The 121,467-nt window shown below is 40.7% G+C and overlaps 11 protein-coding genes across 15 annotated transcripts; 4 read left to right on the forward strand and 7 right to left on the reverse strand.

The window, feature by feature from the left end:
• Nucleotides 1–942: 942 nt before the first annotated feature.
• Nucleotides 943–7,189, reverse strand: cgref1 (cell growth regulator with EF-hand domain 1). Its single transcript, XM_062387210.1, has 7 exons — nt 6,847–7,189; nt 6,041–6,140; nt 5,029–5,103; nt 4,173–4,252; nt 3,463–3,602; nt 3,041–3,142; nt 943–2,509 (listed from the first exon to the last, which is right to left on the reverse strand). Exons 1-7 carry the CDS (start codon nt 6,854–6,856, stop codon nt 2,231–2,233), a joined length of 786 nt encoding a protein of 261 aa, XP_062243194.1. The 5' UTR covers nt 6,857–7,189; the 3' UTR covers nt 943–2,230.
• A 1,278-nt stretch (nt 7,190–8,467) lies between these two features.
• On the forward strand, nt 8,468–11,547 carry efcab2 (EF-hand calcium binding domain 2). The gene is made up of 7 exons (XM_062387230.1): nt 8,468–8,621; nt 8,793–8,877; nt 9,839–9,911; nt 10,529–10,605; nt 10,915–10,957; nt 11,053–11,119; nt 11,250–11,547. The coding sequence occupies exons 1-7, from the start codon at nt 8,597–8,599 to the stop codon at nt 11,366–11,368; spliced, it is 489 nt and encodes a 162-aa protein (XP_062243214.1). The 5' UTR covers nt 8,468–8,596; the 3' UTR covers nt 11,369–11,547.
• Nucleotides 11,548–11,946: 399 nt separating this feature from the next.
• On the reverse strand, nt 11,947–20,091 carry adpgk2 (ADP-dependent glucokinase 2). Its single transcript, XM_062387218.1, has 7 exons — nt 19,856–20,091; nt 18,238–18,397; nt 16,902–17,092; nt 16,619–16,715; nt 15,773–15,909; nt 15,237–15,373; nt 11,947–14,654 (listed from the first exon to the last, which is right to left on the reverse strand). Exons 1-7 carry the CDS (start codon nt 20,049–20,051, stop codon nt 14,082–14,084), a joined length of 1,491 nt encoding a protein of 496 aa, XP_062243202.1. The 5' UTR covers nt 20,052–20,091; the 3' UTR covers nt 11,947–14,081.
• Nucleotides 20,092–21,569: 1,478 nt separating this feature from the next.
• On the reverse strand, nt 21,570–28,743 carry ctsba (cathepsin Ba). The gene is made up of 11 exons (XM_062387237.1): nt 28,609–28,743; nt 26,045–26,172; nt 25,869–25,954; nt 25,506–25,620; nt 24,249–24,364; nt 23,630–23,715; nt 23,404–23,550; nt 22,884–23,000; nt 22,597–22,725; nt 22,040–22,121; nt 21,570–21,795 (listed from the first exon to the last, which is right to left on the reverse strand). Exons 2-10 carry the CDS (start codon nt 26,165–26,167, stop codon nt 22,048–22,050), a joined length of 993 nt encoding a protein of 330 aa, XP_062243221.1. The 5' UTR covers nt 26,168–26,172; nt 28,609–28,743; the 3' UTR covers nt 21,570–21,795; nt 22,040–22,047.
• A 1,109-nt stretch (nt 28,744–29,852) lies between these two features.
• xkr5b (XK related 5b) lies at nt 29,853–40,190 on the reverse strand. The gene is made up of 13 exons (XM_062387251.1): nt 40,075–40,190; nt 38,408–38,497; nt 38,231–38,336; nt 37,836–38,002; nt 36,866–36,999; nt 36,640–36,718; nt 36,370–36,539; nt 35,388–35,499; nt 35,055–35,222; nt 34,775–34,965; nt 34,390–34,473; nt 33,809–33,992; nt 29,853–33,446 (listed from the first exon to the last, which is right to left on the reverse strand). The coding sequence occupies exons 1-13, from the start codon at nt 40,181–40,183 to the stop codon at nt 32,785–32,787; spliced, it is 2,256 nt and encodes a 751-aa protein (XP_062243235.1). The 5' UTR covers nt 40,184–40,190; the 3' UTR covers nt 29,853–32,784.
• A 4,161-nt stretch (nt 40,191–44,351) lies between these two features.
• On the reverse strand, nt 44,352–54,537 carry eva1a (eva-1 homolog A (C. elegans)). The gene is made up of 4 exons (XM_062387274.1): nt 54,397–54,537; nt 48,461–48,630; nt 47,366–47,728; nt 44,352–46,421 (listed from the first exon to the last, which is right to left on the reverse strand). The coding sequence occupies exons 2-4, from the start codon at nt 48,552–48,554 to the stop codon at nt 46,309–46,311; spliced, it is 570 nt and encodes a 189-aa protein (XP_062243258.1). The 5' UTR covers nt 48,555–48,630; nt 54,397–54,537; the 3' UTR covers nt 44,352–46,308.
• Nucleotides 54,538–64,295: 9,758 nt separating this feature from the next.
• On the forward strand, nt 64,296–66,589 carry LOC133958675 (uncharacterized). Its single transcript, XM_062393590.1, has 3 exons — nt 64,296–64,387; nt 64,810–64,925; nt 65,161–66,589. Exons 2-3 carry the CDS (start codon nt 64,810–64,812, stop codon nt 66,263–66,265), a joined length of 1,221 nt encoding a protein of 406 aa, XP_062249574.1. The 5' UTR covers nt 64,296–64,387; the 3' UTR covers nt 66,266–66,589.
• A 2,837-nt stretch (nt 66,590–69,426) lies between these two features.
• itsn2b (intersectin 2b) lies at nt 69,427–96,990 on the reverse strand. Of its 4 annotated transcripts, none has more exons than XM_062387307.1 (40): nt 96,766–96,990; nt 90,757–90,832; nt 89,185–89,277; nt 88,955–89,018; nt 88,617–88,825; nt 88,175–88,420; nt 87,633–87,735; nt 87,327–87,463; nt 86,320–86,383; nt 85,608–85,745; nt 85,404–85,492; nt 84,559–84,821; nt 84,300–84,449; nt 84,032–84,172; nt 83,762–83,849; nt 83,427–83,566; nt 82,309–82,469; nt 81,367–82,184; nt 81,152–81,273; nt 80,773–81,048; nt 80,446–80,639; nt 79,317–79,372; nt 78,776–78,942; nt 78,656–78,686; nt 78,428–78,549; nt 78,094–78,190; nt 77,783–77,977; nt 74,725–74,846; nt 74,471–74,577; nt 74,155–74,338; nt 73,911–74,009; nt 73,709–73,792; nt 73,521–73,604; nt 73,356–73,418; nt 73,069–73,218; nt 72,777–72,895; nt 72,597–72,679; nt 72,416–72,499; nt 71,767–71,940; nt 69,427–71,526 (listed from the first exon to the last, which is right to left on the reverse strand). In XM_062387307.1, exons 2-40 carry the CDS (start codon nt 90,761–90,763, stop codon nt 71,378–71,380), a joined length of 5,673 nt encoding a protein of 1,890 aa, XP_062243291.1. In that variant the 5' UTR covers nt 90,764–90,832; nt 96,766–96,990; the 3' UTR covers nt 69,427–71,377. The 4 variants fall into 4 exon arrangements, with proteins under 4 accessions (XP_062243291.1, XP_062243285.1, XP_062243276.1 ...); XM_062387301.1 differs by having other exon boundaries at nt 80,446–80,642; XM_062387292.1 differs by having other exon boundaries at nt 87,327–87,475.
• Nucleotides 96,991–97,480: 490 nt separating this feature from the next.
• Nucleotides 97,481–106,352, forward strand: gcfc2 (GC-rich sequence DNA-binding factor 2). The gene is made up of 18 exons (XM_062387319.1): nt 97,481–97,836; nt 98,423–98,524; nt 98,972–99,190; nt 99,385–99,633; nt 99,805–99,905; nt 100,400–100,527; nt 100,723–100,906; nt 101,319–101,442; nt 102,530–102,581; nt 102,832–102,917; nt 103,090–103,289; nt 103,396–103,540; nt 104,039–104,160; nt 104,424–104,500; nt 104,796–104,862; nt 104,955–105,101; nt 105,209–105,345; nt 105,779–106,352. The coding sequence occupies exons 1-18, from the start codon at nt 97,512–97,514 to the stop codon at nt 105,909–105,911; spliced, it is 2,598 nt and encodes an 865-aa protein (XP_062243303.1). The 5' UTR covers nt 97,481–97,511; the 3' UTR covers nt 105,912–106,352.
• A 128-nt stretch (nt 106,353–106,480) lies between these two features.
• On the reverse strand, nt 106,481–114,826 carry LOC133953425 (saccharopine dehydrogenase-like oxidoreductase). Its single transcript, XM_062387352.1, has 12 exons — nt 114,519–114,826; nt 112,797–112,909; nt 111,778–111,858; nt 109,920–110,049; nt 109,672–109,721; nt 109,390–109,520; nt 109,009–109,126; nt 108,602–108,721; nt 108,419–108,475; nt 108,195–108,306; nt 107,848–107,929; nt 106,481–107,566 (listed from the first exon to the last, which is right to left on the reverse strand). The coding sequence occupies exons 1-12, from the start codon at nt 114,715–114,717 to the stop codon at nt 107,476–107,478; spliced, it is 1,284 nt and encodes a 427-aa protein (XP_062243336.1). The 5' UTR covers nt 114,718–114,826; the 3' UTR covers nt 106,481–107,475.
• A 232-nt stretch (nt 114,827–115,058) lies between these two features.
• Nucleotides 115,059–120,695, forward strand: tfb2m (transcription factor B2, mitochondrial). 2 transcript variants are annotated; one of them, XM_062387339.1, is made up of 10 exons: nt 115,059–115,218; nt 116,389–116,742; nt 117,044–117,227; nt 117,444–117,535; nt 117,668–117,821; nt 118,194–118,342; nt 118,622–118,711; nt 118,940–118,996; nt 119,304–119,452; nt 120,174–120,695. In XM_062387339.1, exons 2-10 carry the CDS (start codon nt 116,464–116,466, stop codon nt 120,361–120,363), a joined length of 1,344 nt encoding a protein of 447 aa, XP_062243323.1. In that variant the 5' UTR covers nt 115,059–115,218; nt 116,389–116,463; the 3' UTR covers nt 120,364–120,695. The 2 variants fall into 2 exon arrangements, with proteins under 2 accessions (XP_062243323.1, XP_062243315.1); XM_062387331.1 differs by having other exon boundaries at nt 115,061–115,222.
• Nucleotides 120,696–121,467: the final 772 nt, after the last annotated feature.

The following is a 121,467-nucleotide window of genomic DNA, read 5'->3' on the forward strand; positions in this document are numbered from 1 at the left end:
CTCCATTAACATGACAGAAACACATTGACATGCATGTCTTACACATTAACACAATAAAAGCATCCAGTGGGCTTGTGAGTAGAAAGCTTTTAATGTGAAGCAGCAGGGAAGGTGCTGATGGTTTCAACTGGAGCTGAAAGTCCCAGTGAAATAAAGATGATACCTTGCAGTACTTACATTGAGGCTGTGAAAGGTTGTGACTTCTCACTCCTTAAACTTACTCTTTAAACTGAAATCAAAAAATGTTTCCTTATGTATAAAATACTTTGACATAAATCAGTGAGTTTCTCCATTTTCTTCTGAAAGGCCCAGTTGTTAGACTCTCATTCACTCAATAGAGATTTACTACAACCCATAGAAAGACCCTCTTAAATTTGCTGGTATTTCTGTAGTGCTCAGCTGCTGCAGGCTGCTTCAGCTCTGCAGGACTGGGGCTGCAGTAACTCACCTGGTGTCCAGATGTCTGACAGTCTGGGAGAGGTGGCTTCTGATTTTTGATCCCTCCACTCAGTCGAATGGTAACAATCTCCACTCTGCTCTTGAGTTATGGCTTCGAATAAATCGTTTTTCAGAACATTATGATATGCGAGGGACATTGACTTTATCTTTTGGATAGAAAAATATAACAGATATTATTAAATAATCTTTATTATTAATATTCTTTCATTATAATTAGCACATGAACTTTTGAGCTATGGCCAAAAATTTGTTTTTTGCCGTCACAGTGATCTCAACATTTTAACCAACAAAATCAAATAGGTCAATCTCTGAGTCCAAATGAAGTATATTTTTTAAAGATATCATGACATTCTCCCGATATAGCTCCTCATGTTGACTTCACAAAATTGGAACATAAACAAAGATTTTTTACCAGATGTGTGATCCAGTAAAATTCTTTTGATGTCTGCTGGATCAAATGTTTAAAAAAGAGAACATCTGCACGACTGAAGCTCTCGTCTTTATTTGCCAGGAATATGTTCTGTACCATGACCTTTGACCACCACAATCTAAGCAGTTTACCTTTGAACTCAATTAAATGTTCGTGGAAAAGTTAAAGAACTTCTCTAAAGGTGTAAGTGTCTCTAAACAACAGTGACTCTGTTGAATTGATTTATTTTCAGCCAGGACCACTTTCGTCAAAATTCATTCTATTTCAATGATTGTGATAAGTTATATTTGGCGCCATGGTTCTGTTCTAGAACCTTCCTGCCACATGCTTATGTGGAAAGCCAATTACTAATATAGATATCTTTCTTATAATGGTACACAGTGTGTGTATGTTTTGTGTTCCTGCCTTTTCAATTTCATTTGATTTAGAATGAGACATTCTGACATATCTTACCCATTTCAGAATCAGGAGGCAGAGTGAAAGAGAGAGGAACAGTATTAACTTTGTTTTCTCCAGCTGTTTAAATGCATAAATGATTAGAAAAGTAAACAAATGAAAAACAAGTAGTAAACCCTGTCAGGCTGTAAACACATTTCCAGTTCGCAGATAAAGACTGAATTTAGGATTGCATCAGATCTAATGGCATTCAGCAAAGCCTTCCTGTCACTGCCTGTGAGGATGAACATTCATGAGCCTGTAGTCTAGTGGTGATCGGCTGTAACTCAACACTGTAGGTGGGCTGTTCTATGATTTCAAAGTGACGAAACTCATTCGGGAACATTGAATTCCTCATCAAAATATACATGTGACTTTTAACCCCATTTCAAGGAAATTCTGAATCAAATTTAATAACACAACTGAGCTGCTTGTAACAGTCTGTGCAAAGAAAAACAGTCAAACTTGCTACGAAAATCACGTCTGGGAGAAAAGGGTGAATAAAAAGTATTGAAGAAATTCCACATTAAACACATCTTATAACTTTCAAATGATTTCAAATTCAATGATCAACTGTTTGTCTTGTTGGGATAAAAACATGTGTCAAAGTAGTATTTTGATGGCTTCAATCTTACAAACATGGGTATTATTGCATCTGGAACTCAGGACTTTGGTCCCTTGTACAGCTTTAGATATTTTTGTAATCAGAATGAAAGCAAAAGGTTACGCCTGTTTTCCAACACAGTGACAGGAATACTCTCAACAGATGCATCAATAATGTTAAACATGTTAAACAGTCCATTGTAAGATCAGAACCTTCTGTGAGGAGGAAAACTAAGGTTCTCTCAGGTGATAGTGGTACTCAGGACCCAGGAAGCCAGAAGGATCTCTAATGTGTTAGTGGATTCACATCTCGGGTTGCCCCTGATGTACGGGCGCTCTCTGGTGATGCTCCTGATCTTCTGCTGGGACGTTTGGGAGTTGTTGTGCAATTTGTTCATCTGAAAGCTTTATAAGTCCATCTCCATCTCCCTCTTCGGTCTTCACTTCATCTTGAGGTTGCTCGTTCTCTTGAGGCTGTAAACCCCCATGAGCCTCCTCTCTCAGCTCCACTGCTCCAGCTGTGTCCTCCTCAGTGCCGGGCTTTGCCAGCCTCTCCTCTGCTGCCACCTCGCTGCCGGAGTCCTGTGGGGTGGGAGGTGGGATGTAATGTTACTGCACTGATGAAACTAGGTACGGCTCAGTAATCTATAATAAAATGCACACTTCAAATAAGACACAACCCCTATTAATTGGTGCTAACACAACACCTCCACTTACAAAACACAATTTGATTTATCAAAATATCAAAATGAATATAAGAATAAAAAATAATCCAGAATACGCCAAAACTCAAGGTCCACATAACATATTATTACAATATTTCATTTAAATTATTACATTTATATTTGTATCATTTCTTTTCATTTGAAATGTGAGAAGAATAAACTCATGATAAAAATAGTGTGTATCTCCTGATTAAATTGTAGGTTTGTTGGTGATGACATGTTGATGACACCAGAAACAAATTCACTACAATTCAATTCATCACTGTACAATCACACTGTCTGAACAGAATACCATATAATCCATGTTCTATTCTGGCTTTAAACTCTGTGTGTGTGTGTGTGTGTGCGTGTGTGTGTGTGTGTTTGTGTGTTTGTGCATGCACAGTACCTTTGTGTGAGGTAATGAAGGAGAGAGCAGCTCTGAGGGGGCCAGTAGGCCGTCCTGGTTTAGATCCTGAGTCTGAAGTAAAAAGTCTACCATTGGCACCACCTGGACTCAGAGAGAACACAAACAGATACAAGTGAGATTAAAACAGCCTTCCCATACAAGTAGATTTGGGGACTTTTTGAGGTAATTAATAAATATTTCCACTCTTACTTAAAGTTACTAAGGTTTGTGCAGAATTGACTCTCGTTCATTGTGGATAGCCTAACCATAACCTTAACTGTAACCTCAGGAATTACGTGTTTCCTCTTTAGGACAAGGCTTTGGTCCCCATGAGGTCTACTGGTGGTGAAAAGGTCCATGTAAATGCTGGAAAAATAAAAAATACAAAAAATAAAATAAAATTAGTACACACACACACATACCTCATTCCTCCTCAGAAACTCATTGTTCTGTGCTCCTGGTGTATGATGGGAGATGTAGTCTGAGAGGAGCTTCATCATCTCCAAGCCGTCCAACAACCCACTGCGGTCGAAGTCATACAGACGAAAAAGGAAGAACACCTCTGAGAGAGAGAAGAAGAAGAGTAACACGTTTAAAAAACAGTAAAACCCAAGATTAACAGATTCAAAAAAATACCTGTTTGTTGAAGAAAAGTGTTTCATCCATTAAATCTACAATTTATAGGACTGCAATGACAATTTCCTTTAAATCAAATAATAATAAAGATACCACACTGAATACTGAGTATTGTAGCTATAGAACACATCGAAGGACAATCAAAGCAATCACATTACAGATCCATAGTAAATTTGCTCACTAAAGAATCACCATTGACCCCAGATGCATAACCTTGATTTACTGCTGCAGAGGTCTGAACATCAAGAACATGTCAAACAATTTACACACAAACACAGGTTTTTATTCATATAGCATCAAATAATATACATTATCTCAAGGCACTTCGCAAAGAAGGTCAAGAATATGGTTTAGAACACAAACCTTCCACAGAACCTCATACAAAAGTTTAAATAATCTCTGGTCATCATCTCAAACAGATTCAAAAAGTTAAAGTCATAAATCGTAGAACAAAAAACCTAGAACTTAACTCACACCAGCAGGTGGAGATATCTACCTTGTTCCCAGGAGCTGATTTCTGCTCCTTCCTGACCGTCAGACTGCTTCACACTGGCCTGAATGAAACTCTGCAGCAACCTGTGGCAGACACAACCTTTTTCAATAATCTCTACCTTAAGGATAGTCGGGTTCATGTATGACATTCAGTCACAAGGGGGCAGAATTTTAGGCTACTTCTTTTATTTTTAAGCTACGTCTTGACTCATGACTCAACGTAGCAGGAAGAGGTGCCACTTCATCTAAAAGCACTGTGCAGGTTATTCCACATTTTACATAAACCAGATGACAGGACGACTTTTTCTGAGCCCTTGAGCCCTTATACCTTGATGTTTTCCTTGTGTTTCAGATTTTTGTCTCTGCTGTTTACAAGAGAAGAAATCAGAAGCTCAGATGATCGTGCTCAACAGCTCTGGATCATGTTAAGAGAATAAAACAGCTGTTCTATTTACGTGGGTCCATCCAGGTGCAACTATGATGTTGTGTCGCTTTAAATGTTGCTGCCGCAATAAAATCCTGGGGCTCTGTTTTTCTCCATTTCTTTCATTAAGGATCTTCCAGTGTTTCCTGTATTTAAGGAAATAAACTAGGAAGCATTAAAGCTCATTTCCTTATCATTTAGAGAACTCAAACAAAAGTTTTTATGGCCAGCACACTGCTGCACAGTGACCGAGATGTGAAGGGAAAATGTGTCTTATTTGCCACATGAAGCATTGTTATCACACATGTGATCTTATCGGTATATGGTGCAGGCCACATCATCAGCCCAACACAGCAGTCAAAGTCCACAGAGTCATCGGAATGTGGCTTCTTCGTCCACTATAACAGACTGAAAGACATGTGGTTGCATTACTCACCTGCGATCCTCCTCCCCAGAGCCAAAGGGATTGGCTAGTACTACGGAAGGAGAATGGGCATCTACTGAATCCTCTCTGTGAGATTAACAAATAAACACTGTTATAAAACATGTGTCAAAAGCCTCTTCTTTTAATTTCATGCCATTTTATTACCTTAGCCAAAGAGGTTATTTTTTCACCACATTTCTGTTTGCTGGTTTGTTTGTTTGTAAGAAAGATAACGTAAAAAAAGTACTGAAGAGAACTTGGTGGAAAGATGAGGTATGGGTCAGGGAAGACTCCATTTGGAGGAAGAGCCAGGAACTCTTTAACATTGTGAGATCAGGCCCTTTTCAAGGTTTTGTTGAATTCTCAAAGAATAATTCATGGATCTTGCAGTATACCATCTACTGAGTGTACTTCTAGTTCATCATGTTCATTTAAAACTCTACAAGAAATATCTAGTGTTACAAATTAAGGCCATTCTAATGTTGCATGAGATATTTTCATTGTGGAAATTGTCCTGGCAATTTCTACAATCCCACCGTAACAACAAGGAATGAGACACAATTCTCTTACAGCATGGTCACACTTTAATGCTCAGACCATGGTGCATACGACAAAGTTAATTTTTTTATATGTACACTGATGGGAAGCAGTTCTTTGTATTTATACATTTGGCTCATCCCTCCCATTCTGGTTGTGGTTGTTACAAAGTCAAAGGTCAGGTTAATCTGATGAGATCTAGGCAACAATGCCTTAATTAAAGCCATCAGGCCAAGATTCATTCAGTTGTACAAGATACAGCATGATCAAGGTTACATTGTATGAGATTCAGTCATAATCAAGGGGAAATTAACATGATCATATTGTGGTCAAATGTTACATTTCCCTTATGAAATTCATTTAAAATTCTCTGTAAAAATGTTCAGTACCAATTGTGGTAAAATGGCAAAAGCATTGACTGTTTTTATATGAAAACATAAAGGGAGATTGACAGAGTGGCATTGGGTGGACAGGGAGGTGGGGTTACCTCAGTGTCCCTGGTTGGCCTGGTGCAGCCAGACACAGGTTGAGGAGCAGGAACAGGACACACAGGACCAACGTGCCCAGGTGAGACTTCACAACAACACCTATGAGCACACAGTCATGTTATCACTGCACGTCACCTCTGTACAGACAATGGTCGTGGCAAAGGTCCTCACACAGTGGGACTGATAAAGGATTATGTAATTGTATCTGATGAATTTACCTGGAAGCAGTCGACACTTTTACAACATTATTCAACTAAAGAAGCAAAACTCAGAGAACTGTTGTCTCTAGATATTTCCTGGTTGGATTAAACATGGATGGATAAACTTTAGGGACAGGGCTGCGGTTGAAGAGTGATGGTTGCATGATTTGTCTAAAGTGGCTTAAATACAGCGTCATACTTCTATAACCTAGAAGCAGTTTGTACATTTAGCTGTGTCAAATCTACATGTCCCTCCTGCTGCCTACACATACAAACACCAGTGCTGCAGTCCTGCAGGCCAGTGGGACAGATGCTGAACCCTGTACTCCATTATGGTTCCATAGACTCAAACCTCTGCATCTACTTATAGCATCAGCACATCCACAGTGTCAAGCAAGCAGCACGTGCACATGTTGTATGAGTGGATTCACGTGCTGCTTTATCCTCACTGAAACACACAGTCACCAACTACGGCTCTCCTGGTGGAGGGGGAGCAGCAGCGACGCTAACACTGCAGCATCACTACACAGCCTCATTCACAAAGACGGTTCCTCTTCCTGCTTTGAAAGCAGCCACGAATTCAAACGGCAATGAATGAGTTCTACCTGTCTGCATGGTGACTGTCTTTAGCTCAGGCAGCTTGATGTCCACTGGTTCACATCTGGATCAGCCTCCACCTCTGTCTCTGTCCCCGCACCGTCCCAACTGCACCTCCCGGTCCTGCACTGCGCAACGTCCTGCACCCCCACCCCACTTTATGGCTGCCACGGAGACCGGACTGTGTTTTGGTCGATGACAGGTTCCACGTGGACGAGCTGCCGTGTCAGTGAGTTTGCGCAGGGAGCCTCCTTTGTGCTCCCGTCTCCGTGTTTTCCGCCGCGCCACGTCCACACCGACCTACACACATTCCGGTGGAACGGGAGGAGCCTTCGCGGAACCTTATAACCTGTATAACTCAACTCATGTCTGCCTGAGGAAGCTTCAAACCAGCTGCACCACACACACACAAAAAACCAAACACACACACACACACACACACACACTCGCGCGCGCGTCTCTTTAGTTTGGTCAGTTTTGGTGTCATCAAGATAAGATAATACTTTAATAGTCCCGCAATGGGGAATTTTGCAGTATTACAGCAGCAGTAATAAGAAACATTGCAAGTCCAACGAAAGAGAATGTATTGGCAGAAATTGAATATAAAATCAACCCATCTTGATTGTAAGAATATTACACCCTAAAACCAAGTCTTAACCGTCAAACAAGCCTTTGGATTTGTGAGGACCAGCAATAATTATGGTATTGAACCATATTTGGCCCTCATATTTCACATTATGTTGCAGTACATTGCATCATGAGAATCCTCCTCTGTCCCACATGTCAGTGTTCTGACATATAAACTCACGCCCCCTGCCGATGGAGGTGATTTACTGCAGTGGCTGGCCTCTACAGAAATGTCAGCGCCATCTAGTGGGGGTTAAGATTTACAATATGACAGCTGTATAATCTCAGCTCAGGTCAAAATGAAATTTTGGACTCAGCTACACATTCTGACTGAGTTAAAAAAGGAAGCCGGTATTTTTTTCAACTTTTTAATGTTTGTGCATTGTCCAATAAGCACCAACATTTTCACAAAATGAACATTTGTTTAAGAGGTAAGAAAGGAAAAAAGGAAAATAATGATTTGTGGTAATCAAAAACAAGATATTTAATGAAAACTGAGCATATTAAATAATACATTTATCTCAAAAAACTTTTGAACCATGTTGTGTATCGAAGCGTTAAAATAAAAGAATAACACTTGTTTGTGACTTACTATTTCACTCAACCCAATCTTTATAAAAATAAAAATTGAAAGGATTTATTAAGCAAAACTTTCGTTGCTGTCAGTTTGCTTTGATGTCACAATGGTCATAGATTGCTCTGATGTCTTAGACTGTTGCAAAGGTGAACAATATATTTTTTATTCAAGTGCCTTGAACTATTTTAAAGGCTCATACATGGTCATCATTGAATTTTATTCTATTTGTATTTTATTGTTTTACAAAGCTCTATAGATTTTATTGGTATTATTTTACTACTATTATTTAGTTTGAAACGTATTTACGGATTTATCCTTTTCATTCCTTTTAATTCTTTGATCTCTTTACCTCTGTTGTCGTTTGTTCTGCTTTCTGAGTTTTATTCTGCGTTGTTTTAAACGTGCAGCACCTTGAATCAACCTGTGTATGAACAACTATCTTCGACCCTTTATGTACAGTGACCGTAACACCTCTAGTAGACAAGCAGCCAAATTCAAGCGGCAGCACTGTTGTATCGTTGCCTAGCAACCACCCGGCCGCAGAGGGACCAAACATGGAGGCTAAAAGGCAGAGCGCAGGTCAGATCGATATAACCTCTTTACTACATCCTTGAAAGTGTCACCTTTAGACGAAAAACAAGACCGTTTCAGTTCATCCTCTTCTCAATGTCCCCTTTACAATGTACTTTAACGTTATGAACATTGTAACAGTATAAGTTGTCTGATCACTTGTTTGTCTCTGTCTGTCAGAATCCATAGTGTCAGATGTTGACAAGAAGATCAGAGCTGCTTTTCAGGCGTTCGACTACGAGGCTAACAACACAGTGGATGTCCGGTGAGCTCCTCCAGCTGCCTGCACTCTGAGGTGGCCCATCAACCAGGCAACTGACCCATGGCCTGCAGACCCTCATTCAGTCTCCCCTAAAGCCCCAGAGCCCATATGTAGCTAAGTCATCATTTTATTTATGTCCACATTAGCCATTGTTATCTAGCGCCCCCAAACTTTTTTATACGACACATAATGTATACAACACATGGTACCTTTTAGCTTTTCTTAAGAAGAAGAATGTAATATTAAACCACTAGGTCACAAATGTAAGCTAGAATCACACTTAGTAGACAATATCACTAACCGTCTCCATATGAAAACCCAATGAAGTTCACTAAAAGCCGCTTTTCTCTGGGATCTGCACCAAATTTCAGACACTCATAAATTTCAGTTGCCCAAACATGTCTGATATTTTCATTAAGATCCATTATTATTCTCTGAATACTACTGTTCAGTCTGCAACGCAGGCTCTTACATTGATTTGGATAGCCTCAGAAAGTGAATGAAGGTCTGTATACCGTACTACACAGATCCCGTTGGGTCTAAATACAGGCCTCAAATTATATTCCACATCGTCTCAACCATGTGTTGGTTTTGAACCTCAGGATAAGGACGCTGTGTGTTTTAAAAAGAGTAAATTACAGAGTGAACCCAGTAAATGTAAAGTTCATGAGGGAAGCTACTCCCATCGTGCACTGTTCATAGCTCCGTGTTCCTCCCAGCAAATTTTTGGTTTGGTGGAAAGTTAACAGAGATACCAGTTGCAGACTTTTTGAATGAAGTTAGAAATCAGCTCATACTGACGGGGACTAAGGTCACAAGACTTAAAAGGGGCCACTTGGCTCGGTAATGGCTAAATTAACCAAAAAAAGACATCAGTACCACAGCAATTGTCAGCAAAAGTCTTAAAATATATTGATATTGTGTGATCTATGATGATTTACTCGTTTTATCTTTTTGTTTTTAGGGAGCTTGGCACCATCATCTATGCCCTGGGTTGCTTTCCCTCTCAGAAAGACCTACATGACTTCATAGCTGAGGTCAGAAAAGTCTTCACTAACCAAGGCCCACCTCTCCCCTTAACTTCAACCAAGCCTCATAGCTAAGTCCACAGCACATTGTCTCCGGTTCACATTGATGTAGCTCTGGTTTGTAGCCATATGTTACCGTACAGCTTCTTTAAAAAGTCTACACACCTGTAAAACCACATTTAAATCTCCTAGATGCCGATTTGGATTTGGATCAGCAAAACATTTCACAGACTCATGGATATCAGTGCCCTAAATATGCCTGATTGTCTATTCAAAATCTATGAATTAATCCCTGGGAAACCAGTGAAAATATCAAATCATGTGTCATGTTAAGTAAAAGTGAAAAAGAAAATTCCTGGATCGGCCCCTTTGCCAAGATCTGTGCTAAACTTGAATGGCTTCTTTCTTTGGCCAATGTCCCATCCTGCCTCCAAGTTTCATACAAATCTGTACAGCAGTTCTCACATTATCCTGCAGATTGAAAAGCATTGAAGAACCATCAATCGTTTTTATATTGTTAATTTTCTCTTTAAAAAAAATAAAATATGTAACACATGGAGGGCGATGTTTTAGCAGCCATTATTGTCCAAGATCCCTAACCCAGAAGTGTTGTCCTGTTCAACCAGGTGGAAGAGGATCACACAGGACACATCCATCTGGACAAGTTTCTCCCAATCATGACCAAAGTGCTGCTGGAGAAGAAGTAAGAGCTCTGTTGTCTCCTGGCACTGATGCCAGCTGTTTATGTTCTGTACGTGTATGAAGTGAAGCAGGTGCTGGTGTTAAAACATGTGTTGAGCAGTATGTGTTTTTCTACTGGATGTTACTGAGGGAGCAAATGAACAACCTATCAGTGTTCTGAGTTTTTCAGATTGTTTTTGTCTTCAACATGATCTGAGCCTTGTTCTCTTTAATATTTCCCATATAAGCTTTGAAGTTTCATTGAAAAATTCACAGTACTTCCTTATAACAGAAGATGCAAAATGTCTGTGTGTGTGTGTGTGTGTGTTAGGTTCCCTCCCATTCACGAGGATCTTCTGCTTCAGGCCTTTAAGGTGGGACTAGCTGCTGTTATTTTGCATATTCTGCAGCTTTCACAGAGCGAATCTAACATAACATGTGATTTACTGAACACTCACTCCGTTTCCAGGTTCTGGACAAAGAAAACAAAGGATACCTGGAGCCTGAGGAGATGACAAAGTACATGACGCAGGAAGGTAAAGTGGGGTCTGTTTTTTTTTGTTTTTTTTTACTTATCTTCTAGATATGTCTGTGTGTCTATCATTACCCTGAAAACAACCCACAATCATGTTGTGTTGTTTTTGTTGATTCACGTCTTTTAACCAGGTGAGCCCTTCACACAGGAGGAGATGGAAGAGATGCTGACGGCTCTTGCAGACCCGGAGAAGAACCACATCTATTACACAGATGTTATGAGCCAGCTGACCATCGACCCTGACATGTAAAAATTCTGGATGTAACTATAAAACACATATTCCAACGACAGAAGTTTGTGGTTGCCAGTCTAGAATTGCATTATTCTTCTTTCCTGCAAATGCTGTACAGAATGCATGTAGCATTACTCTGTCTGCAATATTAGACCAAAGCCTCCTATGGCTCCAGTATAGTTGTCTATTCATCGCAGATAATAAAGGAAATTCTCGATGGGTATATAGAGCCAAGTGGTGGTATGAGAAACAGGAAGTTCATCTCAGTGGTTAAAGCAGGAATATGTAGCACACTGAAGACCTAACTGAAATGAAGAGACTCCAAAAAAAAATATTGAGTTAAGAGAAAGGAAACATTCCCTGTCATGGTGAATTATGATGTATTGACACAGAAGCCATGTTGTGAAAGTCCAATCGTCCTCATCAGCATCTACTGGAGACTGAGTTCAGTAGACTGCACCTTAATGAAGAAACACTCTGGCCTCACTTGGCCACAGTGTGGGCATTACATTTTTTTGTCTGTAGCCATGATGGAAGGTTTTCAATACATTACCCCAGTGATAAAAATGAATGAATAAATCAAAAAAACAAAGCAATGGTTGCTTCATCAGCATAGCAGTTTATCTCTGGTGATTTTGCATTGAATCATAAACATGCATGACACATTGAACACAGCTTTGGAACATGAGCGACATGAGTTCTTGGAGAGATTAAAGTGAGAATGATATAGTAGCAAACACAAACATTCTCTATAGAAGCATGAATTCATGCTGAGGTCTCATCCAAATATGAATGGAGGAATCTCTACATTTTGTGCCTATTTCACAGTAAAAACACGACCCATTACTCTCAGCTTCAAATCGGACATGAGAAAATATAACACAACCCTTCAGTAATTGGAAAGGTCTGTATTAAACGTTCCCTTTTCACTCACCAAGACAGAAAGTGGCTCATTTGTCTTCAGCATCCTCAAACAACAGCATCAAATCAGTAAAGTCTTAAAACATACTTAAAAGGGATTCCTTTTCTATCAGACTTTTCTTTGACCTCACTGTTGAATTGTAACATGAATAATGTGTTTCTCACTGAAAGGGAGTTTAACAAACAAGTTTTAGGAAACAGTAAAAAAAAAAAAAAAAAAAAAAAATCACAAAAAACAAACTTGAGTCTGAATGGAGAAAGTAACTGAAGCTTGGTCTCTGCAGGAATGTTCGATTTGGACAAAGTGACAAAAATTATAATTTGCATCATTCCCAGTCAAATCCAGTTGCTTCTGTAAATACAGTTTCAAAGAACGTGATTCAGATTCTGAAAAGAGATAAATGGGAGTGTGATGATAGTGTTGGTCATGAAGAAAAATCTAAAACTAGTGGTGAGATCATGTTCCATGATATCAAGCCATATCATGTGCAAGTGTGAGAACTGTCTGCCAATAACTTCCCCTTTACAGCAGCCTTGACTGGGGCAGTACACACTTGTTATTTGGTCCTGAAAACATTAACAAACACAAGAAGAAATGTTACACATGATAGAAACATTTCAAAGAAACATGGGAAACAACACGAAGAGGAAGAAACAGCACGGAGGTAGAGAAGAACTTTGTGACATCATACCCAGCTACCTACAGTGGTCTCTTAACTTAGTTTTTGCATTATTGCACTGCCACGGACACAGAGGAATGAAAATCTTACAACAAGTCAAACGCACCCAAAACAATAGGACATTTTTCACATTAATGTATACTGGGTAGGGCAAGAGGTGATGACCTTTCCAGCTTTCTACTTTTAAAGACAGGAAAGGGAAGAGGAAAGGACAAAATCTTGTCGTTAAAACGGATCAGATGTGTTTAACTTCTCAGCTTTAGACAAGCTCTTCTTTAACTGCACTTGCTACAGGGCAGGAGAGATCAAAAGGCTTGTTAATTGGTTGGACCCTTCCACTTTAAGTACAGAACAACATCCAATAAACATGCAGCCAAGAAACCAAAGATTCAGCTTTTGGATATGTCTACTGCATAGTAGAGTCACATGTTTGAAAGCACACAGGGTTTCTTAGAACAGAAGAAAAGCAGCCCTGCAGTGTTCTGCTCTGAAAACACAGCAGATATGATGCATTTAATGTCTTGACACGTTATTTAAAAAATCCTTGAGCTACCTAGTGCGGCTATATGAAAGTATCTGTATGACTTTATGCAAACCTCATCCCTCTTTCTGTCATCCTGACTGAAGGCCTCAGAGAAATAGAACAGGCTTATTAAAGAATGATGGTGGGTTTGTGAAAAAACAGAGCAGTGTCTGCTCATTCTAAAAATCAAATAAACTGGATACCTGAGGGCTTTGCACTAGGAATACATACTATACAGTATGTATCAATCTGATCAAAGTATACACACCCTTACCCGTTAACAAAACTGTCATTTTTTGGTAATTTTTTTTTGTAGCTCCTACAAAACAAATCAACAGTGAGCTATTTAATTTAAAACATGGTGGTTTAAACTGATTAATAACAACTGTGCCCCATCATTTAACTCCCAAGAGTGATAATCCATTTCCCTAATGATCCACCTAGGCCATGAGCTGATAGTGTGATAGCATTAGCCTGGTTCCTTTCACAATCAGCACTTGTGTTTGCCAAGACTATTCTGCATCATACCAAGACCAAGTTTCCAGAGTCACGTTGTTGCAAAGAAATATCAGCATTATTCACACAGATAGACAATTAGTGTCTGTGTTTAGATCTGCAGCACAAGGCCAGCAGCTGAGACGTTGTCCCCTCCACCTGCAGTTTGGTAAACCTCAGTGCACACCAGCACGGGCGCCACGCAGATCTCATAATCCTCCTCATCCCAGCAGCTGACAGGCCTGGTCTCCTGCAGAGGGATACGCTGGCTGCCTTCTCGTCGGCTGACAGAGAACGAGTCATCCATGATGAGCCTTGCCTTGCCGGGGTCAATGTCATCCGAGCCACAGACATGGCGGTTAGCAGTGAGAGACGCCTTGGCCGTGGCTGACATGGTGTTCTTCCACTGAGAGCCATGGGTCACGATCATGGCCTGAAAGGCCAGCGTGTGGACGTGGAGCCGGGTCAGAGACTTACCGCCAGCTTCTGCACCGTCTGTGTCACTTTCTGGAACAGCATCATTTGCATCCTTGTGGCGCTGGTTCAGAATGCGATAGACCTCCCTCATCTGGTCAAGGACAGTAGCCACACGAGGGTTTGGGTCTGACAACACGGTGATGTTGGAGCCTTTCAGCAGGCTGAGCAGGTTGGGAAGCTCCTGCTCATTCATCCCCATTGAGTCCGCCTGCGGACACCGCAACAGGATGAGGGATTAAACCAAGAATCCTTTGATATTCTTTTATTGTAATACAAAAATTGAATAGCACCAACCGTATTCCTTTAATTAATAATCAAGAGTTCTGAATACGGGTCAATCTTATTATTAGGGATGTCATCATACCAAAAATGTAGTAGTTGAGACCGATACCATGACATTTCCACGATTCTCAATACCCAATTTGTAACCACGACAAAATACAAAAAAATAAATCCCATTTACTTAAAAAAAAAAAAATCGCAGTGGCCATGAAGCCTTCAAGTTATAAATAAAAAGAAAAGACTATTAACACTACAAAACAGAACAGTGGCATGTAGGTCGATTTCAGGTGTAGATCAGTGCACTGTGGCGTTTGTTTAGTTCTCTCATATTAGAGTTAAGATGTTAGCAAAAGATAGAAAAACTAATATTAACATGAAAAGTTATTTTTTCAAATTTAAATAGGGAAACCTGACCTAAAATTCCTGATAGTGGTATTCACCTGTTTCTTTGTATAATCAATCTGAGAAATGAATGTGATGATTAATGAAATTGTTCAGTCATACATACATGAGGAATGACGTAGTGAAGCAGGTCTTCCATTATACTCTCTTCAACAAAACTGGCCATCTCAAAATGGATGCCGATCTGAGGAGACGAGGAGGACAGCAGGTCGGCCAGGCGGGAGAGGAGCGCTTCACGCTCACCTGGAATGATGATAGAAAAGACAGAGGTTAAGATTTGAAATAGAAAGTAGAGGATGTGAGATATCAGAGGCTAATCTCAGTCAAACTGTCTTATTTGCATTAAATTCACAAATACATACATATTTACACGTGTATTTAAATAAACAATACATTCACAACCTTTAAATTAACTCAGAATAGACAAGTACCAATAAGGATAAGCCATCAATCATTGCTGTGCCATGGTTTGACTTAGATTCACTTTCATCCCCACATCTTCCCAACAAACACGTTCAAGAAAAATTTAGATACTACGAGTGACCATATCTCATTTCCCTTCTCCGAAACAAAGCACCAGACTCTATTATTACATTTTCCAAATTTGCTTCAAATTAAAGGTTGTCAACAATCTCCTCTGACCTGACTGGAAGGGGAAGTTATCCATCATTTGCAGCCCGCCCACCACCACCAGATCTGGTTGGAAGTCTTCAAGTTTCTCAGCAAACTCCTCCATGGATGCCAGGTAGGGGTTGTGGTCATCACTGTGGACGATATATCTACAGAGCACAAACACATGCACGCTCAAACACGAATGTATACATACCGTAAATACACAGCTTATAGTGCAACATGGTGAAAAATGTCAAATATTAACTAGAGCTGCATTATATCTGGAAAACATACGATATCCAATAACGTTAAATGTTGCAATGACGATTTGACTTGAAATAAATAACCAAATGCTTAAAAATACAGCGTTAAAGTCTTTCTGCTTTGGCTTCACAAATAACAAAGACACCATACAGTGAGTAGCGAGTCAGAGACGTTAGCTTTCACTTAGAGAGAGAGACACAGAAAAGAAAAGAGCAGCAGAGTCACTGTGTGCCGTTAGCTTTTCCTCAGGTTCTGGGACTATAATAAAGAAGCCCCCCAAAGTTTATATAGTAATCAACCACCTATAGACCTTAATTTGTCCAGGGCACAAGCGTTATAACTAGTTTCCACTGTACTAGAATGTTCTCGGAAGGCGGTACGTAATTTGAAGAAGGCAGCTCGCAATTCTCCATCCAAGAAAAAACCTGTAAATAATCGGAATATATATTTGTATTATCCAGGGCAATAGGGCTCCAGCTGATTGGCCAAATATATTCACATGAAGAGCAACAATGCCTGGCACATGGAATACCATTTATCGCAGTTCAAGCAGTCTTTCGTAATAATGTGCAAGAAGAGATCGCGACAACAGCCAACAAATGCTCCACATACCTGTTGGCTCTTCGGGAGGTGTAGTTTCCCCATTTCGCTCCAGATGGATACTCGAGGATCAGGTGAATGTCCGGCTCTTCAACAATGTTGCCTGCCACTGCAAAGACAGGGTTAAGTGGGGTGATGACAGTGGAGAGGACAGGAATTAGAAGGTAAAGAGGGCAGAAGAACAAAAGGGAGACATTTCTGAATACAGGAAAATGATTGTAGGAAATAAATGTGAGGAGACGGATATTTGCTGGAAGGTAGAAAAGGGTCTGCCAGTGTGCATTTTTGTGTTTACCTGAGATGTGCTGGGACAGGACATCTACAAAGTCCGGGCTGAAGCTTCCCCCTAGCAACACATCGCATCCCTCAGTTGCCATGCGACCAGCCATCACCGGAGCATTGCCACCAACTGCCCATCTGTTCCCAGGTAGGTCACGGGACGCATCAACCAGCTCATTAAAGAGAGTGTCGTTAAGCATAAAACGCCTGCAGCACAAAGATATAAAAAAACACAATGAAACAAAATAAAAACTGAGAGACCAGAGCCTGATTCAGCAACTTTTCCTTTTAATTTTTAAACAAGACTTAAGTCTGCGATTATTGCAACGGTTTGTCCTACAGCAACAAGACAGACTGGTTTTAGGCGAAGATACTGACATGTCTGAGCTTGAAGGCAAAATTCATACATCAAGTAGATCAACATATAAACAAAGGATCAGAGAAACGAAAGAGGCAGAACTTTGCTTTTAGGACAGAAAGAAGAGATGCAAGAAAAAGACGACAGATTGTGTAGGGTAGGTGGAGGGAAGGAAAAGTTCAGGCGATACAGGAAGCTGAAGAAAGTTGTTAGGAAAGCCAAATAATAATGAGTCAGGTTAGTAACAAATATAAAGACAACAAAAACACTAAGATACAAACTGTGTGACAGATGCTATGAGACTCCTGAAAGGCCATTTGAACATTGGCACCTTCTGAAAGCCGAAATATTGTTGACTTGACACAGAGACTGAAAGTGTTGTGTTATGTGCATGAACTCAGAAATTTTGAATCACACATGAGACTGTTCTAGAAACAGTCTATACTGTATGCTACTTTAAGAGATTAGACTAACTAGTCACAGTGTAACAACCTGAAGATTCAGGCTATTTCCTTATTAAGTGCATTTATGTCCATGTTGTTTGTGTAAGGTTGGTTGCCTTTAGGCTTCAGTTCAGACAATGAGCAAGGGCTCAAAAGTGTCAGAACAGGAACAACAGTGACGTAAAAGAGAGGGGAAAGGAGTTAAACTACATAAATACATAATAATTACAAATCCTGCCACTAACTGATTAACAATAATGATGCAAAACCGACCAGCATGAAACACACACAAAGAGAATTTTAAAGCTCATTACTTTTGCTTGGCCAAACTACTTTGTATGGAAAATAGACAGAAAATTAAAAGATGGTGGAATAAAGAGTTCTATTTGATTGATTGCATGCAACTTACAAAAACCAACACGTTCATTTTGGATTGTGAACGTGAAAACTCAGCAAACCAGTTCTAGCACAGAGAAAACTGAAGTATGCATATATTTGTTTGAGCACATGCACTAATAATGCCAGCTCTTGTGAAAACAAGCACCACTTACTCTGCAGCTGCCCCAGGTGCAAAGAAGTAGGCAAAGCTCTGAGCCAACTGTTCGGTGCTTTCTATGTAGTCATGATGCAGGGGATGGTCCGTGAGAGGGAGGCTGATCTTATTAAGCAATGTCACCCCATCTACTATCAGGTCAACACAACCTCCAAATCCTGTGGACAAAGAGCAGAGAGAACAACACCATTAGATGCTAAATAAAAACATGGGAGTTTACAACCAAACGTCTTGGGCCAAAATAAGGGTAACCCCCCTGATAGCTCACCTGTGTAAGCAACCTGCTAGAGAAGCCAGGACGCAAAAGAATGGGGTAGATATTTTAACTTAAGTGTTAATGCTTAATTTCTTTTCTTTGCCAGCAATCTAGGACTTTTTCTTAAAATTTGTTTTAAGTAAAAATTAACACTTGTAGTTTTTCCTTGTGTGATGCGTTATGTTGTGCTTTTTGTTGAATGTCAACAAGCCTGTACTTAGTCTTTTACTAAATCCACAACAAGACACATCTAATAGCACTACAGGAGGATTTGTTATGCCGTGTGACTGGGCTGACGGGATGTTTTTATATCTGAAACTATACTACAACTAGTAACAGGTCTGATGGCAAAGTGGAGCCAGTTGTTGAACGGAGTAAAGGTTGGACAGATATGCTGATCACTTCTGTGGTGTCACTGTGTCATGGTTCAAAGGAGCAGATTTGGGGATAAGATCAGGACAGAGGATACACAGATCGATCACTAATATAACCATGTTTACTGAAGCCGATCTGAAGTAGGTTGTAATATTCTGGAGAGGAATCCCACCGCTTAAAGTAATTAACACGCATTGCTAACAGAGGAGGAAGGGGCTAAGATTTTTTTTCAATTAGCCCCAATTCCCCTTCAAAACTGCTAGTTATAACAACTTCAGATTTGCCGGGAACTTGAATAAGATGTGATTATAGACAGACTGTATATAAAGATGAGTGATGCATCTCCTCTATCCAGAAATTATGCTTCAATATCCCACAACTAGGGAAACATCTATACCAATGACATAAGGAAGACCCTAGTTCAAGTGGTTCTCACACATTCATGGTTCACATGTTGGCCCTATATTTGTCTTGACACTTGTCAATTTAAGCTCAATTAGCTTCAGGATGTTTTTTTTCCCGAATCAAATGTTCGTCAAGCTGATCAAACAATATGATGACTGTGCAGATCAGTCATAGTCACACCTCTGCAACCTCATCCTCCTCTTCATCACTAAATTACTCTTCATTGTCTTAGGTCTAAAGTAAAGATAGTAAACTTGGTTTAAATATGCTTCCTAATGTACTGTGCACCAATAACACAGGTTATGTATCTAATTTAGTTATTGTCAGTTCACAAAGAATAAAAAAGTAAAGGTTTCGTTGCATTTAAAGACTCGAGAAAGCGCTCGACAACATTAGCATAACTGCATGTAACAAAGAGCAGGAACCACTGTCAACTAAGTCTGTTGTTGTTTGGTCAGTTAACATCGCCATAACTTTATCTGCAGCTCTTATGGGTGTTTCTTTCATTTCGGGACAGCTCGATAACAAAAACCCAGAGCCAGGCTATGCTAGCTAACATTAGCTCGCTTCCAACACTCACCGACAGCCACTCTCGGTCTGGCGACGTCGTTCATGCCTACTTTCTGTTCCGCCCGCAGCAGGGAGGACAGCACCGTGTCAAGCCGGTCTTCCAACACATCACTCTGGGGTGAGCGGAACCAGATCGCCAGGAGAACCACCAGCAGGGACACCACAGGCCCGTATTTCACCCACGATACCCGGCTTCCTGCCTCCATCTCTGGCTGCCGGTCGCTCAGTCTGACTTGAACCGGCTCAGTCCACCAGTACAGAAGCAGTCACTGCGGTGGGGGCTTGTTTTGGGAACCGGGGTGTCTCAAAGCTGGACGGATAATTTACTGAATCTAAGATATAAGTGATGAATAAAAACACAACCACACAGTCTCTGTGAACCACGGGGCCGTCTAACAACCCCTGTCCACATGTGTTCACAAGTTAGAGTCTTTCCCGGGTGTTTCTAATCTGTACACCACTGTCAAGGTTGCTGATGGGCGGACGCTGGTGAGCGAAACAAGCGGCTGTTGTAGTCCACCACCAAGGGGAGTGTTTGTTTTGATGACAACAAGGCGGAAGAGAACGTAGAAGTTTGACCTTTTCTAACATTTTAACCAGTTTCAAATTTTTGGGGGCTTAATTTCTTCTCATCGATAAAGTTTGTTCTTTAGCACCAACTTCTAGTCAACGTGTTCTATCCCAGCTGTCTGTGTTAGAACTTGATTTCCGCCTCCCTCTTACACATTTAAAGACCCAGCCAACCCCTTTAATTGTGACGTACCTTTATAAGTTTGCGGTAGATAAAGCAAACATATTATAACTAGCCTGCGACATTACAGTGATGTCAATATTAATGTATTGGTCGTTATGAACCAGTGTGACAATAGTCAACTCCACAAAGAGTTTTGAAGTATGAGGTTTGATACTTCTGATGCCAGTATTTTTGTTCTCTTTAAAGTTTTGAATGCAGTTATCTTAACTTGTGAGTCTGTCTATACAATATTACTACTCCTACCTTTGCAAAAGATCTGGATGGAAAGTTAAATGCAGCAGAGACTAACAATGTTTATCATCGACCATCAGAATAGCTCAGACTCATACCTAATTACCCATTTAACCTTCACACCCTGACCCATATTTCTTTGCCGACTCAACCCTATCTTGTGCAAGAGGCTTCATATCAGTCCGTCAGATGAAATGCTACGAGGTGGATCTAGCGTGCATGCTCAAGATGAATGACACCATACTGGGAACCAAGAATGTTTTATTTATTTCAGAACAATATTTTTTGGCTACAGACCGACAAGACAACATCTCCTTTACAACCATATCAAATAAATGTCAGTTTTTCATCTGATACTAAAGTTTAAAAACACTAACAGGCACCAGTTGTAAGGAATATTTCCAGATATTGTAGAGTGGCATTTGTGGCACTAAAATTAAAAAAAAAAAACGATTGAATAAAAACTGGCAGTCAGCATGAAAGCTATGATTACTTAAAACAATTTAAAAAACATTAGGGCCTGTATTTCTCTAAAAAGACTTATCAGTGCAGAAAAACTTTGTGACAACAGGGGAACAATTTGAATCAGATGACAGTCGGCTTCCAATCACCTGAGATGAAATGTACATACGTGTCCTTAAAAAAAACATTTACTTCCTGTGGAACCTTGACAACCCTTTAAAAAAAACAACTGAAAGACCATTCACAGAACCACCTTGAATTCAACCTTGAATTCAACCTTGAATTCAACATGAAGATTTGTGCTCAGGCAAGTTTTTGCTGTCATACCCCATCTGCTAATCCAACTACATGAAGTGAAGGTTACTCTGGAAGTTGTTCAGTTTGCTGTAGAAATAATCTTGTACCATGTGTGCAAGGTTCTCACTGGACTTTAAACGTATAGCTACTAAATGCAGGAGTAGGTCACCCTCTAGTGATTTAAAATGGCCACTGCTGCTAAAAACCTGCAAGACAAAAAAAGAACCAGTGAGGCCACATCAATACCATTAAACATTTATTGAGAGAAAAGCCTCTCAGACATGAAACGAGAGACAATGAGGTAGAAATGTGAGCTAACTAAGATCAGTGAGGTTTGTTTATACCTACTAATCCATGCATTCCAGTCAGTTAATGAGATTAGAGTTTCACTTTACATGCACAGAGTAAGCACAGTTTGGTTTGGGGTCATTGATTGTTTTGTTGTCTTACCTCAGGGTTTATTTAGGAATTCCTGCCACAATCTCAGACTCGATACCACAGTGATCTGAACCACGCAGGATTTTAAAGTATCCTGGAGACCAGATACAAAAAAAACAGTCAACAGGACAGTTCACACATTAATCAAAAGTTATCTTCAAATGAGTAATATGTTTATATCATTATCTAGATGTTCTGGTATTGTAAATCTGGTTATTCTGAATTATTGAAAGGATCATCGACTTATGTTTTAATTGTATTAAAATGTTTCATTGTGGTTTTATCACATTTCAACATCATATTGTTGCGTGTATTTTATACCCAACATTAAATATAAAAATATATAAAACAACTAATATGTAAATATAGGGTACATTTATATATTAATGTGGTAACCTGCATGCATTATTTCAATGGTGTACACAACATTAAGTCTGACTAGTCCATATAGGACTACTGTAGTTAAACAACATCATATCTTCTGAGCCATAAGATGACTTTGGAGAGGTGCCAAATTTTTTATTTATACTGGTACAATGTATTAAACAAGAAAAGATGTCTCTGCTCACCGTTATCACCCCAGTCAGTGTTCCAGGAGTTGGCACAGAGCCAGTAGGGGACACCATCCTCCTCTCCCCAACCCAGGACCTTGATGGCATGACCACCCAGAGCAGATCCAGATATATGCTGATACACACCTGGAGGAAAGGCGCCCCCCAAAACAACGAACGTCAGAAAAACATTTTATAAAAACCCTGAGCATAACTCGCAGTCAGCAATTACCCTGTACCGAGTATTTAGTAGCATTACTTATATTTGCACTCCATTAGTCTGTCAGTGGTGCTTGTGTTCTTACCGGACTTATACATCACAAAGTCTTCATAGACGGTGAAGGCTCCTTCTACTGGACCATTTTTGGAAATCTCTGCCTGAATCTGCTCCACACTCGCCTCCACGCTGTAGGACGATTTACCTGCAACCCACTCAGAGTAAATATGTGTGTCTATGCAAGTGTGTGTCTTCACCATTATTATGGTTTGGCAATTATTTTACGACAGTTTCTTTTTGTCAGATATTACATAAATACTAAGGAGTGTTTAAATGTATGCAAGGTTATTGATTGATTAATAAAACTACTGAAAATGGATTTGAATAACAAGAATAAGTATTAAAACAAGGACAGAGCTGCCGGAATTTCGAAAACACTCTTCAAAACCATTTATGCATGTGTATGATATGGTCTCTTACACCTGTCAACAATTTTTTTTTAATTCTTCATACTGCTTCACACAGATTAAAAACAGATATAAAATAATAAGATCAATGAAAACACTTAAACCTAATTACCAGGTAATAATTTATAATGCATTTCTTACCATAATGCTTGTCCTTTTTGTAGCTGGGAGAGTATCCTGCTTCACAGCTATGGATGCACTTAGGGGTTTCTCCACCCTCTCCACTGCAGTGAGGCCTGCTGCCATTCACATGGTGCTCACAGGGGGGGATGGTGTAGGGCCGGCAACCTGTACACACCAAGATGGAGTCAGAACTGTACAAAACACACAAAAACACACACACCAGTATAGAAGTCTCATAACGTACCAATGTGGGAGTTGTAGAGACCACCAGAGACCAGTCCGTCTTTAGTCCAGAAGTCCCAGGCAGCCGAGGGGTAACCACCATTACATCTAAAGAAAAAGAGGGAAAACAAATGCATTCTTATCCCAAGTTTTTATCCCTTGAACTGACAAACCAATAAACACTCAGTGCTTCTACTTCCAAACTGTTGACACTGTAAACAATTAAGATTAACCATGTCAACTCTTCCCCTACCAGGACGCACTTGTGGGATACTTTAGCAGTCCATCCTAATAATTAATAATAAATGTAAAATCAGTTCACATTGTGTGCCACTAACTGAAATATTTTTATTTGCATTACATTGAGCTGGGAGATTGTTGTTTAACTAGAAATCACAATGACAATTACTGAATTTTATAAGTGCATTGATGGAGAAACTGTATTTGTGGATTATATATGTTATGACCCAAGGTACTTAATGAAGGTCAGTTTTGGCAGTTTCCTTCATCTTCTTATCAGATGATTTACTAGTGAGCTTGCAATGAGGCTTTTCATCGTTTCCTCACCCTCTGGATTACAGTCCTCATAGAGTAGGTCACATTTGGAAGTAGTGAAACTGTTCACACACTCTGTTTCTTACCCCATGCCACAGGCATCACAACAAGTCAGCAGATCCTCAGAGGAGATCTCCACATTGATCTTGCCACCACTGTGGATGCACACACGGTCGGAGATGGCCTCTGCAGCGCCAAATGCCTGTGGTCAGAAGATCCAAAGTACGTCATAAAACACACATATAACCCGGAAAAGCAGGGAAAGGGACTAGATTTGATTAAATGACAATAAAGCAGGTTTCACTCAACAGTTGGGAAACCCAACTTATCCTGTCTTTTCCCCAATCTGAAACACAGGAAGCAGCACGAATCTCTGCCTGTCTGACTGACATCTCTCAGTGGATGTCTGCACACCACCTGGAAATCAACCTTGACAAGACCAAACTACTTTACCTTCCAGGGAAAGGCTCTCCCTCTCATAACCTGACAACTCCGTATTAGCCCCCTGACAGACTTCTAAGAACTGGATGCGACATTCGGCAGTCAGCTCTCCCTTACAGCCAACATTACAGTAACAACCCATTTCTGTAGATTCTGTACAACATCAGGAGAATACGTCCCCTTCTCACTCAGAGGGCGGCAAAGGTTCTGGTAAAGGCTCTGGTGTGAATGCAAATGTCTGAATGAGAGCCTCCCGATCTCTGCCAGGCCTCCTAGTACACTAGAATAGAATCCTTAAATTGTCATTTCTAGGTGTACAACGACATTTAGCAGCAATCCTCAAGATGCAATATATCTATATATATCAGGGGATCCTCGTGAGCGAGCTTGTCAGAAGACTTATTTTATTTAATTAAATTTTGTGTTTTAAATAAAATAAAATAAGTTTTTGTTTGAACACATCAGGGGATGCTCCTAAGAAGTGTCAGACGCACAAATGAAAACTTGAAGAAAAATATATTTCCGGTGAAACAGTGGCATCACACGTGTAGAAGACATCATCTAAGATGTCAAGATAGTTTGTTGTGATAAGACCAGAGGCCGGTGTGTTGTAAAGATCTAGTATCTTGGCAGCTGAGTTAATACGTCACTTCCTGCCTCTGGCTGCTCTACAGCTCACCTGAATAATGCAGATTATTGAGGATTTGTTGCTGTTGTGAATACGTCTGTGCAGAGAACCTCCCAATGTGTTGTGCATGTGTGAAAAACAATCTTGTCGTAAACTCTGGACCCAATTCTCTGGACTTAAACAACATGTCATATCTGAAAACAGCTATAATGTAAATTCTTTAGAGCAGTCAGTCAGTCCCCCCCCCCCCCCCCCCCCCCCCCCCTCCCCTTACCCAGCAGGATCCACAGGAGCCCTGGTCTCTAATCTCCTTCAGTGTGGGACACTCAGGCCACTGCTCTCTGGAGTCAAACTCTGCAGGCAGCTTCAGGCCTCCAGCATACTGAATCCTGCAGAGGTTAGGTAGGTCAGTATAACTATGAGCTACTTATCTAAAACGAAAAGCAGATTTGATGCAGGTGATTATACAGAGTCTGAAAACACTGCTTACAAGCAAAGGTACACAGTGTACATATTAGGGAAATGTACAAAACAACAAGTTCTCACACTCACTAATATGCGAGCTATGGAACACTAAGCTTACATAGATCTCATGTGTTTCACACTGAGCGACAGACTGTGTCTAACTGAGACTCACATGATTGGGAGTTTCGGTCCCTTCAGCATCGTTCCACAGAGTCTCCGCACGTAACTGTAGTCGACATCGTGGAAGTTGTGACCAGCCTGAAGGAGACAAGGGACACTTAGTCAAATACAACTGATGATAACCACTGACAAGAGTCCAACATACTGTAAGAAGATAAACAAACTCACCTTCCATGTAGTGTTCATCTTATTGATGTAGTTGACCATCTCATTGGACAGTGGCTGGAGGTGGGGTCTGGCCAGGCTCACAGACACGCCTGCAGCCAATAACAGAAGGGCTGCATGCCACATTTTGTCTGAAAGACATAAAATAAGACAAAAACAGGTAAATTGGCTATTCACATCACATCACTATGAGCTGTAGTAATTATATTAATTCTGGTTAAAATTATGAAACTTCTCCATAAATGACAAACAGACTATTTACTGTTTATAGCCCTTTTCCAGTCTAATCGACCATTCAAAGCTCTTTACACTACAAGTAGCATTCACACAACGCTTCTATATTCAGTGTCTATCACACTACATCCATCAGCATAGCTGTCAGGGGCAACTTGGGGGCTCAGTATCTTGACAAGGACATTTAGGAATGCAGACTGAAGGACCCCAGGATCGCACCAATATCCATCTGGTAAGTGGACAACCCTCTACTCCCTCCAGATCTACAGGACATAGAGTTAGAGCTACAAGAAGATACTGAACTACAAATATAAAATACACTATATCAGCAGGAAATGGGGACATTTATGAAAACTCCACATTCACAAAGAACTCAATGGGGGACAGTTTGAGGCTGAGAAAATGTAATGTCATGCATGAGCACAAGCTTTTCCACACAACTTGAAACACACCTGACCGCACAGTGTCACAGTGGCTGCAGCTACAAGTGGAACAAGCATTCACAGACACACAGAGCAGATAAAACCTCTTATCCTCGGTCATGCTAGTGTGGAGTGTTTTCCAGAAGTTAAACTCACTGCATCAGTAAACATGTACAATAAACGACTTACAAAACGAAAACACGTGAGGATATTGTCCGTGCTAAGGCCTGAACAGAAGAAAAGCTTTGTCAGAAATTTTTGAGAATTCTGTCTTTAATTGTGTTTGAATAGTATATCACAAATAATAAAAAAAAAGAATATAGAAGATGATCCAATGAAAACCGCCCAGGTCTTTCAGAGGAAGGAAAAAAACAGCTGGGGAAACTGGTTTCATGTCACATGACAGAGGTGAAAAAAATGACAAGAAGCTCCAGCTGTTGGAGGGAGAAAGTTATTTTCATTCTGGTGCCTATGCCGATGTCTGTGGCATTAAACCATCTACATTTCTGCATAAGATTCCAACTGTGTGCAAACTTAAAAACATGACAATGGACAAACTGGGACTAACAGATTATGATCGGAAAATCACAAGAAAAGTATAAAAGACACCAAAGTATTTTTCTCAAATCATTTTTTAAAGAAGTGGTTCAACCCCACACTTACTGAAACAATAAAGGGGATGTGATTTGGAGAAGTGAACCATGACACTGCTGATTGTTATTTTTAAAACGTCCGTCATACCGAGACTCACTCAGGCTGCATTAACTTGGAGGTTTTTTTGACACATCTAAATGTCAAACCAACAGATTATATTTATTCATGTGTGGTTGGGGAATTTTAAACATCTGCGTTAAACCTGACCCATTACTGATCACTATTATCAATCCACCAAACTTCATTTGTATGGCCCCTTCTTACAGACTAGTGTAGTTGACTAATGGGAAATCATAAGCATAAAGAAAAAGCTAAAATGAGAATAAAAACAATAAAATAAAAACGTGTTGCAAGGATTGCAACACGTCCAGCTGCTCTCAGGTAGAAGACGACAACTGAGGATAAAGTTGTGTTTTTGACATAAAAGCTACAGGGATAATGTTTATTTTTTGTATTTTGTCCAACAGAAGGGAAAAGGCAAATACGCTGCAATGGTCCTTCTTGTCTTTTATATTCCTCCAATCTCTGACCTGTTTGTGCAGCAGTCTGTGAGGTCACACAATAGATGTAGCTTTTTTTCCGATTGTCTGATGACTCACATGTGTTTGTTCTATGTGGTAAGAATTCGAACTAATTTCCTCCTTTATCACAGAACTACAGGCCTGATGACAGGAAGCCTGGTGAGGCGTGACTTACCATAGAATTCAAATAAAAAAACGATCAAACCCTATTTCTCTGTACTAGCAAATATATAAACTTTGTTTATTAAAAATGTTCACCAGTTTCAGTAACAGGTTTTCTTCCCCTTTGACATATTTATAAATCTGTTCCTTTTGCTTGTTCCAAATCACTTTCACTTTCCCTCGCCCAGTTTACTGTGCTCGACTCTTCAGCGTTAAGTTTCACAATCACCTGACTTTAGATATCAAGTTATGTTCCCTGAGCTAATGACCTACCTGTTGGTAACACATGTCCCCTGTGAGCATGAGGCTGAAGTGGGTCGACATGTAACAACACGTGAGCTGACACAAAACAGGTTTAAACTGCTCTTTGTTTTCGATCAGTGTGGAGGCTGAACACTGTTTCTACACTGTGTGGAGGCTGCTGCTTCATGAGGAGCTGGGACAGACTGAACAAAGTGCTGACACACGGTGTAAACATGTCTGTTACACACTGAGGCCGCTTCATGTCGACAAACAACAACAACCACATACTATAGTTAAACTACAGTTTACTATAGTAAATAAAACCGCTCACCTGTATTTTGTTTGCAGCGTGATGTTGAATCAGTGGGTCTGTCCTGTCTGCGGGACCCCGGACAACAAAGTGTGAGAGAGAGACACGGTCCCGGAATATTTATTCCGCAAAGCACGTGACACAGTCACATGATCGCTGCTCATGTGATCAGTGACGATACCAAACCCACCAACGGACCACCAGCCCCACTCCTCTGGTTTTTTTTTATTGTTCAGGTGTCTGAGTGTCTGGAAACATGAGAAAAATAATCATTATATTTGTATAACTGGTTCGAAAGCACATGTAACGATGAGGCGGTTCGCACCAGTGGGACACCGTGGAACTGCAGTGCTTTAATATGACCGATAGGTGATGACGAAGCCCCCCCTCTCTGACAACAGGACACCACTGTACTTTCAAATGTAACCTTGTAAGTTTAAAATCTGCCTCTACTTTTATTTATTTATTTATCTATTTACGGTATTTACTTATTTCAAACATGTTAAAACAGAATATAGAAATAAAAAAAGAAGAAACAAACAATCAGCATCAGCAGTCATGTTGAATCACAGGCAAAGAAATCATACCATAATGGCCCTTCGCTTCATTCTGTGGGAAATCATTGGAAATGTAAAAAAAAAACAAAAAAAAACTATCCTGCACTGATGAAGATGACCTTTCTAAATAATGCATGCACAGCTTCCAATGTAGACTAATTCCTATGTATCCCTGACTTTCACTTCTTTATTCTTTTGAGAAGTATCTTGTGATTGATAGCTGATGAAGAGCAATGATGCTATGTCGCTGTTTCATGGTGTGGGTCACTGACCAAAGACAACACACTGATTGTGTAATTACTTTCTCTTCCTTTAATGAGATGTCATCTGACTTTCAAATTATGCTTTCATCTGCATTTGTTTGTCTTTCACGTTCTTTAACATTGTGAGATAGGACTTTTTTGCACATTTTCACAGATTTCTCAGATAATAATTCACAGATCTTGATGAAAAGATCTGACAGGTTGGGGGGACTGATATTGATGAGTGTGTGCAATTTGGTGCAGCTCCAAATAAAAATCTGGTGAAATAAAATGAGGTTTCATAAGGGGGTCATTGGGCCCTGGTAGTATGTAATATCCTTAAGCACAGCATAAGGTTTGGACTTAGACTCACTGTGTCACATCTCTACCTGTGTCCAAAGCTCATGATAATACTGAAACTTCCCTGATAGTAAATGAATGAAGGCTGATCAACACACCACTCTGATCATGATTAATGACTTTATTTTTCATCACATCAATAGCTACAGATGAGGTGCTGCATGTTGATTAGTGGAGGCCGTCCAACGATGAGGTGACGTAAGGAAGCTCCAGCCTGTCAGTGTCCCTACACCACAAGTTCACACATGAAACTTTAGCACACGACCTGGAAACACTGCACTGTGGCTCATCTCAGGACATTACATGTGATCGAGTATAAAAGCAGAATTTGGTTTAAAATACAAAATGATTCAAATTAGAAAACACAAGTAAATATCAACACACACAGCAGGTAACATAGCAAAGCCTATACTGTGCTAATACAAAGCAATACACACACATGAAACAAGCTTCCTGCAAGGCAAAGTGCTGATTCATGATGATCAAGCCAAGACTTCACTAAAACATATTTTTATCAGTGCACTAATATACTTTCATTAGCTTCCTTATTGCTTCTGCATACACATACATTCAAGCATGTGTGTTAACTACTGTGACGTGTGTGTGCATGTGTAGTTACAGTTGGTGCGTTTTTCTCTATGGGAATAGACACATCTGTGTTGTCCGTACGAATGAGTATCATGCAGGGACTTCTTTTTCTCTCAGCAGGTCAAAGTTCATGGATATGACAGGGTCGGATAAGGCTGTTCGGCCAAAAGCACATATCTCTCTATTCTTTGTTCCAAAACCCAGAATTAACAGTATATTCTCAACAATTTAATTGCTTATTAGTGACTTTACTTTATATATGTAATTTTTTGTTTAAAAAATCAAAAATTAAAAAGCTTGGTTTAGGAAAGAAACAACAAAACCATAGACAAATATACATGGTAGACTGATATCTGTAAACGCTACATTCTTGAACATGACTTATTGAAATAAATACTAATAAATATAACATGACATAATACTGGCTCTCACCGAACTGGAAACCCATAGCAGCACATGATCTTTACCTTAATTCACATTTTACATTCTGCTCCTTACATGATAAAAACATGTTTTAGAGCTTTTCCCTTAATGTAGAAGAAAACCACTCATTTAGAGTTACAGCTGATCATTCAGCTTAACATTAATATAGTACCTCATTCAATAAATGATCATTAGCATCCAGCTTCAGTGTTCACTGAATGTGATTTTTAATGATAATTCCATTGTATCACATAATATATATATATCATCATCATTCATACATGTCACTAATTAAAACAAAACAAAATGTTATAATTGGGATTCGTCATTGAAAATATTTTCTTTCAACAACACAAGCATTAATTATGTCCTGCTGCAGAAATTATCCATTCCTTATTATGTAAAACAAATTCGCCTTTAAAAAACCTTGTTCATAATTATATTTGGTCAAACTAACTATTAAAAATATATATATGTGTAATTTCGAGAAAAGCTTGTCTGTGAATGGTGAAGTTAGTCTTAATAATTTGTTTGTATATTTATAGATTTATTTTATGCTTTGATGAATATTATACATTAGTCTCATATAACTATATAATTGTATGACTAAAACAGTATATATTTATAGATTAAATTAATATGTGATCACCAACATAAAATCCAATCAGCAATAAGATACGAGAAAAGTAAAAATAATAAAACAACGATCAGATGATATAATATTTTATATTGCTTAATTAAATTCTAGTGTAGTTTGAAGAATATCATGCTAGAGCCATCTAGTGGCTAACGTGACAAACCTCAGCTTTAATTTTCTGCTGTTAGGTGCTGACGGACTGGCATGAAGGTGTAGCATAAGATTCATAAAGTTATTTCTATTTTACAGAGAGTAAATTCAGGCCTCGATCTATGTGTGTATGAAAGTAGCTTGTGTTAACATTAAACATGTTGTGTAAATAAAGTGAGTAACAGTCTGATTAGTGAATGAGGGGAGATGCTCAACATCATCTCAAGTTTTAGGAAAATGTGTCATTGTTTCTGTATGTCACAACTGATCCCTGGTTTCATTGTAACACAATACATTTAGACAATTTGATCCAATGCCACATATAGCTGATGAACAGCACTAAAACCTCAGCTCATAGGAGACATTGAGGTGGTAAGAGTGAAATCTGTTCTACAGACAAAACGAGGAGATCACATAAAGACAAGTCTCACCAGTTAAAAAAAGAGACAGGTTTGGCGAGTTACATTATACAAGAGACTTTGCTCAGCAGCCTGGCAGCATGTTGTTCTTATTGTAAACTGGTTTAATTTCCTGGATCATTTAGAAAAATCTTAGTCATTAAGATAATTTCATGAACTTTGCCCCGATTCTCATGATTGTTTATGTTATCTCAACCCGCCCCATCATTTTAATGATTCATTTGCTAATGGACGTTATTAATTCTGCACCTCCTGAACACGACACCTCACTGCTGTGGGTTTTCTCTGTTTGGTTTCCCATTATTCATTGTAAATGAATGAAAGCGATGCTCCACTTTTATTAGCACCTGTGAAATGTTTCTCTTGGTTACTGACCCAGATTTCATCTTCAGTTCACTGTGACCAGCTCTGATGGTAAACAGCCTGAGTCTCCCTGCAACACAAGTTTTTATACCCCAGCCTGCAAAGAGCATCATATTTGAGGAGATCCGTATTACTCAAGCCTTCCTCATGCAGCTGCACCCACCAGGAGCAGCAGGTGCAGCGACATGAGCTTGAACAATCAGTACACAACCAACATCCCTACAGAGGTCTTCAGGTATTTTGCCAGTGTCACTTGTGCATCTACATTTTCCGCATGTTAGGGTATAAAAGATCATACTTTATATTCTTTAATAACTGATACAAATGAATAAACACAACCACTGAGCCTTTCCCCAGTAATTAAAGCAGAGAGATAGGTTTATCTTCAACTGCTGAACTGAAAAAAGATTTCCATTCCCCACCTAGGATTTCCCATCCCCTCCGCCCCCCAACCCTCCTTACACCGCCCTCTCTCTACTGTCCACATACTGGACCATCTGTTTACGAGCGTGGGAGATGACTGGAGTGAGTGGGATGACTGGAGTACCGGGCGTAGTAGCACCAGGAGTGGATGCACCGGGGGTTGAGGCAGCGGGTGTCGAAGCTGCGGGTGTTGAAGCACCAGGCGTAGAAAGAGCAGGCGAGGAAGCACGGGGGGTGGTGCCCGGTGTTGTACCTGGAGTGGCAGGAGTCACGACAACAGAGGCTGGACTGAGAATTTCAGCCCCAGGTCGAGGCTCCAATCGGGGGGTGGAGGTGATGAAACGAGCCTCCCTGATCCGGTAGGGACTTCGGTAGGTGGAGATGGGCGACAGCTCAGAGCCCCAGCCGAGATAGCTCCCGCTGGAGGGAGACTGTGCTTCTGCACTGAAATACAGTGTGGTGCTAGACTCTCCAGGTATCCCCGACTTTTTCTCTGGGGAAGCAATCAGCATAGGGGAACGTCGCTCAGGTGACCAGCCGGGAGTCTTGATGTCCAGCGAGCATACGGAGGACGAGGCTGGGGTCAGGCTTGCAGCGAGGCTTGCAGCATTGCTGTCGATGTGGCGGAGGCTCTCTGGTTGCATTGGGGACGAGAGTGACGGTGAACCATAGGCTGCACTCTGAAAATCCTCTTCACCTTTGAAAAGAAAAAACACAGAGAATTTGAAGTGTCTTCAAAATAATACACACACTTCTTATAGAGGAAGCCACAGGGAACCTCTACAGAAAGTTTAAAGTATCAGTAATAGTAGACCTATTCCTCACCATTAATCCCACTGCATGAGATTAACAGCACACACACAGAGAACATTACACATATTTATCCTTTACATGAGGCACTGATGTTTGGTGATTGATCAGTTTTAACACCATGACTGTACAGGTGCATTATTGAGTTTTTGATAAAGGAGATGTGTTTAATATTTCTGTCATCGCAAAGTGAGTGTTTGCTTTTTTTGCTTGTGCATTGCTATGTTAGCAGATAATCAGGAATCACACCATTTCGTTCGGATGGTGGAGCACTGGAGTCTTCCTCTGCTGTCTCTTCATTAATGACCTCATGGATCGGGATAATCTCTGGAAACCTTCTCATATCCTGGATTGTTGTGGGAGGAGCTCTCCTCACCGGTCTGGCCACCACACTGGTGGGAGGAGGCCTTGCTGCCTGGACCACCTCTGTCACCTGGAGACAAGACAATCAGCGTTTGAAAAAGCATCAACCCCATTGAAAATGTGTGCACTGTATATGATGCTTTCAGTTTATTCATCTACATTTTCAGATAGTCAGGCCGTGCCATTTAGAAGTCGTCTTCAAATGCATTGAACAAATGCTTATTTCCTTTGTAAACAACGAGGGATCCCACAGGTGGATCCTTCTGTGGCCAACCTATCCCAGGATTCATGGCGTGACAAAGTTAAGAGGATAGCTATGTGTCTGCAGTAGGTGCAGCCGCTTAAAGAGGATAACACTGACATTTTAAGTGTGGGACAAGCTGTGGATGCAAATAGGAAGTCCACTATATAGGCCCTATCATTATAACATTAAATATGTAATAACAACATAACATATAATAACTTACATGTGGAGCCTGGGCCACCTGTGGAGGAGCTGGCTGAGGAGCCGGATGTGAGATCTGAGGAACCTGTGGTGGAACAGGTTCAACCTGACAAATCACAGCACAAATAAGAATAAGAAACATTACACATTCGTTAAATACGGTCATATTTAGCTATGTGATCTCTCTGCTGAATTGAATCAATTAAAATCAAATCAAGTCAAACTTTAATGTCATTTTACCAGACCTTCAACAGTATTGCAGGCAGAATGAATATATTGTTAATATATTAGATAAGATAAACTGTCCATCTTAAAAGAGCATGTGAATTAAAAAAATGTTAAAAGAGTCAAATATAAAATATAAAGTGGCTTCACAGGACAGTTTCAACAACAGGAAAGCAACTCACCCGAGGGACATATGGTTCGTCAGGGGAGTGAAATTCTTCAGACAGACCCATCAGTCCAGCCAGTCCCCCCTCGCCATAGACCGACCAGATCTTTGTTACATCCCCTGTCTTCAGAGCCAAGCGAATCAGCAGCCAGTGGTGATGTCTCCAGCCCTCCCATTGGATAGGAAGGTCCATGAGAGTCCCACCTCCTAATAATATGAATAACCCAAGTCATATAATTAGATAGACAGATATAGATGGATTGATGATGGATGGATGGATGGAGCTTTAAACAGACCAGACAGTGTTGCGTGGCGATGGAAAGTGGGCGTGACTTTCTCCTCCAATGAGAGCGTAGACCCGCGCTCTGTGCAGGCTCCACTAATCCCTCTGTGGCGAATACTCTGGAAAATCTCAAAGGACTTCGGGTGGAGGAAACGATAGTACAGAGCCAACGCTATCACTCCTGGAGAGAGAGGAAGAAGTAAACAGAAGTGAGGAGGACTTGAAGAGTGAATGAAGGAGATGTTCCTGCAGCAACATGAACATACAGGTGTGGATACAGGTGTGTTAGGATTTGCACACATATAGTGCATGAAGATGTTGTACAGCATGTGGCCGTGATTCTAACCAATGAGGAAGCTGCAGAACACTGCGGCTGGGATGCCAACAGTGTCCCAGGACACCATGGTAAACATCCAGGATGAGGCCAGAAGAAGAAATGCGTTCTCTAAGAACATGACCTGAGGAAAAAAAAAGAGAAACAGACAAATTGTTACCACTTCTAAAACCTGTCACCCATATTTGTTACAGGTGCCAAATGGTTTTCATTCAGTTAGTTTTTGTATCAATGAAACTGATTGACACTTTGAACCAAAGTGCAGTACACAATTAACACGATATTGACCTATATGATCCTTTCACAGACATATCGATGTCAGTGTTTATGTTTGCTGACATGAAAACTTACATTTTATAGAATAAAAAGAAACAGGAAAGATGTAAATGTTTATTTTCTTAATTCAAGTTCCATATAATTTTTTGTATGGATTTTTCTCTTTATTTATAAAGACTTATAAAGTCTCAATAACGTTGCTTTATAAGGGTTTGATAGTAACAACTTGTCACTACTGACAATTAAACATATTTATCTATCTATTTCAAATATATGTTTCTCCAGATGTATCCTATTGGAAATTATTTAATCCATAAAATCAGTCTGGCTCTAATGTATTTTCTGTATTTCTATTTTCTGTTTTCCTCAAAACAAGGCCTTAATATGAAGAAAAGAAGAGAAAAGTAAATTTTCCCCAAATTAAATTATTCTTCCTCATGTCAGGTTTGTTTAAGGAAAATAAATCTTGAATCAGATTTATTTTTTCTGTTTTTATATTCTCAAAAGTTTTCTGTTTTTTGGTCTCAAAAGTGATCCATCTGTGTTCCATCAAATACAAATATCAAGCAAAAGTTTGAGTAAGAATCTGTTGTTTATCTATTGTTATTTGTTATTATATGTACCTTTGTTCCATGAGAGAGAAAATAATGGATACAGGAAGTTGCACAATTGTCGGATCCACATTCACACAAGTCTGACCTGACAAAGCCAAACGTACCAGGTAGAAACCGGCCATGCGGTATCTGGATTGACCATACTTCACGTTGAGGAAGAGGAAGATGTGAATGGCTCCCAGCACGAGGTTGAAGATTCTCCATCGGCTTGTCGATCGTATGATGTCAGTCTGCTGAGACACCATCCAGAAAGTTGCCCCCAGCCAGTGCACACCTGACACAAACACAACAACAACAGGCAACAACAGTAAATACTTGTTGTAGACAAACCAAAATGCTCATGTCTTAGAAAAGTGACTATTTCAGCAACTTGCCGATGACTCCCAGGATCCACTGTTTGAAGATACGTGTGAAGAGCATGAGAACAGCGAATCGAGATCCCAACATACCGACCTGCGGACAGAGAAAACCTCCCTGTCACATCCTTACCTCTCACAAATCAAAAAACAGGCCAATAAATATGGATTATTATACTGATACTGCTATATTAATGCTGCATGTGGTACATATTGGTTGTTTAAAGTGTATAAATGTGCTCACCCTCCACAGCAGTCGACAGAGAATGGCAGCGGGCGTCATATGTAAGTGACCCGGTCTGATCAGAGAACAGGCTCTGGCGTAGAGGACCAAGGCCCAGGCGAGAGACAGCAAACACACCACGAAACACACCGAGGCTGGAGGGGCAAGACAGAGAGCCAAGGGGAGGAGAGAGGAAAAGAAGTGTCAACACATGGATACACCACTTTACATTAGACACAAGGTTGCTGCAGATGCACGCTGGAAACTCTAGTAAGTGTTAAAGCTGCGATGATTGGCGTTTTGGAAACATGTAGAAGAACATCTGACATATGGTGAGCATGTGACCAAAAACTTACCTCAACACATCAAGCAGACACAGAGCAACATTATCCTCGATCTGGAGTCCAGCTAACAAATCCATATAATCAATCTCTTTTGACTCTGTTTTGGTCTCCACCAATTCCTGTGGGAAAAATGTGTCTCTATGCTTATAAGCCAATCAGCTTTGTTTGCAGTTTGGTGCTTTATACTTCAAATGTCTACATTTGTTTTTAAATTGAAACATAAAAACTCAGATTTACCTCATTGTTTGAGATACTATACTATTTTGGCAACAGTTCACAATTCTATATATTTATACTATATTATATTGTAACACATTTTTTAAATTTCATATATGTATTTTGTATTTGTGATGTGTGACATAAACCAAACTAAACTGGACAATTAGTGCACAGTGTTTTTTTCCATTCATAACTCTCACTCTTCCCACCTCTTCCAATGAGCTGACTGTTCGGCGTGTCCGGTGATCCAATCAGACTTCAGTACGATCTCAATCAGTGTTTCAATCATCCAATCTGCCAAACTTTAAATCTGTCGCTGTCAGCTGTCATATCAATGATTCATTGCGACCCTTTTCAACACCACCTACAAATATATATAGGTTCTGTTTCAGACCTTATCACCCACATACATTCTTTATTTACTTTACCTGGAGATTTGAGACCTATATCAGTACAGATGAGCACATAGGTCGTCAGCAGCGTCTGGGGGAGGGTTACCATCAAGGCCTCTAAGAGTCTTAAGCCAGATACGTCTGCCTGCTGCATGATCTCACCATACAAATCCTCATCAGGCAGATGCATACACTCCAACAGCCTGTGGAGGCCACACATGGATGAGGGGGAGGCAGGGAGGATAATGAAGTAAGAGACAGAGAGAGATAGATACATTATCGTTACAATAATCAACACCATCATACACTATTTCCCAGCCTTGTTAATGGCCACTCCAACCAGCGGTCCAGTATAACCATCAATGATTGTTTATGAATTATTGATCATTGATCATATCGACAGATCTCACACAAACGCACAGACCACCCACCTTTTGAAGATACCCAGGTGCAGTATATGTGTCCATGAGAGAGACTTCCTGCGGATGCGTCCATCTGACAGGTACCACATGTAACTGAGCCACTGAGGAACCCATCCTGGGAACAATAGAATGGTATTAATATCAATCTGAATCGTTCTACTGATCGATCGGGTAATATTTACTCACCTGGCAGCAAGAATAGAGCAGTGAACCCAGAAAGATGGGCGTAGCAGTAGTTGTGACCAATCCACAGATAGTACACAAAGCAATAGATTACTGGGGAAAGACGGAAACACACACACACAAACCAACAGGCCATGAACAAATAGAAAGACAATCATCAGGAGTCTGATTGTGAATGATTCATGACATGTATAACTGGATGTAACTTGAGCTGTTGTTGTCTGATTATGATGATACTGAATAATTGTAATACTGTGTAAATCATAAAGACACATATAGAACAAAATACCCATCGCTATCCTAATTAAATAAATGTACTCAAGAAATAAACTTATGTTCAATTTTGAGATTGAGTTCTTCAACTTGACACTATATGTAATTATAGGTAAATAAATATATAAAAATATATTATGTATGATGCAAATAATGTACTTTTGATTTACCCTACTTATTTTATGGCAATCAATATTATTTATTTTGCTGTCTAATATTTTACATTGTACCATTGCTTTTTAAATAGTACATATACATATGAAACTAAACAACAATTTACTCTAGAAAACTGATAAACTGGGCTGTGTTTTGTGAAATAATAATAATACATTTGTATTACTATTACTATAAAGTTTATTTGAACAAAACCACTTTGATTACAAAACAAATCATTGTCACAGCATCTGATGCAGAACATTATTGTGGAAATTTGCAAAAGATGACAGTTGTGTCTTGCTATCATAACCCAGTATATACTATAAACAGACAGACAGCATTTAGCATGATGCTGATGTGCTGTTAGACTCAGAATAGCAGTGTTTGCATTATAAGTAGCCTGCAGCATTTGATCAGACAATATTTAAATATGTGTGTATTGTGTGTCCACTTCCTCAGGTGACCTCTGTTCTGTACATCATCCCATCTACGGTTTACTGTCAACAAGGCAGCTGATGCCTCCTCTCCTCTCTCAGACTCTCCCCCGTCACAGAGCCTGGAGCTCTGCAGTCCTCCCTCCCTCCATCCCTCCATACTTGAAATCTGAACCCCCTTCAGCTGCTAAAACAGGCGGGCTGTCTGGACACACTAGGCCCCAACCTGGGGGATACGCCCATATCCCCGTCCACTCATGCACCTCCAAAAGAAAAGGGCGCTGGAATATGACAACACTGCTCTGCTTTGGCTCGGGAAATATCACTGAGAAGATCCAATGATGCAGCTGTTACAAAGACGCAAAACTCTGGCATGAGTCTGCAGTTTTGCTGCATAAGGATTTTATAAAATGCAGGGCATAAAAATAGTAGAGAGTCGCACTGGTGCAGTCTCAGCTCTGCCTCAATAATTCATAACAACATTTATAACCCAATGGAAGCAACTTTCTATCATGGATTGTTGCAGATATTAAAACACACGTGACATCAGGAGGCTGCTGTGTCATCTGAACTGTGTCTGCATCCTCCATCACACACTGTACTAAAACACACTGTCACACGCACGCGCACACCAATAAAGTCAAATAACACACTGCAGGTACGTGCACGGGGACACATCATGACGTATCAGTCATCAAACACACAGTGGGTGAGACTGCATCGGTCTGAATGTGAGTGTGTGTATGTGAGTGTGTGTATGTGTGTGTGTTTGTGTGTGTGTGTGTGTGTGTCCCAGGTAGGACTCACGCGCAGTCCGCTCTGCGACGATGAGAAATGCGGTAAAGACGAACACGCAAACTTGGCAGCAGGGCATGCACGCGCCTCCGTTGCTCGGCGCCGCCGTGTAGTCTCTCATGGCGGCTCCTCTTCACACAGTGATTTTCAGCTGCTCAGGTCTGATCACCGATCTGCAGGACGCTGTGGTGGTGGTGCTGGTCCCAGTGCTCCGGAGGGGTCGGTCCAGCTGCAGCAGCAGTCTCAGTCCCGCTCTCTCTGCTCCACAACCCCGTCCCACCGCCACCGCCCGTCCCGTTAAAGTGATAGTAGGCTGCTGATGGTTGAGAGAGGTGAAACACAGTCGATGGTAAAACACTATGAAGGGTCCAAACTTACTGTTTTGGCAAAATGTTGGAGTTCATTGATGAGAAATAACGTAAATAATTTTGTGAGGATAAAGTTAGACAACATTGATAACAGATAAATGCACATGATGATTCATTTGGAGGTTTAATTGATGACTGAGTCAGAAGAGCCATATATCCTTCATATATAAATATTACATATGTTTATGGACTCAAACACACTCCTTAATAAGACTTTGCATGGACTTCCTTTTATTGCAGACAGTCTATCTTTATACATGACCTGATAGGGATAGTTTACCCAAAAATGTAAATTCCGTCATTATCTACTCACCCCTATGCGGATGGAGGGGTGGTTGAAGTGTTAGTGTCTACAAAACCTTTTTTGGAGTTTCAGGGGTAAACAGCAGTGGAGCCAAATCCAATATGATTCAAGTAAATGTTCCTTTCTTCAAACGTAAAAAATAGACAGATAATGCCATAAAGTGCCTCCATACTGCACATACTACCATTTATTTGTCCCAAACACATGCACAGACATGCAAAGGCACATTCATGCAGGTAGGGAAATTTAACTTCTGCATTTGACCCATCTGGTGCAGGACACACAGAGCAGTGAGCGACCATGTACGGTGCTCAGGGAGCACATTTTGGGGGAGTAAGGTGCCTTGCTCAGGGGCACTAGACAGGGTAGGGAGACTCTTGGAGTTTTGGACAGATTAATCCAGGTTCGTCTTTTGTTGTCTCTCCGTGGAGTCGAACAGATGAACCAGAGACCTTCTCTGCCCATAGTCCAAGTTTCGTCCACTAGACCACCGCCTCTCCACTGCACTGTATTAATGTGTGTGTGAATTGGTGAATGTAAAACTTTACTGTGAAGAGCTTTGAGTGGTCATCAAGACTAGAAAAGTGCTTTATAAATACAAAACCATTTACCATTTAGCTAGTTGGAAGGTAGAGTTGGACAGTTGGACAGCTCCCACACCTCAACATTTTACCTGATCCCCTTTTCTAATCCATGGTTTGGAAGCAAGTAGATGGAAGGAATATGCATTGTTTTTTAAAAGTGCACTTATGATAAATTGCTTTGACATAGTTATCTGAAAGCCTTCTTTTTCAAATGTTAACTGCATTTAATATGTTAGTGGAGAAAACGCCAAGAAATGACCTTATTGCGGGCAACAGAGTCATGAGTCAACACTCAATAGCTACATCACTGTTTGAATGAGTTAAGTTGACCAGAAAATGTAAATGAGTGGTACTTAGACTCACACCAAAACTATAGACAGAGGTAAAAGTATTTCACAGTTTGATGTTACTCTGCTTATGTCATAGTAATGAGGCCTACAAAACCAAAATATGCAGGAATGTTGATGTGAAATGAAGGATTAATGTTCGCAAAATGGGAGAGCTTGTTCTTACTTAGAAAAAGGAAGAAGGTCCAAAGCCTAAACTTTGTCTCATTATTAAAAAGGGAGTCATTCTTTACAGTGTCAAACACAAACTGTCTGTTGCCCTCAACGCTGTTTAGTGGTTTTGCACAAACAAGTCTAACCAGTGAGGAGGAAGACACTGCAAGTTTTGCAACCTGTACTTGCATTTAATTATTCAACAGGGAGGAAGAAATGAGCCTGTGAGAATAACAACACTTGGCAGCACAATTGTCAACAGTTTATTGTGAAAAGGCAATGGTATATGAAAAGAGATATTATCAACACCAAAGGTTTTCGAGAAATAAGCTTTAGGAGACAATAACTATCATCACTTTTTAACAAAAAGGGTCTGTACGTAAACACCACAACATTCCTGAAAAAAAAAACATCAACCATCAGAAGATTTCTTTGGTCTGTTGTCTTGCCATCTAAAGTCTGTTTTTTGACTTCTATAGTACCAAATAACAACATACCATCTGAAGACCTTACAGTACAGCAAACTCTTGACAGTGTAGAGAAAAAAAATACAATTTTGTTTGTCATTTAACTTCAGAGTGGAGTAGATTTATTTAGAAGATAATATTGGAGAACACATGCAATTATATGATGTATAGTTTACTGGGTTCAGTTGATGATGCATGTTGTCATCATACAGCATAGATCCAGACCTCATTGTGGTGAATAACAGAGAAGTATAGATCGTAGGCAGCCCCAGAGAAAGTAAGGAGATCATATGTTTTCCCAGCTTTGGTCAAGGCATCACACAGCTCCTTTGCAGTATCATTACCGCTCTTAAGGTCTGGAGTTCCACCAAACACCCTTTTGGAATGACAGGACAACAATGACAGGGCATTAGAATCATTGTTAGTTTGAGATGACATCAACACACTTCAAGGCTTAGGCCTGTGTACATTCCTTCATTCCATTCCTTCTGTCTCCTGTGTTCGGTAACACCAATGAGACCGGTGACACCGGTATCTGAGGCAACACACTGGCCCCACCCACACAACATTGTTCTCATTTGAACTCTCTTTTTTATTTACATCTATTCATTTATTTTGAGGTTTGTTTGTTTTTGTTAGTTTTCTTATTGAGGTCTGATTTATGTGGGGTTGCATAGGTGTCTGGGGTGGGTAGATGGCTGGGAGTGGGTTCTCTGGAATAATTTAAAATGAGTGAAATCCCCTCAAAGCAGAAAGTAGTGAGTTGATAGATAAATGTAGCCTCTGCTCACCTGACGTAGACAGTGGCCTCGGGTCTTGTTTCCAGTCTGATGGATTCATCAGTGATGTCAGGCATGGTTCCAGGAGGAATAAACCAGGACAGGGAAGCCTCCTGATTAATGGTGAGCAGTGCAGGCCAGGTGTCTACACGGATCGGAACATCTGCAAGTGACACAACACAACTCTTAAAACCTTGACGAAGGCAAACAGATTTTCTACACAGCCCACACAACTTTGTCAACAGTTGCAAAACATTGATGGTTGTAAAAGTGACTTTTAAAGCATACAATATAAAAGCGTAGTTTTAAAGTCACCTTAGCCTAAATGCTTTTACTTTCATCACAGATTCCTAACTGGACTATTGGATATTCAAATGAGCATTTAACAACACAAAACCACAGTGTGAGTGAAAACATTTGTATCAAACCTTGGCCTGCATGGTTGTGTTTCTTGCAGTAATTTTTCAGCTTAGAGTTTGCAGCCATTACACCTTCTCCGTTGTTCGTCTTGATTGTGGTGGTAATCCAGCTTGTGGCAACATATAGACGCTCCTCGAAATCCTGTCCAAAGCAGAAGCATTAAGTGTCTTTCAATACATACTCCAGAAAAGAAGCATTCCGATGATGTGTGTGAACAGCTCTAAAACCTACCTGGGTTTTTTGAACCAATCGGTACTCAGGACATGTTTGGCCATGGCAAAATTCTGGAGCGTCCCAGCCTTCGCAGAATGACACCAGGACAAGAGCTACAAGCACAGACAGTGGTCGCTCCATGACACTCCAAAGTAAGTCCACAGATGCAGCTTCACAAACAACAATGCTGCTTCCAGATAATGTGACACTTCCAGTTTATCAGGTCATTCAGACACTCCCACATTGTTCTTCTGGGAAGGCATTTCAACGCAACACAAAAACAAAAAAAGATCAGCACAAGTCAATATATATTTGATAAATGTGATTTCCTGAATGATTCCTTGATTTCACTGCATTGTATGAGGTCAGTTACACTTCAGAGACGAGTCTAATGTTTTCAACAAGGATTCGACTTGGCCATGGCCAATCTGCTATGATTAGAGCAGGGACATTGAACAGGGCAGGAGGGGAACAACATGTACTCATGGTGTTTTGATATTATGTGTTTTACGAGCTCACAATGATGATCTCACATAATTTTCATTTGATCTAGAAGCATTTTAAAGCAGTGACTCAGAACCTTTTTTTCACATCAAAGAAATTAAGATGTGATGTCTTTTCTGATAATAGATAGAATTATCAGAATAGAACACATATGATTTCACTGTACTGTTAGATTCCCAGGGAGCAAAATAGACAAGTGAATTGAAATTACATTTAAACAAATGTATCCATCAGATCTGTTATCTATACCATTTATTGGGACATGGCAGGTACACCCTGGACAAGTCGCCAGCGTATCACAGATCTATCATAAAGAGACAAACATCCAGTAAGGCTCACATTCATACCTACCATCAATCACCATAGGAAACCCATCATGTGAGATAGGTAAATGAGCCAAGTAAAGTGGGGACATCAGGGATTAAGTCGGGTCACACATTATCTCCCACGGAGTCATGCATTGGCAACACTTACATAACAATATTTTGGTGGTGGAAAGCACTTCAGCTCAGCTTATCTTTTCCTGTCCTTGGACCTGCAGTGAAGTGCTGTCGCTTAAAAGTGTGTCATGCAAAGATTGTTACGAATAGTGTGTCAGATGAAAAGACCATTTACCATTTAAGAAAAGGAATAAGAAAGAAATGAATTACCTAAAGCTTATAAATTACACATTACTGTGCAGGGTCATTTCCCTTTCTTTACATGCTAGATACCAATGAATGTACCAGCCCCTTATCCATAACCTCCCTCCTCATATAATCAGATGACACTGCAATTCTGGCTCCACTTTAGAGACAACAACTCCAAATTGAATGAGCACAGCACTGTTGCCCACATCACAAGAATAATCACATCCTCCTCAATGTCAGTAAAACCAAAAAAATGGTTTTGGGCTGCACCACCTCCCCGCCCACCACAGACCTTTCCTTGGCTTTAGGAAGCTTCAACCTGACCTGGAGCCAAGAAAGTTTTCTATTAAGTTATATTCTGAAGTTCATTGTAAAGTCGATCAGACACATTATTCTCTGGACATACTGACAGTTCTGTGCTCCCATATGTCAAACTGTAACATATACCCAAAACACAGTTGAAAAAATATGAGCCACAGTTAGATTTTTATAAGGGACTTTACTCAATAATATGTACTGAAAACAGTGTTCATAAAATCCTTGAATAAAACATGTATTCAAATTTTTCAGCTCTTTTAGACAGGAGACAAATAAAATAAGGCAGCACGATCTTTTCTGATATGATGACCTGCTGTCCTAAACAACACCTACAGCTGACAAGCTACAGATACACACAAGCTGTAGGCCGGCTCCTTGGTCCCGTATCCCCATTCCTTTCTTTCAATCAATCTCCTGTTAATGTGCATTCATCGGGTTAGTAAGGGATGAAAAGTTGCAGCAGTTAAAGCACCAGCATGTGTAATATCCTTCCTGGCATGGAGATGAAGTTAACCTCCCTTCTATTTAACCTTACAAAGGGTTCCAGTAGCAGCTCATGATTACAACATTTTTAAAAACACAGGGTGAGCTGAGAAAAGTGCAACAACACAGTATCATGAATATTTGAATCCGTACTCTCATTAAAAGCATCAGAGCTGCAACCTCCACGATGCCTCTTATTCCTCCTCTGTACAAAGTCCACGTTTCTTAAAAAGCCTCCGATTAAATAGTTGAATAGTTATCTAATCCTTATTGCAATTTTCAATGATGGTATCATTATGGCAGTAGTTTCACATGGTTTTGGTATTTCTCCCAGTTCTTTTCTTTCTTTGTATTAAAAACAGTCCTGAGAATCAATGGTCTTTACAATACGTCCAGTTGTGTTTTACCCATTGGATTTTCTTCCAGTCACCTCAAAGTCGTCCTATGTGGTTGGACTGAACCATCACAACTCGTGTGTGGTTCCTGTTGTTTTTTCCAGTAGATGACTTCCCCAGGCAGTGCTGTCTGCACCAGTTTGATCTATGAGGGTTTCTTTGGGCAGACACTGCCCCCCAAACCAATGGTTATAATGTTCCTTTCATCCAGTTGTTTATTATTTTCTTTATTCCATCTTGTATCCACCTGTGCATCTTCATGTCCTCAAGACTGATCATGTGTCAGTAATATCTGTTGAGGCTCTGAGTGACTGTGCTGATGTCAGGTTGTCCGTTCATCCAGATCTCTCGGAGAATCCTTTCCCGCTGTTCTAGCCGCTGGGCTCGGTCCAACTCTGGGGGTGTGCACACACACACACACACACACACACACACAAACACACGCAGAAAGAGGGCGGGGTGTTAAAATACACCCACACACTGTCTATTCTCATAAATGTTAAATGTAAATATGAGAAGACTTTCTATTGTAGAGAATCAATATATCTGACTTTTGTTTTCCTAGAAAAAAACAGAGCACCTAGAATTTTCAAATGTGTGAGTTATCTGGAACAGTCACTGGAGGATCTAGGATTTATAAATCAGGGGCCATATCAGCTCCAGAGCTTTGAGCAAAGAGAAACGTCATTGAATATATTCTGATTTCATTTGATATGTGTTTGCTCCTGTCTGATTTGTTTGTGTGTGAGCAAGAAGCAAAAACTACTGACTGGATTTCCAAGAAACTTGGGATGGGACATCTTTCGCTATCTAACATTGTGGAACAGAGCATTTTTTGCATGGATCTTGATGGAAAATAATCAAGCATGTTAAGTGGACTAAGATCTACGAGTGTAGCTTGATTGAGTTGAGACACTGTGCTCTATAACATTCTAGTTCTGGCTGGGATCACACAAGAACTGTTTCAATTTGTTAAACCTGTGTATCAATATAATTATCATTTGATGATAAGATTCTATTCCCGAATCATAGTAAGATAAGAGAATACTTTATTAGTCCCATAGTGGGGACATTTCCAATGTGCAACATGACAGCAGCAAGAGGGCAACAAAAATATCAAGCAATACTTATAATGTGAGCAGAGTAAAAAATGAATGTATACAGTGTAGACAGAATATGTAAAGTGTGAACATATGTTTGTTGCACATAAGCCATTGAATTTGACACACAGAACTGGGAGCACAGCCGATTGCACATTCTTACTGCAGCAGGAGGGAAGGACCTGTGATACCGTGCCTTGGTGCAATCTGGGTGTATGTCATTGTGTTTGCGTGTGTACCCTCAGCCGATGTGAACATGCTTGCATGAAGCAGAGCTCTCTCAAAGCGTCTGCGTCGTCGTGCCGACGGGTCAGACGGGTCGTCCCAGTCCTCTGACTCACTGTCCCCCACAGGCCCGGCCCCTCCAGACGCAACAACAGCAGTGCTCTCTGGATTACTGACGCCGGGCTGATGGCGGGGACAGCTGTGATGGTGGTGGTGACGGTGATGGTGCCTGCTCCTGTGGCGATGGTGAGGGTTGTTACTGTTTCCGTAGTTACAGTCTGCTCGACAATGTATCTGGAAGACGATGGCACAGAGTGTGACAAGGAGGCCGGCACACACACCACCCAGAAACACCAGGGCTGTCCGCTCAGGTTGGTCTGAGAGAGAGAGAGAGAGAGAGAGAGAGAGAGAGAGAGAGAGAGAGAGAGAGAGAGAGAGAGAGAGAGAGAGAGAGAGAGAGAGAGAGAGAGAGAGAGAGAGAGAGACAGAGAGAGAGAGAGAGAGATAGAGATAGGGAGAGATACATTCACAGTTTTGTACCAAACACATATTATGATCCTCTATATACAGAGACTGTCAATCAACTAATCAACTGTCACTTCAGCAAATGATGCATGACTTTGGGGGCCCCATAGCCACCAGGGGGCCCCCAAAATCATGCATCATTTGCTGAAGTGACAGTTGATTGACAGTCTCTGTATATAGAGGATCATAATATCTCTGTTCTTTCCATGTCCTGTTGTTGGAAATCCCTCATTCCCTCACACCTGATCTCCACATCTCATCTCACTCTGCTGCTTTCTCTCAGATTGTCACTGTTTCATCCGTCTGCTACCTGCTCCCTGCTCACCTGCTGCTGACCTAGCGTTGTTTGCCTGTTTCCATTCATTTACATCATCCATCAAACAGCCTTTTTACATGTCAATATAGAAAATGTACATGTCTACATAGAACAAATGTAGACAGTACAGAACTCAGCTGACTGACTTTTAACCGGGGCAAATAGAAAGAAAAACATCAACCTGGTTTTAGCCTCTTTACACTGGCTTCCATTAGAATTGCTATTAACAATGTCTTTGTCATAACAGTTTTTCTGATTGTGTACCTACCTGCAATGAAAGTGTAAGCTGCCATTAGGTTGCTAAGCAGTGCCATCTCCTGGGAGACCATCAGATTCGGGCTTGTTGTTATTGGAGCGCTCATGATTGACTGTGTTGTGTTCTCTGGCAAAGGTCAGTGTGGTTCCTTCCTCATGTCTCCCCTGGACTGTGGGTTTGAGCTGTGGAGGGAGGAGAACAGTAGTGAGGAGCGATAAAGAGATAGAAGGAGAGAAAAGGGTAGAGGACGGTGAAAAGTGAAAGGCACAAACATGATATGTCATCCTGAAATCCAAAACTTACACATATAGTAGAGTAAAACACTTGGATGTACAGTAGAATTATGATAAAGTTGTCTTTCATTATAATGTGTTGTGTAAATTAATGTGTTTGTGTTAACAACGTGGACAAAGTCCTGATTTAGAATCCTGTAACAAAACCAAAACACAGAGATCATGTAAATAAAATATATCCTTTTTAATGATTTTTGAAGCTCAAAGTTATCTATGTGTCGTTAAGATACAGATGCTTCTACTGAATGTTGTATGTTCATGTAGAAAATGTATCACAAATCATTTGTCTTTATCAGTGAATGAAACATGTCTCATACAGAGCTGAGATGAGATGATAACAGAGTACTCTTGCCCCTTGGTCTTTACATCACTCTTCACTTTGCCTTCTTCATAAACATGTCTGAGCAGTCATCGGCTTCACAGGTTAGAAGAATCACAGCCATGAGCCATTTGGAAATAAAAACGAGGGAACAAAATGAGATTGAAAAACGAGATTTGATTTACTGACAAAAAGATCAGAGTGACAGGATTAAGATTTTATGACTTTCTGGCAGTTTAGTTGGTTCAACAACTAATAAGTGTATCTGTAATTCCTCAATGGCTCCTCTCAATCACATTCTGTGTTTAAGTGAGGTCCACACCTTTTCATTTGAATCTAAACGCATTAGAGAACTCCCTAAAGTTCTTGCATAGCAGGATGTAATTGTAACATGTAGGAATGCTCCACTAGGTGGCAACAAATAGCTATCAGCCAAATTACACAATTTGTTAAACTGTAAACAAACACAAATGCATGTGCATAAACATCTACACATCTACGCAGTGCTGAGTATTGTTTAGACATGTAGACTCACAACCAGACTCTTAGTTGTAATGGAACTACCCCATACATTTCCAAAATTATGGCCTTATTATAGGTGTGTGTGTGTGCATGTGTGTGTGTGTGTGTGTGTGTGTGTGTGTGTGTGTTTGTGTTTGTGTGTTTATATACATAACTACTCAGTATGTTAGAGTCCAGATTGTCTGGGAGGAGAGAGTATAGAGAACCATTCACAGTGACATGCAACTAATTAAACTAACAGAGCTGATATCCTGGAGAAGATCCATGAATAGTCCTGTGAAAGGAGAGGAGGATTGTGACAGAGAGCAAGGAAAGAGATGAGTCTCTGCTGGGTCTGATGTTAGTGCTTAACTTGTGTCTCACCTGATCTGCTTAACCCATCACTCAGCAGTCTAATAAGAGTCACACAGGAAGTGGTCTCATCAGGGTGTTATCCTATAGATGCCTGAGGGTTTTTCAAATGTTGCTTTTAATATTTAAAGGCAGGAACATTTTAATTGAGAAAAAAGCTACAAATATATTTAAAGCTAAAAAGGTATATCTGCTATGTTTATATAACAATTCTTAGATTTTATCTATTGGTTGATTACCAGACAGTGTTATCTCTTTGGCCATTTAAAAACAATAAAAACTCTCTGAGACACATTGACGGTTGAAACACAACCGTCAAATGCCACCCCCCCTGATCGGGATCCACACAAAACTGTAATGGATTTTGTGGTTATCTGTCCAACAATGTTTGTGGAAGGAAATTTCTTTAGGAGTTAACAAATGTCGTTGCTTGAACTGCTCTAAATGTTTAGAAATATACAAACTCTAATAGAAAGTGACTTACAGTACTGTGTGTGTTCATTATGACGCTGCATCTAACGCTTGGTGCATAATGAGGTTTGACGGAAGACTGCTTCAGGAATAAAGCTGTCTTCATCAGCTAATAAAAGCTCCATCCTGGATAATGCTGATTAACAACCATCACTTACTGTAGCTACAGTGTTGTGTAACAGTGCAAGATGAGAGCTGGTGAGTGTTGGTAATTTCGCTTACTGGGCTCAGCAACACTGAAATCCTGCAAACATCTTCAGTTCCTATGCATTTTTAAAGACAGATGAAAATCTGCAACTTAAATCATTTCTATTCTCTTAAGTAGAGCTAAGTAATATCTTCACTTACAGCAGAGGTGACACTTCACTGAACTGTGCTTAAAGCATGACTCTTGAATTTCCCCAAAAATGGTAAAGCCTCTCGGCGATACACAACATAACTGCCAGTGTCCACCAACATTCCTTTGTGTTGTCGTCCAAAATGTATGAATCTCTTCTTCCAAATAAAATAAGATATGTTTATCCTATCATGTTTCAGACCCAGAGTGGAGAAGGGTTGAACAGGTTTTGTAGAACTGTTTCCATGAATGTGATTTAATTTCCCAGCTGACAACTTAAAATACATCTCAGTGAGTGTGTTCATGAGCTTTTCCCCCATTACCCCTTTTAAAAGTACTTTCTTTCCATGCTGTGAACGGATCAGGTCCAGTCTACATCCAGTACATGGTCAAACGTTACACAATCCGCTCTGCTTCGGCCAATCGGCTCGTTGCTACCTCACTGCGAGCTAAACACTACTGTTTTCTGTCCTGGCTCCTAAATGGTGGAATGAGCTCCCTATCAACATCCGAACTTCAGAAAGCGAACACATCTTCCACCGCAAACTAAAAACATACCTTGAATAAAAAAGAAATTAAAAAAAAATACTAACCATGTTTGAAACTAATAATTTAGTAGCACTTAAATGGCAATTACTTATAGCACTCTTTAGTTTTGCTTTATTTTTGAAGAAATTGTACTTTCTAGATTCTTGTTGTTCTTGGATTGTACCCTTGGGGTTAATACACTTATTGTAAGTCGCTTTGGATAAAAGCCTCAGCTAAATGAAATGTAATGTAATGTAATAATGAGTGTAAACTTCACTTCGTGAAGACAGACCAGACTTCATGAAAAAAAAGTATATGTGTACCTTAAACTCATCTAAAAAAGACTTCAGGGGTTAAAATCTAAAATGGGGGAAAAAAACAACTGCACACTGTACTCTCACAATGACGCTGTAGAGACATGGTAACAGTTCAAACTTCAACAGATAAAAAATGGATGATGCTCTCAAAGAACATCCAAGAGAACTGGCCTAAATTTTGACGACACTCTCAGCAGTAAAAAGTTAAGGTGCAGTAAAAACCACAGACTGTAAATAAAGATGGACGACACGTCTCCACTTCCTCCCTCTACAGGAAGCCAATATACTGTATATCCCTGATATGAACACTACTTTCCATTATTTTCTAATTAAAATTAAAACCAAACTTATCAGAACACGAATACTTGAACACACAATAAGAAATGTACCAAAAATGACAGAAACTATATTTAAGAGAAAAGTATTTGATGTGTACTTTGACTTTATTTTGGTCTATGTCCAATCCACTAACGTGGAGGAGGTGGGATTTATGAACACCAGGTGGCGATCAAGACATCTTTGCATACAGTCTATGGTAAAAACTGAAATCACACTGAAGAACAAGGCATCACATTTCAGAAAGCATGCAACTCATAATGAAAAACACAGTTTCATCTCAGACTGACACGTTGCTCAGCATTAAAAACACACCTCAGGCCCGTAATTATGTTACACAACAGTGAAAAAGCGATGCATCAACACAACACGTGCACGGGGAAAGAACATGGCTACAGCTCACATGACATCGCACTGCAACACAACACATCCAAACATAACCCAAGCTCCAAGCACTTTCTAAATTCACTGGCTGTCAGGGTCATTTAGGGATGTTGTGTGTAGACGCTGCAGGACGCGGCCGCCCTTCTCTCCTCTGCTCTCCCGCTCACTGCCTCTTTTCAGATTTTAGATCATGCCGCTGAATTCAGCTTTTCATTCTATTTATTTTGTCTTTTTAAAATGAAAGCTGCTCAGATGGATCAATCATGTTTCATGATGTACCTGCATACAAATAGAGATCATGTGTCTCAACAGGTCGGTGCAGAGAAATAAACCTGCCAGGGTTTACTGTCAGGCAGCCGAGCGTCACAGTTATTCAATGACATTAGTCTGAGACAGTTGGATCCAGCTCATTACAGCCAATCACCTGCTTCAACAGTCAGGACCACAGGAGCTGTTTACACTGATGACACATGACCGGATCTCACCCAGTTTATTTCACTCTGTCTTTTGACTGATATTCTAGTGAATGGGGTTAGTGTCAGAGTGAGTGGATATATTTGTACCAGTTGGTGCACAGCAAGGTGAGCTGTTTCTTTAGCTGCCTTTATGCTAAGCTAAGCTAAGCTCATGAGCTGCAGCTTATATTTATTGCACACATCGATATCATCTAACTCTCACACACTGTAGCTTTAAGCCATTGCCTCATAATGTCACTTTTTTTGAATCAAGGTTATGTTTTCCATGGTGGGGGATGAGGTAGGAATCAGGGTATACCAGATATTATATCAGTTTCTTTAACATTGAGAGGTAAAGGGTGATTTTTCAACTTGTTAACTCATTTCCCAGGGAATAATTCATGGGTCTTAACAGGGAAAATAAGGCATATTTCGAAAACTGATATCAATGCACGTGTGCTATTTGGAGCAGATGTTGGGCTTTGGCGGAAGTATAAGTTCTACCATTTTTTTTAGGATTTAAACGACACAAAACAAGGATAGGATGAGGTTCGTCACTTGATGGACAATTCATCCATCCATCCATTATATAATTCCACTTGACCTGGAGGGGTCTCGGGTCTTCCAATCCCAGTTGACAAACACTCTCACATTCATACTTATGGTCAATCTAGACTCTCACATGAACCTAACCTCAGTCTGCCTTTCATCGGACCGTGCAAAGAAGCCATGATGCCTGGAGAAAACCCAGTAAAACCCAGGGAGAACACGCAAACTCCACACAGAGAGATTCCGGCTGAATTTAAGCCATTTAAACCATTTAAACCCTGTTGCTTTGAGGTGACAGTGTTTACCTCTTTATTACCGTGCAGCATTGACAATTCCGGCAGAATTTAAAAGAAAGGAAAAGTATGGACTCTTAACCTGCAAGCCTCTTTTTGGATCATAGTATCACCCTGTGTGGCACAATCACAACTCCAGACAGAAGACACAACACGTCAACAGTGAAACTGTTGCAGAGACACAGATCCTCCTCTCAGTTCTCTCTGTGATCGTTCACTCAGGTCAAATTATCATGTGGAACGTCACAATAGCTCATTGTTTTTTTGGTTAAGAAGAATATTTGGTTCCTTTTGCCTTTTTCAGCTCAGCTCACAGTGTACATCAGCGAACACACAGACGCACGCACACACAAACACGCTCCACATGTGCTCATCACACTTTAAACATGTTTCTCCTTGTGTGTGTGTGCGTGTGATGCTAATGCAATGGGACACTGTCCTTTCTTTCCTCTGCTGCGCTCTGACTAACTATCTTAACCTGGAGAGAGAGTAGAGAGAGAGGAGGTACAAAAATAAGGAAAGAAGAAAAGAGACACAAGGAATAAGAGAAATAGAACGTAAAGATAGATGAAGCAGGAAAGAGTGATACGTGGACGAACAAGACCAACTAAGAAAAGACTTGTAAAGACTCCAGTCAATGGTCATCATCATCATCATCATCATCATCATCATCATCATCATCATCATCATCATCATCATCATCATCATCATCATCATCCTCATCATCATCATCAACATCATCATCATCATCATCATCGTCATGTATATATGCAAACAAAATGTTTATACTTACATTTCATTGATGCAAGATCCCATCTGGAGTGTCTTCCTCATCTCCTCATCTTCCTCTTCCTCACCACCCCTCAACTCTTCTCCCCCTCTCCTTCCCCCTCTTCCTCCTGTTTTCCTCCTCCTTCTATTCTGCTCTCTGCACTTCTCCACACTGTTCCCCTCTATACTCACGGCTCTCTACCCAATTCAACTGCCTCCTCTCCTCTCCTTCCCTCCTCTCCTTCCCTCCTCTCCCCTCCTCTCCCCTCCCCTCCCCTCCTCTCCTCTCCTCTCCTCTCCTCTCCTCTCCTCTCCTCTCCTCTCCTCTCCTCTCCTCTCCTCTCCTCTCCTCTCACGCTAACACCATAATTATATGTATAAATCTTCTTCCCCCGGTTGTTGGAGTCAGTGTGGACAAGCCATCGCCTCCTCTTCACTTTCTTACACAGATACAAACTAAAATCTTCAGTCATTCTCTTTCTTTCGCCTCAGTTGTCTTTCTCTCTTTGGGGCAGCAGCAGCAGCAGCAGGAGGAGGAGGGACCATGCTCCCAATGTTTTTCAGCGTGGAGTTTGCAGTTATTCCATTTGAGTTTGCTCCAGGGTATTTTCCAGAAAGAGGGACAGAGGCCGGGTCCTGGAGGGAGCAGAAATATGACATGAGCGACCCTGACAGGTCGACTTAACCTCACTCCTCTATCTTTGCCAAACATCAGCTTACCTTCCTTATTTTATATTTCCCTCTCTCTCTCTCTCTCTCTCTCTCTCTCTCTCTCTCTCTCCCTCAACCCCACACGCACACAACACACACACACACACACTCTCAGCATTCACAAACAGACTCTTCCAGGTTTCTCTCTTTCATGCAGAACCTTAGCTTGAGGGAGGAGAGAGAAAAGAGGAAGAGAGGCAGGGACACATTGACAGGAAAGCAAACTGTCAAAACATGTCAAACCTTCAAACCTCTCACGTAAAAATATAAATTATTTACTAAAGAAAAAACACATGTGCCCACAAGTAGGTAGAGCACATTAAATGAAATGAAACATATACAGATGAAACCAGTATTTTACTTTTTAAAAGTAAAAACATCTTAAATGTGCTTTACCCTTAACACACGATAAAAACATCTTATATCTGGTGTGCTGTACGTTGAATGTTGTATGTACTTTACTGTATGTGATAGGCTGTATGTTGTATGCTGTTTGTTGTATGTTGTATGTTGTATGTTGTATGTTGTATGTTGTATGTTGTAATGTGCTTTACTGGATGTTGTATTTGGTATAATAACATGGTATGTTGTATGCAGTGTTGTGCATGAACAAACGCAAAAGAACGCGTTCATTGAACACATTCACTTTTATAAGAACGATGAACTGAACGCAACTCAATGACAAATAATGAATTTGAACGGTGAACACGTTCATATTGTAGCGTCCTCGCGTACAGACGACAGGAAACTTCTCCCTTATGTTTAACTTTATTACAGTTTTTCACAATTGTTAACACACAAAAAGCGAAAATTCGGCACAATTTGCACAACCTTCACTTCATGTACCAATCACTCGACCCAATTTGGCACTACTTCACACTCCCTTATCTGCATTATACTCTGACTTTCATTCTTTACACTCTGATGTCAATTACACATCACATTGTTGTCAAAACACTACACACAATGTCCAGTTGTTGCACACACTTCTCAAGTAAAATCTCAAAGCATCAACCTACAACACACAAATACTCAAATCTCTAAACATTCAGGTCTGTTGAGCAATTTCACCGCATTTATACAGCCGAACAGGAGACTGAAATTGTAGATATGGTTCGTGAGAACAACTCAATCACACTCAGACAAATAAAAACTAGGAACCTGGCTGACCATGCTACATTTAGAAACGTCCAGACCGTCAGCCTCTCTACATTGGGCCGTATTCTTCATAGGACTGCCATGCGGATGAAACAAGTGTACCTGTCATCCAATATTGTTCCTTTTCAACAGTGTCTCACTGTAGGCCACTGTGTTGACCTCTCTGTGTCCATACACTAACTTGCATTCTCATGCTGTCTGTGTCAGCTGATCCAGGAGCATGACACAGCTCATGTGTTGTACCAGTACATCTTTATTGATGAGGTGGGACTCAACCTGTTGAAGAGGAGGCGAAGGGGCAGAGACCTCAATGGCCAGCGGGCCATTGTTGAGGCCCCAAGCCAGCGTGGTGGGAACATCACAATGTGTGCTGCACTGCTCCAGGCCATGGAGGAGGCCTGTGGCGACGTAGGTGTCGACGACTGTCAGCATTTTGTGTGTGAAGTTTTCAGTTGTCTGTGTGCAGTTTTGAGAAACCCTTTATTGTTTTGAAAAACGTGTGTTAACAATTGTGAATAACTGTAATTTTTGTGAAGAGGGGGGGGGGGGTTGAGCAGGCCGGTTTACAATACTGTACTGTTCTCTATGTGTACAGAAATAAACCTTTTTATGCTGCATATTTGTGTGCTGTTTTATGTTTGACTATGAAAAAAGTGGGCCTACACTGAGACATTTTAAAAAAGGAGAAATGGCTCATTCTCCAGAGTCACTGTCATTCATATGGTGTGTTCCATTTTGATGATTGTGTTTTCAATTTTGCACTTCAGTGTGCTGTAAATGCTTGGTAGTGTGCAAGCAAATGCTTAGTTGTGTGTACTCAATGAATGGTATGTGTGTGTCAATTGAAAATATGGCTGTGTGTACCAAATGAAAACACGAGTTCCATTTTGTGAACAGGTAAGAGATTTGATATCAAAGAGTCATCCTGCAAAGGGAGTGTCAGGTTTAGCATTTTGTGTGTGAGGTTTTCAGTTTTCTGTGTGCAGTTTTGAGAAAGCCGTTATTGTTTTGAAAAACGGGTGTTAACAATTGTGAAAAACTGTAAAGTCCAGCGAACAAGACCCACTTCTTGTTCGTAACTCCGACACTCCTATCATCCACCACTGTATTCTTCACTCCCCTTCCTCATTTAACCATTGATACGCCAACTCATCAGCCAATGAGAGCCTGCCATCCCACAAAACCCTACAGCCATTGGCCTAGAACTGTCACGTGCCCCACCCCTACCTGTTCACTGACCCTAAGGACATTTCAATTCTTTCTCCTCAGGAGAGACGCTGTCTAAATCGAATGCTTTCACCATGTCATTGCTCAGTGCCCGTAAAATGTCCGGCTGTCAAATATATGTAGTAAAGTAGAAAAATATTTTTTCTGAAGTGTTTATCAAAAGCAGCATAAAATGACACAAACACACACACAATAATTTGTCTATCTTCTCAACGTGCTTAGTTCCTGATGGCAACCAGCAGGCGGTGTGGCCTAGTTGGTAGAGTGTTCGGTCTCCATTAAGAAGAACTTGGGTTCAAACCTCACACTTTCTCATCTTCAAAATGGCATTATATTGAAATCTTAAAATTGGCAGAATTTCTCCTATTAATTGCTAAATATGATACACTATTTAAATTTAAATTAATTAAATACAAAAACAGGAAAAAAAATGTATTTATAATAAAAAAAAAAACTGCGCACGCAATTCCTGCGCTATGTGCTTCTGCGCAGGATGTGCGTGCGCAGTTTTTTTTTTCATTTAATTTAATTTAATGATGATGGTCTTCACAGGTGACTGACACAGGTTCTTTTCCCACAATACCCAGGTGCACTACGTCACACACTACAAACTTTCCTTAAAGGGGCAGGCCATACCTGCAACACATCAGCTCTCGATCTCATATACAGATGGCAAGAGAAAGCAGAGACGCAGACTCAGCAACTACATCCGACATCCGATGCACCTTATTATTATCTGAGAGATTTTTACACACTGTCTGATAAAGATCTCGACAGTAAAGGCAAGGGGTAGTGATGAATAAGGTTTTCTTTAACAAGTTAAGTCTTACATTTTCACTTTCCACCTTAAAACTATGACATGAACTGAACTATGAACTAGTTCAGAATTTAAATGGTGAACTATGAACGTGAACTATTCATGTTTACTTGTATGAACTGAACTTTGAACTAATTCATGAGAGGTGTGAACTTGCACAACACTGGTTGTATGCCATATGTTGTATTTGGTGTGTTGTATGTGGAATGCTGTATGTTATATTAGGTAAGTAATATGTTGCATGCTGTCTGTTATTTGTTGAATGTTGTATGTGGAATGTTGTGTATAGTTGTGTTATAAGTATGATACCCTTTTACACAAATAAAGTGCCAAACAGATGAATCGTTTCTTGAATTTAAACTGATTAACTGAACAAATTTACCTGAATTAATAACACACGAACTGAAACAGACAAATGCATGAAAAATCGAAAATGTGCGGCTTATAAACTTTTTGTGAATAGACATTAGAGAAGAAGAGAAAGAGAGAGAGAGAACTCGGATTTCATTTAGCTGTTTGGGAATAGCAGAACTCCTTACTGCACACACACACACAAACACACACAAACACACACGCACACACAGCCAAATGAGCATATGCCTGCTGTTGTTGTGAATATTGTTGTTTATGGTTGGGGTCTGTGTAACGTGTGCGTGGGATTTGGCTAGCGTGTCTGCGCTCGACTTAGTTTTATGGGAGCGATGTTTCAGAGCTAAATCAGCAGCTCTCTAAAAATAACTTTATATCAGGTAACCTGTGTTATTAGTAAGTTCTGTTTGTGCTGATGTTATTCAACAGGGGAAAACTGGAAAAACCCACTCACTCCACTTCAGGTCGGGTTGGGGTCTGACAGAATTATTCAGCGAAACAGCTCTCAACAGGTCTGTGAAAAACAAAAAACACCTTGCGTGCATTTCTAATAAAACCTTTGGGCTTCTAACAGAGTGTTTGTGTTTTCTTGTTTGACTTGACGAGTTGTTCGGGGGCATGTAAGATTGTGGACTCTCTGCATGTGCAGTGTCTGTGGACCTATTCCCTCTCTTATATTAATTCAGATCAAATTATAAAACATTGAATCAACAACTAAACACATTTTTCCATTGAGATTATTAGAGTTGTTGATAATTAACTGTTTATACACCATTTAATATGACTCAAAAGAATTGTGATCCCATACATGCTTTAGTCTGCACAATCTGTAATCACTTTTTTTTTTAACTCTCCTCTCTATGATGAACATTTACAGGCAAGAAAACATTTCAAAAACATTAACGGATAATTACTTCATGGTTGTTGTTCATGTGGTTATTTTACCCCAGGCATTAAAGAAAGGTGAGAAAGCTTCCACATGGGGAGAGGGTTTTCGGAAAATACTCTTCAGCATTTCCTCTCACTTCTTTCCCTCCTCTTCCTCCTCAACACCATCAGAACAAGCTGTGCAAACTTCATTGTTTCCACTGCTGCTGCTTTCCGTCTGCGTTACATGGTCTTTGTCTGGCCGGAAGTACATGCTGATTGTCAAAGTAGTAAAAAGATTTCAACCCAAAACAGTAGTTTAGAAAGTATGACAATTAGAAAGTATGAAATACATCTGCTAAATGGTTGCATCTGATAATTTCTTAATTGTGTGTAACATTTTGAAAGGAGTTTCTGTATGGAAGTCTCTAGAAATATTAATAAATCAAGCAGTCCCTCCAAAAACTAGTGGCGCACTCAGTGCATACCTCAGCCTTGGCCCAACAGTCCCCTCATGAACCACACACACTCATAAATATCAGTCCCCTAAATATGCCTGTATTTTTTCATCACGTTGTCTGTCTGTATGGTTCTTAACATTTTAAAAAGAGTGTAACTAGATAACCTGAATGATAAAACAAACAAACATGTTAAAAATCCAACTTGTAGGTGTTTAAAAAAGTGAAACAAGTTTATTTATAGATCTGCTTCACTGATCTTGATCCACACCAAACTTTCATGGGTCCTTCGCTCACCCATGGTGCATTCTGGTAACGAATCCTGTTCTTCTAGTGTAATCCTGCTCACTAAGAGACAAACAAACACAAACAACAACACAAGCTCCTTGGCCGAGTTAATAAAGAAAATGGCGGACAAGTAGAAAAACATGAGATGAGAAGAACCGTCGGAAAATGTTTACTGAGCAATTCCACCAATTAAGTTCATGCTTCCTCCATATATTTAATGAGAAGAAAATATTGATTAAAGTGACGCTTTCATCAACGGCATCACCTTATCATCATAATTATCGATAATAAAAACACATATACCTAAACCTTGTTCTACATACAGAATATACAACCACTTACCATCCATAATGCATCAGTTTCTGCACCTCCCGCTCAGGCTGATAAAATATTAACGGTCTTTGTACAGTGTGTTCCGTGAGGAATTGTTGTCAGTCATGTCTGAAGCAGCACAAGGAGCAATGATTCACAGATGCTGGGCGCATGGGAACACTCGACCTGTGCACACCGGTCCACTCTTTGCTCCACACGTACCTCACTTCATTATTCATGATGAAACTTCAGGTCAGAGCTGCATCTAAATAAAACTGGGTCATTCTCTAATGGATTAAGGTAGTTACTATTCACAGATTAGTAACATATTCAAAGTGAGCTGCCGAGGAGAGCCCACGGTTCTCTGTGTTGGGTTTGGTCTGGAAGTGAGGAAAACATATAATTTCACCTTTAATAACGTTTTGCTAATCTCTAAATCACCAGGACACTTGAGTTTTTCATCAAGCAGCTAAACTCCAGCTCCAGTACAGAGTGCAACTGTTGGGGACTATTTTTAGCTGCGGATTAAGACACATTTACAGCAGCATGAACGTTTGTGTGCAGTGCATGGATTAAAAGAAAATTACAGCTGCAGGAACTTTTCACAGGAACTAGGAACCTTTGCAGGAACGTTGTGTGCCCACTGCAGGGACAAGGGTTGATCTAAAGTTCAGGGGAAATCTTTTACTTCCTAAAGTCCCTGCTCTTTTGGCACCAAACACACCTGATTGATTGAGTACTCCATCTTTTTATTTCTGTAACTGCAGTTTCTTTCCTCTATTAAGAAGGTTCCGTTTTCACCCCTCTCTTCTGGTTTGTTTGTTTGTTTGTAAACTGGATTGCACACAAAAAACAACTGGAGGGATTTCTGCCAAACTTGGTGAACGTATGGGACATGGGTTGGGGAAGAACCCATTATATTATGGTGCACATCCATATTCTTCAACAGTTATTGTTTTTTGGGCCCGAGCACTGACAGTGGGATGCCCATTGAAAAGTGAATTGTAATTATTATTAATTATTATTATTATTCAGGCAAATTGGCTTTTTGAGGGCTTTAACATGCTCAAACTCTTACCAAAATTTGCAGAAAGTTAGAAAGTGTTGCAAATTTGCGTATTCTGGAGGAATATTCAAGGGTGCGTCGCAAAAATGGCTCAACGGTTCCCCAGAGACCCCCGGAACGTGTTCACAATGACCGATCTTCACAAATATGAAATGCCAGACAAACAAAAAAGTCTTAGTCCACATTTTACTTTGAGGTACTTGTAACCAGGGCTTACATCAGATCAACTTCAAATTGAGATGAGTGTCCTCACAACAAGACGGAGATACAGACCGAAGTGTGGTGTCAAAGTTTGATTACACGCCATTAAAACACGATGTTCTGTATCGCTGACATACATGGACCATGAATCCTTTGATGCTGAGCTGTAAACAAACAACTCTACGTCTGCAGTGTCAATGGTCAAAGATCAAGGGAATCTTTGTCTTGCAAAGGTTACGTGTCTCTCTCTCTATCTTTCTCTCTCTCTTTCTCTCTCGCTTTCTCTCTCGCAGTATTGGGACATTTCCTCAAACCGTGTAAACATTGAGGTACCACGGAGGTACATCCTTCGCCAAAGGAGACGATGTTGTCATAACTCCACTGTGCATTGTCCTATCACCACCAAACTTCTGTCTCATGATCAGAGTACAAGCCTGAACAGCCCTTTGTGTCATTATTTCCTCAGTCATAATTTTTTTTTCAGGCATCGCTTAAAAATGCATGTTCTGCTTTGCAGTCCTAGACATTTTTGAAATTGTATTTTATAGTTGGTGAGGCGATGAGAACTGCATTCTCGGAGGAAGTGTAGGCGGAGAAAGAGACGGCCGTCAAGACCAGCAGCAGCTTGGCTCCGCCCCTCTCAGAGGACGCCACCTTCTGCCCTTGGGTTGGTGGGGGAGGGATTAGAGGGCTGCAGTGGCCACACTCCCCAGGTGTTTCCAAGCGCCAGCCCCCACCTGACATGCTGGACATGCTGTACAGGACAGTGGAAGCCACCATCGCCATAGTTACCAAACTGTCCGTAAAGGACCCCCCCCCCCCCCCCTCCATGACATCACTAACTCACAGCCGCCATGAGATCTTGAACAAAAACTTCCTTATTTTTTTTACTGAAGTACATTCCATAATCTATTATTTATTTTAGTTTCTTCTGCTGTGTTCTGATTCTCCTGATTTTAGTTTAACAGTTTTAATAAGAAGAATGGTGTCTGGAGCTGTGAGGCTTTTTCTTTCCTGTGTTGAAGTGGATTCTTTCAGGTTGGTTTCTGATGAATAGGAAGAGAAATGATCACAAGACCTGAGAGTGTAGGTAACGTTTGAATTGTTTCATGACACTTTGACGAGATGTTGGTTCCGGATAGTAAAGCTGAGGTTGTGAAACAAATTTGAGATGCATACAATTAACTTTACTGAATGACAGGCTCCGTCTGTTCAAGCTGTGAGTTTAACCACGTTAACATTCTGACATCATCACATGACGATGATATGATGTCTACTCTGTTCACCATTAGCATGTTAGCTGTGTAGCTAACAGATAAAGATTTTATTTATTACCTTATTCAGAATTTCATTGCGGTTCATTAGTTATTTAATGATATGAGAACGGGCTGAGATGTGATGATTGACAGCTGACGCTGACTCCTGCGCCTGTATCCTGGATGTTCTCAGTTCCAACATCCGCCCTGAATAATTCGTCCGTCCGTGATCAGGTTGGTCCTTCTGGGACATCATGGACTTGATGCACAGTTTCTGTAAGAAAAAAGGGAATTACCCAGAGTTCACAGCCTTGAGGTGTGGGAGAACAAACCTGGAAGGAGCAACCAACTCCGACGTTGACTTGACGAAAGTATAAACATGCAGCTATACTCAAAGCTGGAATCTAAGCATCACTTTCTGACTCTTTATTTTCTAAACTAACTTCTTTCTTCCACGGCTCATGTTTTAATCAGGAAACGTCAAAGTGAATGTTTGTGCTGTGAACACGTCTCTGCTCTTGTTCTCACAGCAGAAGTGTTGAGGTTCCTTCCCCTTTTCTTTATCTCCATCTTCAGTCTGCATATCAGAGCGTTCATCGTGTTGAAACCGTCGTCTCACTCTGAGGTGCAGATCCTCGATGGAGACCAACAGAAGAAAGGGAAGCTTCGATCCATCTGTTTCGGACAGAAACACAATTCTCAGCATTCAGATTTTAACTTGGTCCAAAACTAGTTATAACAGACAGATTTTTTCTTTTCATTCTCATGTTCTCATCACTTCAGCAAAGTTTTCAGCAAATTGATTTGAATCAATTTGATTGACCTGAAACCAATTTCACTATAAAAAGAACATTCGGTTTTCTAAGTTGCTTCTGTCATTAATTAACTGTTCATTTCAGCTCAAGGGTTAATCTTCTAATTGATTCAATCATCGGACGAGGCCCCTCAGTCCTCAGCTGCTCTCCTTCCTTCTCTCGCTCATATTGTAAATACAATTGTATCTGAAATCGTTCACAGCTTCATGAAGTGACAAGACAAAACAAGAGACGCGTGAAAGACAAGAAAAGACCTCCCATAGTATCTGAAGTTCCTTATTTCAAAATGCTAATTGTTTGTTATCTTCCGTATTTGAGAGGAATATGTTCATATAAGGTCATAGCACCGATCTGAGGGCGACTCCTGGTCGAGTTAAAACAATCTTCTTTCCTTCTGACATTGTTCACTAACTCCTCCGTCTGAAGAGAACTCAACAGTAACGTCCGACAACTTCTCCAACAAAGGAGGTAAATACACTTCAGGTCATTTCACTTTAAAGGGGAACTTAAGTTATATTGAGCCTCTAGTGGCGTCTCTTATCTGACACTTTGTCGAAGGTTTGATTTGGATGAATGTTTGTTCAGAAGCCAGGTCTGAAGTTTGGAAGCAAAGAGCAGCCAAAGCTACAAATACTATTAACTGTATTTATTCTAAACAGCCTTGATCACACCATGCTTGGGGGCAGATGCCGATATTAGGGAGTCAAAAAAATTCTGGTCATCAAAACTAAATCGTCAGTGATTCCTGAGATGTCGTTATCGTACTTATGTGACAAATATATGTAACTGAGGTTTGATTATTTATTTTTTACAGTTTAACAAATAACTTAAATAAAATAAAACCTGATCTGAGTTCAGATGACATGTTAATAAACCTGATCTGGGTCCAGATGGCCGCCCGGAGCCGGATCACGGTTCTGCTGCTGATCTTCCTCCTGTCGACTGAACACAGTTTTGCTGTGAACGTGAAGGAACTTGCACCGCTGGTAAACGAACTCTTGAGCGGGTGAGTAAACTTCTGAATCTTGAACTGACGATGTTTACATGGATAATGATGTTTATGATCTACAGTACAGGCAGTCACCAGGGGGCGCTAAAGAGATTTAGCATGGGGGCTGCCATGTCGTCCATCTTTATTTACAGTCGATGGTCACAGCTGGGACACGACCTACAGGTCACTGTGTTGTGTCCATGGTAACAAACATGTTTTACCTGTTGCGCTCATTTTACCCTTTTTGCAGGTACCGCTTTAATAGTATGTTCAGTCTGGCCGTGAGTATCCCACTGAACCAGGATCAGAACAAGAACCAGAACCAGAACCAGAACCAGAACCATGGCGCTAACCAAATCATCCAGGAAGTCCTCAAAAGTGACCATGCTGACAACGTGAAGAACAAGATCAACAAGGGTGAAGTGTACATTGGCAGCAGGGTGGTTGCAGCTGAGGTTCGGCGACTGGAAAAAGGTTCTGATCATGCAGAGTCACGCGTTGTGAACAACTTGGACCAATTGGTCAACAGTCCTCAAGTCAATAATAACGATTTGTTGCTTTTCTATGTTTATGCCTCCCCATGTGTTGAAAAATGTACGAGTTATGGACACACAGAAAATATCCTTAAGAAGATAAACCGCATTCGGCATTGGAAAAGTTACGCAGTTGTGTTTTCTAAAATATTCAAGCCCAAAAAAGGTCAGGAGAACACGAAGGAAGAGCGTATTGATGCCCTTGAGCGACTTGCATGGTACAAGGTTGGAGGAGGTCATATTGGTCTAGAAAACATCTTCCGCTGTGACAGAACAAAACAAAGCCAAAAACTAACGATGCAGTGCATCAGCTGTTCAAGTAACGGTAACGTTGCACACAAATGTGTGTCAGATGATCCTCCCTCTGCTACCAGCCAAAGTGAGGCCTCTGCCTCCACAAAAATGTGTCCTCAGTCAGCTAGAGGTGGCTCCTCCTCAGAGAGTGGTGCTCAGGATGAATCTGAGTGGCGCAGCGTTAACAGACGAGGGGGCCGAGTAAGAAGGGACATCAGTTGTAGCGTAGAGGACGTATCTTCCCCACAAATTGGCCTTAATTCTGGAGATGGAAATGGAAAAGTGAGCAGAGGTAAAGGAAAAGTGAGCAAGGGCAAAGGAAGTAAAGGGAGAAGAGGCAAAGGAAGGAAAGGAAAAGGGAGAAGAGGGAAAGGAGGGAAAGGAAAAGGGAGAAGAAGGAAAGGAGGGAAAGGAAAAGGGAGAAGAAGGAAAGGAGGGAAAGGAAAAGGGAGAAGAGGGAAAGGTGGGAAAGGAAAAGGGAGCAGGCGAGGGGGGAGAAGCAGAAGACGGGGTTTGGACCAGGAGTGAATTTTTGTTACAGATTTTTCAGAATCAAACATTTGAACCTTTTATGAACGACATGACTGAGTCTTTGAGCTTTGAAGGAATAAAATGTATTACTTTAGAATTTTATTACAGTTCTTTGATTGTCTGTTAATAGATTAATGTTGATAATATTAAAAGATAAATGTATAAAGATAGACGACATGACAGCCACCAAAAGTGAAACCAACACGCCTTGATCGCCCCCTGGGGGATGGCTGCTGTAAGGGTCATAACCTTCTCCTCCTCCAACATGTTAGCAGATACAAAAAATGATAAACATTAAATAAATGTCTCTTAAAGATTTCAGTCATTTCAGCTCGTTCTTATCTCACTGATGTTTTAACATTGCTTTTATGGTTTTCTGAGGGAATGATTCATGGATTTTGATGAAATTAAAGATGATGTTCAATGCATCGACTTTATGGAGCTGCAGGAGAACGTCATGTGACACGTAAACCCACGATCTGAATCTCCTCCATTTGAACTGTTGCTGTGGTGTTGCTCTGTTTAGCATAATTATTGTTGTTGTACAGTCTTCTCATTGTGTTCCTCAGCTTGTTTAATCTCCCCTGGTCTCTAAAGCGCAGTGTGAATAACAAGGAACCTTTAAGTTCTATGAAAACATTTATTTTGGTTGAAACATGTCATGCAGTGTCCATGTTCATGAGAGAAAGCCGTGCAATTAAAGAAGATGTCCCTCAGTTTAACAGTGGTTCACTGATACATGTTCGATAATGAGCAACAGTGGAGCTCTATAGCACAGAGGCTTTGACTCCACAGGAAATATTCATTACTGACTTCATTGTATGACCAGCCTTCTGCTCTGGGTAAAACTTTGAAGTTGTGCGTTAGAGGTTTCTATGCAGGAGAAGTTTTTCCGTATAAACCCTTATACATTTCTAAAGTATATTGCATTATCATCACTTGATCTACAGAGTATATAAAAAATGAGCTTCACCTTGGCCGACTGGGACGTTGCATTGATACTAATCTTGTAAACAGCTGTGGGAGTGGCTACTCTGATGCACAACAAATACAAAATGTCAAACAACTGAGGGAAGAATCTTTCTCTTCCGCTGTCAAATGCTCCACTACTCACTGTGTCTGCTGTTAGATGATCAACATGTAGTATTGGTGAGCAGTGAGAAGCTGGAGCTTCCCCCGGAACTTTAATCAGTGTATGTTTTTGTCCAGAACACAGACCCCTCATTATTTGTAGTTATTGTGTGTGTGTGTGTTACATAAGGCAGCTGTTCATGTGGTGATAATCAAATCATTCCCATGACTGAATCAAGTGGAACTGAGGGTCTTACTCCTCGTGCATCTCTCTCTCTCTCTCTCTCTCTCTCTCTCTCTCTCTCTCTCTCTCTCTCTCTCTCTCTCTCTCTCTCTCCAAACTATTCCCTTCTTCTGCTGTACTGCACATTTATTTTCTACTTCCTCTCACTAGCTTCCTCTCTGCCCATCTCTCTCTCCCTTCACCTCACCCCTCTGCCTTTTTAATATATTAATTCATTAAAGAATACAGAGATAAATTATTAAAAGAGAAACAGTATTTTTTTGTATTGTCAATAGGGTACAAAGGCAAACATATTAGTCTGAGATGGCAGCTGTAACAAAACCACATCGATCAAATGATAAAAAAAATGTCTTAACACCAGTATCAACTAAGCAGAGCCATCTAGTCTTATGAGTGACACTTTTACTCAGCAGTTGACACACTGAGCGTATACGGATTAAAAGCTGCCTGAAATCAGCATTGGAGTCAGGGGAAAACATATTATTAACATATGATCACCTTTAAAGTTTCTTATTTACACATCAAACAGTTATGGAGTAAGATTTTGTGTTTGTGCCCACCTGCTGAACTCAAGTCCAATAGTCTTTCCTTGTTGCTGTGTTTTCGGTCGCCACCACCTACTGAATGGATGTCTCTATATTCGGCCTCTAAATGCTTCACCATGCTCAGAGCTGCAGGTGAAAATGTCCCTGAAGACAGTGGTGAGACTGACCCAGAAAAAAGCTCTGTGGAGCTGAGCAAGCTTATTTAGTTGCCACGATCTAGAAAAAAAATCCACATTGGGTCAGTAATGTTTGTGATACATTTATTTTTGTTTTAAAAATGAGATAACATCAGTTTAGATCATTAATATCACTGCACTAATATGTGCTACACCAAATGAGCACTGTGCTGCAGGAGGCTGCGTTCAGCTAACGTGGTCGACTCTGCTCTGCAGCCGTGTGTGTTGCTGTCCTCACAGAGCCGCTCAGTGTGCTTACATAACGACTGCTGCTCCTGTGGACCCAGAGTCAGTGGAGGATGAAGAAGGACATAATGAGGCCTATTGGTGCGCACTGACAGCTCCACACTGAGCTCCACACTCAACCCTGTGACTCTGTGGCTGGACTACGACAGAAATCAGGGACAATGAAATAAGATCCCACACATTTTTACTGACTTCAAGACTTCCTTGGAAATTGAATTAACTTGAAGTTGAGTCTTGTTTAAAGAGGAATTAAACTAAACATTTACTATTCATTACTGAACAATATATTTAATCAACTGCATAACATTTACCTGTCACACATTAAACCTATTAGTCATCGTAGGCATAAGTGATGATAAAAAATGTTTTATCATCACATATTAGATATACATTTTCTATATATGCCTGATTTATTTTTTTCATCAAAATCCAAGAATTATTTCCTTAGAGTTTGGTGTAACTTTCATAAGAACACCTCTCACAATGTTTAATAGAGGGGGAAGTAAATTCTGGATCCACCCCCTTAATCGAACCCCCTCCAAAAACCATCCATCAAGTTTCAATAAAATGAATTCAGAAGTTTTTTGTATCCTGCTGACAGACAGACAGACTTGAATCCATGACCTCCTTTGCAGAGGTGAGGTCCGTCTTCTGGTGGCACTGAAAACGATCATGGTGTAATTTTGTACGTGTAAGTAGTAGAGCAGTTAAATGGTTTCTGAAAGGAGTTGCTTTTAAAATGTGAAGTGTCACAGGTTGACAGATTAAATCTAAAACTGAATTTCCCACTCCAATTTCGGCAGAAGGAGGTCGTGTGCTCAAAGTTGACAATGTTAGAGATCACTTTTTTTCAGACAGCCAATAATAATAAGACAATTTGTTCACTTTTAATGCCTTTAATTTGACTTAAGAAACCCTGAATAAAGAGAGTGCCACAGAGGCCAAAGTGAGTACAAACAGCAGGTGACAGACTCCAGCCTGAGTTCGACAGGCCAAAAACTCAGTTAGCACAGCAGCAGTCAATGCAGAAGGCTGCGGAAAATAAAAAGCAAAGACAAACTTAAAACACTCCTACACACACTAAGAAGGTAGACCAGTCTCTTTGCACATTATCCTCAAACAGAAAATATCAACAGCAATTCAAGATTAAAAAACAGATTTGTTGATTGAATGAGACAAATGAACAGAATGAGAGCAGGAAACAGCAGGGCTGACAAAAAGACTAGTGACCTAGTCTACGTACAGTAAAACTCAACCGCAGATGAACATTTCTAATATCTGCTGTCACACCTGGTCAAACAAACCCGGTGGATACCAACTGGTCCAAGATGACACAGAACACAGAGCTGTTCCAAACCTTTGTATAGTCACACATGCATAAATTAAGAAATAAATACGACACTTCCTCGTTAATATTCAGAGCACCAGCAGGCGCTCAGAGTGGGAAAATAAACAGGATGCAAAGAGCAAGAGAGCAAAAAGAAATCAGAAGACACCAAAAAAGTCAACCAACAACATAATTATACAGCTTCTACACATCATATCCTTGTATGGTCTCAATGGTGGATGTTTCTGCAGGAGGGTGTTGAGAGTGGAAAGTGAATTTAGCAGGGTCAAAATGAAAAGAACGAAAATACAAGAGAGCAAATACTGTTCATTAGTGCTGACGAACATAATCCGCCAGTCTGCGTCACCTCAAAACACAGACATCCCTAAAAATCCTCTAAACAGAAAAGTAAAGAAAGAAGAGGTGGAGGAGTTGAGGTGAAAAAAAAAATCATTACAGCTTATTATTCCTCCCTCCATCTAGATTACTTTACACACATACTTGGATAATTAATTTGGCTTTAGCTGAAGTAAAAGCAAAGAAAAAAAACATCTATCCAAAAGACATGATCATCCCAGTGAGATTAAAAGATTTAAGTTCACATATGACAAACGGCCCAAAGTTAAGAATCAACTCCAAAAGCTGCAGCATGTCAAGAGCCCTCAGCCATTTGTCAAGCATCTCTATGCTGTTACACCACACACACAATCACACAAACAAAACAAATGGTTACAGTGACTCATCCCAGAACAACACATCCTGAGATCTTCTGTTTACAGTGGTAAACTGACTCCAGATCAGAGCCACTGACAAAAATCTTCATTGTCACTTTATCCAATGTATTTTTATGCTGCCATCTGCTGGTGATGATGCCCTTAATGCCACTGAGACCAGACAGCTAACAGTCAGTGATGATAAAAGTGATCCTGAAAGTCAAGAGAAACACTAGCTACTTTAACGAAATTGGTAAACTGTGTCAGTGACTTAAAAATAATAAATCGAGCTAGGTGATTCTAGAGTAGAGACGAGGAACCTTTATATTTATTGCTTTGTTAATTGCTCTTTAACTTCCTCTGATATTATAAATCATTACAGTTGAGGACACAGAGCAAGCTTCATGACATCCTGTCTCCACTGTCTGAGAAAACAGGCTTTAGTTCTTTTTAAGTGTAAATATCACAAAGGTGCAAACTCCTGCACTGACTGAGCTTCCCTTTCCATCTGACGTCATCCTTAAGCGATAATTATAAAGCTCTAATTCCTATTGGAAGACTCAAACAATATAAGAAGAGGTATTATTATTATTATTAGTGCTGGTCTATATTCAAATATTAAGGCCTCTGTGTGAAACACAGTTTTCAGGGGTGTGTTGGTCGATGCAGGAACTATCAGACTTGTGTATGTGACAAAAAAGCAGCTTTTCTTATTTTGGTATGTTCTCCTCATGCGGACGTCTTGATAGAAGACATGGTTTCTTATTTCAGTTCAGTCTACATGCGACTATTTGCCGCTGAAGAGCTGCAGGTCGAGGCGGACCCACACTTCCCCAGTGGGAACCTCGTGCAGCAGGAGACGTCGCGTCACTGGTCCCTTGTTCTCCAACTCCTTTTTAATGGTTGCTACGGGAACCTCCGTCCGACCCAGGAAAACTGGTACAAGAAAAGAAAAATCCAAGTTCATGTTTGTTTTGAAGAACTAAATTTGGACAATAATGCTCAGATGAAAATGAATAAATATTGGGTAAAAAATACATTTACAGAGCTATTTTTAAAGTGCACCTATGACATAACTACTACACAGATTTGTCAAATTTAGCCTTTTCTGGTTATTTTAACAAGTCTATTACAATTTAATCTGGCAGCTGGGAGAACATATAGCAGGTAACTGACCATCAGGTGAAAACTGGTCTCTTTCAAAGACGGTGATGCAGAGGACGTCCTGGTAAATATCTCTGATGTGAAACTGACAGTTGAAGTTCCACTTGGGGTTCAGCGTGTCGGTCAGCGTCCTCGACGTGAAGATCTGAGCTCCCATGGTCACTTCACAGTAAGGGTTACTTTTACCTGGAGGAGGGACAGGAGACAGGATGAGGGGCGGGGAGAAGGATTTTGATAGTGGGTTAAGAAATTGGAGAAAGGAGGAGAGAAAAAGAAAGAATGACGAGGAGAGCAACAGCAAAGAGGAAAGAAAACAGTTGAGTGCATACGCCCATCAAGCCCCAACAATCCTACACATGGTTGTCTAGTTCTTTTATACCTATGTAATTAATGTGTCATAAAACACAGTCCTAAACACTGAAAATAACCAAGTTATGAGCCTTGTTTCCTGAAAAAGTAGTGAAAATTGAAAAAACTTAGTCTGGCAGTTTTTGCGTTAACTAATAACAATAAAACAAAACAACCTGACAAGCAGCCACAAGTGAAAAAATAACCTCAAGACAGAAAATATACATAAACAAAGACAGCATAAATAAAGATTCTGCATTATGGAAAAAAGAATAACTGCAGAGAGAGGCCTCACACAACTCACACAACTCACCGTTTGGTTTTCCGGCCTTGAGCTCAGTGGCTTCTAAGATGGTCACGAGGAGTCTGCCGATTCCACTTGTCTTCACAGACCGGGCTGCAAACACAAACACACACGCACACACACACACACATTAGTCTGAGATATCATCATATGTGTTGGCATCAGTAAAACTATGCAAGTCTCCACAAACCTTGATAAGCTTTTTCCCTTTTTCTCTTCTCCGTCTCAATAAACTCTTCAGACGCAGCCTTGATCTTCTGAACCCACGCCGTCCTGACAGCACAAACACAGCGTAAATACACCCACAGACACACTACTTCTGTCTGTGTGTGTAGATATACAGTATATAAGTTTGTGTGTAAGCATATACCTTTCATTGATGTTGTCAGTCCTGAGGATGTAGACTCTATCAATGTGTGAGATGTGGAAAATGGGCTCGTCACTGGAAGGATCAGGAAGCTTCACCAGAACTTCATTTAACAGCACAGGCTGCAGGAAACACAAAGACAACAAAATGTCATACATCGAAATATATAAACACACGTAATAACATGGAAATGCTTTATACAGATGTGAATAATGAAAATATGAAGTCTCACATCACATTACCACTGTGTGTGTGCGTGTCAGTGTGTGTGTGTGTGTGTGTGTTTGCGTCTTACCGGTTTGTACATCTTGAGCTGTGCATTGTTCTTGTTGCTGAACAGTTTATCGGGCCCAGAAGAGGTGAACTGTTTCGCTGCATACGTCAGGAGCAGGAAGTCATTGAAGAGGAAGGACCACAGCTCCTTGTTGCTCTTTGCCTTAAACATCTAGAAAGACATCACACAAAGTTCATCAACATCACAATAACACAAGCCTGACAGCATTATTTTTGTAAATCCTCTCCCCTCAGTGATGACTCCTGTACTATTATGAACTGGTCAGCAAACACTTGAGCTCTACTCACCTTACCACTGTGGAGTAACTTCCTGGGGCCTAAACAGTTGGTAAGAGAGTTAAAGACCAGGTTCTGTGGGAAAAAAGTTGAAACAATTCAATGAAATTTTTGATCTTTAGGACTAACGTCTAAGTTAATCAAGCTAGTTCTAGTTGAGTTAATAGAGTTTAATACCTCTGCAGCACCATCACATTGTACATGAGTCTGAATCCATTCCAGTCTGTCAGAGTTCTCCTGCTCTCTAACACCCTCGTTCACCTGGTGAAGTTCAACATTCAGCATCAAACATCATTTAAATAAACAGAAAAATATGTTTCATCCAGAATAAAGTGATGACTGAGTGTTTAAGTGAAGAAATGAACCTGTTGACAGAGCTCCTCCGCTCGCTCCAGCGCCTCCCTCAGAGGATCTCGATCAGCATGGCCCTCTGCAGTGCACTCCAGGATCTAAAACACACACAAGAATTGAATTACACTTTTTATCTTCCCTCATCACACAAAGTAGGTCCAATAATTGAACCACTTAACAAGTAGCTCAAACACGCTCATGACCACGTTGACATACATTTTTGATGTGCAGTGGGTAGCGTGTGATCCTCTGCATGGGTTTCAGCAGGAAGCTTGACAGGGGCATTCCCTTACACCTGTAGTCTGTGGCGATTTTCTGATGGGAATAAAAAACAATATTGAGAATAATATCAGATTCTTGTTTTTTCTTTCTTGTGACAAAAAGAGAATTAGGATATTTCAAATCGTCAAGTGTGACACTTCTAAAACACTACATGCAAGTGAATTCTTCTCCTCCGTACCTTGAGGAAGGTCTTGAAGTCCGGCTCGTTGTCGGTGCGATTCTGGAGCAGCGTGGCTCCGTTGATCTGGCAGGAGCAGAAACGGATGTAAGGCTGCATGTGGGACAGCTCCGCGGCCAGTATATCTCCAATCATCTGCACCGGCATGTTGTCCCCACCCGTCTTCTTACGGACACGCAGAGCCCTGCAAACATGTACATATACAAACACATGTAGCTCTAGGTTTGTACTCAACGGAAAAAAACATTGCATTTAACATTATATCAGAATGAGTGCTCCTTCTAGAGCCCATCGTCTTTGTTCATGAGACACTTACTTGAGAAGTTTGGTGTTGCAGGCCAGCAGTTCTTTCCAGTTGACAAAGAGCATGGACATCTCTGCATCATTTACCCGGCCTGACTCTGACATAGGCTTTTGGAAAACCTACACACACACAAATAACAGATTGTTAACACACTGTCAGGTATGAGATCATGGGAACTTGAAGACACAATTGTATTTGGTCGACACACGAGTTCCCCAGAGGAACATGTATGTACGTGTGAGTGTGTGAGTGTGTGTGTGCATCACCTCCAGCACTATGTTCAAGTCCTCCACGTATCTCTCCTCGGTCTGTATCAGCTCGTGGATGTAACCCTGTCTCTTCTTCTCCTGAGGGCTCATTGAGTCCAGGCTGTTCAGGTCTGCACACCCTGCATGATAGGAAGAACACACAAGAGGGCGGATGGTTGTATTAACTGTAACAAAACTACAGTTTTCACCACAGCAACACGTCACTCCATTTACTGCCCCCTGCTGGTGGCTCTGGCACGGAGAACTCACTCACACTAAAAAGCTGCTTTTAACTCTTCTTACTGCACCTTCTCATGTGTCATTACAGGAACTTTCAGAAAGAAGGAGGAAGACAATAAAAAAGGAAGGAGAAGAAGAACTGGAATGGACAAATTAATAAGAAACACTAGATCACCACACACTCAAACACACGTACACTTACCTGATACCTGGTGCCCATTAGACCATTGTGAAGGTCCTGTAGAAACGGACTGGTTCTGGCTCACTGAGCCTTCCCTTTCCTCCCCTTCTCCTCCTTCCCCCTCACTCTCTCTCTTGCCCCAAAGGTTTAAAAAGTGAAATCTGTTCTGTAAAGTCATTGCTACGACTCAGAACCTGTCTGAGACAATCACACAATTTAAAATATCGACAAAGTCTTGTCCGTCTTTCTCAATGTCTTTTTCCCTCCGTCTCTCCTGTTTGTCTCTTTGTCCTTCTGTGCTGTTATCTTCTAATTGCTGGTGTCAGAGAGAAACGTCTCCTGGACCAAATCTGTTTGTACCATAACAGGAAGAGGGACGTCTTCATTCTTTCTTTCTCACCCATTCAGTGGACGTTACCGTTCTCCTTTGTATTTTCTATAATTTCTGTCCCTAAAACAAGACCAAACAATGATTTCCAGGTCAAACATCTAAGGCTGCAACAGTTAAACATTTAAGGCGATATTAAAGGGATAGAACTTATAATTTTATAAAGCCAATGAAAAAGGAGAGGAGAAACAAAATTTAAATTTTCTGAGTTGCAATTATTTAAGACTTAGTCTCACAAAGAGTTAAGCTGCTCGAAGGATAAGGGAATGTCCTAATTTATGAAAAGAAACCGATGACAGACGAATTTTAATGAAGAAAAAAATGACTTAATCCTGAGTCTCACATATATCTGTTCATCTTAATCGCATTTATTGTGTTGACAATATACACACACACGCACGCACACACACGCACACCTGAGCAAAGACCTTACAAAGTGCAACACTTCTATGATCCCAAAGAAGTCTTTATTTGTAATGTTTTATTTCAGAATCCGAAAATATATTAATAGGCACATCTTCAAAAATAGTTTCACCATCTTGTACCATAAATGTCTTTCATGTATACGCCCTCAAGTCAGTTGTGCTAACAGCCTTTGCTGTTGTTAACTCTTAATGCAACTTCACACTGTTCCACTTGAAATCCAAGTGAGGTCTGATAAAGCTTCAGAATTCAAATTAAAGAGAACAGTGCAAACACATTAGCAGCAGTTTGGTTTGACTTATAGTGTTCATCAGAGTGTATTTATCATTTTTCATTTGATTGATGCGATTTTACCTTAGTATTTATCAGACTGAGTAACAGATCCACAGATGAGACGCTTGCATAGATAATTATTGTTTACTTGAGGACCTGAAGAAATATATCCTATAATAATTATTTTTCAAGGTGCATTCACTTTCGGCACAGACAAAACAGTCATAACAGCAAAGCAGCGTTCAGCTAATTTAAAGGTGCAGCAGCAGTTTCTCATATCACTGCAGGAGGCAAAGCTTGTGTCGGTCAGTCGTTGACTCACTTCAAAACTACTTCCGTCCCCATTAGGGATGACAGCTGACCCAGATATGGCTTTTAAGTATAGAAAAAATACTAAATTTTCTGTCTAGATAAAGTTGAACTGGTTTTCAAAAGGCATAAAATCAAAAGGTCCACTGCAAAATGGTTAAAGGCAACAGGTCAAATAAAGGGAAGGATTTTTAATGCTAAATCTAACCTAACATTTTAGCAGACTGTCAACTCAAGTTTCTAACTTTATCTTGTGCAAAATCAAAATTGGTTTCATTATATTCATTTTAAAATACTTATTTCAAGAACATAGCGGGCAAACTTGCTTCATGACTTGCTTCAAGCATTTTAAATAAATGCAGGAGTCTTGGGCATGAATGTGGTCTATCTCAAATTAACAACAGGCTTCAAGGTTTGTGCATTATTTGTGCTAACTCTATGAGAGAAAGAGGCCCAGAAAGTAACAGCAAAAATTGTCTGAACAATAGTGGGCTCTCTGTCAGCTAAGTTCCAAGGAGAGAGTTGGACTGGAATTAAGGCATTAAACAAAGAGTGAGAAAGACAAGAGATACACATGAAGGAAAGGAGGGAGAAAAATAAGTGTATTACAAGGGGGAATGAAAGGAAAGATGAGGGAGAAGCCACAGAGAGACCCACTATTCCTCCGATTCAGACACATTTTTGTTTCTTTCTCTCTGTTCATGATCAAAAAAGGCATCAAGGCTCTAACCAATGACAGGATAAACAAAAATGGACTGAGAGTCATAAGAAATTTGGTTACGTCCTGATTCATTCACATTCAGGATTGGTTTGCATTTCTTTCCAGTTTACTCTCTAAGCTTCGCACGCACGCACGCACAGGGAAAGGTTAGTCGACAGGGAGTCCAGACACTGCCCGTTCAGAGAGGAGTGTAATAGTGGGTCTCTCTGAAGTCAGGAGGAGTAGAGGAAGAAGAGGTGGTGGAGGAGGAAGAGGACTTTCTACCACCCTAGAAGGATAAAGAGGAGAATGGAGAGACAGGGAGAACGGGAGAAATACAGGTTGGGATGTGAGGGGGAGGGAAAAAGGCGAGATAGTCAGTGAGAAGAAGGAATAAAAATATGAAGAGATGGATGGAACAAAAAATATCAGTGATGGCAGATGGGGATTGCATCGTTGAACAGAAAGAATTAGTCACATGGAAGCAGAAGGTCTCTGTGTTACCAACACGCACATTTCCTTCTATCTACAGTCATTATACGATTTTAAGTGTTTTTCCTACACTGCTGGCTGGGGTCGCAGTCCACCGTGGTCATCTTAACGTAATTGGTAGGGAACAGGCCAGTGACCCCGTTGATCTCTCCTTTCCACCAATCAGGGTTGCTCTTGTCCATGACGTTGATCAGTTGACTTTTAGAGAAGCTCATTTCGTCCCCGTTGGCGGCGGTGTAGTCATATATGGCAATCACCTGACAGACTGAGGGAGGAGAAATGTTTTACTCACAAATTATTTCATCAGATCACAATTTTAAATGTAGTGGACTCTTCACCTCTGGCTTTTACAAGACTTGTAAAAGAAGGTGTGTGTGTTACCTGGCTGGGGAGCTGGTGTGGACTTTCCACTGTTGGATCCCAATATTTTGATGTGAGAAGAAGGGAACCAGCCCTTCTGTCTCTTTTTGCCACGGGCCTAGAGTCAGAAACACACAAATGCGGATAATGAGGTTTTAACCAGAAAGCAGTGATACTGGCTGAGTTCAGTAAGGTCACACGTCAAAAAGGTTGGGAACCACTGCTCTAATTATGATAAAAGAGCTTCTGGCTGCTGTGCTGATGTGGTGCCACCGCTGGCGGCTTACCCTCTGTGGTTACCACCTACACAGGACTATAGACCAAAACAAACAGGTAAACAGCAGCAAACACTGACCTGTAGTTCTCCGAGCCACCAGCCAGTCGTGTTCTTCCCAAGGACGAGGACGAGCTGGCCGTTTTCCAGATTTAGCTGCTCAGGGCTACTAGAGGGGTGGGCCTTGATCACTTGGCCAATCTCTGTGCACACACACAAATAATAAACAAGTTTTACATTTAAACTGCGCCAAAAAAGTGAAAAGGAGAGTTGCGTTCTTGTATTTGAGTCACTGGCAGATGTATTTACCTTGCTTCTTCTTTCCTGAGATGCTCGATGTCTGAAATGGTACAATTGTGAATATTTTATTACTTCAACAGAACCACATTATATATTAGCTTATCCCATGTGTGTTCAATGAGTTCTTACATCGGTCTCTTTGGGTTTGACGTAGTTGCTGGGGAACACGCCTATGCGGTCGCCTATCGAGCCACTCCACCACTCTCCGTCTCTCTTGCTCACCAGGATCATGTCCCCTTCTTTAAAGGTTAAATCACCAGGCTCCGGAGACTCATAGGTGTACAACGCCAAATATTCTGGAAAGGAAGACAACACATGAGCAAAAGATAAAATTCAAAACATTATAGTTAGAAGCTTGACTGGAGAATTAAGGAGAATGAAGATTTCAAACTCAACAACACAGATAAAGAGGTTATAGGCTGTACGCTCTTTCAGAATAGACTATAAAAGGCTAATTTCCTTCTCTTAACAATAAGGATTTCATTAAAAACATGTAATTTATGTATTTCAATAGGAAATACAGATGTTAGTATGACAACTCAATGTCAGGATGGAACTAGTATAAAATGCCATAGCCAACAGCACCACACTGTATGAGAGTAACATATATGTAAATTATGAATGTAAATATCAACTGAACTGCATTAGGGTAATACAAATGTTAGTGCACCTTCAGGCTGCAGACTGTCACTGGAATCTGTAGCATCAGGAGGGGAACTCTTTAGGCTATAAACACAAAAAAAGACAACATTACATTGGAATATTTATTCATTTTAAGCATCCTGGAACATCCACCTCTTACATTCTCATTTCATCTTAAAGTGCTCATCTGTGTTTGGATCAAGAGGCTGTTCCTGCCACTGCAGCAGTAGAAAAGGCTGAGAAGTAGAATGAGAATCTGAGGGACACATCAGTTTGTCCAGGTTTTCTCCTTGGGTCGTGTAAATATTGAATGTGATTTTACAACTTTGCCAGAGTCCTCATCAGTAGATATCTGAATAACTTCTTATATTCAGTTCTGAAGGAGCAGGGGTTGATCTCAATGCTGCTACCTGATATCTGAGCCTTTCATCTGGTGAACTATTTTTTATGTGGTCTCTATTCACACCTCAGGGCTGAAGGTTGGAATGTGCATGATTCACTACATTTAAGAGCTTTACCTTCAGACTCCAGCCTGAGGCTACATCCATACTATCACATCTTTGCTTTAAAATGGCGTTAAAAAACTAAAACCATCTGCGTCCACACAAGCAGCTCCATGTCATTAACATGAAACTCCAAATCACATGATCAGGCTAGTAAACTGGGCATGCGTGTGTCAGTGTTAACAGGAAGTAGATGTTATACTCTTCATTTAGATCAGGGGTGTCCAAACTACGGAATTTTTTAGGAATGAACACCTGACATACTTGAATTATTACCACACCTGTAGACACATTCCCATAATCATGTGACTGGAGCTTGTTTTGATGATTCCATACAGCTACAACAGTATGTTGGTTTGGAAAGTAGAACACAGGTATGTATGTGTACTTAGTTTATGAAAGTTTACCAATTGAATCAAAAAAAGAATGAAAAATGACTGAGATTCAGTCATTTCGGCACACACAAGCTAACCCTAACCCTAACCATAACTACTTTGAAAGCTTAAGTTTTCCTCTATTATCCTTTTCAAGTCCCTAAGAAATGATCAAAATAGATAAGGCTTGCAATTTAACTTATGAAATACTTTTAGTGAAAATTCTGGTGCTTTGTTTTCTGAAGAAGTAAGATGCGAACAAATGGAGAAACAGACTTACTCGGAACTCTCCTCTTCTCCCACCAGTGTCACGTATGTCTTCGGGAACCAGCCCTTTTCCCCTTTCAGCTCTCCTAGCCACCAGTTCTCCTGCTGCTCCAGCACCTGAATGACATCGTCCTTGTTGAAGTTCAGATGGTTGTCCGTCTTTGCTGTCCAAGAACACAGGGCCTGGGCGAGCAGGTTTCCCACCACCTTCTAAGAGAAGCATAGGAACAAAGAAAGCACAGGGAACATTTGTAAGTGATTGTGTGCAGACAATAATCATATTAAGGTAATAAAAATGACCATAGCTGCTCCTGTGGTATAATCTCTGTAAACCTCTCACCTGTCCTTGTGTCTCCAAGGGTGCAAGGTTTGGAGAGTGTGTTGGTGTGAAGGCAGACTTGGTGCCTGCTGCTTTGGCAGCCTCAAGCACATTGGAAAGCTGTGACTGGAGCGGCACTTTAGTTGGAAGGGCAGCAGCAACAGCAGGAGAAGTAACAGTATTATTAGAAGCGTTTGATGGGGTCCCTCTCTCGACGTAGCTCTCTGGGAACCAACCCATCTTCCCTAGTTTGCTGCCATACAGCCAACCCTCCTCCCGCTCTGTCGTCTCATCAACCTGACAAGCAGAGACAGACACGTATGAGAGAAGAGAAAAAAGTGAGGAAGAGGTAGGGAAAAAGTTCTAACTTGTGTTTTAAGGACATAACTTTCATTCTAACCTCAATGAGATCATCTGCATTGAAGCTGAGCTCCTCGTTGGTTCGTGCAGTGAAAGAGTAAAGTGCTTTAAAGGAAGTGAGAGCAGCTGATTTCCTGTGATGTGTGGCCCTTGGTTGTCCACCTGAAACAACATCAAAAGTGGTTTTGTGACTAAATACAGGAAGACACTACATTTGACCACAAATAAGTTCTATGATATGTGTGTGTGTCTCACCTTTCCTCTCCTCCAGTCCTCTCAGCAGATTTGTCAATTTCTCCGTAATATCCAGCTTCCCTGATCCACTCGGTTGCTGCTGCTGACGAGAGGCCTCCTCCTTCCTCTTTCTATCCTCCTCGGTTTTCCTCCTTTCCTCTTCCTCCTTCTTTCTACTCCTCTCCTCATCCCCCCTCTTTCTTTCCTCCTCACGCCTCCTCCTCTCCTCCTCCTGCTGCTCCTGCTGAAGCCTTCTCCTCTCTTCATCCCTCTTTCGCCTGTCCTCCTCCTCTCTCCTCTTTCTCTCCTCCTCATCAAGCTTTTTCCTCTCCTCTGAATCTCGGACAGCAGCCTCAGCCGCCCTCTGTCTCCTCCTCTCCTCCTCCTCCCTTTCCCTCCTGCGCTCCTCATCTCTCCTTTCCGCCTCTAACCTCTTCCGCTCCTCCTCATCTTTCCTTCTCTTCTCCTCTTTTCTCCGCTCTTCCTCTAGTTTTCTCCGCTCTTCCTCAAGCTTTCTCCTTTCCTCCTCCAGCTTTCTCCTCTCCTCCTCCTGCCTCTGTCTCTCCACCTGCCTCTGACGCTCCTCGTCTTCTTTTTTCTTCCTCTCCTCATCTTCTCTTTTCCTTCTCTCCTCCTCTCGTTTCTTGCGCTCTGCCTCTTCTTTTGCTCTGAACTCTCGCTCGGCCTGGTCTTTTGCAGCTCTGATCAACGCCTGTCTCTCCCTCTCCTCCTCCTCCCTCTGTTTGGCCTCTTTCTCCTCCTGGAGTCTCCTCTGACGCTCCTCTTCATCCTTCTTCAGCTTCTCCTGCCACTGACGCTCCTTTTCCATCTTAATACGTCTGAGAGTAGGAAGCAAACATTGACAATATTGTCAAAATGTGTACATCAAGATGAAATATACGTTTTTTTCACACTTGTTTCTGTTATAAAATTTAAAACTAAACCTGTGTTAAAGCAAAATACCTTTGAGCTTCCTCCTCCTCCCTCCGCCTCCTCTCCTCCTCCTGACGTTTCCTCTCCTCCTCCTGCTCCTTCCTCCGTATCAGCTCACGTCGTTTGTCCTCTTTGACGCTCCGTAGTTTCTCTAATGACACCTGCTGCTTCATCTGGCTTTCTCTCAGTTCCTGACATTAACAGAAAATTTGCAAAGTTTTACCAGCGAAAGATATGTGGCTGAATTTACAAATGAGTGTACCAGACAGATATAAGGGGCAGAAGGGTAGAAACACAAGCATGGACAAACACATAGCAAGCACAAAGGTAACTAAAAATGTGCTAATTTTAGTGAGACAATGTAAGAGAGATGGAGGAAAAAAAGACAGTTCAAATTGTAAGAGAGAACTTGAGAAGCCACAACAGCACGGAAAAGAGTTGTGTTTGAGCTGAGAAATATGAGCAGGTCAAAGAAAAAAAGAAAAGACTGAGAACAACAAAGAGACCTAAAGCTGAAACCTTTAGTAGGTAGAAGAGGTTACGGAGGCAGGCCAGCAGACAGAAGACAGCCTGAAGCATAGAGTCCTCAGATCCCACATACTGTAAAGTTGGGGAGTTGGGATATGAGACAGTTGAAAGGGAAGAGAGGAACAGGTTCCAGCATAAAGATGAGCAGGAAATTTCCAATGGATAAGAAAGGAGAGAAGTCCAGACGAGAGGGAGAGAAGATAAAGATAAAAGAGGAATAAAATTAGAATCCGAAGGAAAGAAAGAGTTATGAAGGAGAGGGATGAATGTAGGAGAGAAACAAGGCATTATTTGCAAGGCAGCAACAATAGGTTAAAACAACGATAGCAAAATCTGTTAAGGACACACACAAAGATGTTATAAGTTCAGTTCAGGAAAAAAGTCTAAACTACCAGCTCTGTAATAAAGCTACACATTACCAATACCATCATGTTCATCTTATGTACTCCTCATAGTTAAGATACTTTCAGTGACCGTTAAAATACCTGCATACCTTGACACATGCTCCATGTCATCGTTGGTTCAAACAGGCTTGGTGTCAGTGCTTCATTTGACGTGTTGTTAGAAATGATGTCATGTTCTGCTAGTTAAACTATTCTATGCTTGTGAGTAATTCCTACCTGCATATCTTTATTATAATGTTCCATCTCAGCCAGTTTGGCAGCAGTCTCTTTCTCCAGAGTTTGCAGATGATCTCGCAGTTTCATACATGTCCCTTTTTTCTCAGAAACGCACACCTTCATGGTGGACACGGATGACACTACAAACAGATTTATTACAGTTAAACAAGACAGAAACTTCCCAGTGCAAAGCAGTGTAATGATACTTCTTAAATATAAAAAGCCTATATTGTAAATTAACATTCATTTTCATAATTTCAATGATATATATATATGTAACTACTGTGTTTGTACTGATGTTGCTAAGCTTTTCACTTTAATTTATCAGCACTGACCAGGCAGGTTATTCAGAGTCATGTTTTTGAGTTTCTCTTGGAGTCTCTTCTGCTCCGGAGTCAGCTGGGACAACTTCCTCTGGAACTCCTGAACAAGAGGAAAAGCATCAAAAGAAACAAGAAATATGTCTGAGGAAAATATTTGGGGTAAGACACTGAACACTCTCTCAAAAAGTAAAGATCAAACACACATAAAACTGTTAAGGCTTCTTTGTCAGTATAAAACAATGTCAGGAAATCATTGGCAAAATATGAGTCAAACACACACACCTCTATCTGTTTTTGTATGCTGTTAATGTCCTGTTGGCGTGAGTCTTTCCTTTGATTGGTGAGATCCAACTCCGTCCTCTTAAGCTTACTCTTATTATGAATGTCACGCAGCCGGTCTGAGATCTGACGATGCTTGTTACCCTGAGGTAGAGTGAGACAGGAAGACAGATGAACATGAGAGAAACTCAATGATGGGAGAGATGATAGGACATCAGGACAAAAGAGAGTACGTCTATGAGAGTTGATAAATTATCTCTTCACCACTCACCACAGCCTCCAGCTCCATCTCCAGAGTCCTCTTCTTAGCTTTCAGTCTGATGATATCATTCTGCTCCTGCTCCCTCTTTATCTGGAGCTCTCCTCGCTTCCTTCTCTCCCACTCCTCCTTCCTCTGTCGCTCAAGCTCCCGCTGTGCAGCCTAGAGTGAGCATAGTCACAAAAGATATTAAGTTAATATATTTGCACAAAAGTGTGAACTGATTACAATTCGTTTTACATGTACAGAGAGTATCTAAACAATTCCTTACCTCCTTTCTTTCTATCTCCCTCAGTCGCTCTTCTTCTTTCTGCCTCTCGAGCTCCTTCTGTCGCTCCAACCTTCTCTCCTCTTCTTTCCGTCTCCTCTCCTCTACCTCCCTGGCTTCCCGCTCTCTCTTTTCTCGCTCATCTCTCTCCTTTTGAGCACGCCGCTCAAGCTCCCTCCTCTCGGCTTCCTGCAACGCCAGTCGTCTTTTCTCCAGTTCTGCGTTCCCTCGCTCCTGGTTGGCTTTGAATCTATCCTCAAATGACACTGGGTAGATAGATACTAAAGTTTTATGGGTGACAGTAATTTCTGTTTTAAAGTGTAAATCAGCAAGAATTTACTTATTTTTTTTAATTAAGAAAACTTATTTCAGTTTGTTTGGCTGAAAGGTATGTTGAAGGGTTTAAACAGAAAGTGAATCAAACCGGTACAAACACAATCTTTCTAGCTTACCATAATTATACAGGTTAATATAATTATTATGGTTTTGGAGACTCCGGGATTTCTAAATAGCCCTTAGCCATGAACCCAACATTAGCTAGTACATGCTTTAAATCAAGCTGTGACTGTGTACAAACCCAGCCACAAAGTGTGTGACCCTTTACTAAATATAATTAAATATATTCTTCCGACTGGTTGTGGTTAAGCCTGCTGAAAGTTGCTACGGTGTATTTAACAACAATGTGTGCATGTTTAGTTTATGTTAGATGTACAAAAATAAAAAGAGGGTGCAGCCACAGACCCATGACCCATTGATTACACTGAGGGATCTGTGGTGATTATCTTATTTCAGTCTCACAATATCTTAGTTCTTAGTAATGGAGATAGTGTGGACGTAAGAGTACTGACGGTTGCTCTGGACTTTCTGTGGAGGTTCGATGCCGAAGTCCTCAGTAACAGCTGCATAGAGAGAAGAGCTGGATCCATTTACCGCCACCCTGCAACAGTTCAAATGACTTGCTTGAATAAACAAAATTGACATCATTCAAAACGGTTACTTTGAATAGGTCATTTCAACACACTTCTTGAATTGAGTCATATGTTGGCACATACCTCTGTGAGGGTGGCACCAGCTCACTTGGTAGTATGAGCGGCAGTGGTAGGCCGGTCTTTGCCATGTCAACCAGATGCATTGCCAGAATAAACTCCTCAGCCTTCAGCTTGCCATCCTTATCCACATCTGCTAAAGTCCTGAACAAAGGTTAGAAAAAAGAATTTACTGTTGAATTACATACAAGTGTGTAAAGTATTTTAACATTAGTGGCATTATTAGTGGGAATATTTAGCACTGAAATACAACCAAGATCGTCAGTATGTTTACGACTGTGGTCAGCAGTTGTTTTCATGTCAATTATGTTGGATGTGCACTGGTTTAGTTATTGTTAACAACCAATCTCTACTTATAAACTACCTATGGATTCTGATCTCAGGTCTGTAGTCAGGAGCAGAAATCATTAGCTGAAGCAAAAAATGTAGCTTTACTATATAAAAGCACACATGCACTGTCTGTTGATCACAGAGAGGTTATCTTTGAACTGTATTACCGGATTATTTCATTAGAACCTGTGGATTTTAGGGATTCATTCTTAATCTATTTTGATGGATTAAGATGATGCCATTAAGATTTCATAGCAAATATTACACATGAAGAGTTCTCATTTACAGAAACTGTATTTCCTAGAAGTTTATAATAAGAATTGACTAAATTATAAACATTGTTCTTTATAAGACACACTCACAAACACACACACACGCCCACACTTACCAGATGGAGGCCAGCTGTGTCTGAGTCAGCATCGTGGTTGCCATGGCACCTCTCACCTGCTGACCTGCCAACAAAAGGGACAAATGTCAGAGCATATGTAGAGCACAGATGTGTGGGTGGGGTGGAGTAAAACCAAAGACTATGCAGAGGACAAGGGTGTGTGTCAGCACTGGTGAGGTTTGTACCAATTAACTCAATGTAAAAATGTGGCAGGTGTACCAAGAGAGCAGTCTTCATCACAAACTGGGTTCAGGTTACCAGATGTTTTGACTGTGTTTTGTAAGCTAAAGGTTAAGGGGGAAAATAAATGGAAAGATGATGAATGCGGGACTGTGGCAGCTTGAACAGTCACCATTATGTTAATTTAGCAGACAGCTCTTGATCAACTAGTTTGAGGACTATTGAGCTGTATCCAATCATCTACAAATACATTTGGCTGAGAGCTCCAAAAACTAATATAAATAGTCTTTCATATCACTTATTTAATGTGCTGGACCGTATATAATGTGGTCCAGCACATCACATTAGACATTACATAACATTTCATTTAGCGGACGGTTTTATCCAAAGCAACATACAATAAGTGCATTCAACAACGAGGGTACGGACCCAGACCGAGAAGAATCAAGAAAGTACAATTTCTTCAAAATAAAGCAAAACTACGAAGTGTATAAGTAAGTGCCATTTAAGTGCTACTATTTAGTCAATAGTGAACGTCATAAGTTATATCATGCAAGAGGGAACAGGTCCAGCGAGGCTTGCAGTATGAGAACGAAAAGCCAACTACATACTTGTGTGTGTTGAAAAAACTGACCCTGTGTCTGAACACACCCGCAGCTGGTGTAGACACAGTGTACACTTCCAAGAGGGACGCTTCCATTATGAAATAATCAGCGACTGTTCTTGAACGTCCACGCCTGCATTTCACGCATAGTTTGGGTCTGTGCACATACAGTGTGCACATACACACTCCACAGACACACACTGCGCGCACACACATCCCGTACCAGTGAGGTGTCCAGTCATCTGTTTATCCAGACCGTTGAACTGCTGTCTGTATTTAAGTCTAGAGGCATGTGGCACGGCCCAGTCACTGGGACCAGCAGCCATGGGTGACATCACAGAGGGGGATGAGGAAGCGGAGCTGAAGGACAAACTGTGACAAAATAAAAATACAAACAAAGTAAAACAAACTACAGGAAAGAATTTGTGCGTTTGCATTCATTAAAAAAGAGAACAAGATGCCGATTTTATTCAGGATTCATAGCTCTTTCAAATTTCTGTACAAGTGTGTGCGAGTGTGTGTGTTTTACCTGCTAGATCCCAGGTCCAGCAGTGATGAGGCCTTGTTTATACCAGCAGGAGAAGAGGACATTCCTAGTGGAGAGGAGTAGTTGGACAGAGATAGAGGAAGACCTAAAACACAAAGCACAAGCATTTATCAATTGCAATCATTAAACAGTTCTTTGCAACATTTTTAGGACCTACCACCTAAAGTCAATTATGACATATTCCTTCCAAAGATTTATACTTTTGCCATGTTTTCAGAGAAGGTAAAGGAGCCCTGCAGAGGCTCAGTAATATTGTCATGCACTCCCTGTGGTTACATTGTCATGATCAATATTTAGTTGTTGGCACTCTGCTGTAAACATGTATAATATATATTATCAGAGCAGGGCATTCCTCCTCAGTAGAAACATGAAGCAAGCAATATTTAGGAGACAGATGGATGTATTCAATCATACTGCACAGGATCCGGATGACTTTTCTTTCAGAGTAGTGACAGATACACAATAGCAGAGATATAAAGAGGAAAGGAAATATATGGAGAGATAGAAATGAGAATCATGTGTACCAGTTGCCAAAGGTCCAGTTGGCATTGGATGGAGAATTCCCATGGTGCCATTTCCCATGGTGGGCAACAGGGGTCTGGTGTTGGTGGAGCCTATGAGAGGGCTCAGGCCTGTTGCCATAGGAACCAAAGGGGTGAGGCCTGTCATTGGTGTCAAAGGTGAGAATCCAGGGGTTGCCAAGGAGAGAGGAGTTAACATGCTAAGGTTTGTTCCAGGTCTCATGGACATGTTTGACATCGAACCAATACCTAGGACACAAACAGGTACAGGCATTGGATGTCACAGTGGTCAATATGGATTTACACGCATTAGATTAGTCAATCAACAGCTGAAAATCCCCAAATGAGACGTAATTGTGAAACTCATTTTCACATTGTAGATCATTTTAAAAAGCATTTGGTTTCTTAACTACCCAACATTCATATATACTCTGTAATACTGTACCATAGGCGGGGTTGGTCATGGATGAGGCGGGGTTGGTCATGGATGAGGAGGGGTTATTGAGGCTGAGAACAGGTAATGGGGGCTGCTTCATGATGACTGGCAGTGATGTGGGGAGCGTCGTGCCCTGGAGTTTTAGCTTTACGAGCTTCATAGCGATGGAAAACTCCAACCTGTCCATCTTTCCATCTTTGTTCATATCAGCCAAAGACCTGGCAGACAGATAGAATACAGAGAGTGAGGAAACAGTGTTAATCTATCCAAACAAAAGATTTCAGTGAATATTCCCAGAATATCCGTCATTCTAAAAATGTGAATGTGTAACCGCTTGTGTTTCTCACCATATCTCAGCCAAAACTGAAGCAGGTAGCCCTGACTGGAGGAAAAACTTCCTTGCCTGCTCCCCTACAAAAAGACACAAAGAGTAGAAGTTCTGTATTTACATGACTCATATTTGTGGCATAAGTGGATCTCTTTGGTTTAAACAGGGATGTCTCATGTTAATGCACTGGCAGGGCATTTACTGTGGCCATGATGCACCAACAGTCTATATGTGTGTTTTTGTTAGTACCTGAGACGTAGCCCATTGTTGGGGAGAGGGTGTCAAACTTCTGATCATGTTTGTCCCTCTCCCCAGGAGTGACTGCCCATATGCTTGGACCACCTAGAGAGGAAAGAGAAGTCATAGGTACTGATAAATCTAAAGCATCAGCTGTAGAAAAAACAGCCACTGAAATTGTATTAATATCAAGGCAATCTGCTCAAAGAAGCAAGTTTACAAACAAAAATGTAGAATCATTTTATGACTTGCAGCTTAAAGGGCTTGCTTAATTTCATTATATATTCACCACTATGCCAATGCAGGGCTGGGTGAAGTGTTGAGTGGTCCCCCAGTTACTTCAATTGTATTGGATTTGGCTGCAGCACTGTTTACCACTGAAACTCCAAAAGTGTTTTGTGGACTCAAACACTTCATCCCCCCACACTCCATCGGCATAGTGGTGAGTAGACATACATTTTTTTGGGTGAGCTATGCCTTTAACCACAGGACCAATACCTTGGACACACACGCACCAATGCACGTGCACACACACACAGCTTTAATGATTAAAAGCACTGATATTGACCAAGTGAAAATGAAACTTGGTGCTGCGTGCGGTGCTTTCACTTTGTTCCGACAGGAGAGCAGGACACAATCACACATTAACTACTATTTACAGAGTCAAGGCTGACTACACATCCACAGTCACATCAGCAGATACAGTAAATAGTTGTATCACTACATCCCTTGTTTCCTATTAATTACCTGGACTGTGGCGACGCACCATAATCGCACCACAGTTTCATTATGAACCAGTTTCTTATTCATCTTATCTCTCGAGTTATCCCTTTCTATGTACCCTTTTGTCCTGATACCATAAACAAAGCTGCCGCCAAAATATGGAAATAAATGAACCAACTTCATAAAGACCGCACAAGCATAGACTGCATTCAAAATAAGCAGTCCAAGAGAGGGACCATGGCGAGGGAGTGATTAAATCCTCACTAATGCACACAATAAGAGATAATTAGTACAACAGTGAATATACAGGCAGATGCAAGTGTAGCAAAATTTGCATTTAACTGGAAACTATTACTCAGACAGGCACACGTTTGGCTTTGGCAGTTCTCCAGGATCTAAAACAATACATAGTAATGCACACACACAAACTGACGCCACGGTTCTCTCGCTCTCTCTCAGCTGACGTCTCATACTCTCTACAGTTTAAATGTTGATTAGTTTGAAATGATGCCATGATATCAACATTGATCATCACATAATGATCAAGACTTTTCTTAATGAGTTAAATCTTTTTTCAGAGCAGCAGAGAGCGTGTATTCATCAGCCGATCGCTCTTTTCCACACACACACACACACTTTGTAAACTTAGTCAATGTATGGAGGGCTTGAAGAGATGTCACGCTCCATTTGAAGTGGTTGACGCAGTGCACAGCACGAATGACAGAAACACTAGCCAGAGACTGTTTATGTTTATATATCGCAAGTCATATCGTCATTGCGATATTCTACAATGTTATGTTATGTTTTCCTAATATCGTGCAGCCCTAACACACACACACACAGAAACTGCAGTGGTCTTACCATTCATTTTTGCAGGTGGCAGAGACAGACAGAGGGGGAACTCCCGGTGGCAATCTCAGCTACTGCTTGCAGCCATCTGCAAAACACACAGTCACAGTGCAGTCATCAGTCAATACTGCAGCTCACACAGGACAGCGCTGGCACTGAGAGAGGGGTGAGGGGGGAAAAAAGAGAGTAAGAGACAGAAAGAGAGACTTGGGGGGGGGAGAGAGAGAGAGAGAGAGAGAGAGAGAGAGAGAGAGAGAGTGTGCGCGTGTGTGAGAGAGGGGGAGATTGTGGTCAGTCAGCAGTCCAACAGGGCTCTTCCTGTTCTCTTCAGTCAGTAGCTCTCTGGCCACGTCCCAAACCTTTTAAACCTCTGGGACTTGTTCCAATAGCATCCACACTGGCTCTGTAGTGGCCAGAGATCAGTGCAACACATACTGCACAGGCTCAGCTGAAATTTTCATACGAGGACATTCACACTAACTGTCATTTTGTCTGTTCAGTACTACGTTGGTTTCGATTCGTCTCAAGCTCCAGCAGGCACAGAATGTGTCAGTGTTTAGCAAACATCAGTTTTAATGCAGCTGCCCAAGTTTCCTTTGCAGCCCTTGCAAAATGTTTTATCCTTCAGCAAATTGTAAACACCATTATCAACTGGTTATCATAGAAAGGAGGCACATTGAGTGATCATCTGCAGATCAAGACTATAATGCACCATGTGTCTGAACATCCTATTAGCATTGTGATTTGAAATTTTAATAATTTGTGACAAAAACAAAATCCCCAACAATTATCTAAAATGGGTCACCTAAAAAAAAGTTTGTTAAAGTACTTTATGTTGTCATTTATTCGCTGTAACTACTAAATGACTAAAAGACCTATCTTACACATAGCGCAAAGTGGTGTCATCCACAACACAAGGGTCTTTGCTGGTTTCAGGCCGACACAGATGACATTTTTCCGCCCACCATCTGAGCACTCAATGCTCTGTTGGTCTTGTAAAGAGGTGTGGTCTTTGTCATGTTGAAGCTGCAGAAGGAAATTACACTTTTGACTAACCCAAACCTGCTCTGAAGTCAGTGTCGCAGTATTACACTACTTTAAGGTCACATTATCAAAATAGTAAAATGCAGGCAGGTGCACACAACATATGTGCAATGATTTAAATACACCTGTACACAATAATAATAGCAATCTGACAATGTGAGAGCACGCCTAGCATTTAAATGAATGGGATATGGAATTATCATTCTTTTACCGCATGTTACGCCCAGAACGCATTATCTCATTAATCAAGAGGATAATCAACTCTTTGAACCATGTTCCATTTTAACTAGCAAAAGTGGATTTGGACACACCCCTGAATACACGTGTCGTGCACTGTGATTGTTAAAATGGAGCCCTCAGAGGCTATAGCCATGTTAGCTGTGAGGTAATACTTAGTCCTGCGAGTACAAATGCTAGAGCCTGTTCACCATGTTAGTTTAGTATTTTGGTACACGTGAGGCTAAAGGGAGTGTCAACATTTTGCATATATTTGGTCATAAACCAAAATTTACATTTTATCTTGTGGTGTTTGAGGAGATTTCATCTTAGTTGTTAAGATTAATCCTCTGGGGATCTTGACAATCTGTACACAATCTTCTGTAAAGAGATTTCAGTCTGGTTCAAAGTTGTAGAGAAATAACCAAATCTAAAATCTGAAAAGTGTCCTTGCTGTCTCTCTGTCACACAGGATCATGGCTTTTTCAACATACGTTACATCATGTTTGAAACCTGTTCTTGTTGAGTCTTGCACAAGTGTGGAAACCGGGCAACTATTGCACAAACCAGTTCTAGGCCGAAGGAGGATCCATACTTACAAGGTTTTCAGTGATAAAGTTATGAGTGAATATAATTAGAGCAAGGATAGAAGTTCCTTTGTTCCTGCTTGGTAAAAGCAATGCTTTCCAAGTTCACATCTTCTATGTGTATTCACCATTCTCATCCTGATATTTGCATTTGCTTTATTTTTTCTTGTGACCATCGCATGCTAGCAGGGTTATCTCTGGACAAACGTGCTAACTCCTTTCCAGACATTTTACAAGAGGGTCGTCAGGAAAGATTCTGGGAGCAACTGGCTCGAACATTTGCAGAAAATGTCTCGAGGTCAGTGCAGGTCTGAAAGCAGCTAAAACTCACATTCAATACAAAACTGATATTATAAATTAATTTGCCTAAAGGTAAACAATTCTTGTGGAAACAAATACTTTCATATTCACTTCATTACAGTGCTGCCCAACACCTGCTTCCTCCGTTATTATCTTCCATCAGCCAGTCAGAATCACATGATGAGGTCGGAGGAGGAAAAGGAGGAGAGAAATTCCAATCGTTCTGCACAACACTTCCTGCCCAGTAACCCACAGCCACAAGCATTCGCTCACACAACAGGAATCAGGAAGTGATCATTGATTTCGGTGGCGGGACAGCTTTGATGTCCCAGAAGAATATAATGGCTTCAGAGCTCAGGTTAGAGGTAGTGTGAGAATTACAGATTAAGGAGTGATTTTTTTAAGATGCAAAATTCATGAATGCTGACTTTGTCTACTGATATGAATTTGTATTCAAATTAGATAAAGGGATTAGAAATGAGTGGGCAAGGCTAACAGTAGAAGAGTGTGGTGTTTTTTTTAAATGACCTGGTTGCTGCTCTCAGGGGGGCAGAGAAGAGCAAGGCAGAGCCAATAATCTAGTGCCTGCCATCTGTCACTCTCTCTCTCTCCTCCTGGATCAAGTCTCTCTTTCCTCCAGTGTCTTTTACAATTCTTTCCATCTCCACTTTCTACCTTCTTTTTAATCCCGCCTGTTCCCCTTTGTACATGCACTTTATTAACTGGGGTAGTGCATATGCAAATGTGATTTATTCCCTCTAGTGAGGCTTTATTCAGGTTGTGTAACCTCTGCTACACTGTATGAGTTATAATGAATACATGAGATATAGCACAGAGATAAATGATTGGCTTTAAGGTTTAGTATTTCCATAGTGACAGTGACACATGGATTGAGCTTCTCCCGAAAGGACGGCTGATTGGCCAACTGACTGACCAGGGCGGGGACAGACTTCAGTGGCAGCATTAGCTTTGCAAAGCTCATGCAAATCCTGTCAGATTCTTCCCTCAACATACACATGAACACAAACAAGTGGTCTCTGTCTCAGTAGAGGCCTTGAGCTGCAAAATGAATACAGCATGCTCAGTATTTATGATTCGGTAGAATCGGGGTGAATGTCAGCGAGCAGGGCTCCACCTAGCCCAAAAAACTGACTTCATTTTCTACTTCACCAATGATACAACTATGAACTAACTATGAAACTATCAACCAAGCAGTTTTCACATCTTCAGAACAAAAAAAAGTTACAATTACCATGTATTTTGCAAGAATTGTGTTACATGTTCAAATGCCTTTTAATTTTTTTTTTAAGTAATAAGTAATGAGAGGGTAATTGGGGATAAGTTTACTTCTTCCACCATTGTGGATTATAAGTGGCTGACTGTACAGTGGTGACTTAATACCAAACCACCTGTTTCAGTTTAACTTTTGTCCAAATCGAATATGGGACTTCATTGTCTGTCAGTTAGTACATACAACACTGAGGACTGTTGGATAAATAGCCTGACTGTCCCTGACCTTACCTGCTTCACTGCAAGCATTGAACCATGTGTGACAAGCTGTCTCCTTCTCACTCAGAGCGCACATGTCTGCATGTTTATCCCTTATTATCTATTTAGTCCGGACCTTTTGTGAGGCCTCCCCACTGCCATGTAGCTTCTACTCTTCATGGACAGAAGGTAATAAATAACACAATGGAGAAACAGACAGAGATGAATGAGACTGACGAAAGGAGATGTTGATGTTTTTACAATGAACCTTTTCTCCTCTCTTGATCCCTCCCTTTCCTCATTTGCTGATGTCTATATCTTCCACACTCTCTCTCTGTCTCTCCATGTGTCATTGCTTATACATCATGTTTGTCCTCCTGCCCCTCAATCTATACCCTGCCAGTTGGGTGACCCTGGCCTGGCCTCATTACCACTTTGCACAAGTGCCACCTCTTGTTCTAAGAAATGATTGATTTTCAGCTGCCTCGCTTGCTGACCTAACACCAGTGGCATCAACTCCATCCACAATTCTGTTTCTGCCCTAGTAGCTCTCCCCCTCTGTGTGCATGTTTTTTTTATACAGTAATATTACCCATCCTCCTTTCTTTTTCCTTTGACTACCCATCTCCTCTATCAGCCTACCCCCTCTCTTCTGCAATATTATTTAAGTCTGTCTTTTCCACTCACTCCCACCATCACGCTGAGTCTTCAGTCTTGCGGCCTTCTTTAAGTGATATTTCAGCACAGCACATCCACCCACATCGCCATAAAGCCTTATCCACCAGTGGCATTCACACATTTAGAAAGAGCTGCTCAGACCTTTTTGGAGTGTGTCAAATTGGATTTTGATTCATGCTGTTTGCAATGCAGTGTTTTGCTTTCTTAAGAGGCAAGGCATGCCTCTCCCTCCTTTAGTCACTTTGACCCACCCTGATTTTTAAATATATCATGGTATGGCAGCACTAGAGAAATATATCAAGATTTGACAGGACTAGTAAACAGTTTCAGAGTCAAACTGGCGCATTACTGGTGCACTGTGGATATAATGTATGTGCATTTTGTTTCATCAGTGTCATGGCTGTAGATTTAAGGAGTGTTGTTGAGGAGTGTTTTAAAATGGATGAGTCAAAGGGCTTGATAAACCTTACAGCTGCTGCATCACACTGTCGGCTCAGTGTTGGGCTTGTCCAGACGTTGCCTATGTTTATGTAATGTCACAAATGCTGCTCCAAGCATTGGCATGTAAAACAGTAGTGATGATCTCAAGTGGCACTAAAGCTTTTGATAGCCTTTATTGATCATGTTTATAGTGTAATAATAACGAAATTGAGGGTGGTGCTTTGAGGACTCTTAGCATATAGACATTTGCAGACATAGATGTCAAAACCATGTGGACCAAGTGAAAGCCAGTGTCCCTTGTTAAGACTCTACTGAAATATTAAGCCACTGTTTAGTAATAAAATGACAGAAAGATATTTAGACATAAAAGGAAGGAAGTAAGAACCAAAAGTCTTTCACGGTATGAGGAATCTTGACTGTGTGCACGTTTTGTTGGATATTTGTGTTCGCATAGTGATGACCTGATGAAAAAAAAGTTTATAAGGGAGTGAAATTTGGTGCATCTTACATTTAAGGAGACTATTGGGCCTAAGCGGTGGGTATTTCGGTTACCATATGAAAACACCGAAAAATCCAAAAACTGCTGTGGATGAATTTTCGCAGAGGTCATAATTTGTGAAAAGAAATGTACAACTACCAAACACTGGCAAACAGAATGGATGGTGTGGATTTCTACATGGCTCTGTGATGGGGGGTTTCTTACAGTCACTGGTATTGAAAATGATGCTTGTGTTCTGGGTTTGTTGTCAGCTGTTTTTATGGGACAAACATTTACATTGACAAAGACGTGATGGAGCACTGCAGCTGTATTGAGGACCACAGTCCCCCTCACACCTCGCTCTGTCTGCCGGTTAGACAAACTGATAGAGTAACATTCCCTGATCACTTGTCAGCAGCCTGAGACCTGCCTGCAACCTGCTCAACTCGTTTGAACCGAGAGGGAACTGAGAAGACTTTCCAGCAAATCAGCCTCCCACAAACACCAACAAACAAGAACCCAAAGACCCCACATCTGGCCATCGATCCTAAAAGTAACACCCAATGAAGTCATAACTTAGCTAGCTAACCTTATCCCAGATCAGGACAGGAGCACCAGCTCCCCTCTGCTCAGCACTTAGTTTTTATATTCCTGAATTAAAGTTGATCACGTAAACAAACGTAAACAGAGAAAAACAACACGTACTTTAAATAACGCGTGTCAAACTAGCCACAGAAACATTAGCATAACAACATCAAACTCGCTTGCTTAGATGGACAGTTTGCTTACCTCTGAGACCACGGCCCATAAAAACCACCGCTTCTGAACTTTACAGGGCTCTAAACTTACAACCCGACACTTCCGGGAGGTTCTCCAGACCCAGAGCGGAGGCTCGGTATCCGAAAAGAGGAGTAAACGCTGGAGAAATGCCGAAGTTTCGCGGCGCTGCTGTTCCGAGGACCTGTTGCTGACAGCTCCGAGTGTCACACCAACAACATGGCTGACGGCGAGTGATGTGTGGCTGTTTAACGTCTCCCCTTCCACCGGGAGGGAGGAGCAGGAGGAGGAGGAGGAGGTGGGAGAGCCGGAGAGGAAGCAGCGAGGGCGAGTGTGATGGAGGGAGACGAGTGAAGAAGAAAGTATAACACCAAACACATTTAAAATTTGAGGTCCTGCAATATTTCAAGATCCCTGCGTCGTGCTGTTCATGCGTCGACGTAGTCCTGTTCCTAAACTCTGACATGCCTCCTGAATATTAAAGTGTGAAAACGGCTGGTCACAATAAGAATGACATGGCTGATAAATCATGCGGTCAATATAACAGTTAACTACCATATAAATATAATGCTTAATTTCACTATTAGATTGTTCTATATCATTTTGTAATCCCGTATGTGCTTACTACATCTCCCACAGTGCACTGCGGCGGCTTCACGTCACATTTCACGACTTTTTCAAGCAAATCGCGACCTGCCGCAAAGCGCGTTTACCTCCCGTTTTGAACCCGGTGCCTTGAAAGACGAGTGGTCAGCGGGATGTTCAACAAAAAGCCCAGGAGGAACTTTCGCCAGAGGAAACACAGCTCCAGCGACGGAGAGGACCAGCGGGAGGCCAGCGGGGATGGAGGCGACACTGAGATTCCTCCGGCGGGGCTCAATAAGGTGCTCAAAGTTGCCCCGGGCCGCGGGATCTCCTGCAGCACCAAGCCGGAGTCGACGCCTCCGAGGAGGGATTCGCCTGACAGCAGCGGCGGAGAGGAGGCAGAGCCGCTGGAAGTGACAGAGGGGAAAGAAGAGAGGGAGGACGATGCAGGAAAAAAGAAAACAAACACTGTCCTCAGCTTCTCTGACGACAGAGAAGGTAACTAAGATGGAGCTGGTCAACGTTAAACCATCGTCGGAGGCAAAGTATCATGAAATTAGTTGACTAATTGACAAAACAACTAAGTCATACCGACATGGTATATTTGATCAGAGGTGTTGTTATTGGATGATTTTAATGCTCTTGTGCACACATTTAGGAAAGTGTCAACTCAACCCAGACAACCAGGAGGCCCTAAATACCCGAAGTTAGTTCACCATCTGCGCAGAGGGGTCCTGTATTAGTTAGTGGCTCTATCTTAGGAAAGGGCCCCTTGTTAAATAGATAAAGTTGTATTTACCTCAAAGTATTAGTAGAGTTGAGTATTATTGCAACGTAGGACTGTTTGGTTTCTAGCGTTGTAGCCATATAATAAGGCTACTATACATATACTATTGTTTTTGTAAAACTAGAACGTGTTACTAAAAAATTGTGAACTGACAAGGAATGATAAAGCTGCGTGCAAGTTTGGTGTTAATCAATCCAGTAATTTTTGCGTAATCCTGCTAACTAACATACAGACATACAACACTGTACAGCATGTTTGTGCTCATTGATCTCTGGTTTTTTCTTCTCATTGTCTCAGCTGAAGAACCAGCATTTAGACTGAAGAAGACCTCTGATAAAGCTGTGCTGTTCCAATCCAGGAAGAAGGAAGCTTCACTTGCCAAGACCACCCACAGCAAAGGTAGGATGCATGAATGGATCATGTCCAAAAATGCTCATGACCCTTAAACACTGACAATAACCTATACAATATAGTCAATATGTTGCTAGCATATTTATTACATACAACCAAAACACTCTTATAGCAGCCCTGCAAATAAAAAAACTACACTAATGAAAGGTACAATGTTATGGTTTGTATGAAAGTAAAGAAATTCTTGAATATCAGAACTCCTCCCAATGTATTAGCAGTGAGCACATTATCGGATGTGGTCTCTTACAGAGGAATATATCTTTCAAAAAGGAAGCTGCCAATTCCAGACTCAGATTAACTTCTCTCAGTTATTAATGTTATTAAAACCAAGTAAAGCAAATATTTCAACTTATCTCTGCAATTGTCAAGATAATTATGCAGTTATGTTGGACAGCATCTTCATATATACAAATGTTTCCCTCTTCTCTCTCCCAGCCCCACCTGGTGTCAGTGTCCCACCATCTGTTTCTCCCCGGCAAGATTCTGACAATCAGTCTTCACCACGTGGTCTGTCCCATAGTGATGACAGTGAAGATGATGATAATGATGATGACAGTGACAGCAAGAAAGATGACAGTGACAGTGATGAAGGTGGTGCCAGGTCTCCCTCAGCTAGCTCAGCCTCGGACTCCAGCGGCTCTCCTGCTAGAAAAGGTGTGTGTTTTTCTGGGACTATACTGTGTGTGTATGTCAGAGAGTAAAGCATTCACAGACAGAGTGTGCATTTTGGGGTTTTAAACTCACGGAGGGTTGGTTGGAAGTTTGTCCTTCACAGTTTCGCTGACATTTCCTGTGCATAAATTGGAACGCGCATTCCTGCATTTTCATTTGTTATTTTCTTCATTTAGTACGTATACCCAACGCTGAAGCGATCCTGGCAGCCAAGAGGCAGCGTCAGGCCGTTCGATCCAAGAAAGAGTACATTTCTCTGGGCAGAGATGGCCAGAGCTCCGCAGGTAGCACCCCAGATCACTACAGCCGGGACGATGATGAGGAAAGAGTCATTGATGATGATGATGAACCAGATGATCATCAGAGAAGAATCGAGTTTGCCCCACGACTGAAGAGCATCAGAGAGAGGATTGCCGAGAAGATTGGTATGTGAGGCGGAGAGAAAGGGCAGATGGGGTGAAGAGGGGAGAGAGGAAGGGATGATGAAATAAAATGTGTGTTGTGATGCATAAATGTATGAGATGTCAAACTATAGTAGTTATAAAAAAATGCCCGTTGGTATATTGCATATCTTGTTTATTTTTTGTGTAATCTAGGAGGGAGTGATGGCAGTCTGTCATGGAGTGATGGTGAAGAGCAGGAACTTTGGGAGGAAACACAAATTGGGAAAGGAGTCAAGAGACATCCAGGACAACAGGTACAAAAAGCTCTATGAAAACCTTCCTTCCTGCGCCTCAGCTTCTTGATCAGAGCAGAAGCTGCAGTTGGTTTCTGCTGAGCTGCAGTTTCTGTGTTCGCCTCCAGTCTGACCTGCTCTCACTTTTTGTTTTCACATTTAAAACTAAATATATATTTTAAGCTATTAGGCTGCAGCTATATGTTTTTATAGAAAAGGAGTTTAATTTGGCTATTAAATGTGACTAAAACTAGACTAAAATGTAATTTGTTTTAGTCGACTAAAACTAGACTAAAACTAAGAAGGATAAAAATGCCTAAAAGGTGACTAAAACTAAAATGCATTTTCGTCAAAAGACTAAGACTAACACTAAATCAAAAATAGCTGCCAAAATTAACACTGGTGTGCAGCTGGGCTTACAGCAGAATAGTTTCTTTTCTGAAGACTACAGAGTCGCTTCTCCTCTCTACTCAGCAGGTTTGATGTTCTTTATCCTCTTGTCTTCTTCCTCTCAGAGCCCATCTGGCAGTGAGTCCAGCAGCTGCAGCATCAGCAGGCGAAACAGACGAAGACAAAAGATGAGAATGTCAAAGACCCTTCCTTCTATCAGTGTTGCAATGGTCAAGAGGAGGATCACTGGAAAGTAATCATTTTTTCTATCTATATCTTCCTTTATATCACACCATAACATTTTGCTTCAGATCAATTTTTCATGCTCATATGTTTTCTTTTCTACTGTATGTATGTATTAGTACTCAGTGCCTAGCAGTACTTTTGTTGTAATCAAAAATACACGACACAGGTTTTCCTCACGTTCCTCTCTTTTTCTTCTTTTGAGACTGGACTCCCTGAAGGAGGTGCACAGAGCACGGCAAGCGGAGTTGCGGAGGATGGAGGGGGATGTTGAAAGTGCTACAACCTCAGTGGAGGCGCTGAATGAGAGTTCCTCGGAGAGGCAGCTGAAGTTCTACAGGAGCATGACCCTCTATGTCCACAACCTGTTGGAGTGTCTTCAGGAAAAGGTCAATAACTAATGAGTCTCCAAATAAACAATACTGTCTCTACTCTATCGATATGTCAATAAACATATTTAAGTTGATAGAATTAAAAACAAAATGCATTTTTATATTCAAAGGGGATAATAGTTTATCATCAACTGTGTGTCAGTGAGAACTGGTTGTGGAGCCTGGCTGTTGATTGTCAGGCTGATTGTGCAAGCCAGAGCCTTCCCAGCAGTTGACTGTGGTCCAAGTCAGCTGTCGAATCTTGAATGATGCAAAACCAAAGGAGAATAATGTCTGTTCATAAATGTTATATTCTCCATCAATCAAGAGATGTTGTCATACACCAGAAGCCTGTAGGAAAAACTATTGCCCCCCTTTAAGATGATGAATGGTGGTAATTTTCTGACTGAGAAAACTGTGTTGACTGTAGGTTGTGGAGATCAACTCTTTGGAGCTGGAGCTTCACACTTTGCTGTCTGACCAGATGGATGAGCTGTGTGCTCAGAGAAGACAGAAGGTCAAGGAGCAGGCCGAGCGTCTGCAGCAGCTCAGCTGTGAGTTTTATGATTCAACTGTAAACATTCCTCTTGTGCTTGTGTGTTTTTTGCTATTCTCAATATAAGTCAGTAAGAGTCTTTTTTTTTTCATGAAAGCTAAGTTGAAGTTAGTGTTGCACGGTGTACCGGTACTAGAAAGGTACCGCGGTACCCTTACGTTAAAAACGATACGGTTAGGCATATTTTTAGTACCAGTACTTCATTGAAATAGCAGCAATCAGAGCGCATTCGCTGCTCCGCTCCCAGTCACTCTGCTTGCAGACTGCGAGGGGCGGGGCTGCCAGCTCTCACACAGGCAGGCGGCCCTCACTCACAGCGAGTGATCTCAGGGGAGACATGGCTCTTGCCGACCGTCCTGGGCTTATTCAAAAGAAAGATGCGCGGAGTGAAATCTGGAAATTATCTGGCACGACCGGACGGAGACATAACAAGTGGGGCGCTTGAACGGGAGGGGTGAATGTGCGGCGCGACTAATGCTTTGACGTCCGCATCTCTTTAATGGCGGAGCAGTAAAAAAAGTCATTCTTTCTCCGGAGCCAGGGGCCGCAACAAGCGGCTCTTCAGCCCCTCTACAGCGGCTGCCTGTACAGTGTTCATATGTAACGTGAGGGAACGTCACGTTAATATGAATGCCATTTGTTAAGTGTCCAAAAAGCTGGGCATGAACAAGCTGGTAAAAAAGGGAACCTTACAGATGTTTCATTTATACTATCTGATAAACCAGTATCGTATCATGTTTGTGGTATAGTATCGTATTTGTGGTATCGTATCGAAAGTATCGGGTATCGTGATATTTTGGCAGGTATAGTATCGAAGTCATAATTTTGGTATCGTGACAACACTAGTTGAAGTCCTGTGAGACTTTTTTGATCCACATGTGAAAGTGTGGGTCAAATCTGTAAATGATTAATTGTGTCAGTGCAACAACAAGATAGCAAACAAGTGAAATTGGTTTAGTAATTTCTTGGTATTGTTTCCCAGGAGGAACATTCAAGGCAGAAACTTTCTGCTGTAGATATGGAAAGTAAAAAGGAATCCAAGAAGGAATGTTGGAATTAACTGGATTTCTCACCTCATTTTTCAGATAGCACGGAGGAACAGGGTGGAAGTTCAGCCAATGGATCAGAAAATCAAGGGTGAGTATAATAAAATAACTGTCAAGACCCATTTTCCATCTTTGGTTTATAATTTATCAGACGCTATACTAAATATATTGTACCCTCAATCTTCAAAAATTCTGAAACAGAAAATTTGAAATGGCTACATAATTAATTTATTAAAATCCATTACACCAATATTACAAAAAAGGATATATTCAAGTGTAGTTGAATAGCTCCTCTGCTCTACTCTTACATAAATCCACAATATTTGTCTTTTGTGTCGCAGTGGCACAATCACTGAGGAAGACTTTGATATCCCTGAGGACTCCCAACCTTCAGCAGAAGAGGAAGAGCAGCTACAGAAGGAAAAGGGTAAGTACGAATAAGTGTGACTCAAATCTCATCTGTTCAACTGTAAGCTTAATCACTTTATTGTAATGTAGCTTTAACACTGTTAGGTGTTCTACCATAAAAAACTGATGAAAATCTAAATGTATCAAGTCCAGGGTGAATAACTATCTCACTCACTCTTCTTCCTCTCCAGCTGATATCATCTTGAGGTCCCAGGCGTTGTTTTCAGACGTTCAGGATGACTTCTGCGATGTTAAAAAGATTCTGTCTCGCTTTGAAGAATGGAGAGGATCTTACTCTGACTCTTACCACAGTGCCTACATCTCCCTGTGTCTGCCAAAGTTGCTGAACCCGATCATTAGGCATCAGATGCTGTCGTGGAACCCACTGAAGGTTTTTTGCACACAAACACAGAGGTTTAGTGAATGCATACACACCTGGCATTACACAACATGTGACATGTTTTGTGCCTAATGTTATGGTTGACTGTGTGCCTCAGGATGCCAGTGGGGACTTTGAAAACCTCCCATGGTTCCCAGCAGTGGAGACATTTTGTCATGGACATGGCCATGAGGAGCTTGAACACACAGACAGAGAGACGTTGTCTAATGTCATAGAAAAGACGGTCCTACCCAAAATGACTGGTAACACACACACTCACACACTCAGATATGATCTCTGACTTTTCCCAATGTTCTACACTCCTTTCCACCACTATTAGGTAAAATATCAATTAAGTAAAAGATGCAAAAGTGCCTGAGAACTATATTTTTTATAATTGAAAAATGAAAATGTTCTAGTAACTACTTTTACATTTTATTTTGTGTTTTTACAATACCCTCAGTATATCCATGAATTCCATCTAATTTTGGTTTACTGTGCATGCTTTCCTTGAGAACAGAGAGACTTGGACTTCATTGACAAAATATTTCCCATCTCCCTTCTCTACTTCTTGCTTTGTATGCTCTAGGCCCATGGTGCTTGTTGGGCAGGCTAGTGCTCAGATCTGAGTGATTGGTCATGTTGGCTATTCACCCACCGTTAAACATTCCATCCACCTCTTTGGCTTGTATTACACGACAGATGTGAGAAACTACAGAAGCCTCATTCTCTGTCTGTCTTTGTTCTGCTCGGATGCTTAGCCTTTGTAGAGCTGGTGTGGGATCCCATGTCCCGTCAACAGTCAGCCTGTCTCACTGATGTGTGTCACAGCCTGAGGGAGGACTACTCCATCTTTGAAGGAGTGCAGAGCAAACCAGTCAAGGTACATTAAACACTAACGCAATAGGTTTCTATATTAATCAGCACAGAAATCATTCTGCTTCATTCTTTTCCTGCTATTTTAGCGGGTTTTTTTTTTTTTAAGGACTTTTTAAAAATTTACAGTGAAAATGAATGTTTAATATCTAACAATTAAGTGATATGGGAAAAACTTCAAACTAAAAAAATATAAACAATTGATTTCACGTCATATACACAGTATATGAACGTTTTTGTATTAACATTGTGTGTTTTTGTCCTGTGCAGACATTCATAGAGGCTGTGGGGAGGAGACTGAGGAGCTGTGTTGATGAAGATATCTTCATTCCTATATACCCAAAAAAGTAAGTTAGTTTTTTATTTATTTCAGCACCTTTACTTAAATGACTTGCAGTGAAAAAGCAGGTTGGACTTCACCTCAGTGTCCTTCTTATTAAGCGCACTGCAACAATATGATTTCACGATGACGTCTCTTCTTGTCTTGACCAATTATCCATCAATGTCACATGTCTCTGCTGAATCGTTAGATAGAATTGTCAGATCAGGGACTCACGTTGATGTCTTTTTTCAAAGTACAGGTCAATCAAAATGGTGTCAAATTATGTTTTGATTTATTTATGCTGTTTGTTTATTATCCAGGTTCTCAGAGGACAAGTTGTCTCCTCAGAGTCGCTTCAGGGAACAACAGTTCTGGATGGCAATAAAAGTACTGCTTTCTCTAACAAATTAGGTATCTTAAATTGTCTCTGTTGTACCATGTGGGGGCGCTAAAGCTTAGTTGTTTTGTATTTCCATTAGCTACTAGGTAACATGGGGAAATGGGCTTTGCTGCTTCCTGAGACTTTACTGAAGGAACTGATGTTGGATAAACTGCTGAGCAGATACCTGATGATCGCTCTGTGCAGTCACACTCAACCCAGCAATACTGACCTTGCATGCAAAAAGGTATTTTGAATTTATATTGTTAATGTGGAATGTGTATCTATGCACTAGTATCTATTTCCCCCTCTTAACCTACACTACTCTCTCTCTCTCCCTTCTCATCTTATTAGATTGGAGATAGTCTTCCCATCTCTTGGTTCAAAGGTGTGAGTGTTTGTTTGCCTCAGCTCCAGAATTTTGAGAACCATCTGGTTCAAAAAGTTCATACCATCTGCAAACAACAGTCTCCTAAAGATGCAAACACGAGGTAATAAAAACATGTTTCCATAAGAGACAACTTTTAGAAATGCAGTCAACTTAAGGCAGCTTAGGCCTTTCAATGAGAAAAAAAACTCTTCTTTCAAGTTCTTCTGCCTTCTCAAAATTTACTGTAGGAAAATGCTGTAGTGTTTTCAGTTTGACAAACTATATATTCTGTGTACTATTATTTAATTGGTTAAACAAATCAAAAATTTAATTTTTTGAAGCGGCTGTATGTTTGTGGCTACAAACATAACCACTATTAAAAAAAGCCTGCTCTCCAATTCCCCAATCGTGTAATATGTGCAGCATCACAACTTGTGAAACATGGCAGAACTTTGTTTTAGTTGTCAACTTGATGGACGATCACACATTGGATTCATACGTTTATAGCAAGATCATAACTGTAATTCTCTAACCCAGATATTTGTTTGCTTCAGGTCTGCTGTGGTTGAAGTTCTGCAGCTTCTGAGCAGAATCAGGTGCAATGACTCCATCTTGGCTATAGCAGAGAAGTACCACTATGAAGATGTCATCTACTCTCATCAGCTGCTGAACCAAGACACGGAATGATGCGTTGTTAAATGTGGTTGAACATAAATATATGGCAACAAGTGATTAACCAAGGAAACTTTAAGAAATTATGATTAAAAACAATTTTTTTTTAGTCATGATTTGTTTTTCTATGTTTTGTACATGAGAACTGTATTTTTATGAATAAATATTTGCATTTTGTCATTAATATATCTGGTTTTATTTAGAATCTAAAATAAAAAAAATCTCAATTATGCAAAGTCCTTCATTGGTGCATAAAATCCAGTATGCAAGTTGAAGGAAAGATTCAGTTTTATGGTAATTACTCAGTTATGAACACAATTTAAACTAAACCACTAACAGTAAAATTTATCCCAAACTCTGCTCCTCTGGCTCTTCATGAATCCTTTTGATTTTTGTCTTTGACATGTCATCCCTACACAACCAAACAGTGACAAACCATTAAAACCTGACAAGGACACACGTTGATATTTGTCTTGTTTTCACACCTGTTTGCTTCCATAAGCCACATATATAAAATAGTAAAGCCTGGATGCATGTAAGTGCATTAATAACTTTCCCATAAAGCTGTTAGAAAGAATCAAGACTTGTTTCTATTATCAGATGATTTTATTTATGAGGACCATACAAAGCAAAGCACCCCTATACTGCCACATGCACATGATGCTCAAAGTATCAAAAACGTGAAAAACAAGTCTGAACTGAGATTAACTGTTTTCTATGTGGTTGAAATTTATCCAGTCCACATGACACACAACCCCACAAATAAACAAAAGCATAAACCCAAACTTTGAACACACACCTGTAAACTAAACAGAGGATCTGTTCAGTTTCATGAAGTCACTCATGCCATTTTGTGCACAAACAGCTGGATGCATTTTCTGACGAGGCTCAAAAAGCAAACACAGTGCAGCAACAACAGTCAGCTACAAAAAAAACATTCGAGAGAGTAGGATGACTAGGCCAGGCAAGGCGAGCATGTACGTGCACACACAGCAGATTTTCTAATTGTCTATTGAAAGCGTCACTTCACTGAATCAGATCAACAATAGCCATGTCCTTGTACACGTAAATCTACGGTGTGCAACAGGAACAACACAACAACTAAAGATTGTAGACGTTTGCTTTTCTTACACAGATGTTTTTTCTTTACATATTTTTCAAATACAGTTTACTACATCTGCTGCACTGATATAAACCGTCTTTTCCAGTCATCTCTTATCTGGGATCAGTAGTGTTGATATTACGAAGCCATCTGCCTGCTCTATTATGGTTTAACATTATGGGTCACTAAAGGGAACAGGAGTGTTTTAACCATTTACTCATGTTTAAGTAAATCACAGGCAGATGCACGACCATGTAAAACATGGAGCATTTGTTATTGGTGACTGTGTCAGAGAAGGTTGAAAAGGGAGGGCAAGTTTCTGACCAAACGAAAAGGCTAAATGCTGAAAGTACCATCAACTGCAGCATTAGAACTCAATCTGAGAGCTCATGAACTTTTACACTTCCCAGCTTTTATTATCAATGTTAGTAAGTGCTCGGAAAAACCTGGAGTACGGCCTCAGGGAGGTGACGAATTTTAGATGACAGAGAACTGAATGCCGTGTTTGTTGAGGCGGTCGACCAGCGTGGTTTTTGCAAACGCAGCTCCTGGAGTGTACACTCCTCCCCTGGAAACGAAGGACAAAAAGATTAAGCGAATTCACGCTCATGATAAAATACAGTCAAATCTGAAATCAATATACTGTAGCAATATCATCCATGCTGCTTCTATTTTTCTTTTATCAAAATAAACTGGATACACACATTTAACTCTGCTAATTCACAGATTATTAATTACCCTATTCCTGCAGTCATGATGTGTTGTATTTGAGTTTATAGGCAGTCAATTACAAATAGGTTTGTGGTATGATATATAATATGTGGCAGACTTGTGGTATGATAAACTCACTTCTTGGGCAAAGCTGTGGATTCGTTGAGGATAGTGAGAGCAGCTTGAACCATGGCAATGGGCGTGGCCACATATCCACACTCTGTATAATAAGAAGACCGGGAAACATTAGACAGACATATCCAAGAAGGTGTTAAACAGGTCAGTTGACCTCATTGAACGACAGGTATGTTTTAGTCTATGTTTTGTTCCTGTGTTATTGATGGGTGTAACTAAATATTATATAATTCTGCTGCATGCACCAGCTACCCTGCTAAAGCCACACATTAAATACTGTTTGACTGAAACCCAAATTGAATCAATCACACAAAACCTGAATTAAATGAGGACTTTAAATATCCAGTTACCTGGTCCCTGAACCAGGGTACGGATCTTGGCATTAGGTTTCCCTTGCGAAGGGTCCTCCCCCTCAGTGTATCCCTCTCCATAGAACGCAAACTGGAAGGATGAGGCCTCCATCTAATACACACATGGATTATTATTAACACGTTTAATTAGCCAAAGCTTATTTAGACTAAGAATTGGTGTATTGAATAATATCCAAGTCTTTTCTGTGGTATCAACACTTCACCTGCTTTCTGGTTGGTCCGGCCTTAGAGAAGAGTCCAAAGGAGAAGAACTCTGGGTGCTGAGAAGGTTGGGGACAAACCACAGACAGATATTACTCAGCTTGTGATTTCTAAAAAGGTAGAATATTCCGGTGTGAAATGTGAGGCTTTGTAATGTGATTATGTTTGTTGTTAAGTTTGTTTACCTTGATGAGCAGGTTGCGTCCAAAGCTGAACTTGACCAGGAACCAGAACATCAAGCCAGCAAACATCAGCTTGACTATGTTGCCAATGCCTCCGATTCCTGCATACGCTCCATACTGAACCTAGAGTAGATAATGCATGTTGTCTTAATCTGAAAAGAACAGTGTTGAGGTAACGTTCCTAAACACAGGATTGTTTCATCGTTCGTTATTAATTCCAGTTTCTAAATATAAATATGCTCGTTGGATTGATTCACAGGGCTAAGCCATCCTCTTCCAAAAACGTACAATCATTATGAATCTCAGTTATGCAATGATACCTCTTTGCAAGAACAGCCTATTAAGAATTAAATTTCTATATTAATTATTAGTGGAAAATTTAAACATAGGAAAAAAATGAAGAGACTGACTGGTGTGGCCTGATTTTCCTCGACCAGGAAGCGCTGACTTCTCTTCACCACAGAGGGGTCAGAGCCCATGAAGGGCACCGTGTACTGCTGGATCTCATTACTGAAGAACAGGGATCCTCTGCAAATACACACACAAGCACAGGAAAAACTGAAATCTCATCACAGATATCACATCAGTATGTTTGTGCAGATAAGTAACTGGGAATAATAACCTAAAAATTGTTTTAAAAAGTTCAATGTTATGTGGATAATACTCATTACATATGGACAAATACCAGCATTTCGATAAACCACTTAATAATTGCAGATTCCCACGTGTGCAGCTATCAAGTTTCTGCCTTTGTCAGCTTAGCAAGTTACTCAAGTTATTGATCTACCTACCTGCGTTTTATCTTAGATCCAATACTAGGGAGAGGTTTGTGATTAAACTTCCTCCTCAGACCCTGCAGCTTGGGGCCATCTGCAAAACCGTAGACAGCAGATTGCCATGTGCCATCGTGGATAACCCCGCCCTGAAAGAAGAAGCCAAAGTAAAACATACACATACAGACAGAGAAAATATCGAGCACATGAAAAAGGAGAAATATGTGATGCAATAATAAAAAGGAGTAATTTGTGTACAGAATTCCACAACATGGATTTATGGGAAATGTAGTTACATACATCAGGTCCTGAGCCAACGGTCAGAAAGCTCTCCACTGCAGTGAGCGTACCTGTGGATAAACACAAACACATTTAGGTAGAGGCTAATATAACAATGAATCATTACATTTTACCCACATTTTTAGAGAGAGAGACTGAATGGAACTCTACATATCAGTATACTGAGGGTGGGCTGAGGGTGGGCGGGGGGGGTTAATGCTATTGTGTGCATGTGTTTATACGGAATGAGCGTGCGACAAAGTGCATACCCTTGAACTGGTCCCTGGTGTAGAGGACTCCCATGTCTGCGGGTATGGAGTCGAAGCCACAGCTCCCGACGATGTAAACACCTTTGTCAGCTGCCAGGCTGTTGTAGTTTAACTGCATGCCCTCTAGAAACTGTAAACAGACAAACAAATGAATTAAAACTTTTAAATAAAGATTATTTTTAACAGTATTGAATTCTTTATGCTTTATTAACAATCGTATGAGGCAAGGTGAAGATCACCTTCAAAAATAAGAGTAGAGTTCACGAGAGATATGAAGGTCAGTATTGCTTTCTGACACAAGTTTTATGCTGAACCTGTGTCACAAAAGGTCATGGGATAGATTGTGTAGTTTCAAAGTCTCCTTAGTACCTAAGAGATACAGCCATATAACAAACAGACTTCATGTTGGACCTTCAGAGGGGTGTCTTTGTGTCTGTGAGACATGCTGCATTACACAGACCGGTCTCTAAGGGGATAAACTGCTGTCCTGCAGCCAAGTGAGAGATAATTTTGTCTAACAAGCTACAGCATGGAAGTCAGTAAGTCTCCAATTTAATCCAAACACAAACAGCAGCTAAACCCAATGTTCGGACATCTGAGGGCTGATCCTCTGAGTCCAGCCCTGACAAAGGCTGAGTGAAAAGACAAATAAAACACACTGCAACAAAGGAAAAAGAGCCTGAGCTGAAGCAAAGAAGGTAAACACCATTATATTTAATTTAATGTATCCAGTCACTCATTAATTTGTAGAATTAAGTTTCCTTATGAGAGACAAAGTTCTAGAATCCTACGGTTTGTTGCGTCATACTTTTAGATATATTCAGCTGTGACCTGTTGGGAATAAAGAACTGCTGGCAGCTGAGGGTGAATTAAACAGTGGAGGTTAAATCAAGTTTATTTATAGACATTCAGTATTACTGTGGCCTCACAGTCCCACCAGTTACAGCCCTATGATTTTGACATTTTGCAGGTGAAACAGATTTTTAGATGTCTAGTTTAAAGGGCCCATATTTGATACCTTTCTGATTATTTAAGGTAATGTTCCCCCTAAGATGATATATCAGTGGTTTAAAGTCCAAAAAACTGCTGCAATCTGCATTTCCATGTCCCCTCTTCTGCCCCTCTCTGGAGCTGCAAACAGATCAGGCTGTTTTCACATCCAGGAGACCAGAAGGTGCATCAATATAATAATGCTAACAGAGCAATAGCAATTGTTAGTCTAAAGTATGCATTCCTAAATCCTATTGTGTCCTTACTTCTTGCCCCTGGTGTCTCTCTCTGGGGCACCTGAGTTAGATATGAATGTCCCTGAGAGTAGACACTACAAAGTACTGTTGGTTGGCCCTTTATCTATAACCTGACCTTGGGTACTGCGACGAGAGAGAAGGGAGCATGTGTGGAATTAGACAGGCACTATTTCCCCAATGGTATTGTGCAGAGGTAAAGTATGAGGATGGTCAGACATTCCTCAACCAAGAGTTATATCTTATCTCAACTATGTCAGGAATATTCGGTGCATAAATAAATGATGTGTGTTTACCCATTCTTAATTTATAAAGATTTTCTTTGCAAGGGAACTGACTTAACGTTTGAGTCAAAGTGTTGTAGACAAAGTCAGTGAACAGACTTGAGTTTAAACTGAGGATAAATCCACAATCTGTAACTTCTGAGTGTTTAGATACAGATAACCATCTTCCTCTTTACATTGATGACTGACTGTTAAAAGAGGAACATTAGTAAAGAGAGGGTCTTGGATAACAAACAGCCTATCCAACCACGATTTGGATAGGCGATTTCCTATCAAATTACTCCTTAAATTATGCTTTGGCAATACAATACAATACAGAGCAATACATACCTGAGGCTCTCCACAGATGTCAATGTGGTGCGCTCCGTTCTCCACACAGGCTTTGACCACCGGCTCACCATAGAATCTGTACTATAGAGACAGAAAGAAAGAGAAAGACAGACAGACAGTAATTAATTCACACTGTTACACTTTTGAATCTCTCTGAATTTGTCCAATGGTCAGTTCCCCATTATCTATAAATAAGGTCTTAGGACAAATTGTTATGGTGTTGGATGTGATAGATATATCCATCTCTACATTGTAGTACAGCAGTAGTAATAAGAATAATACTAATCATGTTAAAAATGGAAAACAGAAGACAAAAAAGGAATACAATTCATTCAGTTGAATCCCTGCATAATGGAGGCTCAAGTTGCGCAACAGAGTCAATTGCAGTGCAAGGTAAATTTTTTCTGATCAAAACTCTCCGTTTGTTCTTCATATGTTATGTAAGATATGTGGTTTATGTAATCGTTTGTGGTGTGTCTCACTCTGGTAATACCTGATTTATTCCCTTTATGCTCACACAGAAAAATATGGATTTGTATTGTCGACATAAAATACAAACTGAAGTTTGAGACAAAATGTCTCCTAAAGACTTCAACCCTCTGCCTTGGTATTAACCCGACTGGCACATGGATGCTGTGTGCAATAGAAGTGGCTAGTGTAGTGAAAAAATTCGGTTTGAAACAATAACCTAAATGATGCACAGGGCGTGAAGCAGTGGAGCTGGAAACCAACCATCCATTCTGACTCTGATACAATGCAACACTTGTGTGCTGTAAGTCAGTGGCCTTCATTGTGTGAATGAAAGCGACTGTGTGTGTCCACTGTCCAAGCAAAAGAGTAAAACAGAGCGAGAGAAAGTTGGAGATAAGTTGAGGTACACTGATGCCAAAGGGAAGATGTCACTGTGTGATGGTGCATTGAGCAAACATGAGGAAAAGTTAGTTCGCCCCAAGGGAAAACTTCAAAGTTGTTATCAAAAATAAACAGGCAAAAAAAATTCTGTAGAATCGTCTACTTACAGGCCCCACACAGTTGAGAACAATCACTGCCTGTTTGCACATGGCTGCCAGGGAGTCGGGCTCTTCTACATCTGCCACGATGATGTCTACCTCTGACCTCAGCTCGGGTTTACCTGCACACAAACAAGGATGGTGCTATAGTATATATAAAGAAACATTCATGATGCAGTTATCTTACCATCGACTCTATTACACCTCTGCTTTAGATAATAGATGCAAAAACATTTAACCCTCCATAAATTTCCTCAGCTGATTTGCCTTGATCACCAAAACCAAAATTCCCCTGAAAAGAGTGTTCATGTTTTTGATAATAAATACAGCTGGCCTAAAAAGAGGATGTTATAATGGAAACTGGACTGATAGAAGTGCTCAGTGGAAATTTATAGAAGGATATAGGGATAAGAAAATGAGCCAATAGAACCACCTTATCTAACGAGCAAATCAAATGATCACACATGCCCTGATGCAGTTAAACTTCAAGTGTTAAAGTGCAGTAAGGTGGAGCAGTTTTAAAAACCCATGGAGAGTTACCAGGTATTATATTGCATGAAAATACGTGGAGAGAACATGAATAAACACAAGTGTGTGTGTGTGTGTGTGTGTGTGTGTGTGTGTGTTGGCAGAGAATTGTACAGTGAGCGGGTTTGTTCCATCAGCTGTTGCACACTCCCTGAAAAGAAGCATCAAAGAGGAGGGGACAACAGAATAACGATCTAATCCTGGAAACTCACATTACTATCATGACAGCAGAATCACTCCCTGGTCTTCATCTGGTGTTGGACTTAATTTTCCATTTTTAGCATGTTGCTTGGATATAAATAAACAGCCTGGAAAATTACTGGCATACTAAATTTAGAAAGTCAATATTTGTAACATATTTCACATATTAACTGCATTACGGTGAATTCAATTTCTAGTTCTGTTAAAGCTGAAATGATGAGTCATTAAAGAAAAAAACAATGGCTACATATTTTAAATATTTATTGACAATTTAAATGGTTTATATAAGCATTGTTGGATACAGCTCAGCAAAGTGAAGAGTTTTTTGTTTTTGTATATTTTGTGTGATTATAAATTGTATATCTTTGTCACTGGGTAACTGTGATCGATGTTTTTACTGCACCGCAGATCTGTTAAAGAACAAATTAGTTGAGGCTCTAATTTCTATCTTTGGAGTCATCGAATAATGAAATAGAGCTGACCATCTGACAATGTACTAATAATGTGACTAAGCATTTACAGTATGAAGCAAGAAATATAAACCATTTGATGGGTAGTTTCAGGAAGTGTCCATTTCTACGATATATACATTACAGTGCATATTCTTGCCACCTAATAAGGCTAATTACGCAACTGCAGACATAAAATCTTGAGCATAAAGTTTTCAAGATTTATTATAGGGATTGGCTTGATTGATTAATTAGCATTTATTTATGTAATCGTTTGTGGCGAACTGAAATACTGATGCAACAACTACTACGAACAGCTGTTGTGATAATATCATAAAATCGTTAACTTTCTGATGCAACCTCATTTAGCATAATCCACGTGTCAAACTTAGATCGAGCATCTTCAGTTAAGCAATTTCCTTATATGATGAGTTTATTAGCAACATGTCACTCAGTGGATTTGAAGTGATCTTAGGACTCATGGAATAATAAAACTGTCCCAGCTGCAACACACACACACACACACATCTCCTGGTTCTGTTGAGGTACATACTCAGCACTCCGGCGGCCTGCTCCATAACTTTTTCCAGCTTCTGCTTGCTCCTGCCGGCCACGGCCCACTTGAGATTCCCATTCGGACCCTCAGACACGGTCCGGGCCACCTCCTCCACAACAAACTGCCCCGTGAAGCCGGAGGCTCCGAAGATCACCAGGTGGTACGGCCGGCTGGAGGACGTCTCTACTCGGGCCATGGTGAAAGGTGTCTGTCTGCGGTAGTGACAGACTGAGGTGGGGCGATCAGCCTGTGAGCTGTTTTAACAACCCTGCTGTCTCTACTTCCCTAGCTACACTATGCTAATATGCTAACAGATGTGAACACCTGCGGTAGTTTTTAGCGCCCTTAATGGTCACACGTAAAGAGGTGCGTTGTGTTGAATGTGGGTTTTCTAAGAACCTAAGCAAGTGTGGTCATACGAGGTAATACTATGATCATTTGTAATTTATAGCTTTAAATTCGCATTTTAGCGTGATAACTTCCTCGAGTTTCTGATTGGTCGTCGCACATGTCGCTTGTCAATTACGTCAAAAGAGTGCGCAGTGCAATTCCACGAGACGAGCGCAGCAAAAACAAGCATCAGGGGGTCAGGATGAGCAGGGCTCAATGTCACGGAGCTTTTCCAGCAAACAGACCAACCTGAGCCTACGTCACATCACTGCGGGCCGGCTATTGGGATATACAAGAGATTCTACAAGTAGGTGTGTATGCGTTTCAACCGGTAAAACCACATTAATAGCATTTCGTGCAGTAGCTTTCAGTGGCACGGCTAGCTACTCGGCTAGCAGCAGTGACTGTAACAGCGTCCGTAAACTGTTCACCGCGACTATGTAACATGGAGCCTGGTCGGCTGCGTGTACCTGTGTGACCAAGAACCAGTCTGTGACCTCGCAGAGGACAGTGAACAGCTCCTGTGAGCGAGGTCGACAGGTTTAGGCTAACAGTTGTCCTGGAGCAGTTTACACGAACACGTGCTAACAGTAAAGTCTGTGGGCACCGTTACACCGGGTTTGTTTACAGCAGGAATAATATTATTTGGAAAATCAGGGTTGATTATTTTAGCTGTAAATGGTTTGTATTAATGTATCGTTTTTCTACTCTTGATGGCCACTCAAAGCGCCTTACATCACAGTTAGCCATTCACCCATTCACACCCAAACTCATACAGTGCATCAATTAGCAGCACCTTTTTGTTCTATGAGGGGCAGTTCGGGGTTCAGCATCTTGCTCAAGGACACTTCGACATGCAGATGGGGAAGACTGGGTTTCGAACGATCTACCATTCAGCGAAAGCTGCCCCTCCATTGTTCCTTTTACAGTTGCAGTGTGTGGAAGTTAGTGATATAAAGTGGTGCAGTTGCGTGCGGCAGCTGCACACCCCTCACCTCACCCTTCCCCTTACAAACATTAAGGAGAACTTGTGGTAACCTTAATTTTCATAAAAACTCAAAGGGTGTTTAGTTTGTCCAATCTGGGCTACTACAATAAACATGTGGGCCTCCATAGAGAGTATTCCTGTGATGTAAATATAAAGAATTTCAATATAAAGGGCCCATTCTAGGGTAAATAAAACAACAATTTGTATAATTTATATGAAACACTCGTGAAAACATCACTAGGATTATTTTATATAAAATGTCTGTCAATAGATCCCCTGTTACCTAAGTCTTACACATTGGACCTTTTTAAATAGGACATGTAAACACTTGGCTAGGTGTTAAAACAGTTTTTGATAAAATGTCTGGGAATTCTATCATGTAACACAGGTGTAGTTAAAGAGCATGGCTCATGTTTAATAGCATTATATTGTCTGTTTCTGTTGTTAATCTAAATCTTCCTTGTCTCTTTCCCTTTCCATCCCCTACAGGCGGTGACATCATTGAGCGGGACTTGAATCTCCCTCTGCCTGTCTCCTGTTGTGAAACACCACTGCTCCATCACCATGTCCATCCAGATATTTCGAGTGGTGGAGCTGGTGATGCGCTCTGCTTGCAGCAACACCATTAGAAGTAGATCCTATATGCGAAAGGCTGGTCTGGCCCCAGTGGGTCCCCCTGGCCTCTGTGTTCCTGTGCTTCACAGGAGGGCCTACAGCCTAGACTCTCTCTCTTCTGGCCCTGGTCGGCCCACACTTGGCTCGACTTCACAGCAGCCCCGCACAGAGAGGACGTCCCCTTCAGCAGCACTCGCACACAGGAACCTGTCGGCTGTGGCTGTACAGGTAGGCATTATTTTTGGGCTTTGTTTCACATGAGGCAGTAATCCTCCACCTCGTCATGGTGTTTGAGTAGCAAATTAATTAACCTGTCTGCTATGGATTTACTGATGTGTTTTTCCTTTTCAACTTTATTTGTTTCAAATTATAGGAAAATATCTATTCAGCCTTTTTAATTAATTTTAAATATGATCAATAACTTTTTTTCAGTAGTTATATGATGTGTATTCATATAAGAACATATATTCAGATAAAAGAAAGGCAAAGCTCTTATTAAATTCTCATATGCATTCATGTTTTTCTCCAGGGCCAACGTCGCCCATTGTGCCAGTATGACTTCCTGGACGTCGGGCAGGAAGAAGAGAATGTACGTCGTGCGATGTCCTGTAAAAAGATCCGACACTTTATTGTGGACCCGGACCTGGCTAAAGTAGTAACACAGCATCTAGAACCTGAGGCGTCTAAAAGTATTATCTTCGAATGTAACCCAGGTATGTATATGTGCAATGTTGACATCAGAGGGGATGAAGAGTAAATGTGTTAATTTTTTCTGCAAGGTAATTTACTGTGCAGCTTTTGTCCAATTCAACAAATATATTTTCAACAGGATGCCATAGAGAAAAAACTATGCAGTTTGCCCACAATAGATTATTCTTGTCAGTGAAACAACCCATTTTAAAGGCTGTTTGCTTGTCCGTCTTTCTTAGGTCCTGGGGTGTTGACACGGACTCTCCTCAATGCTGGAGCTCAGAGAGTCGTTGCTCTCGAGGAAGATAAGTCCTTCCTACATGATCTACAGGTAACAAAAAACATCTCTATGAATTTAAACTCTTTTATCCTTAATCACTGTAAATATCAGGTGCTCTGTCTTTGATTCATCATATTCCATCACATTGCAGTTAAACGAATACAATATGATTTCATGTTGCAGGAGCTAGAGGGTCATCTTGATGGTCAGCTGGAGGTGGTTCACTGTGACTACTTTAAACTAGATCCCATGGGCAATGGAAACCTGAGGGCCCCTGTCATGTCCAGTGACAAACTCTTCACTGATCTGGGAATATCAGAGAGTAGCTGGGCTGATGGTGAGGAAAAGAAAACATGCACACATGTGAACAGAGCTGCAGACCTGAAGTAATGTCAAATACATGCACACAAAGGAATATTGCTCATTTAGTTTTACCTGTCAGGCAATCAACCAATAGTTGCTACATTATATATTATCGTAACATGGAGCTTTGCTATGATTCCCACTGATTGTTTTAAAAAAAAAAAAAATTTGCTTATGATAACTTTTATAGCAGCTCATTGGTTTTCAGAAATTTAGATATGTTTTAAAAAATAATTACATTTGGTATGTGGCTGTCACAGACTCAAGTAAATGATCACTGTGTATTGTTTAGTGTACCATCCCTCTACAGTGTGTTGTATTAATGCATTGCTGTGTCTCTCTCTAGACATCCCAGTGAAGGTGGTGGGCATCCTGCCTCAGCGTAATGAGCGTGGCATGCTGCTGAAGATGGCCTACTCTATGTTTGAAAGGCTGTCTGTCTACAGATATGGAAGGGTAGAGCTCAACCTCTTCATGAGCGAGAAGGAATACCTGGTAAATAATTTGAGCCGTTAACCTCTTTACCTCTACCTTTAGAAATGGAGTATCAGTCAGATTACTGACCAGAGTAACCCTGTGTCTGATTTTGTCTGCATGAGGAGGACGTTTGTTCCACCTGCCCTCATCACCATCTACTCTACATTTCTGATCATGCTTACAACACAATCACTTGTCAATATTGAGGGAGACTCTTATATTGTAGCTTAAATGGATCCACAATCAAATGGTTTCTTTGATGCTTGGGTAAAATCTTTGAAATTATGTCTCCATCAGAAACTGGTGTCACGTCCAGGCAGCATGTTTAACTACAGAGCCTTCAGTGTCCTCTGGCAGATGTCCTGTGACATTGATCTGTTGCACAAGGTACAGTATGAGGGAGGGTGGCAAAAGACATTGATGATGTAAATTGATTTAAACCAATTAGTTTGATGTTTAAACAGTAGTTTGTATTGACAACAGATGAAAGCATGTTACAGTACTTTATTATAAACGTCCTTAAAGCTAATTAAGGAGATTAAACCATTAAAAATGTTAACACGTTTGCAACATAAGTATTTGTGTATTTGTCAAACCTCATCTCTGTCTTTGCAGGAGCCATGGGAGTCATTTGTGAAGTCAAAACAGGGTGCATCTAAACCTAAAGGCAGGGTAAGGAAGAGAGCGAACTCAACAGCCACACATGTACAGTAAATGTGGAATAAAGTCACACCCCTTCTCCACCCTTTGAATTTTTGTTTATATTTCAGTCTTATGCTAAAACATAAAAAACTGTTTGTTTGAAACTTTTAATTTAAGAACTGGAGGCCACTGTTCTCATGGTAACCTTCAATGCAACAGAATTGTTTATTATTAACATCATTAGATCTGTGCCCTGATCTCTGCAGGCAGGGGTCAGAATACTTTCTCTGTAAACGTGACTGAGGAAACAGAATTAAAACTGTCATAATCCCCTCAGCTTCCCAATGACCACCTCTGCCTGGTGCGTCTGCGTCCACGAGCCGATCTGTTCTCTGATGGCCTCAGTCCCTCGAATGCTTCAACTCTGCTGATGATGGTCAAACAGTGTCTGGCAAAGAGGAAGGTCAAGCTCATTGATAGGCTCAAGTAAGCAGCATACGCACGCACGCACGCACGCACGCACACACACACACACACACACTAACACACAGTTGTTGTAGTAGCAGGCACATAGAATTTGAGCCCACACACTGCCCCAGACTTGGGCTGTTTTAAGTCATGGACTCAGGACAATTAGTTGTAGACATTCTCCGGACTTAACTTATAACATGTGAAGGAAGCAGCAGGAGATTCTCTGATTTCAAAGCTTTCACAACAACAATTTCTGGAAAATTCAGGGGAGGGGTGGCTCCTGGGCGCATACGTATAAATTCCGCAGTGGATATAACCCATTTTTGTTAACAGCACATCAGCGTCGGCCGTTTTCACCCAAAACACTCAAATCTTGTTTGCTTTTCAAGTTGACATCTTTCTCTGTGTTTTTTCAGTTTTCCGACTGTTGCGTTTTAGAATCTGCATCAATTTGCTCACAGGAAATCCTCCAAAGAATCTCCTGCTGTATGTTGTCATGGGCTCATTTAGACATTATCTAAAGTTTTGACTCAGGGGGGCCGGCAGAAAAACTCCACAGATTGTCCGCAGCCTCTGATTTGGACATTAGCGTTCTCACATAGAGTCCCTATGGGTAATTTCAGGAGAATATCCGAAGTTCAATGTATGTTTGAAAGCAGCTTTAGACCTATAAAGCGCATCCATACTGAAGAAATTCTTCTCGATTTGAACATCTCCCTGTTTCTTGTTTTTCTAGTCTCTGGTCACCAGATAGTGGGAGTAGGCTGTTATCTGAAGTGGGCATGCCGTTGGACATTCTGACGGGAAACGTATTTCCAGAGGAGTATCTCCAGCTGTTCCAGTTGATGGACAAGAGTAAGGAGTTCACACAGAGCTGGCTCTACGAGGAGATCCTGGAGAACACACAGAGAGAGGGTTGGGCGTAAAATTGTCATTTATGGAATTACGACACAAAAAGGTGCATGTTTGTATGCACCTTTTTGTGTATGTATGATAAAGTGATGGTTTATGTAAAAAGAATAAGGTTTGCATAATAAATCGTGGGATATGCATACATAAAGAAATGTATACAAATAAGTCAAACATTATGAAATTAGGATTGCATATGTTAAGGAATTTTTTCACTGTATAGATTCATGTCTTGTATATTTTTGTATTTTCGTTGTGAACGTATAAACTCCTGTATGTTTAAAATGCCCTGCTTTAAGCAGTGTATGAGTTGTGTGTTTAAGATAATTTATAAATAATTAAGTCAGAATTTTGTGGACTATTTTTATATGTTGTTTAACCATCAATGCCCATAACCTGGTGAGTAATATGGTTTTATCTAGACTGGTTGCACACAGTACAAATTGTGAATAATGCTGACAGAACATGTAAAGCTGACTAAATATATGTGGAATAGAAACATGCAAATAACTATATGAATATGCATGGGAACATTTATAAAATAAAGAAACTTAAAGAAGCAGGGGTACATTCATAAGAGGCAAAATTTAGATAGTGGTTTCAGGGGAAAAAGTTTGTAGTTATTAATATATTATTACTATTGAAGAAGATAATTTAGGAAGCTAATTAGAAAGTTTCTGTCGAAAGACAAACTTCAGCGCACACTTAAATTATTATTGAAATAACTTACAAGATTCAAGATTAAATAATTAATTGCCTTACAAATCACTAATTCTCAGGAATTTGCCTGTGTGCCCACAATGTGACAAAAATCACAGCGTAACAAGAAAAGAAAAATAACACATAATCCCCTCCCCATACAAACATGACATACTTCTCTTGATGTAAAATACAGAATAAAAATAAATACTATAAAATTTGAGTATGTCCGGTGCCTAAAAAATACAAAAATACATTGTACTATAAAATTCAGAGGCAGTAATTGGTTTGCATTTGTAAAGCGCTGATGCTGGATTGAGGAGCCATGCAGTGATTTGATGGTTCTACAGTAAGTGCTGCTGATGAAACGGGAAGTCTTAGATTTGATTGTCCTGAGTCTTTTCCCTGAGGGGAGAGTTATT

The sequence above is a fragment of the Platichthys flesus genome, chromosome 1 (genome assembly GCF_949316205.1).
Source record: "Platichthys flesus chromosome 1, fPlaFle2.1, whole genome shotgun sequence".
NCBI lineage: Eukaryota > Metazoa > Chordata > Actinopteri > Pleuronectiformes > Pleuronectidae > Platichthys > Platichthys flesus.

Excerpts from the sequence above, each read along its gene's own strand:
- LOC133958675 (XM_062393590.1), top strand. The coding sequence starts at position 64,810 with ATGGCCGCCCGGAGCCGGATCACGGTTCTGCTGCTGATCTTCCTCCTG. Across the intron at positions 64,926-65,160 it reads GTAAACGAACTCTTGAGCGG|GTACCGCTTTAATAGTATGT; the intron begins GTGAGTAAACTT and ends CCCTTTTTGCAG.
- adpgk2 (XM_062387218.1), bottom strand. The coding sequence starts at position 20,051 with ATGGAGGCAGGAAGCCGGGTATCGTGGGTGAAATACGGGCCTGTGGTG. Across the intron at positions 18,398-19,855 it reads CAGACCGAGAGTGGCTGTCG|GATTTGGAGGTTGTGTTGAC; the intron begins GTGAGTGTTGGA and ends CTTTGTCCACAG. Across the intron at positions 15,910-16,618 it reads ACCTCCCGAAGAGCCAACAG|ATATATCGTCCACAGTGATG; the intron begins GTATGTGGAGCA and ends TGTGCTCTGTAG.
- gcfc2 (XM_062387319.1), top strand. The coding sequence starts at position 97,512 with ATGTTCAACAAAAAGCCCAGGAGGAACTTTCGCCAGAGGAAACACAGC. Across the intron at positions 99,191-99,384 it reads CGGCTCTCCTGCTAGAAAAG|TACGTATACCCAACGCTGAA; the intron begins GTGTGTGTTTTT and ends TTCTTCATTTAG. Across the intron at positions 103,290-103,395 it reads TGTCGTGGAACCCACTGAAG|GATGCCAGTGGGGACTTTGA; the intron begins GTTTTTTGCACA and ends TGTGTGCCTCAG.
- cgref1 (XM_062387210.1), bottom strand. Across the intron at positions 5,104-6,040 it reads GGCCAACCAGGGACACTGAG|AGAGGATTCAGTAGATGCCC; the intron begins GTAACCCCACCT and ends TTAATCTCACAG. Across the intron at positions 3,603-4,172 it reads AATCAGCTCCTGGGAACAAG|AGGTGTTCTTCCTTTTTCGT; the intron begins GTAGATATCTCC and ends TCTCTCTCTCAG.
- xkr5b (XM_062387251.1), bottom strand. The coding sequence starts at position 40,183 with ATGAGAGACTACACGGCGGCGCCGAGCAACGGAGGCGCGTGCATGCCC. Across the intron at positions 38,003-38,230 it reads CACCTGGGTATCTTCAAAAG|GCTGTTGGAGTGTATGCATC; the intron begins GTGGGTGGTCTG and ends TGGCCTCCACAG. Across the intron at positions 33,993-34,389 it reads AGGTGGCCCAGGCTCCACAT|GTGACAGAGGTGGTCCAGGC; the intron begins GTAAGTTATTAT and ends TCTTGTCTCCAG.
- tfb2m (XM_062387339.1), top strand. The coding sequence starts at position 116,464 with ATGTCCATCCAGATATTTCGAGTGGTGGAGCTGGTGATGCGCTCTGCT. Across the intron at positions 118,343-118,621 it reads TGAGCGAGAAGGAATACCTG|AAACTGGTGTCACGTCCAGG; the intron begins GTAAATAATTTG and ends TGTCTCCATCAG. Across the intron at positions 119,453-120,173 it reads AAGCTCATTGATAGGCTCAA|TCTCTGGTCACCAGATAGTG; the intron begins GTAAGCAGCATA and ends TTGTTTTTCTAG.
- eva1a (XM_062387274.1), bottom strand. The coding sequence starts at position 48,554 with ATGAGCGCTCCAATAACAACAAGCCCGAATCTGATGGTCTCCCAGGAG. Across the intron at positions 47,729-48,460 it reads AGCTTACACTTTCATTGCAG|ACCAACCTGAGCGGACAGCC; the intron begins GTAGGTACACAA and ends TCTCTCTCTCAG. Across the intron at positions 46,422-47,365 it reads CATGTTCACATCGGCTGAGG|AGTTGGACCGAGCCCAGCGG; the intron begins GTACACACGCAA and ends GCACACCCCCAG.
- itsn2b (XM_062387286.1), bottom strand. Across the intron at positions 77,978-78,093 it reads CACACCAGCTCCCCAGCCAG|TCTGTCAGGTGATTGCCATA; the intron begins GTAACACACACA and ends CTCCTCCCTCAG. Across the intron at positions 73,605-73,708 it reads CGGAGGAGCTCTGTCAACAG|GTGAACGAGGGTGTTAGAGA; the intron begins GTTCATTTCTTC and ends GAACTTCACCAG.
- LOC133953425 (XM_062387352.1), bottom strand. The coding sequence starts at position 114,717 with ATGGCCCGAGTAGAGACGTCCTCCAGCCGGCCGTACCACCTGGTGATC. Across the intron at positions 109,521-109,671 it reads CCGTTGGCTCAGGACCTGAT|GGCGGGGTTATCCACGATGG; the intron begins GTATGTAACTAC and ends TTCTTCTTTCAG. Across the intron at positions 108,722-109,008 it reads AGGAAAATCAGGCCACACCA|GTTCAGTATGGAGCGTATGC; the intron begins GTCAGTCTCTTC and ends TATCTACTCTAG.
- ctsba (XM_062387237.1), bottom strand. The coding sequence starts at position 26,167 with ATGTGGCATGCAGCCCTTCTGTTATTGGCTGCAGGCGTGTCTGTGAGC. Across the intron at positions 25,621-25,868 it reads GGACCGAAACTCCCAATCAT|GATTCAGTATGCTGGAGGCC; the intron begins GTGAGTCTCAGT and ends TAACCTCTGCAG. Across the intron at positions 23,001-23,403 it reads CAAAAAGGACAAGCATTATG|GTAAATCGTCCTACAGCGTG; the intron begins GTAAGAAATGCA and ends AGTGGGTTGCAG.
- efcab2 (XM_062387230.1), top strand. The coding sequence starts at position 8,597 with ATGGAGGCTAAAAGGCAGAGCGCAG. Across the intron at positions 8,878-9,838 it reads AACAACACAGTGGATGTCCG|GGAGCTTGGCACCATCATCT; the intron begins GTGAGCTCCTCC and ends TTTTGTTTTTAG. Across the intron at positions 10,958-11,052 it reads TTCTGCTTCAGGCCTTTAAG|GTTCTGGACAAAGAAAACAA; the intron begins GTGGGACTAGCT and ends CTCCGTTTCCAG.